This window comes from Oncorhynchus nerka, linkage group LG3 (assembly GCF_034236695.1).
Source record: "Oncorhynchus nerka isolate Pitt River linkage group LG3, Oner_Uvic_2.0, whole genome shotgun sequence".
Classification (NCBI taxonomy): domain Eukaryota; kingdom Metazoa; phylum Chordata; class Actinopteri; order Salmoniformes; family Salmonidae; genus Oncorhynchus; species Oncorhynchus nerka.
The window spans coordinates 22,033,068-22,175,754 of record NC_088398.1 but is presented as its reverse complement, the minus strand read 5'-3'; the positions used below and the strand labels follow the sequence as shown (position 1 = coordinate 22,175,754).

The 142,687-nt window shown below is 42.4% G+C and overlaps 2 protein-coding genes across 2 annotated transcripts; both read left to right on the top strand.

Annotated features, from left to right (window-relative positions):
* Window positions 1-50,428: 50,428 nt before the first annotated feature.
* On the top strand, window positions 50,429-123,770 carry LOC115104763 (thrombospondin type-1 domain-containing protein 7A-like). The gene is made up of 29 exons (XM_065005555.1): window positions 50,429-50,514; window positions 59,918-59,958; window positions 60,171-61,002; window positions 64,780-65,034; window positions 66,046-66,227; window positions 72,387-72,542; window positions 73,665-73,868; window positions 81,804-81,998; window positions 88,482-88,740; window positions 93,012-93,127; window positions 95,890-96,025; window positions 96,281-96,384; window positions 97,793-97,987; window positions 98,408-98,674; window positions 103,886-104,064; window positions 104,661-104,666; window positions 104,940-105,073; window positions 105,306-105,459; window positions 106,879-107,020; window positions 110,372-110,487; window positions 111,135-111,252; window positions 113,753-113,898; window positions 115,284-115,458; window positions 115,845-116,018; window positions 117,027-117,122; window positions 117,260-117,345; window positions 119,042-119,255; window positions 119,887-119,974; window positions 121,717-123,770. Exons 1-29 carry the CDS (start codon window positions 50,429-50,431, stop codon window positions 121,805-121,807), a joined length of 4,947 nt encoding a protein of 1,648 aa, XP_064861627.1. The 3' UTR covers window positions 121,808-123,770.
* Window positions 123,771-125,740: 1,970 nt separating this feature from the next.
* On the top strand, window positions 125,741-132,329 carry LOC115114643 (neurexophilin-1-like). The gene is made up of 2 exons (XM_029643061.2): window positions 125,741-126,190; window positions 130,984-132,329. The coding sequence occupies exons 1-2, from the start codon at window positions 126,116-126,118 to the stop codon at window positions 131,743-131,745; spliced, it is 837 nt and encodes a 278-aa protein (XP_029498921.1). The 5' UTR covers window positions 125,741-126,115; the 3' UTR covers window positions 131,746-132,329.
* Window positions 132,330-142,687: the final 10,358 nt, after the last annotated feature.

Genomic DNA, 142,687 nt, shown 5'->3' with positions numbered 1-142,687 from the left:
TACAGTAAATGTGCAGCCGTACTCAATAGACAAACTATTTGGACCAGCACTCCAGGTATTCTTGTACTTTTATGTTTCTCGTGTAAGGTCAAAAGTCACCACTGTAATGTGAAACCTTATATCCTCGTCTTGCTTTATTGATCTTTCAGCAGTTGGTAATGTGAGATTGACCTACATATTGAGCTCAGTAATCTGTCATTCAGGGATAAATGCCAAAAAATGACACTCCAAGGCACATCTTATATTTGACTCTTTTAAGATTAAGATGATCTCTATAGAGATGATCTCTATAGAATCTACAAACATTCAGGACACAGCAAGAGTTATATATTTTTATGAATTATTTAATGAGGGGCCCTTACAGAATCTCTGAGCAAGTACATTTCTGTGAGTCAGATTCAGATATTGATGTTATTCCAACATATAACTATTTCCCCTATCAGCGTAAAGCCTTTCCTGTTGTGACATTTCTGAAGAAAACATCCGCTTTCAAAGAATGTCACAAAATATTACTTAAAACAAACAGTATGAGTCCAAATCAACAATTCAGCAAAGTCATTTCACAGTTGGATGCAGTGAAACCAGGACAGACAACAGCACCATTGCTTCAACAGAGGCTTCAAAACAGCGATATGTGTGACATTATAGAATATTTTGTGAAGGAAATGCTACCTGCACATTTCTTAGCCAATGATCTCCTCCATATTCACAGTTTATGCCCTCAAAATTGCAATCAGTGCAAGAAAGCCATGAATCGCCAGGTTAAAAAAAGAATAGTTCAACTAGGGCATATTTCAGAAAGAGGCATCAAATAATTCCTTTCCCTGCAAGCATCCCAAGAAAACAACATTTGTAAAACATGTAATACTGCAAACAACTTTCAGCGGTCAAGCTTTAATGTCATCCATGTTCCAAAGACATTACCTGTGAAGATAGACAGGCCAGCAGAGAGTTGTTTACCCAAGAGCTTGAATCTATCCTGCATATATAACATATACCTCTTATCTAGAATTATAGCTAATAATTATGGGATAATTACCCATTTGGGAAATCGTACACACTACATGGCAAGCTCTGGTAAATATCGACTGCACTCAAGTATCAAAATCAAGTGTGGGCTTTACCTTAGAGAAAGCCCAAGAATTCATGAAGCAAACTGTGTTCTATTTGGTATCAAATTACTACATTTTCTTCAGAAAGACAAAAGTAATCTGTGCTCTGACAAATGCACAAAGAATGACTCATCTGTGTCTTAACTTCTCATTCCAAAGACAACCAAAACTCTTCCATCTCCACTTAATAAAGAGGATTATAACATATTAAGCAATGACAACAAGTGGTTCAATGACCAAATAATTGAAGGGTACAAATATCTTTTGATGTCACATCTGAAGGAATAATATGTGTTTAATGTCCACTGCATCTTTTGTGTGTCAGGAATGACAGTCTGTTTTGTGACAGCAATGAGGTTATGCCAAATGTGCCTGGAACCGGAACGGTGCACAGTTGGTGACGTTTTGATCATGTGATAGTGACTGTGAACTTAAAGTCACATTGGATAGTTATAGCCATAGATATGCAACATAGATAGTAGCAGTAATTGTATTACATTACATCTTAAAATGATGGATTCCTTAAGCCAGTATGAATGCATGGATTTGTGGTGTATGTGACTCTAAACTATGATTTTGTTCTCATCGGTGCCCCAATTTGAGAAAACAGTCAGATGGTAGTAGTTGTGGTGTTAATGTGTGCTTATTGTGTAAAGCAGTCTTATTAGAGGGCAATGTGAATATGCTTTGTCACAATGGCATGTGAGAGTATGTTTTATATCAGTTATCAGAGAGAAAATTACTACGGAGTACATTTTATACTCTACAGAAAAGGCCTTTGCTGGCCTTGATCGATAATCAAGGGGGTGTGGTATATGGCCAAAGGTGTGTCTATACAATTGAAGTCGGAAGTTTACATGCACCTTAGTTAAATACATTTCAACTCAGCTTTCACAGTTCCTGAAATTTAATCCTAGTAAAAATGCATTGTCTTAGGTCAGTTAGGATCACCACTTTATTTTAAGAATGTGAAATGTCAGAATAATAGTAGAGAGAAGGATTTATTTCAGCTTTTTTTTTCTTTCATCACATTCCCAGTGGGTCAGAAGTTTACATACAGTCAATTAGTATTTGGTAGCATTGCCTTTAAAATGTTTAACTTGGGTCAAACGTTTCGGGTAGCCTTCCACAAGCTTCTCACAATAAATTGGGTGAATTTTGGCACATTCCTCCTGACAGAGCTGGTGTAACTGAGTCAGGTTTGTAGGCCTCCTTGCTTGCACACACTTTGTCATCTGCCCACAGATTTCCTATAGGTTTGAGGTCAGGGCTTTGTGATGGCCACTCCAATACCTTGACTTTGTTGTAATTAAGCCATTATGCCACGACTTTGGAAGTATGCTTGGGGTCATTGTCCATTTGGAAGACCCATTTGCAACCAAGCTTTAACTTCCTGACTGATGTCTTGATGTTGCTTCAATATATCCACATAATTTTGCTTCCTCATGATGTTATCTATTTTGTGAAGTGCACCAGTTCCTCCTGCAGCAAAGCACCCCCACAACATGATGCTGCCACCCCCGTGCTTCACGGTTGGGATGGTGTTCTTTGTCTTGCAAGCCTCCCGCTTTTTCCTCCAAACATAACGATGGTCATTATGGCCAAACAGTTCTATTTTTGTTTCATCAGACCAGAGGACATTTCTCCAAAAAGTACAATCTTTGTCCCCATGAGCAGTTACAAACCATATTCTGGCTTTTTTTATGGCGGTTTTGGAACAGTGGCTTCTTCCTTGCTGAGTGGCCTTTCAGGTTATGTCGATATAGGACTCGTTTTTACTGTGGATATAGATACTTTTGTACCTGTTTCCTCCAGCATCTTCACAAGGTCCTTTCCTGTTGTTCTGGGATTGATTTGCGCTCTTCGCCCCAAAGTACGTTCATCTCTAGGAGACAGAAAGCATCTCCTTCCTGAGCGGTATGATGGCTGCATGGTCCCATGGTGTTTATACTTGCGTACTATTGTTCGTACAGATGTGGTACCTTCAGGCATTTGGAAATTGCACCCAAGGATGAATCAGACTTGTGGAGGTCTACAATTTTTTTTCCTGAGGTCTTGGTTGAAGGTAGGCCTTGAAATACATCCACAGGTACACCTTCAATTGACTCATATAATGTCAATTAGCCTATCAGAAACTTCTAAAGGCACAGTCAACTTAGTGCATGTAAACTTCTGATCCACTGGAATTGTGATACAGTGAATTATAAGTGAAATAATCTGTCTGTAAACAATTGTTAGAAAATTACTTGTGTCATGCAAAAAGTAGATGTCCTAACCGACTTGCCAAAACTATAGTTCGTTAACAAGAAATTTGTGGAGTGGTTGAAAAATACGTTTTAATGACATTTACATTACATTTAATGACACCCCGAGGGGGTTTGGTATATGGCCATTTCATGCAAGACCAAGGGAGTAATCTCATCACCTGTTAATGTGGGAAAGCCTACGTAGGACAAACGAAAAGACAATTAAAATAACTCATAGCTGAACACCGCAACTCAATCAGGTGTAAGCACATTGGCTATCCAGTAGCAGCAGACTTTATTGAAGCTAACCATCCTATCTCCTACCTCAAATACACAGGCATTGAGCATGTTGCTAAAAAAATGAAATAGCAAACTATTAAATATATATGTGAAATTTAATTAAATAATGTATGTTAATGCTAATATTATGTACGATATTCAATTATGTTTCCATATGATAACAATAGCCTAATATATTAAATATGCTATAAACTATAGTTTTTTTTAACAGTCACTCAATTCATTTTAATTAACTTAATAATTATGACACACCCCTCACTATTGTCATTGGTTGCACTAATCGCACTGTTTGTCTACATAACCTGGTTCAAGCATTCATGACATTACTCTGAAGAACGCACAGTGATGCCGAAACGTTGGTGATTTACCCAATAAATGACTGGGAGTTTAAATATAGAGTGTGTGACTATTTTTATAGTTGAAAGTTTATTAGCCATTAGTCATCACCTCTACATTAAATAATTGTCTCTTGTTGTGCTCCAGCTCAAGTTTTTTATTCGACATACCAGAAATCTAACAATAAAAATAATACAAAATATCCTAAAATATCCAGCATAGAAAATTCCCCATTATGACATACTAACGTGCATCAGGAGATCGGTTTACCAGTGACTCCATGATGTAAGTTTAAACCCGGATTTTATTCTTCCAAGAGTGCCAACTCCGAGTATCTCCTATCCTCTAATTAACATCACTTTGCATGGCCCAAAACAATTAAACAAAGGCGTGTGTAATGCTCGTCTGTGGTGGAAGAAGGTGAGGACCAATGCGCAGCGTGGTAAGTGTCCATATTGTTAATTTATTATCACGAGAACACTAAACAAAATAACAAAGGAGAATGAACGAAACAAAACAGTCCTGTCTGGTGTAGACACAAAACAGAAAACAATCACCCACAACTCAAGGGTGAAAACAGGCTGCCTAAGTATGGTTCTCAATCAGGGACTACGATTGACAGCTGCCTCTGATTGAGAATCATACCAGGCCAAACACAGAAGTACCAAATCATAGAAAAACTAACATAGACAACCCACCCAACTCATGCCCTGACCATACTAAAACAAAGACATAACAAAAGAACTAAGGTCAGAATGTGACAGTACCCCCCCAAGGTGCGGACTCCGGCCGCTAAACCTGAAACTATAGGGGAGGGTCTGGGTGGGTGTCTGTCCACGGTGGCAGGTCTGGCGCGGGACGTGGACCCCACTCCACCATAGTCTTTGTCCGCCTTTTAACCCGCCTCCCGTGGCCTCTTTAGAGCAGCGACCCTCGCCGCCGGCCTCAGACTGGGGACCCTAGCAATGGGTCCCGAATGGACGGGAGACTCCGGCAGCTCTGGAGTGAAGGGCGATTCCGGCAGCACCGGAGTAACGGACGGCTCTGGCAGCTCAGGACAGACGGGAGACACACCAATACCTCATAAGGCTTCTCCTCTCCAAGCTGAGACCTTGGATCTGAGATATCATTTTGGTTCCCAGAACAATGTTCTTGGCGTACTGCCAATTGGTCTGAGGGGGAGGTCACAGTCACTTGCACGAACCAAGGTAGAGGGAGAGGACATGCTGTGTACAATTCAATGCTGTCTCTTCAGACAACAACATTTTCTCTCACAACCTCTCCTGGCATCATTAACCCTAGGACTTCTGTGGGAATGTGTCTTCATCGAGATTGCCACAGATAAGGTATGTTTGACCCATTTGATAGCCTACAGATGGTCTGTCATGCAAACAATGCCATAAATTGGGATTGAGTCATCACACTGTGCTCACGCTGTGCTCCCACACCAGCCAGTCATTTTGGTTCCCAGAACAATGTTCTTGGCGTACTGCCAATTGGTCTGAGGAGGAGGTCACAGTCACTTGCACGAACCAAGATGACGGAGAGGAGATGCTGTGTACAATTCAATGATATCTCTTCAGACAACAACATTTTCTCTCACAACCTCTCCTGGCATCAGTGACCCTAGGACCTCTGTGGGAATGTGTCTTCATCGAGATTGCCACATATAAGGTATGTTTGACTCCTGTGATAGCCTTTCAGATGGTCTGTCATGCAAACAATGCCATAAATTGGGATTGAGTCATCACACTGTGCTCACACTTTGCTCCCACACCAGCCAGTCACTAGTTGCGAGTTTCACCTTCTCTCATTATTCCACTACACTATAAATTGTAAATTATGTTCTCCATTGTTGTTCTGAAAGCTTGATTATACTGTGTTAGCCTTGTAACATTGTTGTCTCTTGTAATACATTTTTATCTCTACACAAAGTGTTTTTGCTGACCTTGATCAATAATCATGTAAATAATCTTGTCTCTGCTATAATGTTTTTAAACCAGGTAATAGGCCTTTACTGTGTACTGCAAACCTTAATGCAAACCTTAATAGAGAAGAAGTACATATCGGCCTACAAATCAAATAAATGTATTTATAATGCACTTCTTACATCAGCTGATATCTCAAAGTGCTATACAGAAACCCAGCCTAAAACCCCAAACAGCAAGCAATGCAGGTGTACATCAAGCAATGCAGGTAGTATCTCTACCTCTCCTTCTGTCTCTAGAGAGTTGAAAACAGCAGGTATAGGACAGGTAGCACGTCCGGTGAATAGGTCAGGGTTCAATAGCCGCAGGCAGAACAGTTGAAACTGGAGCATTCTAAATCATTTTTTCCATTGCTGTTCAGAAAGTGTGATTATACTGTGTCCTAATAGCCTGGTAAATATTCATTAAATTGAACTCTTAAATAAATAAATTAGATCTAAAAGTTTAAAAAGTTTAGCTTTTGTGTTTCATTTTTGTTGTTGTTGAGTGTGTATTGATTTCAAAAGTATGGATAGTAGCAGGTGATTTAAAGCTGTGTTGTTGGATATGTATGACACAGCCCCCCTACAAAACACATATTTGTATTTCCCACTTCACTTTATCTGAGAAAGCTTGAAGAGTTCTCTCTCTACAAGCCAATATGTTTCCCATATACTGTGTATTGCATTTGGCACTTACAAGATGGGACAGAGTGAAAAGCCAGCAGCAGGCTGTGCGACACAGTCCCCCTCCAAAAGTAACCATATTTGGTTAATAGAGACAGTGGTGTAAAGTACTTAAGTAAAAAAAATACTTTAAAGTACTACTTTTGGGATATCTGTACTTTACTTCACTATTTATATTTTTGACAAATACTTCACTAAATTCCTAAAGACAATAATGTACTTTTTACTACATAAATGTTGATAGCCAAAAGTACTGGTTACATTTTGAATAATTAGCATGACAGGAAAATGTTCCAATTCACGCACGTATCAAGAGAATATCCTTGGTCATCCCTACTGCCTCTGATCTGGAAGACTCACTATTCATACATGCTTCATTTGTAAATGATGTCTGAGTGTTGGTGTGCCCCTGGCTATCTGTACATTTTAAAAACAAGAAAATGGTGCAGTGGTTTGCTTAATATAAAGAATTTTACATTTCATACTTAAGTATATTTTAGCAATTACATTTATTTTTGCTACTTAGGTATATTTAATACCAAATACTTTTAGACTTCTACTCAAGTAGTATTTTACTGTGTACTTTAGTAATTTTCTATTAAGGTATCTTTACTTTTACTCAAGTATGACAATTGGGTACTTTTTCCACCACTGAGTAGAGACCCTACTGAGTATTTCCCACCGCACATTAGCTGAGACAGGTATACACTTTTGGAGTGGGTGGAGTAAGGAGTCATCAGTACTCTGTACTACACCAGTTGCTCAGCACAAGAACCATTTAAGTTTTGCAGAGTCTATTGACTTATTCCAATAACATATATTTGTATTATTCAAAGTTTTTTTTTAAGTTGCTTGCAATACTGTGAAAAACAGTTGCACTACACTAGAGTTAAAAATATATATATTTCCACATTTTAGCATGCATTTGCAAGGGAACTCTTATTTTGAAAGACATATTCCGCGATCGTGTTGCCAGCATAATATCCTGCTGCTAGGAAAACGATATTCGTACACGCCCCTCGCTCTCTTCATTGGACTGAGTTTGTTGTTATGTAATTGTGTGACAATTATAGGCCTAAATCCTACATGAAATGTGTCTACAATACTAATGTGATAATGTAAATAATCTTACATCGATTTTGTATTTAAAATATGTTGGTTGTTGTGTCTCAAATGGATGGTGTAGTCTGTATACTGTATGTTTCTAGAACAAACAGGCATTTCAGATGGGAGTGGGACATTTAAAGCATACTTAGTATTATAGAATGGCTTTAGGTTCTAGTTCTCCTGTCAGAATCCTGGTAGCCTATGTCACCTGATGGGAGAGATTAACCAATTTTTTGGTTTTCCAGGTGTTCTACAAATGCCAGCATTGTAAATGCCAGCATTTGTCACATGATTCCAATACTGAAATAAGGTTACTGTGTGTGTATTCCTTGAAGGAGCCCATGTCCTACTGATGGTTAGATTGTTAGATTATCTTGTTATATCAGTCATTGACAGTCACTCAATTAGCCATGTCAGCTAACAATTTTTAGATTGGTAAATGAGTTTAGCATATCTAAACTTATAGTAATCATGGCTTGCCCAGGAGCCCTGACCTCCATGGGTCCCCCATTGATATTATTAGTCGCTTTCACTCAGATGTCATTAACATGGCATTAGTCTTGGCAAAATGTGTAACATTTTATGGAAAATTGACTTTAAAACTGAAAAAATGTATCTCCACCCCATGGCAAAATGAGTAGAATTGCATGAAATTTGTTATAAAATTACAAAATGTTCTCTCCGCCCCATGGCAAAATCTGAAGAAATGTCAAAAACTTACTTCAAAACTGCAACATTTTGTATTTATATTTATGGAACTCAGTCAGGGTCTCAGGGCTCCTGAGTGGCGCATGGGTCTAAGGCACTGCATCTCAGTGCTAGAGGTGTCACTACAGACACCCTGGTTCAAATCCAGGCTGTATCACAACCTACCTTGATTGCAAGTCCCATAGGGCAGTGCACAATCGGCCCAGCATTGTTCGGGTTTGGCCGGTGTAGGCTGTCATTCTAAATAAGAATTTGTTCTTAACTGACTTGCCTGGTTAAATAAATAAAACATTTTACTGTTGAGAGTTAGAATTGTAGAATATACAAGGTGCAAGTTCGAAATTTGGTTGTGCATCAGCAATTCTTATCTTGTTATGTCAGTCACTAACAGTCATTTAATTAGCCATATTCGCGGGAAAAAAAATATTGGTAATTTAGTCCAGCCAACTATCTAAACTTGTAGTACTCATGGCCAAATATCAATCAGGCCCAGGGGCTCTGACCTCCAGCAGGCCCCCATTGATTTTGTTAGTCACTTTCACTCAGACATCATTAACATGGCAAAATGTGTAGAATTGCAAGAGATTAGCTTTAAAATTGAAAACAATTATCTCCACTCCATGGAAAATTGGGTAGAATTGCAGTAAATGTATGTTTACTTGGGTGCGGCCAGCTGTGGGCATGTAGGCAGGATTAAAATGCCCTTCATTCTGTGACATACAATTATTTCCCATCATCTCGCAAATCTCACTTTTGGACGAGACTGACTTTATGACAAAAATGATCCGATTTAAACTTTATAGTCAATTTTGACACTTGAATAAATGTTTCTGACTGATATCGATGCCTCGTAGGCCGTTATCAGAACGATAAATTGCTTTTTAGGCGCAGTCGCTCTTGAAAATAAATTATGGAAATGAACTGAGACTCAAATAATTTGGTAGACAGTGCGCATTTATTTGTATTATCTAGACTAGAGGATGATGAGATATATATAGAGAACACATTATTCCTTCAGATAAGAAGACATGAGGTAATACACACTTTTTACATTTCTAGAATTGCCTGGTAGGAGGAGGATTATTGAATTTGATAACCACAGGAGGGCAGTATGCTGTAAGTATTGCAGATGACTGGCTCCTCAGATAATTGTAGCAAAAGCTTTATTTCAATCTCCGTACTTATTCCCAAGAGCTACTCTAAATAATGTGGGAAAAATAATGGATTAGGACAACTGTCAAGTAGAAACATTTCAAAATATTTTGCCATGACAGTGTTTTAGTTGTGGCCTACTTGGTATTGCCATTAGTTTCGTCATTGTGCCCACACTAAGTAAATTAGAGAGGCAGCTCCGAGCATGACGAAATCAGTCGATGCTAATGAGTATAATGTACAACATATTCCTAAAATGCAGACCAATGCAGAAGGAGTCTTGAGGTGCTCAAACACATTTACATGTACAGATTTAACAAGCCCAGAGAGACCCTTATGAAAAAAGATTGCCGTTTTGAAACTGCAGTAAAAGTGCAGTAACAGCAGTCAACTGTGGTACAGCAGTTGAAATGCAGTTATACTGCACTCTAACTGCAATTACACTGCAAAATTACTGTATAAAAAAACGGTGTTATTTTGGACGCAGTATTTGCAGCATACTGCAGTTATACTGCATCCTAACTGCAGTTATACTGCACCCAAACCGCAGTTATACTGCACCCTAACTGCAGTTATACTGCACCCAAACTGCAGTTATACTGCACCCTAACTGCAGTTATACTGCACCCAAACTGCAGTTATACTGCACCCTAACTGCAGTTATACTGCACCCTAACTGCAGTTATACTGCAGTGTACAGCAGTTATACTTCACTCTGACTGATAACTTATTTTGTAAGGGGAGCAAGCCCTACTTTCCTCCACCTCTTATTAGAGCGGTGGCTTCCTCTTACTCAGTCTGAGTTCCCCGTTACCGTACGACTACAGCATCCTAAGCACTCAGCTCCCACTACAAACACAATCATATTTGTACATAACTTACTCTGGATTACCGTAAGGGGTATGGAAAAACCTTCAGCTCCAGTCTTAGGTGGAGAGTTAAGAGTCTTCTGGCACTGCAGTTCCAGACAGACTACAGTCTTAGGCTGCCTGTGTGTCTCTGATAAGACCTTAGGGAGAGCCTTGTGGACACATCCGCCCTCTCCCGGTGTCAGAAAACTATCAGCATCTGTGCAGAGGGTGTGGATGAAATCCATACTGCAAAGGTGATTTCTGAAGTCCCTTAAATCCATTTTCTGCTAAGTTCATTTGCGCCTGTCAATTTCCTACTGCCAATCATAAATCTGTAACGGGGCATTAGGCAACCAATGTTAATTGAAATGATCAACCACATAATAAGAATGTGGAATTTAATCATGTATATAACCAAGCATGCTTTCTCTCTTTACATTTCTGGAATTGGCCTCAAGAGGTCTGGGCGTTATCAATCCCAGCCATAAGCCGTTGGAATTCTATAAACTAAGCACTGAGGTTAAAAATTAATAGTCAAGTTTAAACTGGGAGTAGCGATGCTACGTTAGGGACGAGGCATAACTCCTACATTTTCCCTAAAGCAATATCCTCACTTGAATTGCCATGTGCTTGTTTTTAATTGCTCAGTAGGTTATCAATATCGAACTGCAATGAAATATTAACATTGCCATTCCCTCTGCGATTGGTTAGAAAAAGTTTACATGAATTGGTAATTGAAGGCAAAGTCAAAGGCCACCAAGATACAGAGACCTCGGAAATTCAGGAAACATGAACATTAGTCGTTTTGGTTGAATCCTCCTAATAATTATGATGAACTGTGACTACTCAACATGCAATCATACAGTTTCAGATGAGTCCTCGGGGTATTTGAGCCTTTTTTCAATCTCATCTCTCAACAGTCTCAAAGAATATTCACTGGCTTTTCATGCAAAAGTGATATTGCTGCACAGTTCTATCCTGTGGTTCAAATAACCACTACACCATTTACAGAACTATAGATTATCAGTGTAAAATGGGATCACGGAGTCAACTACAAGGAGGCAGGTAATCTTGAGGGGATCTACTGTACTGTATTGAAAAATCTTAACTCTGTATTGAAATGTGTCCTATACAGTATAAACTGTTCAGCATACCGGGTGTGTTGAGGTTGTTCTCAGACATAGCTAACCCTAGATTGATCTTGGTTATGTGCAGTACATCTGTTTCCACAGAGGATCATCCAATCACATTCTGACCAAATTGAGTAAAGCTCGTATGATCTCATGACAGTGGGTGTATGTGGGATTAGACAGTGGTTTGCATGAGGCTTTTAGTGTGTGGTTAAATGGTTCCTTTATCGCCCTCCTTTTTCTTGCCCTCCTTTGAATGAATGAAATGGGCCACTCCTTGTAGTGCTGACCTGATTTGGTTGGCTTTGCTCTCTCCTAGAATATGACTCTTTAGATCTGAGATTGCTCAGGGGGCTTGGTAGAGGCCAATGCAGACTTTCCCCTTGGACTATTAGGGTTTTGGCTGATGCTCTTTAAGTTAACACATTAACCTTCTCCAAAATGGTTTTTGACTTCATATGTTTTTGTTGTACTTAACTGTATTTGTTGACATGAGATGCTTGAGATGTTGTTTGTTGCAGTAGATCACCTGTAATATTGGTCCCCAAGGTCAATTACTTAGCCCATCAGTCTGGAGGGCTGCACATTAATCATGCCACACTATCTGTGTTTCATCCACAGCATTAGCCTCCTGTTGCAATTGAGACTCTAGGAGAGGAACTGACTGGTCCATTGGGAAAGACTTCAGACAGATATGGATGGACTAGCCAGTAGGTTGTTGAGCATCATCTTACCAGGCAAGTCAGTTAATTAAGAACAAATTCTTATTTTCAATGACTGCCTAGTAGCAGTTGGTTAACAGCCTTTTTCAGGGGCAGAACAACAGATTTTCACCTTGTCAGCTCAGGGATTCGATCTTGCAACCTTTAGTTACTAGTCCAACACTTTAACCACTAGGCTACCTGCCGTCATGAGGGTTTTGAGGTCACAATCTGTATTTCAGTGATTATTTTAGTGTTATGTACGACTGTGCAAGGTAGATACCATGTTTTGGCTAGTAGGCTGGGAGGAAATGGAACGTGATTGAAGTTGCTCTAATCTCCATGACAACATTTTAATTTATCAAATTGCTGTGTGTTTTGAGACCAATAGAGTATAAGGAAGTGGCAGGAGATGGAAACAGAGCAGACTGTGTGATTGTATGTCATGGTAATGCCTGGTAAACCTGGCCCACTGAACCTCTCTCTGTTTAGACTCACTAAGGAGTCCCCCAGGGGACCAATGTGCTGACTGTGGGGGCAGAACCTTGGCTGTGCCTTCCTGCGCCACATGCCATATGCACATGCACGTACATGCGTGCACACACACACACACACGCCCTGTAGGAGTGCTTCAGGACTAGCTATAGTGTATCCCTGCTCCAATTTCTTCCCAGGTCTCTCCTTCTGAACAGCAAAAACAAATGAGTGGTGTTGAGTAGTTAATGAGCATGACACACAGGCATGCACACGGGCACACGCCGGCATACACACACACATACATACACACCCTGCCATCCTGCCCGCTTGTCACAGCACATTACCATTGGGTCAGGTTGCTCTCATCACCGTTGCTATGGCAGCACTCATTGAAAAGTGTCTGGCTGTAGGCCTGTCCTCTAGGCTGCTCCTTCAAAAGAAAAAACAGCCACAACATCCAGTGGTGTCAGAATTATACTCCTAGAAAGCATTATCACCAAAAATAACACATTCAGGCTCCTGCTGTTACTGTATTACTCAAAATGACTAAATACCCTTACCGTAAAAGCATGTAACCTCTTCACTTATTTCACCATTTGCATGGTGTTAATGGTTAAACTTCAGTTATTCAAACTGAAAACTTTGGGAAACCTACATTGATGATTCCGTCCATGGTTGTGATTTGATATGTTCGATACATTGTAAAACCTCTGCTAAATGGTCAGCCATGCAGGTGCTCTACATGCTGACATGAATTTTTGACTGTGATATGACATCTGGGTCATTTCCTCTATTTTGGGTGGATTGGCTGGGAGGCCACTAAAAAGAACTGCATCTGACCTCGTTCTTTCCTGGCTTCTTTTGGCTTGTTTTTTAATGCTACTGACCCATATTTACTTTGACTCCATCTGAGCTCTCTATGAAAATAAGTATGGAAAGTGCTTTTTATTCTCAATAGAACCATTTGCTTTCATGTGCTCATATTTTTCACAGTTTGCAAGATCTGAAATGTCGAACACAACTGTAATTTATGATCTGGTAGTTACAGTGCAGCTAATTCCAATGAATTACCATTCTGTTATGCGGAGTGGAACTAGGGAACCGAAGAGCAGACTCAGACGAGGAGACTGGGATGAAGTAACCAAGGTATTTATTGAAACACAGGGGGGAGATGGAGTGCAGGTCAGGGGAAGCTCGGGCGGGTTGCTGGAAACCAGGTGTGGAGGCTGAGGCTTGAGCGAGAGGGGTTGAGACAGGGTAGGCAGGTCCGGAGGGGAGTCCAAGGGAATAGTAGAGTGGGAAACCAGGACAGAGTAGCAAGATGGGACTGCAGAGAGTGACCAGTCAGAGTGGGCAGAACTGTAGCGGAGAGAACAACAGCGTCAGGCAAGGAAAACAGAATATGTATAGTAACAAGCAGCTAGAACCATAGACTGACTGAGCAGAGATTACGATCTGGCAGTATGGAAGTGGCAGGGCTGAGTATTTGTAGAGGTCTTGATTATGGAACAAGTTGCAGCTGGTGGGGATCTGCTCTGACTCCAGCACACCTGTCTCCGCCCACACAATCACACACAGAGAGAGAGGGAGAGAGTATTGGGGGAGTGGCAGCAGGTCAAGGAGACACAGGATGAGCAGTGGAGGGCGTTGCAGGAACAATGTGACACATTCATTGACAAAATACATATTTGTAACTTGGATGAATTAATATATTCATTTTGATTAGTTAAAAAATGGATGTGACTCGACTACCATTGATTAGTCGAGCAGTATATTATGTAATTGATTGTTTGACCCCAGCCTTTATTGAGGGCATTGATGGAAGTCACATCCAAGAGTTGAAAGTCTAGTCGAACAGTTCATTTATTAATGTGGTGCCATTTTGAAGTAGCAGCAGTGGCCTTTATGAAAAAAATCCTCCCAGCATACTGTGTGTGTGTGTTGTAACGCTAGCCTCTCATTAGACTAATTGGTTTTGGCCTATGGTCAGTAGATGAGGACAGCTGAGAGTGATCGAGGCAGATGAGGTAAGCTCTTAATCTCCTGAAGTCCTTCCTTGCCTCACTGGGAGGACACGACTGTGACTCTAGTGCACTCCAAGGTGAAGCATCTCACTCACTCACTCACACACATCGCACAGTCTGAAACAATTCTCTGCAGGAGGGGTGTGTATGTGTGAGGTTGTGTTTGAGTGTGAGGGAGATGTGAGACAGAGAGAGAGAGTGTGAGTGGGTGTGTATGTGCATAATGCATAGTGTGTTTGTGTGTTAGAGTGTGTGCAAACAAATGTATACAGTATCTGTGGGCACACACGTGTGTATCTGCTCGTATGTTCAGTGCTCATGTATACTTTATATGTGTGATTGCTTGTGTGCATACTTCATTTCTTTACCTTTTGGCATGCCATGATCTCTGCTAGTGTGCCAGAGGACTTGTAAAGAAGGACTGCCGTAACCTGACCCCAGAGTTCATCACATTAAGCCATTAGGCCACCCGGGCCCTCGTGGCACGTTCATTTAAGCCAATGAGGACTGTTTAGGGTGGATTACGCCATACATTTATCAGAATAGGATCAACAACGCGGCTTTCCTTAAGTCCAAGGGAAAGTGACGTAGTGGCATTGTAATTGTCTCCAACCCTAATCAGATTTCCGCTCATTGTATCACCTGGTAAGCTAATGTCAGACCTGGGTTCAAATACTATTTTAAGGAATTTAAAAGGCACACCTGGCAGGCTAAAGCAAAAGGTGAAAGATTTCAAATAGTATTTCAACCCAGGTTTAATGTTGGTTGGCTAGCATGGAGGGTGAGAGGTGTATTTCCATCTCTCTCTCTCTCTCTCTCTGGTGGCATGGTGTTGATATTAATCATCTGGATCCATTTGGAGGGATCTGTGGTTTCTATTAACCTTGATGTGTAGACTTGAGTGTGAAACTGGTCCCTGGCGAATGTCGTGGTGCAGTGGTTCATTTCACCACACGGTCTCTGACAGCTCGATCCAGCGGAGATGTATAGGGAATATTTCACAGCATTTAATCAATTCCCACAACATTGCAGACAAGAGATCAGAAAATGTTTTTAAAAATTGCAGCTGAGCAATATGGTATTTCACCCGTTTGAGGAGGAATTGTTGTGTAGCGTGGATCAGTTAGACTCAAAATGTATTTATTTGGGTTATTGAACATGTCAAATAGACTTCTAGAGCTAGACTTAACCATTTCACCCACTTCAATTGTGTGTGTTTATTACGGTGTAGTGTTCTAGTAGTTCAATATGTACTCATATATATATAGAGTACAACTGTACATTATAAGCATGTGGCCACAAAGGACATATCTGAAATATAGACCAAGTAGTTCTAGAGATTGATTGGGGAGATTTTTTTCAGTATGTGCTGTACAAAGACTGCTTGACAATGCTTATGGAAAGAAGTCATTTTCTCCCAAGAATCAGGCACTTGAGCCCTGGTTGTGGGGCCTCGTAGGCTGGCAGTCCTGTTTAACTTTGGCACTGCTGTCATCGTCCCTTGCTTTATGACTCATGGTCATCCCACAGTGAATACGCACCTACAGGAAGACTGAGGTTGCCATGTATGATACTCGGGGGTTGGCTCGTATATGTATTTATGAATGTGAGTGAATGGGTAGGCTATGTGGTTGTGAGCAGTGAGTTTATTTGAACGACCCAGCGGGGAGCCATTTCCTATACGGCATGCTGTATTTAAATCACGAATGTGTTATTAATACAGTACCTCTGTCCTGATATTTAATGCAGGAAACCTGCCTCTCTATGTGCTGTTTGGGAGACACCAGTCTTGCTGCAGTCTTGCTGATGCACATGGTGTCACGGATGAAATAAAAGTGCTATGGGATTACTGTGATGACGTTGCTCTCAATCTCTTTATGGAGCTCTAATTAATGAAGCAGAATACAGCAGGACTGGAGCACTGGGACAGGGACGGGGATTGGAGCTGGCTGCCTGTCTTTCTCAATTAAGCTGTTTTCACCCTGATGGGATGTGAGAGGTATGAACCATTTGGCAAAACGTTTATGGTTGGTTTTGTTGAAGGGTTAATCATATTGGCTCTTCAGGTATACCTTATATTCCCTTGAAAATGTATTTCTCCAGACTGCAAACCAAACAAGGATTCAAACACGTGTTGGCCGTGTTCTATCAAAGATAATATGTTTTGGGTTTATGCAACAAGAAATCCTGCTCAAATGTGAAAACGAATGTTCAAAACCTTTTACATGCACTCCAGCGCCAACGGTGGCTAGGTGAACTATGGAACTCGGGAACAAAATGACTTTAATTTCTGCTGATACAGTAGGAGTGTTGTTGTTCTTCGCCTCCTGATTAATTCGCAGCCGGAAGTGGTCATTTATTATTCATTAGGAGGCATGCACTAAGGGTTTTCTTTGATTCCATGGATGCTAAAAATGTCTAAAAACCTGATTTTGCTTCATCATTATGTGGTATTGTGTGTAGATTTATGGGGGGGGAACTAGTTAACTTCTCTGGGATATGTGGGACGGTAGCGTATTTTACACCATTTTAAGATAAACTTCTTGTAAATCCAGCCACAGTGTCCGATTTCAAATAGGCTTTATGCCGAAAGCACACCAAACGAGTATGTTAGGTCAGCACCTAGTCCCAGAAAACCATACAGCCATTTTCAAGCCAAGGAGAGGGCTCACAAAAAACAGAAATAGCGATTAAATTAATCACTAACCTTTGAGGATCTTCATCAGATGGCACTCGCAGGACTTCATGTTACACAATAAATGTGTGTTTTGTTCGATAAAGTTCATCTTTATGTCCAAAAACCTCATTTGATATTGGTGTGTTATGATCAGAAATACATTGTCTCAAACAAACATCCGGAGCCACATCAGATTACAGAAATACTCATAATAAACATTGATAAAAGATACAAGTGTTATACATGCAAATATAAATAAACTTCTCCTTCATGCAAACGCTGTGTCAGATTTCAAAATGGCTTTACGGCGAAAGCACACCTTGCGATTATGTTAGGTCAGCGCTAGTCACAGAAAAACATCCAGCCATTTTCCAAAGAAGGAGAGGTGTCAGAAAAGTCAGAAATAGCGTTATTGTAATGGCTTTCTTCCGTCGAAGGAGAGGAGGACCAAAATTAATTGTGGTTAGAGTTCATGGTTTTTAATAAGAGAAACTAAACATGAACACAATTACAAAACAACAAACGTGGCAAAACCCGAAACAGTCCTATCTGGTGCAGAGAACACAAAGACAGGAAACAACCACCCACAAACACCAACACAAAACAAGTATGGTTCCCAATCAGAGACAATGACTGACACCTGCCTCTGATTGAGAACCATATCAGGCCATACATAGAAATGGACAAACTAGACACACAACATAGAATGCCCACCCAGCTCACGTCCTGACCAACACTAAAACAAGGAAAACACAAAAGAACTATGGTCAGAACGTGACAGTACCCCGCCCCCAAGGTGCGGACTCCGACCGCACAACCTAAACCTATAAGGTAGTATCTGGGTGGGCATCTGTCCACGGTGGTGGCTCTGGCGCTGGACGTGGACCCCACTCCACCATTGTCTTTGTCCACCTCTTTAGCGTCCTTTGAGTGGCGACCCTCGCCGCCGACCTTGGCCTAGGAACCCAAACAAAGGGCCCCACTGGACTGAGGAGCGCCTCTGGACTGAGGGGTGCTTCCTGACTGAGGAAACTCCTCCGGACTGAGGGACAGCTCCAGACTGAAGGGCAGCTCATGACTGAGAGGTAGCTCATGGCATAGGGGTAGCTCATGACCGAGTGGTAGCTCAAGACCGAGTGGTAGCTCAGGACCGAGGGGTAGCTCCGGACCGAGTGGTAGCTCAGGACCGAGGGGTAGCTCAGGACCGAGGGGTAGCTCAGGACTGAGAGATAGCTCAGGCTGGTTGACGGCTCTGGCAGCTTCTGGCTGAGTGACGGCTCTGGCAGCTCCTGGCTGACTGACGGCTCTGGCAGTTCCTGGCTGAATGGCGGCTCTGGCAGATCCTGGCTGAATGGCGGCTCTGGCAGATCCTGGCTGAACGGCGGCTCTGGCAGATCCTGGCTGAATGGCGGCTCTGGCAGATCCTGGCTGAATGGCGGCTCTGGCAGATCCTGGCTGACTGGTGGCTCCTTGCAGACTGGCGGCTCTGGTGGCTCCTTGCAGACTGGCGGCTCTGGCGGCTCCTTGCAGACTGGCGGCTCTGGCGGCTCCTTGCAGACTGGCGGCTCTAGCAGCTCTGGGCAGGCGGGAGACTCTAGCAGCTCTGGACAGGCGGAGACTCTAGCAGCTCTGGACAGGCGGGAGACTCTAGCAGCTCTGGACAGGCGGGAGACTCTAGCAGCTCTGGACAGGTGGGAGACTGTAGCAGCTCTGGACAGGCGGGAGACTCTAGCAGCTCTGGACAGGTGGGACGCACTGTAGGCCTGGTACGTGGTGCCGGCACTGGTGGTACTGGGCCGAGGACACGCACCTCAGGGCGAGTGCGGGGAGGAGAAACAGGGAATACTGGGCTTTGGACACGCACTCTGATTGAGAACCATATCAGGCCATACATAGAAACGGACAAACTAGACACACAACATAGAATGCCCACCCAGCTCACGTCCTGACCAACACTAAAACAAGGAAAACACAAAAGAACAATGGTCAGAACGTGAAAGTTATAAATATTCACTTACCTTTGATGCTCTTGATCGGAATGCACTCCCAGGAATCCCAGTTCCACAATAAATGTTTGTTTTGTTCGATAAAGTCCATAATTTATGTCCAAATACCTCCTTTTTGTTTGCGCGTTTAGCCCAGTAATCCAAATGCATAATGCGCGATCACTTGTTCAGACGAAATGTCAAAAAAGTTCTATTACAGTTCGTAGAAACATGTCAAACGATGTATAGAATCAATCTTTAGGATGTTTTTAACATGAATCTTCAATAATGTTCCAACCGGAGAATTCCCTTGTCTTCAGAAATGCAATGGAAGACGCTCATGTGATCAGCTCATGGAACTCTGCCAGACCTCTGGCTCAAACAGCTCTCATTCTCTCCTCCTTCATAGTAGAAGCCTCAAACAAGGTTCTAAAGACTGTTGACATCTAGTGGAAGCCTTGGGAAGTGCAATATGACCCCATAGACACTGTATATTCGATAGGCAATGACTTGAAAAACTACAAACCTCAGATTTCCCACTTCCTGATTGGATTTTTTCTCAGGTTTTTGCCTGCCATTTGAGTTCTGTTATACTCACAGACATCATTCAAACAGTTTTAGAAACTTCAGAGTGTTTTCTATATATGCATATTCTAGCTTTTGGGCCTGAGTAGCAGGCAGTTTACTTGGGGCACCTTTTTATCCAAGCTACTCAATTCTGCCCCCCAGTCCCAAAGAAGTTTATCCACTTTATAATAAGGCTGTAACAAAATGTGGAAAAAAGTCAAGGATCCTGAACACTTTCCGAATGCACTGTATATGCAGACCTCTTGACTTTTCCCACATTTTGTTACGTTACAGCCTTATTCTAAAATATTCCAATCAAAAACAGTTTTTTCGAAATGTTTGTATTAAGGGAAATATTCTAACAAATGAAAATCTATTTAGCTAGTCTATACATTGTAGGCAGCATGTGCTGCAACAGAATCACATGTTCTCTCCCTGCTTTATCATGTTTTGAACGAGGTGCGTATTTCCAGTCTATATAATACCAATACCAATACCCTACTCAACAAATTGGATGCAGTCTATCACAGTGCAATCAGTTTTGTCACCAAAACCCCATATACTACCCACCACTGCGACCTGTACGCTCTCGTTGGCTGGCCCTCACTTCATACTCGTCGCCAAACCCACTGGCTCCATGTCATCTACAAGACCCTGCTAGGTAAAGTCCACCCTTATCTCAGCTCGCTGGTCACCATAGCATCTCCCACCTGTAGCACACGCTCCAGCAGGTATATCTCTCTGGTCACCCCCAAAACCAATTCTTTCTTTGGCCGCCTCTCCTACCAGTTCTCTGCTGCCAATGACTGGAACGAACTACAAAAATCTCTGAAACTGGAAACACTTATCTTCCTCACTAGCTTTAAGCACCAACTGTCAGAGCAGCTCACAGATTACTGCACCTGTACATAGCCCACCTATAATTTAGCCCAAACAACTACCTCTTTCCCAACTGTATTTATTTTTATTTATTTATTTTGCTCCTTTGCACCCCATTATTTGTATTTCTACTTTGCACATTCTTCCACTGCAAATCTACCATTCCAGTGTTTTACTTGCTATACTGTATTTACTTTGCCACCATGGCCTTTTTTTGCCTTTACCTTCCTTATCTCACCTCATTTGCTCACAACGTATATAGACTTGTTTATACTTGTATTATTGACTGTATGTTTGTTTTACTCCATGTGTAACTCTGTGTCGTTGTACGTGTCGAACTGCTTTGCTTTATCTTGGCCAGGTCGCAATTGTAAATGAGAACTTGTTCTCAACTTGCCTACCTGGTTAAATAAAGGTGAAATAAAATGCAAATAAAATACATAATACAATACAGTACAGTTCACACTCAAAAAGATTAGCCTACTGGAGATTGTTTAATTTATTTACCCAAGAGAGCATAGCTAGGCCTATATCTACGGGCTTTTATGTGTTTCTGTCGTGCGTAATGCATATAGCTTATGTATTGGATAACAGAACAATCATTTTTCCTTTTTTGGGCTTGGGCTCATTAAATGGGGCGGCAGGGTAGCCTAGTGGTTAGAGTGTTGGACTAGTAACCGGAAGGTTGCAAGTTCAAACCCCCGAGCTGACAAGGTACAAATCTGTCGTTCTGCCCCTGAACAGGCAGTGGCAGGCAGGGGTTCCTAGGCTGTCATTGAAAATAAGAATTTGTTCTTAACTGACTTGCCTAGTTAAATAAAGGTAAAATAAAAACATGTATTTAATGTAGGGCTCATAAAATGTATTTAATCAGGCTCAGGTTGCATCAGGCTTGAATTTTTTTAATCAATCCAGGCATAGTGTCACGCCCTGACCTTAGAGATCCTTTTGATTCTCTATTTTGGTTAGGTCAGGGTGTGACTAGGGTGGGTCTAGTTTTTTCATTTCTATGTTGGCCTGGTATGGTTCCCAATCAGAGGCAGCTGTCTATCGTTATCTCTGATTGGGGATCATATTTAGGCAGCCTTTTCCCACTGGGTTTTTGTGGGATCTTGTTTTTGTGTCGTGCCTGTGAGCACTCCATTACTTTCGTTTGTGTCTGTATTGTTTTGGTGTGTTTCGATAATTAAACATGTGGAACTCTACGCACGCTGCTCCTTGGTCCATTTATTCTTCCAACGATCGTGACACATAGGCCTATTTATATGCTTTAAAATGCTTTTGAATGACACTTGCAGGAAATATTCGAGAGAAAAGTGATTTATTATGGAACATTTGTAAAATACTGGGAAAATATTAAACCCTGATCACCAGTCAAAGTGTGAACAAAGTGTAGATTCCATTACTCTATTATAGGAGTCCATTAGCTGATCCCTGAATCGATTTCTTTGCTGTAATGAACACCCTCTTGGATATTTGGCCCAGTATAATGTTGGCATAAAGATGAAGGGATTGGTTGGATTTGTATTTCACACACACACACACACACACACACACACACACACACACACACACACACACACACACACACACACACACACACACACACACACACACACACACACACAGTCAGAGACAATGTGACTGCCATAAAAAAGTGCTACTAGGTGATTACCCTGTTCCCTCATTAATCATGCATTATCATTTGTCCAGGAACCAAAGGCATAGAAAAACATCTACTGAAAAATGTGAAAACAGTAGCAGAAGTTAGGTTTTTAGGTTGTTCTTGGTGAACTGAAAATAAACTATCCCCTTGTATACACTTGTATAAAAAAAAATTAAAAAACACTAGATGTCATGGTTAGAGGTAATGTTTCTGAAATGAATAAATGGTCGCGTGTCTACGTTTCACCCAGAAAATATTTACATTTTGACATTTGCTTAAATTGGAATGGAATGGGCAGTGATAAGGACAAATTAGAAGAAAATACTTTTCTGTAAAACATTGAGGTTATACTGTATGTTCACTTTCTGGGCCCTTTGTGTGTCCTTAATGGCCTCTCTCGACTAATCCCAGATGAGTTGTAAATGCGTGTTTTTAGTGTTTCCTAAACGTTTTATATTGTGACCCACCTGTTCTTGCAACTTTTCTTGTGACAAAACCATGTTTACCAGGAACCAAGCTGGGCATGACCATTCTATTGACCCACCAATCGGTAAACGTTGGTCTACCAAGTGTTTTTTACAATATGGCAGCCCTCAGTCTGTGAAAATGTAGCTAATGCTGGCATACCCTCTGAAGTGGTTGTCCTCGCTAATCTAACGCCTGTTCTAAAGCTAGCTAAAGCAAACCGGCTAAGCAGAACCACGTGTCTGCAGGTCAGAAACATGGGCAGGGTCTTAGCCTGGGCTCCTGGCCAGGGAACATGCTACATGTTCTCTGACTACAGGGGAGGGAAGGAGAGGAGAGCTGAGGCAAGGGATATCTAGCTGCTTGCTTGCCTCTCTCTGTCTCTGTCTGGCGTTCAGTCTGTATGACTACGTCATTGGAGCGTCACTAGAATATTTCGGCACTTAACGATTGTGAAGTTGCTTTGTCAAGTCTGCGTCACGCTTTTCAGTCTCAAAATAGAATGAAACGCCAACACAGTAACCCAAATAGACTATGTGCAAAGAGCCTGGAAATGATATTATGCACACCGTGGTATTATTCTGTTCTGTTTTGAAGCACTGCAGTGCTATCTATAAGCCTAATATCCTACAACAGAGACAAAATCCAGATACTCACCAATCTATCTATATCTGCTTGATTTTGCTGATCGGTTTTACAAATCTGTCCTCTCTCTCACACACAGTCTACACCCCCGCGCACGCACACACACACACACACACACACACACACGTTCCCTATATCTTCCCCATCTCTATCTCTTCCCGCCCTGCGCTGCACTGTCTCTGAACCTGGAAGCTGTGCTTGCAATAGCTCCTCTGCTCATTTTGAACGTTGGTCTCCAGCTGTCCTCTCAGCGCTGCTAGTGAGGAGTGGAACAGAAGACGCTTCCATCCCTGTACCCTCGGCAAGAGAGGGACTGTGTGTGTAAAAATGAGAGGGAGCTGGAGCATGGAGAGACAGAAAGAGAGAGAGTGAGTGAAAGAGCGCGAGAGAGAGAGAGAGAGAGAGAGAGAGAGAGAGCGTGTGAGAGAGGGGAAAGGAGGGAGGAAGGGAGGAGGTACCACTGCAGACGCACAGCCACTGTCACAGCTCCACAGCTAGAGGACAGAGGCAGAAACGGCAGCACCAGAGAGCATGGAGGAGCAAGACTCTATCATTCCTCTGGACCTCTACCCTCTCTCACTGACAACCTTCCCCTGGGAATACCCTGTAAAGAGTGGAGAAGAGAAGAGAAGAGGAGGGAGATAGAGGACAAGAGGAGTAATCTCTTGATCTGCCCTTCAGGAGAGGAAGCACCAGTCCCTTACTCTAGTGGGACAAATCACACACTATTCTCTTTTTTTGGCCTGTCAGACCTGTGCACGTCTTGGGCTATCTTCCCCTGCGGTGACCTTTTGACAGTGTGGACTTACGTTGACCCTGGAGAGGACCATGGGGCTAGGGTGGAGGTGGAGGGGTGCAGGAGTGACCCCCAGTATAAGGACAGGGGGCAGCACATTCCTCTGGGTGACAGTACTACTGCTCTGTGGTACTTGGAGGGCTAACACACAGATGGTAGAGGACACCAAGTCTGTGTACTTCTGGGAAACAGGTACTGGGCTCATATTGTACTATGAGAGACTTAGAGACAGATTGGTTGTTGTTTTGTACTGTTTGACTTTAATGGCAATCAGAATAGAACATCTGCAGTATTGAAGTCTAAGCAGAATATTGTGTTTCAAGGAGCATGTTTTCAATAGTCAATGCTGACTATGTATTCAGTGTTGAAAAAGCTTGTGGACAAGACACTCAGCTTGGGCACGATATTTTCTGTTCTCATTTCCTCTCTGTGAACCTTTTGAAAATTAGAGCAGGTCTCAAGGTCCTTAAAACCCCCTTGTCAATGCATTACCTAATTTTCCCTGTCCGTTGCACTAGTCTCACAAGCTGACAGTTTGCACATGGTAACTGAAGTCTAGAAGACTTGAATAGCAAGCTATCATGGGAGAACAAGGCAGAGAACGCTAACAGAGAAATCCACCAGAAATCTATTAGTAAGTGCATTGAATTTGCCACCTAAAGCTGGCGTGATACATTCTGACTGGATTACTTACACTTCTGTATCTTAGATGAATTGGTAGTTGAGATGTGTGGTTGCACCATATCTGGATGATTGTACATGTGTCGGAGCACAGTAGTAGACAAAAAAATGGGGGGATTGATTGCAAACATGAGATGAAATGGGATGGGTGGTTGCAGAGTGTTTTCTGATCACCTCTGATATGAACAAGTGCAATGCATTAGTAATGTACGGCTCTTCTAACATAATTAGAAGATCTGAGCCAGGAATAATCATGCCCAGGGAGACTTGACGCACTTACGAGTGCTTTTAAAAATATATGGGAAAATCTTCTTGGCCCTCGAGGTGATAGTTAACCCTTCGCTTGCTCACCTCCCCCACCACCTCCCTCCCCCTCATAGGACTAGATGAGGGCAAAATAACCCTCCCCCTTCCCAACCCACTGAACAGCTCAGCCCAGCGCCAGTCCTGAATCGATGGAATGTCGTTGTGTCTCGCGCTTTATGCATCTTTAAAGAGGATGTAGCTGGGTAAGGAGATTAAAGGACTAGGGATTTGCTCAAGAAAGACGTTCCAAGGAGCAGCCCTACCCTAAGAAATGGAGCATCAGGGGCTAGATCTTTCCCACTGTAGATCATTACGATTACACCACTCTCCCACGCCACTGCACCCCTCTCTCCCACGCTACACACACACACACACACCTGCACAAACACAATATATAAACACAAACACACATACACACACACACACACATACCTCATACTGCCTATAGCCACATCACATTAGGTCTTCACTGTGATATGTAACCCTCTGTGAGGAGGCTTTCTGTTCTTTCCAACTAAAGCAAGACTATTGATTTTAGGATAGAAGTTTTTATTTGTTTTAGAATTTAAAACAATATATTAAAAAATGTCTTCTTTGGTTTGGAGATGCCACAGAGCTTGGAGACCTACAGTAGAGCAATTTATTTATGTGCTCTCAAGCACTTTTATCAAAATGTGTCCTGTGTGGCTCAGTTGTTGGAGCATGGAGCTTGCAAGGCCAGGGTTGTGGGTTAAGTTCCCACGAGGGGACCAGTACGATGAAGTATGAAAAATGTATACACTCACTACTTCCTGTATGTTGCTCTGAAAAAGAGTGTTTGCTAAATGACTGAAATGTGGTATCATTGCATTTGCATACAACTTTTTGTGCATTTCAGCTCTTTTCATAAAATATGATTATGTTTGTGCACATTTCAGAGAGAGCAGTCAGTGGAGGAGGGAGTATTCTGGTGACAAATGCTGCTGTGATGTTTGCATAGTGATGAGTTACTGAAATACAGCTCTGTCTTCAAACTATAGGGAATTGGCTCACGTTGCTTTTATTTGGCTTCATGAAAATATGATCTATGTTTTGAGGTGCAGTGAATTCAGGGATATTTTCCTCCGGAGGGTTCTATTTAAATGACAAAAGCGAAAACAGGCACTGGCTGCCACAGTCTTGATAATGATGTTCTTGAAGAAGATGAGGATGATGACGACAATGATGATGAGGTGAAGGAGGAGAAACCTGAGAATAAGGTTGATGAAGGCAGTGATGATGATGATGATGATGATGATGATGATGATGATGATGTGGACGATAATGAGTAGATTGTGAAAGAGTAAGAGGATGATATGGTGGTGTATAGTAGTGTTACAAGCCTTGAAGAGATCCTTGGAGGTTTTAAGGCTCTCTATCACACAGTTATTTCTATCCCATATCTCTCACTGACACACACACAGTCACACACACAGTCTCGTACACACACACACACACACACACACACACTAGCACACAATCACACACACACACACACACACACACTAGCACACAATCACACACACACACACAGTCATACACACACACACACAGTCATACACACACACACACACAGTCATACACACACACACAGTCATACACACACACACACACACACACTAGCACACACACACACACACACACACACACAGTCATACACACACACACACACACACACACACACACACACTAGCACACAATCACACACACGCACACACACACACACGTAGACAGCCACATACAGTCACACACACACACACACACACACACACACACACACACACACACACACACACACACACACACACACACACACACACACACACACACACACACACACACACACACAGTCACACAGTCACACTGTGGGTGGAATTCCTCTTGCAGTTTGGTGCTGTGTGCGCTTCATTAGTTTCCGTTAGTGGAGTGGCAGTACTGCTGTAGTCTGTAGGGCGGAGCTGTCAGGATTGCACCAGCATGCGTGCCCATCGGAGGCCAAGGCAATTATCAGTGTGTGTACAGTGTGACTGTGTGTCCCGTTCAAGGCCAGAGATCAACCTAGAGTACACAACAAATGAGGCTTTGGAACTACGCTACCCCACTCCTTGAACTCTCACTCGGACACCATGGGATTTAAATGGGGATACTCCAACTGTCCTGACTTGTACTGGTATGACACCATCAAACCCTTCCAATTGAAGAGGTATCTTCATATGTGACATCTTATCAAATATTCACCAATATAATTTGAATAGCATCAAGCAACTTGTAATGACGTAGAAATGCAGTTGGCAAATGTCCTGCTGTGTTGTAGGGAAGCATGAATACATCACAAAGGGCTCCTGAGTGGCTCAGTGGTCTAAGGCACAGCATCTCAGTGCTAGAGGCATCACTACAGACCCTGGTTTGATCCTGGGCTGTATCACAACCAGCCGTAATTGGGAGTCCCATAGGGCGGCGCAGAATTGTCCCAGCGTAGTCTGGGTTAGTGAAGGGTTTGGCCAGGGTAGGCCGTCATTGTAAAATAAGAATTTGTTCTTAACTGACTTGCCTAGTTAAATAATGGTTGAAAAAAAACATTGACAGTGACAATGACAAAAGAGATGTTCATCTGTGTGGTTCAGAACCATTCTCTGTGTTACAGCACAACCCAGCAGGAGAGCCTGATGCATCTCCAACGTTCCCCTTTTTTTATTATTATCTTTTTATTTCACCTTTATTTAACCAGGTAGGCAAGTTGAGAACAAGTTCTCATTTACAATTGTGACCTGGCCAAGATAAAGCAAAGCAGTTCGACAGATACAACGACACAGAGTTACACGTGGAGTAAAACAAACATACAGTCAATAATACAGTATAAACAAGTCTATATACGATGTGAGCAAATGAGGTGAGAAGGGAGGTAAAGGCAAAAAAGGCCATGGTGGCAAAGTAAATACAATATAGCAAGTAAAACACTGGAATGGTAGATTTGCAATGGAAGAATGTGCAAAGTAGAAATAAAAATAATGGGGTGCAAAGGAGCAAAATAAATAAATTAATTAAATACAGTTGGGAAAGAGGTAGTTGTTTGGGCTAAATTATAGGTGGGCTATGTACAGGTGCAGTAATCTGTGAGCTGCTCTGACAGTTGGTGCTTAAAGCTAGTGAGGGAGATAAGTGTTTCCAGTTTCAGAGATTTTTGTAGTTCGTTCCAATCATTGGCAGCAGAGAACTGGAAGGAGAGGCGGCCAAAGAAAGAATTGGTTTTGGGGGTGACTGGAGAGATATACCTGCTGGAGTGTGTGCTACAGGTGGGAGATGCTATGGTGACCAGCGAGCTGAGATAAGGGGGGACTTTACCTAGCAGGGTCTTGTAGATGACATGGAGCCAGTGGGTTTGGCGACGAGTATGAAGCGAGGGCCAGCCAACGAGAGCGTACAGGTCGCAATGGTGGGTAGTATATGGGGCTTTGGTGACAAAACGGATTGCACTGTGATAGACTGCATCCAATTTGTTGAATAGGGTATTGGAGGCTATTTTGTAAATGACATGGCCAAAGTCGAGGATTGGTAGGATGGTCAGTTTTACAAGGGTATGTTTGGCAGCATGAGTGAAGGATGCTTTGTTGCGAAATAGGAAGCCAATTCTAGATTTAACTTTGGATTGGAGATGTTTGATATGGGTCTGGAAGGAGAGTTTACAGTCTAACCAGACACCTAAGTATTTGTAGTTGTCCACGTATTCTAAGTCAGAGCTGTCCAGAGTAGTGATGTTGGACAGGCGGGTAGGTGCAGGTAGCGATCGGTTGAAGAGCATGCATTTAGTTTTACTTGTATTTAAGAGCAATTGGAGGCCACGGAAGGAGAGTTGTATGGCATTGAAGCTTGCCTGGAGGGTTGTTAACACAGTGTCCAAAGAAGGGCCAGAAGTATACAGAATGGTGTCGTCTGCGTAGAGGTGGATCAGAGACAGCAGCAAGAGCGACCTCATTGATGTATACAGAGAAGAGAGTCGGTCCAAGAATTGAACCCTGTGGCACCCCCATAGAGACTGCCAGAGGTCCGGACAGCAGACCCTCCGATTTGACACACTGAACTCTATCAGAGAAGTAGTTGGTGAACCAGGCGAGGCAATCATTTGAGAAACCAAGGCTGTCGAGTCTGCCGATGAGGATGTGGTGATTGACAGAGTCGAAAGCCTTGGCCAGATCAATGAATACGGCTGCACAGTAATGTTTCTTATCGATGGCGGTTAAGATATCATTTAGGACCTTGAGCGTGGCTGAGGTGCACCCATGACCAGCCCTGAAACCAGATTGCATAGCAGAGAAGGTATGGTGAGATTCGAAATGGTCGGTAATCTGTTTGTTGGCTTGGCTTTCGAAGACCTTAGAAAGGCATGGTAGGATAGATATAGGTCTGTAGCAGTTTGGGTCAAGAGTGTCCCCCCCCTTTGAAGAGGGGGATGACCGCAGCTGCTTTCCAATCTTTGGGAATCTCAGACGGCACGAAAGAGAGGTTGAACAGGCTAGTAATAGGGGTGGCAACAATTTCGGCAGATAATTTTAGAAAGAAAGGGTCCAGATTGTCTAGCCCGGCTGATTTGTAGGGGTCCAGATTTTGCAGCTCTTTCAGAACATCAGCTGAACGGATTTGGGAGAAGGAGAAATGGGGAAGGCTTGGGCGAGTTGCTGTTGGGGGTGCAGTGCTGTTGACCGGGGTAGGAGTAGCCTGGTAGAAAGCATGGCCAGCCGTAGAAAAATGCTTATTGAAATTCTCAATTATGGTGGATTTATCAGTGGTGAAAGTATTTCCTATCTTCAGTGCAGTGGGCAGCTGGGAGGAGGTGTTCTTATTCTCCATGGACTTTACAGTGTCCCAGAACTTTTTTGAGTTAGTGTTGCAGGAAGCAAATTTCTGCTTGAAAAAGCTAGCCTTGGCTTTTCTAACTGCCTGTGTATAATGGTTTCTAGCTTCCCTGAACAGCTGCATATCACGGGGGCTGTTCGATGCTAATGCAGAACGCCATAGGATGTTTTTGTGTTGGTTAAGGGCAGTCAGGTCTGGGGAGAACCAAGGGCTATATCTGTTCCTGGTTCTAAATTTCTTGAATGGGGCATGTTTATTTAAGATGGTTAGGAAGGCTTTTTTTTTAAATATCCAGGCATCCTCTACTGACGGGATGAGATCAATATCCTTCCAGGATACCCCGGCCAGGTCGATTAGAAAGGCCTGCTCGCTGAAGTGTTTCAGGGAGTGTTTTACAGTGATGAGTGGAGGTCGTTTAACCGCTGACCCATTACGGATGCAGGCAATGAGGCAGTGATCGCTGAGATCTTGGTTGAAGACAGCAGAGGTGTATTTAGAGGGCAAGTTGGTTAGGATGATATCTATGAGGGTGCCCGTATTTAAGGCTTTGGGGAGGTACCTGGTAGGTTCATTGATAATTTGTGTGAGATTGAGGGCATCGAGTTTAGATTGTAGGATGGCTGGGGTGTTAAACATGTTCCAGTTTAGGTCGCCTAGCAGCACGAGCTCTGAAGATAGATGGGGGGCAATCAGTTCACATATGGTGTCCAGAGCACAGCTGGGGGCAGAGGGTGGTCTATAGCAGGCGGCAACGGTGAGAGACTTGTTTTTAGAGAGGTGGATTTTTAAAAGTAGAAGTTCAAATTGTTTGGGTACAGACCTGGATAGTAGGACAGAACTCTGCAGGCTATCTTTGCAGTAGATTGCAACACCGCCCCCTTTGGCAGTTCTATCTTGTCTGAAAATGTTGTAGTTTGGAATTAAAATTTCAGAATTTTTGGTGGTCTTCCTAAGCCAGGATTCAGACACAGCTAGAACAACCGGGTTGGCAGAGTGTGCTAAAGCAGTGAATAGAACAAACAAAAAGGGAGGAGGCTTCTAATGTTAACATGCATGAAACCAAGGTTATTACGGTTACAGAAGTCGTCAAAAGAGAGCGCCTAGGGAATAGGAGTGGAGCTAGGCACTGCAGGGCCTGGATTCACCTCTACATCGCCAGAGGAACATAGGAGGAGAAGAATAAGGGTGCGGCTAAAAGCAATAAGAATTGGTCGTCTAGAACGTCTGGAACAGAGAGTAAAAGGAGGTTTCTGGGGGCGATAAAATAGCATCAATGTATAATATACAGACAAAGGTATGGTAGGATGTGAATACAGTGGAGGTAAACCTAGGTATTGAGTGATGAAGAGAGAGATATTGTCTCTAGAAACATCATTGAAACCAGGAGATGTCATTGCATGTGTGGGTGGTGGAACTAATAGGTTGGATAAGGTAAAAAAAAAAACTCAGTTTGTCAGGCAGTTAACCCACTGTTCCCAGGCCGTCATTGAAAATAAGAATGTGTTCTTTAACTGACTTATAAAGGTATAAAAAAATATATAAAAAAATAGTGAGCAGGACTACAGTAGGCTCTACAGTGAAATAAGCCAATAAACACTAACCAGAACAGCAATGGACAAGGCATATTGACATTAAGGAGAGGCATGCTTAGTCGAGTGATCCAAAGGGTCCGGTGAGTGGAGAGGTTGGTTGGGGGTCACGGCGATTTAGACAGCTAGCCAGGCCATCGGTAGCAAGCTAGCATAGGATGGAGGTCTGTTATTAGCCACCTCTTGCGTTCCGTCAGTAGATCAGTGGGGTTCCGTGTGGTAGAGGGGATTAATCCAAATCACACAACAACAACAAAAATAAAAACAATAGATATAGTTATAGAGGCCCAAAAAGAAAACATAATAATAATACAAATGAATAAATAAATTGTCTGATTGTCTATTCAGATTTTGCGCTTCTCCAGGTCATAATCTGCCATTGGGAAACAGATGATCCATTATTCAGATTACGTAGGCATCGTCTCTGACTTCTGATCATCCCAATCCCCTTTTACCAGACTGGATCTCTCTCTGGCTTACTCATGGTTTACACCATTTTTTCCTCCCCTAGACCTGTTAGCCACCTGAAACGTGCATGGTTATTGCTAAAATGGTTACCACTAAAGAACAAATCTGCTGCGTCAAACCATAGAGTACATTTGAGTCATCATCTTCTAAAGTCATTATAGAGTCATTCACAATGCTTTAAACTTCTTTGGGATCGGTGTCCCTTCCATGGGATGGTTGAGCTAACGTAGGCTAATGCGATTAGCATGAGGTTGTAAGTAACAAGAACATTTCCCAGGACATAGACATATCTGATATTGGCGGAAAGCTTAAATTCTTGTTACTCTAACTGCACTGTCCAATTTACAGTTGCTATTACAGTGAAATAATACCATGCTATTGATAAAGGAGAATGCACAATTTTGAAAATGGAAAGTTATTAATAAACAAATTAGGCACATTTGGGCAGTCGTGATACAACAGAAATACAATGGTTCATTGAATCAGTCTAAAACTTTGCACATACACTGCTGTCATCTAGTGGCCAAAATCTAAATTGCACCTGGGCTGGAATAATGCATTATGGCCTTTCTGTTGCATTTCAAAGATGATGGTACAAAAAATATACAAAATAACGGTTGTTTTTTTCTTTGTATTATCTTTTACCTATTGTGTTATATATTCGTACACTCCTTTCACATTTCCACAAATTTCTAAGTGTTTCCTTTCAAATGGTACCATGAATATGCATATCCTTGCTTCAGGGCCTGAACTACAGGCAGTTAGATCTGGGTATGTCATTTTAAGCGATTTTATTTTTAAAGGGGCGGAACCTTGTAACAAGTATAATAGACTACTGAGATGGTATTCAATAAATACGTTGTTACATCTAACATGTCCAAGCAGAAATTCAATGTATTTGGATATGCAACCTAATACAGTGATTGACATAAATTTTGAGTTGACAATTAGGCTATTTTTGTTATATTTTACTGTCAAAATTGGACTTGTTCAATAGAGATGAATTTGCCTTCATCTGTATGTGCACTATTATTATATACAGTTGAAGTCGGAAGTTTACATACACCTCAGCCAAATACATTTAAACTCCGTTTTTCACAATTCCTGACATTTAATCCTAGTAAAAATCCCATGTTTTAGGTCAGTTAGGATCACCACTTTATTTTAAGAATGTGAAATGTCAGAATAATAGTAGAGAGAATGATTTATTTCAGCTTTTATTTCTTTCATCACATTCCCAGTGGGTCAGAAGTTTACATACACTCAATTAGTATTTGGTAACATTGCCTTTACATTGTTTAACTTGGTTCAAACGTTTCGGGTAGCCTTCCACAAGCTTCCCACAATAAGTTGGGTGAATTTTGGCCCATTCCTCCTGACAGAGCTGGTGTAACCGAGTCAAATCGAGTCAGGTTTGTAGGCCTTGCTCGCACACGCCTTTTCAGTTCTGCCCACAAATTTTCTAATGGATTGAGGTCAGGGCTTTGTGATGGCCACTCCAGTACCTTGACTTTGTTGACTTTATAGGACTCATTTTACTGTGGATATAGATAATTTTGTACCTGTTTCCTCCAGCATCTTGACAAGGTAATTTGCTGTAGTTCTGGGATTGATTTACACTTTTCGCACGAAAGTACGTTCATCTCTAGGAGACTGAATGTGTCTCCTTCCTGAGCGGTATGACGGCTGTGTGGTGCCATGGTGTTTATACTTGTGTACCTTTGTTTGTACAGATGAACATGGTACCTTAAGGCGTTTTGAAATTGCTCCCAAGGATGAACCAAACTTGTGGAGGGCTACAATTTTTTTCCTGAGTTCTTGGCTGATTTCTTTTGATTTTCCCATGATGTCAAGCAGAGGCACTGAGTTTGAAGGTAGGCCTTGAAATACATCCACAGATACACCTCCAATTGACTCAAATTATGTCAATTAGCCTATCAGAATCTTCTAAGCCATGACATCATTTTCTGGAATTATGTAAGCTATTTAAAGGCACAGTCAATTTAGTGTATGTAAACTTCTGACACACTGGAATTGTGATACAGTTAATTATAAGTAAAATAATCTGTCTGTAAACAATTGTTGGAAAAATGACTTGTGTCATGCACAAAGTAGATGTCCTAACTGACTTGCCAAAACTATAGTTTGTTAACAAAAAATGTATGGAGTGGTTGAAAAACAAGTTTTAATAACTCCAACCTAAGTGTATGTAAACTTCCGACTTCGACAGTATAGGCCAAATTAAATTGGTGCTAATTCACCACCTGAAGAAGTGGAAACTCAAAACACATTAGCTACACTGAGTGTAGAAAACATTAGGAACACCTGCTCTTTCCATGACATAGACTGACCAGGTCAAACCCATGTCAGATATCTTGATTGTAAAACAGTGTGCTTTGAGCTCAGTAATGATCGTTGAGAAATAAAAAGCGGAGACCCTCTCTTTAATATGGAAAACAAATTGCTTGCAAAGTTTTTGTTTTTTTCCCCGCAATTGCGTTTTGAAATGTCAGACAAGCACGGGGGAGAGAGATTGTGAGAAGCTCGCTCATTACAGCAGCCTGCCCCAGCGAAACAGGCAGGCCCAGCTGCAGGGCAGACACGTTTATTACAGGAATTATGTCATTTACTGTTTAACAAATTCCTGGTTTTATCCACCTAACAAAATAGGATGTTTGATTGCGGTGATCAGCTAGAATGTACATCTCGCACCAGGCCTACAGACGACACACCGTTGGCCCGCCTCCCAACCACTTGTGCCAATATGGGTGTTTCTAGGAAGGAAATGTAGATGACCCCTTGCAACTCAAAATACAATTGAACCAAGTAGCCCACTGCTACACCTCTAGTGTTGTGGACACACTGTAGCTACTGTATGTGTAACCATGATGCTGGACTGATGTCATCCCTCAATGAGATGGGCCAGTGTGAAGAGCACTGACAGGCCATTGTTACTGAATACATTTCCTCCTAACGATGGCTCCAGCAGTGAGGGATGTCACCCGACCTAGCTGTTAGTGGCTCTCCCAGTCTCAACCACCTGCTATGACAACATACACTATATATACAAAGTATGTGGACACACATTCAAATCAGTGGATTTGGCTATTTCAGCCACACCCGTTGCTGGTAGATATACAAAATCAAGCACACCGCAATGCAATCTCCATAGACAAACATTGGCAGTAGAATGGCCTTACTGAAGAGCTCAGTAGCTTTCAACGTGGCATCATCATAGGATGCCACCTTTCCAACAAGACAGTTAGCCTAATCTCTGCCTCGGTCAATTGTAAGTGCTGTTATTGTGAAGTGAAAACATCTAGGAGCAACAACGGCTCAGCCGCGAAGTGGTAGGCCACACAAGCTCACAGAACGGGATCGCCGAGTGCTGAAGCGCATAGAGCGAGAAATTGTCTGTCCTCGGTTGCAACACTCACTACCAAGATTAAAACTGTCTCTGGAAGCAACGTCAGCACAAGAACTGTTCATCGGGAGCTTCATGAAATGGGTTTCCAATGCCGAGCAGCCGCACACAAGCCTAAGATCACCATGCGGAATGCCAAGCATCGGCTGGAGTGGTGTAAAGCTCAGCGCCATTGGACTCCGGAGCAGTGGAACGCGTTCTCTGGAGTGATGAATCACACTTCACCATCTGGCAGTCCAAAATTCGAATCTGGGTTTGGCGGATGCCAGGAGAACGCTACATGCTCGAATGCATAGTGCCAACTGCAAAGTTAGGTGGAGGATGAGTAATGGTCTGAGGCTGTTTTTCAGGGTTCGGGCTAGGCCCATTAGTTCCAGGGAAGAGAAATCAACAGTACAATGACATTCTAGACGATTCTGTGCTTCCAACTTTGTAGCAACAGTTTGGGGAAGGCACCCATGCACAAAGCGAGGTCCATACAGAGAAGTTTTGTCGAGATCAGTGTGGAAGAAATTGACTGGTCTGTACAGAGCCCTGAGCCCAACCCCATCGAACACCTTTGGGATGAATTGGAACACCAACTGCGAGCCAAGTCTAATCGCCTAACATCAGTGCCCGACCTCACTAATGCTCTTGTTGCTGACTGGAAGCAAGTCCCCGCAGCAATGTTCCAACATGTAGTGAAAAGCCTTCCCAGAAGAGTGGAGGCTGTTTAGCAGCAAAGGGGGGACCAACTCCATATTAATGCCCATGATTTTGGAATGAGGTGTTCGATGAGCAGTTGTCCATTGTCCACATACTTTTGGTAATGTAGTGTTGTACGCTCCAGAGCCTGTCTGGAAAGCATATGAGGGAAAAGGTCAGACACTCAATACCATAACCTAAGGTCATTATCATGGTAAAACAAGCACAGCATGTCCCACTCTTCCAGACTCCCACTAGACCAGGGTAATTCAAACCCGGGCCAAGATCCATAGAGTGACTGGTGTTCTTCCTTCCTCTCTATTCAGGATCTGACTCAGACCTTGGACGCCAAGAGAGTGGACTATCTGGCCAAATCAATTAAGAAATCAATCAATCAATCAATCAATAAACTACCAGGAAAAAAAACAGCAGTAATGAAAAAACATTAAGGCCTGGTTTTTAATAGCCTTGTGCTATCACTTGAATGTACAGTGTTATAGATCGACAAGTGCCTTTGGCAGGACACAAGCCCAACGTCTAGCTGCCTCAGTAAGAGATGCTGTCTGAAGATATGGCCATGGGGGATATCTCTGGCAACATCCCAATTGAATGTATCCTTATGGAGCCCAGCTTCATTTTATTGAGTGCATTGTAATATGACCCATGTTGACCCTCATTACCATAGTACCTGAGGGCATACCAGCTTCTGAATTATAATTGGCTGGCCACTCTTTAAGACCCATGGCAGCAGGCTGCATATTTAGCCCATGAATAAATGAAGGTGATTTCCTTCGGGAGTTGGAGATCATGGCATGCAAGTGTTTTCTTGTATATTCCATTTTCCGGTTTGGCTCTAATGGGCGATAACTGAAGCAGTAGCGTGTGACTGGTCTCACATCCAGATTGGAAACTGAGCACTCAGCAGCACTGCAGCCCACGGTGTATTCATATTTCTGGAGAGCGGCAACAACAGCAATACAACTTACACGCAGCGTCAGCAGATTTCTGCCTTGGAAAGGGAGGGTGGAACATTTCAAAGAAGATTTGCGTTTCATATCAAGATGAACGGTTTGGGGTTGGTTTCAAGTTTCGCCCCTGTTGTAACATCTGTAACAGCACCTTTGAACTCTACAGATATTTCATCACATAGAAACGTGTTTGATGATAGAGATTCATAGAGAACTGCACTGACATCTCATGTTATCAACATCTCTTCTTTTGACCCACATTGGGGTTGTAGTGGAGGGTGAAACTGTTCTTTTTCATGCATATGTTGCATAAGCAGATTAAGATGTATCCTTGTCGCCCAAAAAAACGGTACTTTGTGAAAACGGCCCATTCATCCTAAAGTTGCCCAGTCCCACGTAGAGGCAGCAGTATGCAGGCCAGGAAGCACAAGAGTTTCTTTAAAGACTCAGCGAAATGACGTTGCCATGAGCAGCACCACGGAGATTGAGATGAGCACGATGCAAGACTTCGCTCTCACATGGTCACACACAGTGCATGTGCACGGGTTCACTTCAGTGGCCACCGACCCAAAACAAGTTGAGCATCGCGCTTCGGCACTCTTAGTTGTTGCGGAAATAAACCCACTATGTTATGTGCTTTCTGCATCTACGTCATATCGCTGAGTCTACCGTTAATCTAAATCGCAGAGTTTACACTGAAAACGGATCATTACTGATATAGCGATGCAGGCCGGATTACAGATTACACTTTATCCCCAAAACTTTATTTATAGCGATTTAAGAGGATTTGCACATTTACACCATATTCTGCAATATTCCAACAGCTCACAACATATGATATTTAGACGGCAGCTAGGTCATAAATGTATTTAGCGTGTATTTAATGGTATTTATTACTTGTATGTACTAGTGTTTGTATGGTGAGAGTAAGTAGATCAATGGTAATGTTAGGGGATAAGTTGTGGGATATTATAGAGTTCTGATGAAAGTCTATCCCTTGACTGCTGTTTAAGCTCTATCGCTTTAAAGGGATGAGTGTATGATTGAATAGACCGACCTACACTTTCCTATTGATCTCCTCAAGTGCCCCCTGAAAGACGAGGACCGGAGACAGGTGACGAGGGGGACACATTGTGCGGGGACATAGGGTTGTGTCCTCCCAGTGCCTTGACTGACAACTACTTCATCCATACTGGGCCAAAGCAGAAACATGTGGACCTCTTCTCGTTCAGTCAGTGGATACGTGTTTGGGAAACATGCTATTTAGACTCAGGGAGTAGCATTCAAAACTGACTGTCATATCCCGTGGGAAGCAATAAGGCAGCTTCAGTGGGTTGAGAGGAAATGGGCTCTCTGAGAGCGAGCAGTGACATTTACTTTAGTGAGACGAGTCTCGAGTCCACACACCTCTGCTCTGCTGATGGTAATCAAGGCATACCGTGGAGAAGTGGAGAAATCCGTCCATCCAGTCATCCATCCGTCCTTCCATTCATCACTCCACCCACCCATCCCTCAGTCCTGCTCAGTTGTATTACTTCAGGACGAGCACGACTTGTGTGCTCATTGTTTTGGAATGTTTTGGGAATCTAGTTTTAGTTCTGTGGTGAGTTCATACCGCATCATAGGCCCAACGATGTACCGCATTTGATTGCGTTTTTATACATTTGTATGAGTTTGGGTTTTACTTATCTTATTTGTATATTATTACCAATGGCGTGATGGAAATGTAATTGAAATCTATTCTCTGCTGGGCTGTAGCATGCAATGAATATACAGAGTAATGAAGGCCTACCATATTGCACCAGATACATTTTGCTTTCATTATCTCAGTGATCCCAGGGTGAATGAATATACTGCTCCGTGTAATCATGTGTAAATACAGATTGATTTAATCTATGGTAGTGGAATCAAACGCTCAAGCCTCCTGGGTCAGACCGTGCATGAGAATGAAGGACAATCTCTGCTTCCGCCTGACGGGCCAATATCTGAGAATGGAATCTGGTGATGATATGGTTAACAGTGAGAACCACAGGCATGTATTACACATGTTTTATATAATAACTGTACAGTATCTAGTACTGAAGTGTTGCTTTGCATATTGGTTATAAGTGTTGAGGTAGGATGCTGAACGGTCCATCAAGTGGTTAGCTGACAACAATTGTCAGTTCTCAAGTGCTACTGTAGCTCTAACCGGACTATAGCTAGCAGATCCCTGATGCCTGAAAACACTCTGTAATATACGGTTTAACCCGGTTGGGCCTGTGTTTAGCCATTCTTTAACCTTGTCTTGGTGATACTGGGACATGAATCCCTGGCCATCTAGCCCTTTTAAGATGGTGTTTGTACAGGAAGAGCTGTTGGTGTCTGAGATTTGAGGCTTGTAGGGTCCTTCCCCACAGTACTACCATCTTTAATGTCAATTTCACACACGCACAGGCTAATTTTTACTGTTCCACTGGAGGTCATAAGGTGAATGCACCAATTTGTAAGTCGCTCTGGATAAGAGCGTCTGCTAAATGACTTAAATGTAAATGTAAATGTAATCACTTATGAAAATCCACTGGATTAGAGCGAGGGCAGCCGATGGCCCCAGGCAGAGGAAAGCCATGGCGGGGCAGGGCAGGGCGCATGGGGCCTGGTCAACACACAGGGCTGTTCTGGCTCCCTTGCTAGCTACTGTAGATGCCTCCTCTGGCTTCTCCACTCGTTCACTCTAATTCTCTGGAATCCGTTCATCTATAAATCTACAGTGTCTATTCCGCATGGCTGATTCGTTGCTCTTTCTTTATGTTGTTCTCCTCCGTAATCCATCTATCCATCCATTCGTCCTTCCATTCATTTATCTGTCATTGTGTTCGGGAGCTGGCAGCCTTGCCACCCCACCTCCTCCTCCCCCACCTCTTCCTCTCCTTTTCCTCTATTAATCCATCCATCCATTTTCTCTGTTTCCACATTCCCTCTTTCCTGGCTCACGTGGGTGTTTGGGCGTGGGGCCAGGGCTCACGCATGGCACTTCACACCAGTTCTCTGGCATTCGCTCACAGACATGCTCTACCATCCTGTACATGCACGTACACACGCATGCACACACGTGCACTAGCAACTTCACATTCACACCTATAGAGAGATGCATTCACTGGCTTTTGCGCCTCTAAACCCCTTGCTAATAGCTCATTCATGGGTTTCAGGAATGCAGGAAGAGTATTCCTGTAGATCACACCTCCACTTATAGCTCACTACAAACATGTGACAGATTCAGGGTGAGGGATCTGCTGTTTTCTGTTCTCTCCCTCTATTCTCTCCCTTTATTTTCTCCCTCTGTTTTTCACGGATATTTCCAGAACATTGTTACAGTAACTTGGTACAACTAGATATTTATGGATCTCTTTAAATGTGTTACACTTAAAGTTGTATGAATGATAAGAGAGTGTCGTGAAAAGAGGCTTAGGGCTCGACCCACATTTAAAACAATTACTCCAGTGTGTTGAAAGGGAACTATCCGTGGGATTAATATGAACTGCAATTATATATCAGATAATCATTCTTTGCTCTTATTTTTCATATTACAGAAAGAATAACGTTGTGATTACACAGTTTAAGCAGCAACGTAATTGTTTGCTTCTCTCAGTCCTCCAATCAAAACACTCACTGGGCTATCAGAAAATCTGCAAATTAAACTTGGTCATCTTTTGGCGGTTTGGATGATCAAAACCTGCTGGAAATTACGCATTATGCACACAAACCAGTGAAACCACAACAATTTGCTATTGGCACAATGGAAAACCTTGATTAGAAGGTATTTCTTGCTGATTCATCCTTCGTGTTGTCACTACACAGGTCTCTATGAGAATTCATGAAGCCAACCGGCAGCCAGGCATCACAGGGCACAGTAATTCATCATGCCACATTTGACCTCTCTACAATCTTTTAGGAAATACTCTTGAATGTGCCACAGGGTTCTCTCACCATACCCTCTTCTGTCATATGAGCAGTTTGTCTCACTTGTCTATTGTAAATGATTTTGAACATCTGATTGATTGATTGTTTTGTCCCTTCTACAATGATACAAGTGGCTATTACCGTCAATAATAACTTGGACAATGACTAATTTGTAAATAACATCGACTATGACTAATACCCAGGATAAACACAGTAGGATGATATTCGTGCATGTCAGGAGAGACCAAGATAATGAGGGATGACATGAGTTGGTGCTGACCTCTGTGACGACATTTGCCACGGAGACATGGACCAAACATGACTGATTACAAGAGTGAGGCCTGTTTCTATCCATGGCTCTATCCACTAATGTACTGGCTATTAAGCCATCTGTACGTGTCATATTTATCCAGTGAGCATCACCATTGCAATTCCATTCCATTCATCACCTCTGCCTCTCAGCTGGTTGGCCACTTGAGATACCAAACAATACTGGACTGTTTGTTGTTTATTTGAACTACAAATCTTGCGTCTTTCACCATGCCTCCGCCTGTGCCTTGAAACCTCCCCCCGGGTTCTACATGTCACAATAATCCTAATCAAGCACTGGCTCTATGAATCCAAACTCAGTCCTCCCACTCCATTCCCATCTCTCCCTGTCTTCATCTCTCTGGTTGGTGGGTCTACGGTGGACGGCTAGGCTGAGCGGCTGGGCTTTAATGAAGATTGCGTTTCTTCCCAGAGAGGGGCCGGCGGGATTACACAGCTGTCACAGCTGTCAGTCATTCCTCCACCTCTTCTGGAGCTGCTAGAAAGCTGTAGCCATGGCAACGGTGATATGATGACTGCTTTATGTGATGATGTAAACCCTTCGCACCTGTACTTGTTCAATTCTGGCTCCCTGATGCAGAGGGGTAGTGCAGACCCAAAGTTTAGACAGCTTCGGTGGCAAGAGAGAGAGTCGAGGGCTTGACAATAAGGTTCTATCTGTTAAAAGATGATTCCGAGATAATTGCCTTTAATGTTCCGAGCCCTCATTGACTTGAATGGTGTTCTCTACTTAACAACATGAATTGGAGTACTTATGATATACTATATAGGTAGAGAACATTGTCAATAGAATCATTTTTGACAAAAATGCTGATAGTCCCAAGCTCTTGTCGTTGAACTTTTTTCAAATCTGATATTTAGCAGAAAATAAGAGCTCAAACCGCAGTAGAAAATGAGGTATCATGAGCAAGATGATTTCAAATAAGCCGCAGTAACAATAACAGTGCAAAACAATCAACACAGCAACAACAAAAAAAGACTTAAACGGGAAGGACTGTTTCTCCTCTGCCCTTCTTTAATTTAACAGAACACAGACAGGTTTGTGTGTGCGCGCGCATGTGTGCCTGTGTGTGTGCCTGTGTGCGTGCATGAGTGTGTGCATGAATCTGTGTGTGTGAGTGCCCGTGCGACCGCCTTGCATTACATATGTGTGTACAATCTAGGTCAGTCCTGCTGCTGTTGTACCCCACTGGTGAACCCTCTGGTGAGACTATTGCAGATCTGAAGTGGTGGTGGGATGTGTGGATATGTGTGCTTATCTGTGTACAGTGTGTGGTTGTTGCATGTGGACACATCCTTTCATCTGTCCCCCACCGCCGATGCCATTAAAAATAGACGTTTTCCACTGATAACACATCTAAATCAGTGTAAGAAGGCACTGGATCAGCACTATACCGCTAAAATCTGGTTCAGATGAAATCTAACCCGGGCCAATGGCAATTTTCAGAGGATTAATATCATGGAAATCCTCTCTTCCATGCTCAGGGCATCTCTGGTTGACTGCCCGGATCCTAGTGTGAAACACTTTGGCCCAAGGACCCCACTACATCTGGTATTTACATGATCACAGACTGGAGAGTAGACACCATGTGGGGGGGAGAGAGAAGAGGGGGTGGAGAGACAGGGTGGGAGTGGAGAGAGATGGAGGGAAGGAAACAAGAGAGAGAGGTGGAGGAAAAAAGAGAGATACAGTATGCAGAGAAACACAGTAAAAAATGGTTCAACCTAGAAAATAATACTTCCTGGATCCAGGTAAATAACAGGTTTTCTCAATTGAAAATACTACATTTGTTGAAACCAAATACTGCATGTGATTCAATGGCAACTGTTTTATTTTATTAATACCAAAGTATATCTCAAGTTGCAACCTATTTCTTTCAACACTCAACTTACTTTTCCCCTTTGATTAAACCTAATAAATAACCAAATTAAATACAACCCATTTTTCATCTTGTTCCAAATTTACTTTTTAGTTTAGAATAAGCTATCCAATTGGGTTACAAGCAATTGAATAAATTCTCTATAAAACAAGAAAATAAGTTTGTTCAGAAATATAAATAATGTTTACATATTCTCCACACAAGACTGTCACATGTAGGTGCGACAAGATCATAAAAAGACATTTGCTTCCTTATCTTTAGTATCACATGCACTTACACAATTATCATTACAGATGCTGACCAGGTACATGGTATGTTTGAATGAAGAATACAATAGACTAGATTAACTGGAATTACATTTACTCTGGCGGTGGGGCAAAAAGAACAAACTGAAAACCACGCCTCCAATATGCCACGCCTCGAACTCTTCTGATAGGCTGCCGTCGCTACATTGTCCCACCGCTGTTAGAACCTTGAATCAACTTTAAAAATCACCTTAATCCGTCAAATTAGTTATTTGATTTCAGGCAACTTGAATAGAATAGGTTGAACGAACTAAAGCATCATTTTCAAATCATTCCAATCAACTTCATTTGAACAGCAGCGTCGTGACATTTTTTTTTTACAGTGAATAAAGATGGACAAAGCTGTTGCTAAAGAGGAAAGCCGGGAGAGAGCTAGGATTTTTTTAAATATAATTTCTTTGTGTATTTTTTATTTATTTTAAATGTAAAAAAAAAAAAAAAAGTTTAATTTTTTTGTTGTTGTATTTTCTTAAAACTGCATTGTTGGTTAAAGGCTTGTAAGTAAGCATTTCACTGTAAGGTTGTATTCGGCGCATGTGACAAATAAAATGTGATTTCATTTGAAAGAGAGAGAAGGAGAAAGAGAATAAGTAGTGGAGAGAGAAGAGAGAGAGAGGCTATCCCCAGTGGCATCAATTCCCTTCAACTGCTCCACTATCTCTGTGAAATGAATTGGTTATCATCAAAGGCTTAAGTCTATTGCATGGGAACAGCCTGTATTAACCTTTAAGGGTGCATGACATTATAATACTCAGTTGTCTGAGTGGATTTCACATGCCCCTCATGTACGATCTCTCTCGTCTGGGGTACCTTTGTTTTTAGAGGGAAAAAAGAGAAAAGAGAGCAAAAGTTGGGAGAGGGAGAGAGAAGGATAGAAGGAGAGAGAAGGAGAGAGTCAAGGAGAAAGATGGAGAGACTGCAGAGAGAAAGAGAAGCGAGAGTGACAGACATTGAGACAGGGAGAGAAGATGGTACGAGAACGAGGGAGAAAGAAGAACCGAGAAGTAGCTACAGAAGACCGTTGTGAAAACAGATGCAGACCTTCAGGATGGAATAATGTGGCGAGGGGAATAATATGACTTCTTAAGTCCAGGCTGCTGCCAAATCCGAAGATTGATTAAGTCAGAGATTCTCTCTTTATTACCTCAGTGGCTGGGTATTGCTACACGACTTTGGCTTCAAATGTGATGTGCACTGTTCAATTTCAGACGGCATTTATTTCCATCCATCAAAATTAATGTATTCTCAAATGTAGCTTATATCCCAATGTGTTTCGGCCTTGTTGTGACTTACTTTACCAGTCCATCTTGTTTTCCTATTTCTTAGGAAGAGGACTGTATTTTAAAGTGTATATAAAACAAGTCTCTAAACTCAAACTACTTTTCCATATTATAGCAAAATACCCTTGTAGCAACTTCAACACCCAGCCCACTATCTCTCTTGTCGTTTCTAGAAAATTGCATTACTTTATGTTCCTCAAATCCTATATCAAAGTGTTACCACGGGAGAATCATTCTCCTCTCATCCTTCCATTTCCCCAAATTTCTCCCGTCTCTCTTTGAGGCGTGGGGGGGGGTACGGTAGAGTAGTGTTGGATTCACAGGAAATGCACAGTTAAAGAACACGGACTTTGGCTGGTACTGGGTTTCTTTGATCTGTCCACCTACTGGGCTCTCTTTGAACACTTCTCTTTGGATTAAAGTCATCTGACCCTGGAAAGGCAAAGCTAAGGATCACGGCTACAAAGTAAGACCGTCTTTTCCAGATGACTCCCCCAGACCCTCTTTTACCGAGCTCGACTTCGGCCCATCAGAAAATACCTCCACTTTAGTTGTATCCAGTCAGTCGCTCAAATTTCAATCCGATCTATTGGATTGTCTTGTAGTTGTTACATTTCTGAGCCCTAAAACGATCTTATATCCTTCATCCGTATACTCACACAAATAAATCATGAAGTAGGGCAGGGATCATCAACTAATGTAGATAAAGAAATCTTGAGTGGATGGTCAGGGGGCTGGAACATAATGACAAATAATTTGAAGACTGCAAGTCTAAACAGATATAATATTTGACTAAAACATAATAATTTCAAACCTTGCTTACATTTGTATATGATCACATATCTCATTATGTGTGAAATATTTTGGAACAGATTTAGAAAATGTAAATCACTTGGAGCTGTTTTGCTGTTGTTTTTACAGTCTTTTATGTCCAACAATAAATAAAAAAAGATTTACGTTTCATTAATATTTTTGCTCAGAAAACATAATCAAATAAAAATACAATAATTTGGCCCGTGGGCTGCCAGTTGCGGAACCCTGGACTAGGCCAGTACAACATGTTTTGAGAGGAAATAAATCCCATGTAGCCTTGAACATCTACCCTACAATATTCCCAAATCACACTCACAGTTGTCACTCAGAAGCACACACACGAACACACCTACAAACACACACAATCCCCCCAAACACAAACACACTTACTGGAGGCAGAAATGCCTCCGTCATCATATTTGCTCTCCCCCTCTTCTCCACCCATGCCCCCTAACACTAACAGATGGAACCATGAGGCAGCATGTAGAGGGGGATCTGTGTCTGTATGTCTGTCTGTCTGTCTGTCTGTCTGGGTACAGTACCACATGTCCATGCTGTTGTTGCTCCCCACTATGTGTGCCACCAGCCTGCCTACCTGGCAACTCTCCACACTCTCTGCCCTCCTGTCCCATTCTCTGTTGATTACCACTGTAATGGATTCGCCACTCTCTCACCACCCATCCTGATGCCCTGCCGCCGCGACGTGATTAAACCTTCAACTGTGGAAACTTCTAGATGTTGTGACAGGCAAAGGTGTCTACTGTATGTTTGACGAGATGAGTCCCGGCGTTTCTGGCTGCGTTTGGGAAATGTATTGCCCTTGAGGTTCGTGTTCTATCCCAGATACAGGAAAGCTATTCGTTTATGTGTGTTTAGTGTGATTGTGTTAACTCGCATGGAATTTAAATGTGCTATTTGCAGGTTGTCACTGAGCGGAGAAACACTGTGAGTGAATTGGAGGAAGAGGGATTTGTATGTAAGTAGGATGATGATGACGTATCAAGCTGCAGATTCAAAGCAGACGGTCGCCTCTCCCTTGATTGTTTCCGTTGATCAATGAACAAAATAAGCAACTATGGACATGTGGGCACATGTCTGAATGGGTGTGTGTGTGTGTGTGTGTGTGTGTGTGTGTGTGTGTGTGTGTGTGTGTGTGTGTGTGTGTGTGTGTGTGTGTGTTGTAAGACAGAACCCCCGCCGCCCTCCTCTCTCCCCTCTCTCCCCTCTCCTCTCATGTTTACTTGGCTCAGCACAGCGGTGGAATCAAAGAGCAGAAACACAGAGGTATGCTCATTCATCTCCTCGCCTGCAGATTGAGGGTGGCAGCCTTTATTGCACCCGACCCCTGGTGTGATCACAGTGAAGAGTGTGTGTCCCCTCCGAGGAGTGTGGCCTCAGGCCTCCCGCTCCACAATGAAACACCAGCAAAAGCTGTAGTCTCTACCTGCAATCCTGCAAAGATATCACTAAAGAGAGAGCCGAGAATGGCGCATCTTGTTACACTGTGACTCATTGAAGGTGGTGTGTTCTAATGTGTGGAGCTGGAACAGATGTGAGGAACTGTGGGTGGTTTATTTGTGGCTAATGAGTTTCTCTCTCATGTAGCTTTCCGTTACTTCATAGAGGATTCAGTGCTCGCATAAATATCAGGAATATGGAAGATGCTCATGGTCTATAAATACAACCCAACGTATGTTTCTTTTAAATCGAATCTGGATCTCATCCAAAAGGTTAGTTGTAAAGACGTTCTCAAATCATTTTCAAAGTAACGTCAATTCAGATGTATTTCTCATTTTGTACGTTTGTGGTCCTGGATGCTGGATACTACAGGTTCAGCCATGTGGATTTACTGGCAAGCCGGCACAGCCCTCATACAGCTTCATCACTCCTATGGTTCACTGAACATCCTTCAGTAGATTGGCTCATGTGTTGGTGTATGCTGATTTATGCTACTGTTCTGGTGTACAAACAGACCTCTCAATTATTGCCCCCCACCCCCCCATTTGGTAAATTTTCCTGGAACTAATGAATTATTTGGGGATCTCTTATAGCACCTCCTTCTCTCTCAAGCTATATGATTGTGCAATATGTACTGGTCCCTGGCCAATCTTTCAGGGGCCCCTTGATTTGTACAGTTTAGCATCAGTTATTGATATTGATTCCTGACATTGGCTCTTTGAAATGACAGGGTAGAGAGCTGCACAGCTGGCAGGGGCAAACAGAGTGTATTGCATACATCCACCAACGCTGTGTACGTAAAATAAGTATGGCTTTTGTCAAGCTTGTGTCTTTCGAAACTGACACATTGATATCAATATCGTTCAATCTGTTCACACTGCTACCATCTAGAAGGCAAAGACAGTACAGGTGCATCTACGCTGGTATGGAGAGACTGAAAAACAGCTTTTATCTCCAGGCCATCAGACTGTTAAATAGTCACCACTAGCCAGCCTTTGACTATGACCCTGCTCTGAACTTTAGTCACTGTTACTAACCAGCTACCACTCAATACTCAACCCTGTGCCTTAGAGACTGCCGCCCTAAGTACATAGTCATTGAACACTGGTCACTTGAATAATATTGAAATACTGTTTTAAACACACTTTGTATGTACAATGAGTGTACAAAATATGAAGAATATCTGCTTTTTCCATGACATAGACTGACCAGGTGAATCCAGGTGGAAGCTATGGGTTTTATTGAGCTCATTTGTTAAAACAACTTCAATCAGTGTAGATGAAGGGGAGGAGTCAGGTTAAAGGAGGATTTTTAAGCCTTGAGACAATTGAGACATGGATTGTGTATGATTTCAGATTATTTTGAGCCCAATAAAAATGAATGGTAAATCATGTATTGTGTCATTTTGGAGACACTTTTATTGTAAACACGTCTACATTAATGTGGATGCTACCATGATTTTGGATAATACTGAATGAATTGAATGAATCATGAATAATGATGTGAGAAATTTACAGACGCACAAATATCATACCCCCTGCTATTGTAAAAGTGAGAGGTTACCATGTCTTGATAGGATATGATATTTGTGTGTCTGTAACTTTCTCACTCATCATTATTCACGATTCATTCAGGACTGTCCGTAATCATGGTAGCATCCACATTGATGTATTTTGAAACATTCTATTCTTATTTACAATAAAAGTGACTCCAAAACGACACAATTCATTATTTACCATTCATTTCTATTGGGCACAAAATCATCTGAAACACAACCAAAACAAACAGCAAATGCATCCAACAAGTTTGATGTAATCATTGTGATGCTAGGAATATGGGAACAAATACTATACGTTTGACTACTTTAATACACATACAGTACAGTATAAGTGAATTTGTTCCCATACTTTTGGTCCCCTAAAATTGGCGGACTACATTATGTACAAAAAGTGCTGTAATTTCTAAACAGCTCAGCCGATATGGATCAAAATACCCTCAAATTAAAGTTGACAGTCTGCACTTTAAGCTCATAGTCATTGTATCATTTCAAATCCAAAGTGCTGGAGTACAGAGCCAAAACACAAAATCACTGTAAATGCCCCAATACTTTTGGAGCTCACTGTATATTTATATTTATATATTTATTTGTTATGTTTTGTAGTACCGTGTATTGTTTTGTATTGTTAGGTATTACTGCACTGTGGAGCTAGGAACATAAGCATTTCACTGCACCAGCAATAATATCTGCAGAATTTGTGTACCCGACCAATAAAATGGTATTTTATTTAATATGGGACATACAATACCGCTACGCTGGTAAATAACCATATGGACAAAATCAGCAATTGGTGTGCAATGTTTGAAAACCAAAACCTTTGAGAACATGTATTTGAGACCTTTACACCAAAGAGAAGCGAGAAATGACGAGATTTGTGTCTGTCCCGTGACCACCATTAATAGCCTAGCAACCGTGTCCCAGAGGTTCCGTAATCTCCCCATCTGTCCAATTAACAGAGGGAGGAGCTGTCAGGGGAACATGGAGGGGGAGGGGGGGGGGGGGATTGGAGCATTAGCACTGTGGATGGAAATGCTGGAGATTGGGATCACAGTTCTCTCCCCTCCAGTCGACACGGTGGCTATTTCTGTGGCTCCAGGTTAACACTTTTCTCCCTGCCCTTTTCTGCCTCGTGATTTCATTAGGTGCAACGCCACTGGTCACTCCGGTGTAGCGCGGGGACTAACTGGGCTCGTGTTCCTGTAATAGCGACACGAGGAATGGAAAAGGCTATACGATTGCATTTAGTGAGCTTAACCCTGGTGTGTAATTAAACCAAGAGATGAAGCAGAAACTGTACGTGATGAACACATTGGTTTCGGGAGAACAGAGTTTCTGAGGAAGTTGATATTTCTTGTAGAGAATGATGTTCTCTTTCGTCTCATGGCAGGATCATTAGGCAATGTGCCGCTGGATCAAGTTCACTGTCGTGAAAAATACCTTTACCTCTCTTAAATCCTTTGACAGTTTCCAGCAGTTCTTTGGAGAGTATGCTATAATGTCAATGCAGTACACCCAATACTTATTTTCTCTCTATTTTATCCTCAAAGATGCCATAGCCTGAACAGCATTCATGTTCACTGGCATAGCATGCAGCGGAGTCCCTGAATCCTAATTCAAAGGATTTGTTCTTAGTTACAGAGTTGACATTGAGATGATTACCTCATCCTCCGCTCGCTGTATTTGTCCTTTCTTCCGCATCTATGCAGGAAATATCACATCATGCAGAAAATATTATCTAAAGCAACATGTACATACACAGTATGCTCATGCAACACATAGGCACCATGAAGAAGATATTCTGGTTTTATCATTTTTCAAAGTATTTATTAAAATCAAGTTATATATTTAAGAGCATGTTGTGTTTTGTGTATGTATTTAGTCATTCACTTACAAACCTTCAACAGTTCCAAGTTAACGTATCCACCATCTGAACCTTTACGCAAATTGTGTTTATGTGCTTAATTGTTTCTTTGTTTCTATTGGCTGAACGCTAACGATGTGGCTAATTGACACAGTTGTTTTGACCCTGGTGATAAGTTCACCTGCCATTTTAGCTGTGCCCAAATGTTGGTCAGGGGATGTCTTTTAAGTTAGGTGAGCCACGGTTTTAGTTGCCAATGTTTTTATGGTTCTAACTTGTTCTGGAGTTGCAGTTTTGTAATAAATATAAGACTGTTGAACAGTTATCTCAGTCTTTGTTTTAAGCCTTTTCAAGTGTTTGAGTTCTTCCACAAGCACACAAGTGCTTTCTCGTGATCCAGGATGTGATATTTGAAGCTGGGTGAATGCTTGTGAGAATTTACGAGTCTCTCTGATGTTGACATGCTCTCTTCTCTACGTGTCAATGAAACGGCTCAAATTAGAGGGAGAGAGAACCTCGGATCCTCTGGGAACGGGAGTTGTCAATCATTAATTCTATTCTTAGCATCGGAAACAATGTCTGGATGGGTGAGAATGGCTTACAAGCTCTATCTACTGCAATGAATCAGTGGTACAGACGCTTGGTGAAAACTCACTAACCATTTCAATTGCAGTGTTTTCGGGATTGGAGGATAAGTGTTCATTTGGAAAGAATTGGACTCAACAAGTGATCGACCAATCCAGGCAAGCAACACACTGAAACATTTTGAGTCAAATGCCCAGCCAGATCAATACCGACAGAATGAACAGAACATTTAATATTGACAGGGAAATCAGAGGACGATAAACCTATCATCACTACTTTGCCCTTTCACTATATGCTTCTCTTGTAAACATAATATAACATTATTTGCCAACATCCTAAAAAGACCTCACAGTGGATTTCTCTCAATTTGAGAACTGAGATCTTGGTAAACGTCTCAACACTTTGCTGAGACTGCAGCGAAACCTCCCCCAACCTCACCGTCATGCGCTCTGAAACCGTTCCCCCAACCTCACCGTCATGCTCTCTGAAACCGTTCCCCCAACCTCACCGTCATGCTCTCTGAAAACGTTCCCCCAACCTCACCATCATGCGCTCTGAAACCGTTCCCCCAACCTCACCGTCATGCTCTCTGAAACCGTTCCCCCAACCTCACCGTCATGCGCTCTGAAACCGTTCCCCCAACTTCACCGTCATGCGCTCTGAAACCGTTCCCTCAACCTCACCGTCATGCGCTCTGAAACCGTTCCCTCAACCTCACCGTCATGCGCTCTGAAACCGTTCCCCCAACCTCACCGTCATGCGCTCTGAAACCGTTCCCCCAACTTCACCGTCATGCGCTCTGAAACCGTTCCCCCAACCTCACTGTCATGCGCTCTGAAACCGTTCCCCCAACCTCCCTGTCATGCGCTCTGAAACCGTTCCACCAACCTCACTGTCATGCTCTCTGAAACCGTTCCCCCAACCTCACTGACATGCTCTCTGAAACCGTTCCCCCAACCTCACTGTCATGGTCTCTGAAACCGTTCCCCCAACCTCACTGTCATGCTCTCTGAAACCGTTACCCCAACCTCACTGTCATGCTCTCTGAAACCGTTCCCCCAACAATCAATAGAACTGGATCTCCCAAGGGACCTCTAGCTAGAATCAATCAATTAAAAGGTTGAATTAGTTTGCCTAGAGAAAGAACAGGTGTGAGAGGAAACGACTCTCTTTGGCACACACTTCCTGCACTCAAAGGCCTTTGCATCTGTCATCTGGCATGTTGTCTCTGTATTGTGAGTGATAAGATCTAGGTCCTCTGGCTTTAGATGGTTCAATTGAATGATGGTGAATTATAGCGTGACACATTTCTATTCTTGATGTCAGGGCTTGCATGCCATGTACATACATTATGTACAGTGCTACATAATCTGACATTCAGATTTGGTATTCACAGGGGAGCTTTTAAGTAGTATTGCATTTAAGTGGAATCAATGGTAATTTGTTTTGATTAGGAGACATGATACAAAAGAAAGTTAATGTCTTTCACCCCGAAGGTGTATTTTTATTGCTGTTTACATCGTACATCTCACAGCTGATATGAAATGAAAGGAAACATGAAAAGTGTTGACAGAAAGCTGTGTGCCGGCCTAAGTGTGAATGCAGTCTGTCTGTTTTGGCCCAACAGTGTGTGTGTGTGTGTGTGTGTGTGTGTGTGTGTGTGTGTGTGTGTGTGTGTGTGTGTGTGTGTGTGTGTGTGTGTGTGTGTGTGTGTGTGTGTGTGTGTGTGTGTGTGTGTGTGTGTGTGTGTACTGTGTGTGTGTGTGTACTGTGCTAGGCTTGGCTGGGGTATCCACTCTCTACCAACACCTCCCACACTCCTACTCAGTCCAAAAGAATAGTGCTGCTGGATCACAATCCAAGAGGGATCCCCATAGGCCTAGGAAAGAGAGTCCACACCTCGTGTTCCAAGTTTAGCCACTAGCGTCCTAGAAGTGTTATTTTCCCATCCTGCACTAATTAGAAGCACAAGCATCCCAGCTGTGGAGTTTAATTATCAGCCCAACACGACCATTGCTCACCATTTCTGTTGTATTATATAGACATTAATTTATTAGAAACATGTTTCATCCACTAACATCCATCTTAGATCCTTCTCAATCGTAACGGGTCACATGATGATTTTGTGGACCCACACGACATTGTCGTGAATTGAGGACCGCTCAGCCTATTCCTGTCCTTGTCTTTTCTTGTGTCCTGATCGAAACAAAGATCTCGTTTACACTAACATGTCAACATCTCTCTCTGATCAGGATCGATGTTAGCAACTCTAAACTTTGTCTAATCTATGATTAGTGCCTGGGGTGAAAAGGACACGCTGGCCATTGACTGCCAAAACGACCTATGTAGAGCGATGTTGAGTCTGAAGTATGGTACTGTATATGTTCCCACCACCTTTACAGATGGTTGGTCCCCTTTGAAGTTACCTGTCATATGATCAACAAATGTAACTTAGTTGATATGAACTACCAACCTTTGCTGGGATCATAGAGAATCACCTCCAAGTGTTATTGAGAATTACTAGTATTTTGTCTTCAGAGCTCTGTAATGGGAGCATTATAAGATTATAGGATTAATGTCATTTTTAAGCGGTGACTTCCTAATTGTATTGTTCTCTACGCGTGCGCTTTGTTGTAGCAGACAAAGCATACGTCACACACGCTTAGTAATAGTTTCCGGACCACAAAACAATCATTTTTTTCCACTTTTCTATTTCTAATTTCATCCATGACCTGCTGTGGACTGTCAGCTATAAAATTAAAATGTTAAACCTTCATGTTGCTCTTAATTGTGCTGCATTTGGCTGCCTTTTAGAACATGTGTGTTAGTTTGGCAGACACCTCCTCAGTGCCCGTTGTAAATCCTCATTCTATGAAGTTTCCTAGTGTTGTGTTACTTTACTATTGAATTGAGATGTAGAGAATGATGCATCGTAGGCAGCAGTAATCTAATCTTAGGCTGAGACGCTCCAGAGGGTGGGGGGATCTCACCGTGTGATTGGAGCATTTATCGCAATAAAGTGGCAGGTACATTATCAAATCTCTGGCCCTGGAGCTACAGTCACACACACGCGTGCAGCCAATCAGACGGGAACACGGCACATGCAGACTCGCCCACTTGTGTATGCACCCACACGTCCACACAGATGCACACACGTGCACACATACAACACAAACACACTGTACTGGCACACACATTCATCCCAAGAGCACTTTTAACCCCAAAATTGATATGAAATTGACTAACAACAATAGCAGACACAAGTAGTGAAGAGTTGGTCACATAAAGCATTAGCGTAACATTAGACAGATGATATTCTGTATATGCATGTATGGCCTGTTTTATAGCAATAACAGCGACAGTATGATTTTCCCTGCTAAAGGAGAAACGTAAACAAGATACCCTGCTTCTTTTCATGGTATCCGTGCAGGCTTCCTAGCAACACATGCAACTGTTTGCACAACCCAGCTCACTTCCTGTAAAGTGCAACTCTTCCTCGCAGACTAATGGCTGGCTTTTTTTTAAGGGCAGATTATAGTCAATGAAACCCCTCTCTCACCCCTCATCCTCATACCACACCAAGGAAGTCTTCCGTGGAAGTGCCTCTTTAGATTGGAGTCAACAATGTGCTCCTAACTGGCTTCATATTAATATTTAACTGCAGTACCAAGCACCAAGGGGCACATTTCTCTCTCTGTCATTTGTCTTTTCCTTGCTCTTTTTTTCAATATGGTGGATTTTTTTAGCTTGAAATGCAGTTTTGTTGGCATCATTTCGGGGGGCTTTGTTTTTGTATTGCAGTGGCTTTCAAATGTTTTACATGGATTAGTATATCTAACTTAAACCTGTGACGATGTTATTTCATTATTTTCTGGATTATATTTCATATTTCAGTGGTTTACATGTTGTGTTTTGGTATAAATAAAGATGACGTTAGTCCATACTTTTTTTCCGTTTTATTTTTACAACTGGTTTAATCTCGTAAAGTGATCAGCATGTAGGCTACATTGCAGCACGTGGGATTATTTGTATCCCAGTTCAATAAGAGCTTGTGTTGATGGAAGTCCAAAAATATACATCAAAATTCATTCCATTCTATTGCTTTGCATAACGGAAGTCTATTCCGCTGTGAAATGTGTTTATCATGACCTCCCGCCATTTATCCTTTCTATAACTATTGTTTAAGAAAAACACTGCAGTCTGCTCCCAGACGAAGAGACAGAATCAGTTAGAATTTGTGGAAGTAATCAATCAAAATGTCCAACCTCTGAACTTCAAATGTCAACATGACAATTTTATGAATGGTAGATTGTTGATTTGGTCCAATTACTGTGTCAGACCACCTTACAATAGATATCATACGCGTGTTATCTGAAAACAGCTTTCTTCCTTTCATTGAAACATGATTCGGTGGCTTGTGACTAATTGCGGTAGGATTTACTGTTGGCTATCTGGTTTAGCTTTCCTGTGTTCTCATAAAGAACGCCTGTCAGAGCTGCATGATGAATATCACCGCAAAGCAGGAGGGACACTCCCATCCCTATCCCATTATTTAAAGGCCACTGACTGCCCCTCCCACAACATCCTGCCTCAAACTGGGGCAAGAGAATGTTTGGGCAACAACATAAACTCCCACAACACGCATAAGAGATCCATGTGAAATGATGAGGTTTATTGATTGTGTTCTTACTGTTACCGACAGCTTGGACACATTTCCTGACAGATTTCTAAGTGGAGCATGGACCATTGCGTTTTACCTTTTGAAATGTGTCTGCTGTTGAATGCATTGACAGTCGGATTTTGACAGACACACTTGAATGGGCGGTTTGTGCAGAATGCCAAAAATATCTTGTCACTGCAGGAGTGACAAATGAGTCTGTCTCCTACACAAGCTGCAGTGCAGTATTCCACCTTCGGTTTGTTATTGATCACTGAAATTAATGATTTAATTAGCTGAATCCAATGAGATGACTAGCAGATGGTAACCATGACACTTGTTCATGAAGATGGCATGGCATCAATAATGACACGGAGTCCGCACAATGTTTCCTATTTGTGAAAAATATAACTAAATGGAAGAAACTGTCGAACATTGTATGGGTTAAATCGAAAGTCTGCCTCAGAGTTACGTGCGGTGCTGTGTGTTGTGCTTGATGAATCAAAAATCATCAAAGCCCTTTAAACCATGGAAGTGTCATTGTGGTACTCCAGCTAATGACATTCGGGTCAATTGTGAGAGGAAGAGCTTTAGTCAATGGATTGTAGCTTAGCGAAACATGGCCAAGAGCACAGATCACACTGAACATAGGGTTGGTAATTATCCATGAATGTTAAACAGCTCAAAGTTTTTCAGCAGACATTAAGTGGTAGCCTCTGGTCTCTTCCTTCTCCTCAGACATATTTTTCTCTTTTTCATTATAACCCATGATTTACAATTTGGTGTTGTTTATAAAGAAAAAAGAAGCTCAATGTTCATTTGGAAGTGAAATGAAGTGTCTTAAGTAACTTAAGAACTTATGATGCATTCTCTTCAAATGCAGACTTCTGTACTACCCCTTAGGAATATGTGGAGATTGTCTCTTCATCCTTTGTCTTTCCATGGTCTCTCTGAAGGGATACATAGTTTGGCCTTGTGGAATGCTCATCCGATTGTTTTCAAGCTTTTTGGCTAGATTGTTTGTAGGCCTTTTAGCTAACTAATTGCTCTACTGGGTTTAACAGGGGCTCAACTTGGCATGTTCAATATGTTGACGTTCATCTCCGCCAAGGGTTATGTGCAATTGTATTTAAAATTGCACATAACTTGTATTTGTAATTGCACAATTTGTATTCCATTTCACTCTGTGCTGCAACTGAACTTTCCTCAGAGTTGGGTATGGTAGTTTGGGGATACAAGGTCCTCGGCTCGCTTTCATTTTACAGTTCTTTTTTTTATAGCTTTGGCCATCTGAGATGTGATAGCACTTTATTTTAAGTGGTTTTCCTAAAGCAAACCTAATATGCTCATAATAACACCTGTCCAACCTGGTCCTGACATTCTACAGAATGACAGACGTTTTGAGTGCTCTATGAGACACCTAAACCAGAAGTAACGACAGGAATCTCTTGGCAATAGGACCACCACTAGTAGCTGTCAGACAGCAAGGACAGCTCAAAATAATCCCTGACCTTGGCAGTAAGTAGTTCCTGTCTTAGAAGGAGCAAGCAAACACAACCAAGTGAACAGCTCTGTGTGACTCCATCCTTAGTGAGGATGACCCTGTGGGAGCCAAAACATGTCTGTTCATTAATGAACACATGGGGACAGAGAGATCCGACTGGCTCTCCAACAGTGGGGATATAACATTTCTTACTCCAGCCTAATCTGCTGCTTAGAGTTGGGAGTATGTACACTTGAGCCTATGGGAGATCTGTTAAGGCCCTTGGAAATTATGTTAACTAGGATCACAAAAGAAAGAAAACTCTCCCCTGAGTTATATATTCAAGCAATAAGGCCCGAGAGGGTGTGGTATATGGCCAATGTATCACGGCTAAGGGCTGTTCTTAAACACGACGCAAAGCGGAGTGCCTGGATACAGCCCTTAGCTATGGTACATTGGCCATATACCACAAAGCCCCAGAGGTGCCTTATTGCTATTACAAACTGGTTACTAACGCAATTAGAGCAGTAAAAATAGATGTTTAGTCATACCTGTGGTATACGGTCTGATATACCACGGCAAATCATTTTGCTAGGGTTTAATTTACTCAGGCAAACAGAACATAGGGATAAGCCTTGGGAATGCTCCAGATAGTTTACCCCCTGCCTCTTTAGTGCCGAATACCCCGGACACCCCATTTCATAAGGCTATTAAATGAACCCCAATCTGATCGGTAGCTAACGGATGCACAGACATCCCCTGAATCACAACTATATATGATAGATGTGCAGTCTGACAGCAGGGCATTGATCTTGTGTTGATATAGGGGGGGAAATAGAACAGCCATGTGTGATGTTCCTTGAGGCTTCTGTCGACATGCTGATACGCAGATTGAAGCCAGTTCCTGCCTGCGAGATCAGCAGCTGAGCGAGGAGATGAGTCCACTAATAGGCTGTCATCTGAGGCATTTGGGTCTGATAATTGCAGGAAATGTTTCAGCCTGTTTCAGGCAGACTAGGGTTCTTCGTCCTCCACGGGGGGTCGGTTTAGGGGTGCAACGTGGGTAAACACAAGGCACCCTCACTCGGACACCACTCAGCTCGAGGCCATCATCTAACACAATCAATTCAAATAAAATCAAATGACATTTTATTTGACACATACACATGGTTAGCAGATGTTAATGTGAGTGTAGCGAAATGCTTGTGCTTCTAGTTCTGACGGTGCAGTAATATCTAACAAGTAATCGAACAATTCCCCAACAACTACCTAATACACACAAATCTAAAGAGGTGAATGAGAATATGTACATGTAAGTACATGGATGAGCGATGGCCGAGCAGCATAGACAAAGTGCAATAGATGGTATAAAATACGGTATATACATGTGATATGAGTAATGTAAGATATGTAAACATTGTATAAAGTGGCATTATTTAGAGTGCATTGTATAAAGTGACTAGTGATCCATTTATTAAAGTGGCCAGTGATTGGGTCTCAATGTTGGTAGCAGCCTCTCTGAGTTGGTGATTGCTGTTTAGCAGTCTGATGGCCTTGAGATAATAGCTGTTTCTCAGTCTCTCGGTCCCAGCTTTGATGCACCTGTACTGACCTCGCCTTCTGGATGGTAGCGGTGTAAACAGGCAGTGGCTCGGGTTGTTGACGTCCTTGATGATGTTTTTGGCCTTACGGCGGGTGCTGTAGGTGTCACGGAGGGCAGGTAGTTTGCCACCCTCTGGAGAGTCTTGCGGTTGAGGGCGGTGCAGTTTCCGTACCAGGCTGTGATACAGCCCGACAGGATGCTCTCGATTGAGCTTCTGTAAAAGTTTGTCAGGGTTTTGGGTGACAAGCCAAATTTCTTCAGCCTCCTGAGGTTGAAGAGGTGCTGTTTCTCCTTCTTCACCACACTGTCTGTGTGAGTGGACCATTTCAGTTTGTCTGTGATGTGTACGCTGTAGATGGAAGGGGTTGGTCTGAGGTGAAGCTGTACATTAGTCTCCTCTTCTTTCTCGGTTGTCCTGTGCTGTCACTAGCCTGCGGATAACAGTGTCAGAGCACAACATTGTCACGGATTAGGTTGAGCTGAATGACTCAATGAACAACACCACTATTAAGCCGAAGCTTTTCTACTGTGATGAGGTTTGGCGTCGGGGTAAAAGTCAGAGAAAGCTCTTGTGTTACGGCTGCAATGGAGACTTCATTCAGAGTAATAATGTGGAGCTGAAAGGAGAGCTATAGTAGAATAGCTGATGTACTAGTCTTTTAGTGCATGAATTGTCAATGTGCTATATGCCTCTGTCAGCGGGTATGAAGACGTGATCGGGGTTCTCTATGACATTACTGGTAGACATTACTGGTCTCCATCGATCCGTCCACTGCGCCTGTGGATGATATTTGTATGGTTTGCTTTTTCCAAATGATTCATAAACTACCGCCCCTAAAATAATCCATTTCCCATCTATTGATATACTGTATAGTGTACACTGTATCCACTTTGACATTTGATGTAAAAAAAGATATGGTTATTTTAACCCTGTCTGTGTTGTGTTCCCAAGGGCCATGGGGCAGATGTATGGGCAGTGACTGTGGTCCAGGTGGCAGCCAGAGTCGGGCTGTGTGGTGTGCCCACGTGGACGGCTGGACCACCCTCCACACCAACTGTGACCAGTCCCAGCGGCCTTCCAACCAGCAGAACTGCTTCCGTGTGTGCGACTGGCACAAGGACCTTTACTACTGGAAACTGGGTGCCTGGAACCAGTGTGTGTCCGTGTCAACAAGAACCTTTGGGGGCTTGCGGCCATACGTATGCAATGGGGGTGAGGAGGGCATTCAGACTCGGGAGGTGGGCTGCATACTAAAGTCAGACGAGTCTCCCGGAGACGACAACATCTGTGAGTACTTTGAGCCCAAGCCTCGGCTAGAGCAGGCCTGCCTCATCCCCTGCCCTCATGACTGTGTAGTGTCTGAGTTCACCCCCTGGACGTCCTGCTCAAAAACCTGTGGAACCGGCCTAAAGAACCGGGTGCGCAGTGTCCTGGTGCCTCCGCTCTTCGGGGGTTCCGCCTGCCCCAACCTGACTGAGTTCCAGACCTGTAAGCCAGGGCCTTGTAAGGGGCCTGAGGGGGTGTACAGCCTCAGGGTGGGGCCCTGGATGCCCTGTTCTCTGCCCATTTCCCGGCCGGTGCGGCAGGCCAAGCGTAGGAAGGGTAAAGGGGAGGCCAGGGAGAGGCCTGGGGTCAAAGACCCTGATACTAGGGAGGTGATCCAGAAGAAACGGACCAGGAACCGGCTCAACAGGCAGGAGAGCCCCTTCTGGGACATCCAGCTGGGATACCAGAGTCGCACGGTGTCCTGTGCACACAGGAACGGGAGCACGGTGGGACTCAGGTAAGTGGCTCAGCATCAGTATTTCAGGGTCCTTAGTTTGTGCCTGTGTGCTGGTTGTCCTTTAAAATTGTACTTTTAGTCTAAATGGGCAAACCATGATATGTCATTGGTCAAAGGAAACCATGTGTTTTTGTCCTTTCAGAACTGTAATTCATCATAGTGAGTTATCTCTTGGCTTGTCCTTAAATAACACGCAATCTTAAAATAGGCACAAACCTGCCACATGTCTAAACAGGCATTTGCAAGGGGTTGTTTTTATCTTCTTCAGAACTGTAAGCACAGGATTATGTTGTGATGTGATGTACTGTACTGATGTACAGTGGATGACAGGTAAGGGAATGGTTATTTGTCTCTGCTTTGCTGTCAAAGCAATGGAGCACTCCCACTTTCTGATGTCTACTTTCAACGGTGGAGATGACAACTCTATATTCACTGGTGCTCATTCCGTGACAGGGATTGAATCTTAGCCAGCACTTTGTAAAGCACTTTGTAAAGTCTTCTGTGATCTTCGACTGTAAAAGAGCAGGGTGAGTTGCACCAAGCACCTCATTGTATTGGTATTGTTACGTGTGCAGGTGAGGAAAGATAAAAGCATTTCAAATCAAAAAGCTTGATTATTAAGAGTAATTTCAGTTCAACTTTAAAAAAGTAGAGTCATTTATTTTTAAATGCTGTTGACCAAATACTTTTAATGAAAATCTTTCACATTAGGAGTATGGTTCAGGCTATCAATGACTCAGGTTCTTCACATACTATATCTTATATATGATATACAGTAGACAAGACAGCATTGTGTGCCCTTTCTTGCCTTGAAGCTCTTTCTTTTGTGTTGAATGATGTCTTTGTTTTATGCTGAGTGACAATAACTTCAAATGTCAGCACAGTACAGTACCTCTCATCTAGGAATCCATGAGGTCTTTCATCTCTAGCAAGGAGAACTACAGTCTCCGTTATATAGCCTTACATCCACATTATGTATGTGTCCCATGCTACAGATTTGATCAATTATGTACTAAATATATTCATTAATGTGCCGTTGGGGCCAATTTCTCAGCAGTGGCTGGGATCAAATATTTCAAAAGAACCGTGAAAACAAATCTTACGCCCTTAGGAATGTAAATATTAATCTTTGACTTGTTTATTTCTGGTTCTGAAATATTTATCGTTGTTTTTGCCACTTCAGAAAAGTGGAACAAACTTCCCAGCAAACCAACATTGTTTCTGTGAAAGTTCCCAGAACATTTGTTAGGTTGCGGCAATGTTCTCATAGCACAAAAACTGTCCAGTTGCGATGATGATTATACAATATTTGTATAAAACACTTGCCTGATGTTGCAATACCATTCCCAGAACGTTGCCCTCATATTTTGTTGCAGCGGTTTGTTATTAAAACTTTACTGGCACATTGTGTTATTACATTATTTGGAAACCTATAATGAGAACATTTGGGCGAATGTTCTGTGATGGTTGTTACAGATGTTATGCACAACATTTTCGTGAATGTTCAGAGAACATTCCAAGGATATTTCCTTTAAAACATTTTTTGAATCAAATAAAAATGTTCTTATCAAAAACATTCTTTGCATGTTTTTGGGATGTTATAATGTTAGATGAAACCCTAAATAGAACTTAAATGAGAATCTTAGCTAATGTTCTGGGAATGTTCCCGGTTTGCTGGGTTCTCTCTGAAGCGACACCCAGTGAATCTAGGCAGTCGTCCTCCGAACATCTTGCTGACTTCATTTCCCATGTTGTTTGATGTACATCTGTCATCATTGGGCCACAGCTTTCGCTTGAATCATTAGACTTTGTTTTAGCCTGGTTGTAGAATAGTGGCTGGCTTTACATGCAATCATATGAAAACAGAATGCATGCGTAGGCTATTTACTGTAGAGTTCCAGCTTACATGTTGGCCTCTGAAGTTTCCATTTACCACCAGAAGCACTTCTAGAAAGTATCACTTTACATCTTTTAGCTTATGCTTATGTTTCTCTTCACTGGCCACACTGGCCTTCCAACCATTCCACTCACATCAAGGCGCTAAAAAAGATTGTTAAAAGTTTTCGCCCAGGGTTTCACATTCCCTGACCCACATAGTACAGCCGGTTTTGTAGGCTTCAATTGTACAACATGTTTCTTAGCCAAAGCCTTGTGTAATGAGAACGTTTGGGTTCAATGTGGATATTCTTCAGAAACCAAACTCTGTTTTGTGGAATTTCATGGCATTTCTTGTTGTGTGTCGTATAACCGTTATTGGTTTTAAAATGAGAGGTTTGAGTGTTTTTGAAATATTATTACTCTCTTATTTCAAGTGAAATTGTTTGTCCCCGATCTGTCTGACTTGACGGAGATTTTTTTTAAAGTATGACTACTTTAAAGACTTTTAAATCCCTTACAACAATGCAAAATGTAATAAAAATACTTAAAGAGATCGAGATGCCGTGAAAAGGGTCAATGGACGCTTGAAGGCTTTTTAAGCATGTGTGAAGTTTCATCTGAGTCAGGAAGCGAGCCATTATCATCGCTGTGTCACAGAACCTGCGTTTTCATTCCTGAATGTTGTTCACTGAGAAAGAAACACCAGCGCGCCTTGCTGGCAGCAACAACGGAGCTTCGTCGTGACGTCACACCTGCAGGCCCACCACATCAACGAATTCAAAGGAATCTTCATCTGTGGAGACAGAGGGGTTCAAAACACAAGTCAGGCTCTTTCTCAAGCCTTTTTCAAACCAGTTTCACTCGTTTCTAGCAGAAGTGTGAGAAGCTAGAGGTGAAGTGTGGCACCGGCGTCGCCTAAATGAGAGGTTTCTAAATGAAGCCGAGCTGTAATTAGCAGTAAAAGCTCGTCAGCCGCAGCGCCTCAGGGAAAGGCAATGCACGCAACAGAGCAAGTAACAGAAAATGGTCGGCATTAATTGCTAATCATTTGAAGGAGCTTAAAGAGGCAGCGTTTATTCATTAGCTCTAATTGCAAGTTGAATGATTAACAGAGTGATTGCTTTTGGTGATTGATCAGTTGTGGTTACTACTCTGCTGCTTTTGAGGCACTACCCTTCAGAATTGATGTAGATATGAACCTAGTATAAGTAACTTTATGTATTGTATTGTATTACATGTACAAAACCCCTCTTCTCATGGTCCTTTGAGCCGGATTTGAACCAGCAACCATTTCACTACCTAAATGTGGGGGCTGTTGTACAAACCCTTTCCATCTTTTTTTTCTGCATTGTTTATTGTTTATTAAGTTGTGATGATTCTGAATGAAGGGTTGAGTACTATGGTTCAATGCCAGTCAGTTCCCTAAGGACTCTTGAATACAGCTTATTACAACATGCTTAGTATAATGTACATTCTACTATAGTACAAGTATTAGTACATTATAGTATATGATAGTATTAGTATCATGTACTTCCAACCAGCTCATTGATGAATGACCCCTGGCTTCCCATTGTCTTCCGACAGGTGGTGGAGTCACCCAACACTATCTGTGTCTATCTGTCGTAAAACAATGCTTCCTTGATGAATGACGCACTGCAATAGACCGGACGAAAACCAACATTCCACAAATTCAATCAACATACGCCAAATTCTATCTCAAAATGTACCTCAACTGTCTTTGAAACCCACTGACCACTTGTTCTAGGACCACCAACACACACAGGGCTCCCTCAGGACCAGCTTTCACATCCACTGTCGCAAATTACATGCAGCTCGCAGACTGATCTCAGATTACTGACCTTGCCACTCCTCTGCTCTCGCCTCACCTCTGTGTTCCAGTCGGTGTCTGCCCAGGGACCTCCCTCTGACGGTCCAGTCCTGCATCCTTGCTAAGGACTGTAAGCTGAGCGAGTGGGCAGACTGGGGCCCCTGCTCTAAGGCCTGTCTAGACCCAGACCCCGAGTCCCCCCGGGGCCAACGCTCCAGGTCCAGACGCGTGCACCAGTTCTCCGTGGGGGAGGGGGAGGACTGCCCACCGCTGGAGGAGACGGAGCCATGTGACCCTCAGGGGGATGGAGTACTGCCCTGCGCCACGTGAGTGTCACTTAGTGTCACGAGGATGTGTGGAAGTTATAGTTTTACACTGAATATATGGTAAGAAAGATACGGAACATTTATGGTAGGCCTAGAGCTTGAATGTGGGTTAAGTCAATGTTGTATTAGCGGAATTTTAAATGATGAAATGTCGTGTCCGAATGTAATGTATTACACAGTAGTACCAGTCTGTCGAAAGATACTACCGTACATAGTTCAGGAACCTGATAGGCCTCCAGGAAGTTTTCAACAAATTGGAACCACTTAGTGCACTAACATCCCAAAGTCTACTGGATTCTCACTGACAGAGGTGATACATTCCTCCTGTTGATTTCCCATTAGCTACTTCACCTAGCTAATTCGCTCTCCTGGGTGGCCCGTAGGAGTTTGTTTGCGTGGGCCTGTGTCTGTGGTGGAGGAGAGAGCATATGGAGAAAGATTGGTGCAAGTGTTTGAGCTTTTGCAAGACACCGACTCCAGTCAAGTGGAGTCTATGACAATATTGTCTCTCCTGTAACCTGCCACGTAAACACACACACAGATCATATCCCGTCTTTACACAACTATTCACATAAACACACACACAGATCATATCCCGTCTTTACACAACCATTCACATAACACTTGAGCTCTCCTGTTCCGATTCTGCGAAATACTTCAAAACCACACGATCTATAAAACTATCAGTCGTGACATAGCCTTTAAAATGGACTCTTTTCATGACTAAAATGTATCTTTTCATATTACTCATGGGTTACACGGATTGGAAGCAATTAGCCACATTTTGAGCTGATAGCTGTTGAAGTTGTAGTGGAACGATAAGGATTAGTGTAATTCAAGTTTGGCAGCTGCAGCCTCAGATGCAGGTAGAACAGATCAACACACAAGTCACAAATGTGTTTTTATAGCACAGACATGTCAGGGATTTGATTAGCTAAAGAAACATCAGTCAGATTTTAAATGTGTTTTGACAGCATAACCCCCACACACCCATCTCTGTCACCGTCACAGTTACACCTGGAGGACTACAGAGTGGAGCGACTGTAGGGTGGACTCGTTGCTAAGCCAACAGGACCGCCGGCGTAGCAACCAGACTGGCCTGTGTGGGGGAGGGCTCCAGAACCGAGAGGTGTACTGTGTCCAGGCCAACGCCGAACTACTGACCTACCTCAACAACCTTAAAGACAAAGATGGTAATGAGGCGTTTCTATATATAGCACTTTTCCATAACAAAGTCTTTCCTATATATATAAGGGACTGATCAAAATGTATTGAGGGGAGGGGCTGGTCCAAATCAAGGAGTCATAAAAATATATGCCTAAAAAATATTTTCACATGACCCTCCCCTTGTACATGAACATAAATGGAACACCCTTCCCCCTCATAGAATTAACTCTAAATCATGTTTACGACCCTGTGTTTATACACGTTGATATCGACTTCAGCACAGTCGAGGGGCCAAAAAGTCAGGGGTTTGCAGACTACCCCAGACGAGCCATTTTTATAATTATATAAAATATATGCAAAGAGTTTACCAACAACAGGTTTCTGTGCCAATGCACCACACGATCAAGAAACGAAGCATACCGACTTAGGGCACTTCGATATCATGGTTTGTGTTTTCAACACCACAATAAATGTCAATCTTGACAGAACAGAAAATACTTCCCTCCCTACCTTGTAGGCCTACCCAGTATAGAAGGCTTGACAATCTCTGAATGACATTCAACTTTTTAGTGTTTTGTAACAGATGGCTCTTTCAGTTTGGATTGATTGATTGATTTTATTTGCCAGTAAAAAAATATATACATATATACACAAAGATTTTTTTAAATAAGTCTGGGACTTATTTCCATTGTGGTCCCTACTTTCTACTATTTTCTACATGAATACATATACTTACATTACACAGATACAGACAAATTACAGAGATAGAGACAAAGAAAATGCTCGACCTCCAGATGAGTATGAGGGGGGAGTTTAAGTCCAATTCTTACCAGCTTGTTTGGCAGGTAGAGCATTCTTAAGATGATTAGGGCTGCTGGTGAACCATGATGTGCAGGCATAATCAAAGCCACACGGAATTAGCGCACTAGCTTGGTTTCCATCCAATTGGCGACAGATCTTCCAAAATCTTCATAAAAACAATATGCCATTTCAGAGTTTTCTTTAGGAAACAACATGACAGGGAATACGTTGATTTACCGGACATTGAAGACATCGACCAGGTTTCCATATACATTCAGATCCGACCTGGCTCCTCCAGCTCCATCCATAAACGAGGGATATTGGCCAAATGAGCCACGCTTACGTCCTTAACTCCTCTGCGCACAGAACCCGCTAGCGGGCTGAAATTCCACAACATACGGTGATCGCTACATAAATAGTCATATTAAACATTCATGAAAATACAAGTGTCTCACATGTATCGAAAGCCTAGAATCTTGCTAATCCAACTGCGTTGTCAGATTTAAAAAAGGATTTACTGCGAAAGAATACGATGCGATTATCTGAGCATAGAGCCCCATAAAAAACAACAATTTTAACCAGCACAGGCGTAACATGTTCACAAACTGCATTAAAATAAATTGTTTGCCTTTGACGATCTTCGTCTGTTTGCAATTCCAATGCTCATTGTTACACAATGAATGATTTTTTGTTTGATAAAATCCGTTTTTATAACCTAACACAAAACGTTTTGTGAACCGCTTGTGTCGTGAAATCCGTCTCATTCCATTTTCGAAGACACATTCCAGGTAAATCACCCACACAGAACGTGACTTTTCCAGTCATGTTTGGTTTCACTGCAATCAACTGGTTTGTTTGTAACACAATCAAACCTGATGGGCCATTTCGCGGGACGTATTGACTGAAAGAAACCGATTTGAAGATAACAAGTCATGACATCATTGTGCACCAATGATTTGCCCGCTGTTTCGTTGATTGACTGTCTTTTAACCCAATGACCACTGATCGTCTTGAAATCTAGCTGGGTTGATAGCCAATGTTGTCTTGGTAAGCAACTCTAGTGTATATTTGGCCTTGTGTTTTAAGTAGTTGTCCAGCTGATAGATGACTTTGTCTCCCAGCAGACTGAACTAAGTTTTCCTGTAGGAGTTTTTGTTTATTTTTAGCCCCCAAAAAACTCCCTAGTCTTTGCCAATGCCAAGTATACCCATAACATGATGCACCCATCACCATACTTGAAAATATGAAGAGTGGTACTCAGTGATTTGTTGTGTTGGATTTGACCCAAACATAACGCTTTGTATTCAGGACAATAAGTTATTACTTTAGTGCCTTATTGGAAACCGGATGCATGTTTATTGGAATTATTTTATTTTGTACAGGCGTCCTTCTTTTCACTCTCATTTATGTTAGTAGTTTGGAGTAACTACAATGTTGTTGATCCCTCGTCAGTTATTTCCTATCACAGCTATTAAACTCTTTAACTGTTTTAAAATCCTCATTGGCCTCATGGTGAAATCCCTAAGTGGTTTCCTTCCTCGCCGGCAACTGAGTTTGGAAGGGTGCCTGTATCTTTGTAGAGACTGGGTGTATTGATTTTATCATCCAAAGTGTAATTAATAACTGCACCATGATCATACTCAATGTCTACTTTTTTTTACCCATCTACCAATAGGTGCCTTCTTTGTGAAATATTGAAAAACCTCCCTTGTCTTTGTGGTTGAAATTCACTGCTCAACTGAGGGACCTTACAGATATTTGTATGTATGGAGAACAGAAATGAGACAGTCATTCAAAAATCATGTTAAGCACTACTATTGCAGTCCATGCATTTTATTATGTGACTTTGTTAAGCAAACTTTTACTCCTGAACTTATTTAGGCTTTCCATAACAAAAGGGCTGGAGACTTATTACCTCAAGACATTTCAGCTTTTAATTTTGAATTAATATATTAACATTTCTAAAAAACATAATTCCACTTTGACATTATGGGGTATTGTGTGTGGATCAGTGACACAACATCTCAAATTAATCTATATTAAATTCAGGCTGTCACACAACAAAATCTGGAAAAAGTCAAGGGGTGTGAATATTTTCTGAGTAAATGCTTGCCTGTACTCGGTGTCACTAACTGTTGTATGTCTTTACGTCACTACCGCAATTTGGGCTTCTTTGCATTGACAATAGTCTCTCTCTCTCTCTCTCTCTCTCTCTCTATCTAACCATAGATACTGAAACCACATAATTTCCTCCCGCATGTTGAAACACACGTTGCTTTGGTACGCAGTTAAAGATTGACTGACATTAAAGGAGAATGTACTAATGATTTTTGTTGAAATGTATGTGCATGTTTGTGTTCCCACGTGTGTTTGTGTGTGTGTGCATGTGTGTTTGTGGGAGTTAGAAGGGAGAGTGTTCTTATCTTCCTGGCGCAGGATTCCTCTTCCTCCCCATCAGGGGGGTAATCTCCCCAGCTGGTACATAGATAGAGGCAGACACAGGCAGACAGTGCCTCAGTGAAGTCTGCAGCAACCACCACTGCATGCATAAACTAAATCACCACGCTCCTAGAAGAACACATCTTTAACAACAGGTCCAGGATCACCTTACCCTACCTAAATCCAAACCTTAACCATTCTAGAGGGGAAAATCCAAAACTGACTGCTGATCAGGTTCTAGGGGTAACTGGATTGATCTTATTAGAGCACCTTCAATATACATTTTTAAAGATCGATAAGTGTATCCCTGCAGCGCTTCCCATCCTTATTCTTTCTACAAGTCTCATTCTCATATTGGAAAACCGCTAGACTCCTGTAACAGCACTTAACGTATGCCTCAACATCCAAAACCCTCTCCCTTTCCAGTGACGGTGTTGCTAATAGTTGTATCTCCCTGTGCCTGCAGAGGGTCAGACCTCAAACCAGCAGAAGCCTAGTGTTCCCCCTCTTCTATCCATCAGCTTTGAAGTTACAGGTAGGTGCTTTAGACCAATCCGAACCTCCCCTCTCTGCCTTGTAGGTGCTTTAGACTAATCCGAACCTCCCCTCTCTGCCTTGTAGGTGCTTTAGACCAATCCGAACCTCCCCTCTCTGCCTTGTAGGTGCTTTAGACTAATCCGAACCTCCCCTCTCTGCCTTGTAGGTGCTTTAGACCAATCCGAACCTCCCCTCTCTGCCTTGTAGGTGCTTTAGACCAATCCGAACCTCCCCTCTCTGCCTTGCAGGTGCTTTAGACCAATCAGAACCTCCCCTCTGTGCCTTGTAGGTGCTTTAGACCAATCCGAACCTCCCCTCTCTGCCTTGTAGGTGCTTTAGACCAATCCGTACTTCTTCTCTCTGCATTCTTCTCCTCCTTGCTATTTCTCTTCTATTTTTCTTCCTAATAATGTTTCTCAGTTGAAGTATGTACTGTTAGCATGCATTTCTGTTTTGATGGATGATACTATGACAGTGTTTTGATAGGTTGGCCTCTCCGCAGATTTTGCGTCTCAAGTGGTGTAGTTTTTTGAAACACCAACATGTGTTTTCAACTAAGTTTGAGAATAAACGGTTTCAAGAAGTGGTACGGAAAAAAGGACATTAAAGTATTTGCCTGGCACATCGGGACAAGTTTTTAAGCCTTTGTGGGAATGGTGAAATAACACACGGTTGTTTTTCCAAATGGAATATGCAAAGCATCTGTGAGATGTTTTTTTCCCCTGTTTTTCTACTCTGGCACACAACAAGCAACAGTCACATTAGTTGCGCGAAAGGACATTTGTTATTGTAGTTTCAATACAATGCAAGAAATACAAGCACATTGTATAAGTCGTGTAATGAAGATGCTGGGTTCTTCTTTATCACAAACACCACTAATCTGTTGGTCGACAATTTCTATTCAGAATGGATTGATGTACTTAGATTTAAGTCTGCTCTGCACACTAATAATACAAGGATTATCAGGCTTACCAAGTGCAGTATTGGACTATTTGTATGGGAATCATTCCTTTTGCATATCAATTTCAAAGCTGTGCTTGCTTTTCACTGTTCGCTCGGCAGAATGATTTTTCAGCTCTCTTTGACTTGATAAGACTCGAAGCGCTAAATGTGTTGTTGGAGCTGTCAGACTTAGGGAGAGAGACGTGTGAGGACATCTTGATCTTCAGATCCTGCTTAGTGAGAAAGTGTGTTTGTGTACAAGTGTAATTGATTGAAAGTGTTGCATCCGCTGATGCAATGTTTGGATCATAGATTGAGTGTTTGAACGTGTATGTGCACATATACAGGTGTGTGCAGGTGTGTGTGCGTATGTGCATTTGTGCATGTGCATGTGTGTGCGTGCACGTCTGTTCGCGTCCACGTGGGTGCCCACGTGCCTCTGCACATTGCATTTGTGAGTGTGTGTGTTCATATGCTGTGTAAATTTGACAATGTAGCCAATGGTAGTGGATTTTGCCTTGGACAATCTGTTAGGAGATCAAGAGCCTTTGTTGCATCAACCAGAACAAGCAGCACTGTGCTATGTTCCAAAACAGCTTTGATGTGACAGACACACAAAACCACTCGCCAACTTTCCACTCCAACTTTCAAACAAACCCATTTATTCAAGTGCATTTAAGAAACATCCAGAAAATGGTGTCTCACAGTCGGCTTCACTTATCCTCCTGCCGAGAAAAACAATCTCTCTTTTGTTCCTTTGCGTGAAGTGAAGTTCCTCTGCGGGAATATACGCATCGTGTACACAGCTTCTAAATCTGAAGCGTTGCAACAGGGGAATCATGGCAATGGATTATTCTTCATAGAATATGTATGAGAGGAGACACTGCAGCTCTCTCACACCTTCGGTACAGCCTTCATGTGTCTTCAGTGAGAGCGGTGGGCCGTGCTTCATGTTGTTTCAAGTGTTAGATTGCGTTGAAAGGTTAATCAGAGTTCATTTATCACCCTGAAATGCTAACAGTATGCTAACAGTGGGGCGATAAACAAAAGGAAATGACAGCACTTCACAGACCTTGTTTAAAAAAAATATATATATATATTATTTAACCTTTATTTAACTAGGCAAGTTAGTTAAGAAGAAATTCTTATCTTACAATGACGGCCTGGGAATAGTGGGTTAACTGCCTTGTTCAGGGGCATAACGATGTATTTTTACCTTGTCAACTCAAAGAACTTGATGTATGTCGTCCCCCCATTTGAGTGACAAAGTTACAGAAGGCACAAATATCATACCCCCAAGACATGCTAACCTCTCACCATTAGCATATTTTTGGGGGTATGATATTTGTGCCTTCTGTAACTTTATCACTCAAATGGGGGGACGACACACATCAAGTTCTTTCATTTTTAAACAGACTATACTGTAAGTATATTTGTATGCCTGTCCCTTATTTCCATGTCTCTAGCATCCCGTCCTGTGGACAGCAAGCTGTGTGGGGGTCCCATCCCCAACACGTCCCAGCTGTGTCACATCCCCTGTCCCATCGAGTGTGAAGTGTCCCCATGGGGGGCCTGGGGACCCTGCACCTATGAAAACTGTGACGTCCAAGAAGGGAAGAAAGGTGTGTGGATAAGGCTTGGAGTGGGACTTACTGTATGTCGATCACACTTTATTTGGATAGCCCCATATAAACCATCTACAGATGGTCACACTAGCAACAAACAATCAAATGCTTGCTAAGGCTAAGGTTAAGGTCAGGGTCAGGGTTAGGGTTAGGGTTAGGGTTAGAATAGAGGTTACGTAAGAGTTAAGTTTAGGGTTAGGATAATGGTTAAGGTTAGGGCTTAGGGTTAGGTTTAGAATAGAGGTTACGTAAGAGTTAAGTTTAGGGTTAGGATAATGGTTAAGGTTAGGGCTTAGGGTTAGGTTTAGAATAGAGGTTACATAAGAGTTAAGTTTAGGGTTAGGATAATGGTTAAGGTTATGGTTAGGGTTAGGTTTAGAATAGAGGTTACGTAAGAGTTAAGTTTAGGGTTAGGATAATGGTTAAGGTTATGGTTAGGGTTAGGTTTAGAATAGAGGTTACGTAAGAGTTAAGTTTAGGGTTAGGATAATGGTTAAGGTTAGGGCTTAGGGTTAGGTTTAGAATAGAGGTTACGTAAGAGTTAAGTTTAGGGTTAGGATAATGGTTAAGGTTAGGGCTTAGGGTTAGACTTAGTGGATAGTTAGTTGAAATGCTGTTGACAGTTATTGAACATCTACTGAACACCTATAACCCATTTATAAACATGGCACTGTTTCAGAAGGTTGTACAGTAATTATCAGTGAATATATAGTAGTTGGTGTTATTGTAGCCATTGTGAAGTCCTCTTAAACAAACATATTCTGGCATAAATGTAGTATCTAACATCTGTGGGTGGTTCAACACGCTGGCGCTTCGCAATGAAATCCTCTCATTGTATCAATTTATGGTCAATTAGATCACATTATGTGTTAAAGTGCCAACAATTAACTAGGCAATTACTTGCTTGCACTTGTACACTAATCCCAGTCTTATCATAGTAACATATCCTATTATTCCATTTCGAGAGAGCTGTTGAAGAGATCAATTCCCATGGAAGACAATTAGGCATATTATGCATTTTTTCAGAGTTTTTATATATTTTTTCCACGTGGTTTTATGTATTTTTCATTATACATTTTTCATATTAATTTGAATGATGTGTCTTTTTCCTTTCGGCAGGTTTTAAACTGAGGAAACGGGAGATCAGCAATGAGCCAACGGGTGGACCAGGGAACTGTCCTCACCTGGTGGAGGCTGTCCCATGTGACGAACCCAGCTGCTGGGCCTGGCGCCTCGTCAGACTGGATGAGTGTATCCCCGACGGGGAGCTGCCGTGTGGCCCCGGGACACAGATACCTCAGGTTCAGTGTGTCAACAGCACCGGTGAGGAAAATCATGGAGATGTTTTTTTTCCTTCGTTAATTCCGTTAAACTCAGTCTCCGTAATCGTTGCTGTGTGATTGTAGATAAAGCTCTGTGATTGCAGTCTATAGGTTTATTGATTTGGTTAATGCACATTATAGAGTCCTTTATTTTCAGTGGACGTTTGCTTGACTAATTCATGTATAACACAGCCAATGGGCAAAACTGACTGAAATGACGTCGCTACAACCAGAAAATGGTTGAAATGTTGTCATTAAGAAGTTATTTCAACCAGTATTTCCTGCTAAGCTAGCATAGTACAATAAACCTGTACTGTGGTATTCTGACTTACTATCATGCTCAGAATTCGCCACATTGTTAGCTCAGCTCCCTGACCCCCCCCCCCCCCCCCAAGAGTAGCCCACCACTTCCAGATGAACTATTTACATCTAGTGATGAATAAAAGTGTCCGCATGCTTCCCAGCCGAAACAGTTTGTGCATACAGTGCGTTCAGAAAGTATTCAGACCCCTTGACTTTTTCCACATTTTGTTACGTTACAACTTTATTCTCAAATTGATCGAATAAAAAGTTGTCCTCATCAATCTACAACAATACCCCATAATGACAAATCGAAGTTAGCAAATTTCTTAAAAATAAAAAACAGAAATAACTTATTTACATAAGTATTCAGACCCTTTGCTATGAGACTTGAATTCGAGCTCAATTTGCGTCCTGTTTCCATTTATTATCCTTGAGATGTTTGGAAAGGCAAACACCTGTCTACAACAGTGCATGATTGGAGTCCACCTTAGTGGAAAATTCAATTGATTTTCACATTTATTTGGAAAGGCAAAAGGGTGCTCCATCCTTAAAGGGGACATCAGTCTAACATTCCTTCTCTTATAAATCAGGTCCCAAACCACAACTGTTTCCCAGAACTTCTTGTAGTTATCCACAGGTCTTTGATCTGCCGCCTCGTTCTCGTGTTTTCAGCTTGCTAGCAAAAAATCTTCAAGCCATGAGGTAATCATCCTCGATTGTAGTGTCTTAATTGTCCTTATTTATGTAATAAGAAAGACTCGGAATACAAGCAATTGAACTGGATTGTTAGTACCAGAATAACATAGAACAATACTGCACCAGATCCTTAAAGGGACATCTGGGGAAGGGTACAGATCTGGATCTGGGGAAGGGTACCAAAAGATGTCTTCAGCTTTGAAGGTCCCCAAGAACACATTTGCCTCCATCATTCTTAAATGGAAGAAGTTTGGAACCACCAAGACTCTTCCTAGAGCTGGCCGCCCAGCCAAACTGAGCAATCGAGAGGTCTAGAGTTCCTCTGTGGAGATGGGAGAAACTTCCAGAAGGACAACCATCTCTGCAGCACCCCAACAATCAGGCCTTTATGGTAGAGTGGCCAAATGGAAGCTACTCCTCAGTAAAAGGCACATGACACCCCACTTGGAGTTTGCCAAAAAGCTCTTAAAGACACACAAACCATGAGGAACAAGATTCTCTGCATGATTCAATAACCCATAATGATAACTCTTTGGCCTGAATGCCATGTCTGGAAGAAACCTGGCACCATCTCTACAGTGAAGCATGGTGGTGGAATATTTCAGTGGTAGTGACTGGGAGACTAGTCAGAATCAAGGGAAAGATGAATGGAAATTGTTATTTTCAATGATAGCCTAGGAACAGTGGGTTAACTGCCTGTTCAGGGGTAGAATGACAGATTTGTACCTTGTCAGCTCAGGGGTTTGAACTTGCAACCTTCTGGTTACTAGTCCAATGCTCTAACCACTAGGCTACCCTGCAGTCCCAGTAGAGAGATCCTTGATGAAAACCTGCTCCAGAGTGCTCAGGACTTCAGACTGGGGCGACGGTTCACTTCCAAACAGGACAATGACCCTAAACACACAGCCAAGACAATGCAGGAGTGGCTTCGGGACAAGTCTCTGAATGTCCAGCCAGAGCCCAGACTTGAACCCGATCTAACATATCTGGATGGACCTGAAAATAGCTGTGCAGCAACGCTCCCCATCCAACCGGATAGAGCTTCTGCAGATCTGCAGAGAAGAATGGGAGAAACTCCCCAAATACAGGTGTGCCAAGCTTGTAGTGTCAGATTCAAAAAGACTCGAGGCTGTAATCGCCGCCAAAGGTGCTTCAAAATGTAAATTCTTATGTAAATGTGATATTTAATTAAAAAAATTAATGTACTTTTGCAAAAAATTCTAAAAACCTGTTTTCGCTTTTTCATTATGGATTATTGTGTGTAGATTGATGAGTAAAAAAAATATGGAATACATTTTAGAATAAGGCTGTAACGTAACAAAATGTGGAAAAAGCCGAAGAGTCTGAATACTTTCCGATTGCACCCTGACGACATTTTATTACATTTTTGTTTATTTTTTACTTCAGTGAGGTTTTTTTTGGGCTGTTCAGCACATACCATTTTTTCTGGAGGCAAGTTCGGAGCCGAAGTCTACGTCTTCGTCGGTGATTGGTCAACAGAAGAGAGTCTTCAATAAAGGCGACTAATTTTCAAGCACATTTTTTGATTGAGAAACACTGCACCAAACATCTTAGTTAGATGTAAAATTGAGTGGCTAAGATATCCTTGGCAAAAACGTCAAAATTAATGACAGTGATATCTTAGACTAATTCTGATTATTTTGAGGAAATGTATACTGGCTACGGCATCTCAAAATGGACAAACAGTACTATTGACACTTTGCGAGCACACTCATTTAGTTTGTCTAACCGAATTCAGCTAGGCACCAGCCGAACTGAAGCATGCTGATGCCTTAAATCAGGGTCTCACCCTCTGGATAAAAAAATCATATGTTGCTCAAGGTGACCTCTCTATCAACCCTCTAACATATGGCTATACTGTAACTGAGGGAAGAGCTGGGTACGACTAGAGAGAGAATGGTGGTTAGCCGCCCTGCCATTTATCACGGCTGCCATTTATCATGGAGTTCTCTCCAGACGCCCTCCCCCACCTCACATCCCCCTCCCCCTCTCCTTTAACACTTCCCTAGCTCAGCAAAGCCACATATTGCCCTCCCCCTTTTCACTCTCTCAGCCAGAGCAATTAAACCCTGCTCGCACTAAATCAAATCAATTCTCTCTGGCCCTGAGTCTCGGGGACTCCCTTAACTTTGCAGCTTCGTGGTTTTACTGCTCCACTTTATTACTGAAGAATGTTTGACTGAAGACAATGGCAGTCGGTGCAGAGAGATGCTGTCTGGGTTTTTCAGCCGATTTCAGAATGTGTGTGTGATTGACAAAGATGCTATGTTATCGATCCCAGGTATAGTCGCCATTCCTAGTTTGAGCGTTATGAACGAGATGTGGAGAGATATCGAAGAGATACACCGAGAGAAAGATACAGGCACTGTAATGGATTGAGTCCAAATCACACTCCTACGGTACTCCTTTGACAATGACCTCTTTATCATCCTCCAAATTCGGAAAAACGGAAACATCCGACGTTACATTGTCATCTCACCTCACACAGGACACATACTGTACATATGGATACTAGTGGAATTCAGGTTTATTGCCAGGTCAGGTGATGTCTTCCTAGTAGCTTTGTGAGAGGCACAACCTCTTTGTGTTTTTCTAATTATCTTGACTGGCGTTGACTGATTCCCCCTGTCTCCACTGATGTTTGTTGTGTTATGATTTTGTGCTACTTTTTGCCCTAGAGACTTTGGGCTCAATGTCTGTCTGCCGTACTGAGGCTGAATTTTATGAAACTGCCACACCAACAACAAACAGCCACAACGCAGACAAAAGTCTATACAAATGTCATTGAAACTCCACTGTCGATACTGAGCGTATCTGATCGACACTGATATTAACAGTTCTGACTCATTTAAAAGGAACAGTTTTTCTCAGTTCACTAAGCCTGGGGGTTTTTCTAATAAAGGGTGTTCTGTCCGTTCATGTTTTTGCCACCGTGAGAGCCACTGAGTTTCCTTGTCACTTCGCATTTCCACACTGTCTCGGGTTCAGTCACAATTGGTTCCCAGAATGCTCCTCAAAGTGACATGTTAATGTAAACGCGGGCCGATCGGAGGGTTTGAAGCTCAACTCATCCTCAGCCTGAAATTGCAAAAACCAACCGTCGGAAGATCCACATTTACTCTGCCGAGCCATTGTGTTGCTCGTTTTGGTTTTCGAAGTGTCTTGAATTCAGTTCCTTGCAACATGGTAGCCCTTTCCTAATATTTTTCATAATTTCATAATTAATAAACATAACAGAAAATCCGGTGTATCTATGTCAAACGGTTTTGTTATAGTTCAGTCTTCTGCGATGTATGTGAAGTGTAATATTGGGATGCAAACTCAAAATCATATACATTTCGACTCTATATCTGACACGGTACAGGTGGCTGTACGCTCATAACCATCTGTGTGAGGAATATACTTCAAAGTTTCAAAGTAGATGTGTTTGTGTGACCCTGATTTAGCCCACTACAGTAAAATGTTAACCTGTTAAAAGCACATACCGAATATGTGCCTTAATAGTATAACCCACTGAAGTGGTCATGAATCAAATCAAATCAAAATTTATTTGTCACATACACATGGTTAGCAGATGTTAATGCGAGTGTAGCGAAATGCTTGTGCTTCTAGTTCCGACAATGCAGTGATAACCAACAAGTAATCTAACTAACAATTCCAAAACTACTGTCTTATACACAGTGTAAGGGGATAAGGAATATGTACATAAGGATATATGAATGAGTGATGGTACAGAGCAGCATACAGTAGATGGTATCGAGTACAGTATATACATATGAGATGAGTATGTAGACAAAGTAAACAAAGTGGCATAGTTAAAGTGGCTAGTGACATAAGGATGCAGTCGATGATCTAGAGTACAGTATATACATATGCATATGAGATGAATAATGTAGGGTAAGTAACATTATATAAGGTAGCATTGTTTAAAGTGGCTAGTGATATATTTACATCATTTCCCATCAATTCCCATTATTAAAGTGGCTGGAGTTGGGTCAGTGTCAATGACAGTGTGTTGGCAGCAGCCACTCAATGTTAGTGGTGGCTGTTTAACAGTCTGATGGCCTTGAGATAGAAGCTGTTTTTCAGTCTCTCGGTCCCAGCTTTGATGCACCTGTACTGACCTCGCCTTCTGGATGATAGCGGGGTGAACAGGCAGTGGTTCGGTGGTTGATGTCCTTGATGATCTTTATGGCCTTCCTGTAACATCGGGTGGTGTAGGTGTCCTGGAGGGCAGGTAGTTTGCCCCGGTGATGCGTTGTGCAGACCTCACTACCCTCTGGAGAGCCTTACGGTTGAGGGCGGAGCAGTTGCCGTACCAGGCGGTGATACAGCCCGCCAGGATGCTCTCGATTGTGCATCTGTAGAAGTTTGTGAGTGCTTTTGGTGACAAGCCGAATTTCTTCAGCCTCCTGAGGTTGAAGAGGCGCTGCTGCGCCTTCTTCACGACGCTGTCAGTGTGAGTGGACCAATTCAGTTTGTCTGTGATGTGTATGCCGAGGAACTTAAAACTTGCTACCCTCTCCACTACTGATCCATCGATGTGGATAGGGGTGTTCCCTCTGCTGTTTCCTGAAGTCCACAATCATCTCCTTAGTTTTGTTGACGTTGAGTGTGAGGTTATTTTCCTGACACCACACTCCGAGGGCCCTCACCTCCTCCCTGTAGGCCGTCTCGTCGTTGTTGGTAATCAAGCCTACCACTGTTGTGTCGTCCGCAAACTTGATGATTGAGTTGGAGGCGTGCATGGCCACGCAGTCGTGGGTGAACAGGGAGTACAGGAGAGGGCTCAGAACGCACCCTTGTGGGGCCCCCGTGTTGAGGATCAGCGGGGAGGAGATGTTGTTGCCTACCCTCACCACCTGGGGGCGGCCCGTCAGGAATTCCAGTACCCAGTTGCACAGGGCGGGGTCGAGACCCAGGGTCTCGAGCTTGATGACGAGCTTGGAGAGTACTATGGTGTTGAATGCCGAGCTGTAGTCAATGAACAGCATTCTCACATAGGTATTCCTCTTGTCCAGGTGGGTTAGGGCAGTGTGCAGTGTGGTTGAGATTGCATCGTCTGTGGACCTATTTGGGCGGTAAGCAAATTGGAGTGGGTCTAGGGTGTCAGGTAGGGTGGAGGTGATATGGTCCTTGACTAGTCTCTCAAAGCACTTCATGATGACGGAAGTGAGTGCTACGGGCGGTAGTCGTTTAGCTCAGTTACCTTAGCTTTCTTGGGAACAGGAACAATGGTGGCCCTCTTGAAGCATGTGGGAACAGCAGACTGGTATAGGGATTGATTGAATATGTCCGTAAACACACCGGCCAGCTGGTCTGCGCATGCTCTGAGGGCGCGGCTGGGGATGCCGTCTGGGCCTGCAGCCTTGCGAGGGTTAACACGTTTAAATGTCTTACTCACCTCGGCTGCAGTGAAGGAGAGACCGCATGTTTTCGTTGCAGGCCGTGTCAGTGGCACTGTATTGTCCTCAAAGCGGGCAAAAAGTTATTTAGTCTGCCTGGGAGCAAGACATCCTGGTCCGTGACTGGGCTGGGTTTCTTCTTGTAGTCCGTGATTGACTGTAGACCCTGCCACATGCCTCTTGTGTCTGAGCCATTGAATTGAGATTCCACTTTGTCTCTGTACTGACGCTTAGCTTGTTTAATAGCCTTGCGGAGGGAATAGCTGCATTGTTTATATTCGGACATATTACCAGACACCTTGCCCTGATTAAAAGCAGTGGTTCGCGCTTACAGTTTCACGCGAATGCTGCCATCAATCCACGGTTTCTGGTTTGGGAATGTTTTTATCGTTGCTATGGGAACGACATCTTCGACGCACGTTCTAATGAACTCGCACACCGAATCAGCGTATTCGTCAATATTTCCATCTGACGCAATACGAAACATGTCCCAGTCCACGTGATGGAAGCAGTCTTGGAGTGTGGAGTCAGCTTGGTCTGACCAGCGTTGGACAGACCTCAGCGTGGGAGCCTCTTGTTTTAGTTTCTGCCTGTAGGCAGGGATCAGCAAAATGGAGTCGTGGTCAGCTTTTCCGAAAGGGGGGCGGGGCAGGGCCTTATATGCGTCGCGGAAGTTAGAGTAACAATGATCCAAGGTTTTTACCACCCCTGGTTGCGCAATCGATATGCTGGTAAAATTTAGGGAGTCTTGTTTTCAGATTAGCTTTGTTAAAATCCCCAGCTACAATGAATGCAGCCTCCGGATAAATGGTTTCCAGTTTGCAAAGAGTTAAATAAAGTTCGTTCAGAGCCATCGATGTGTCTGCTTGGGGGGGGATATATACGGCTGTGATTATAATCGAGGAGAATTCTCTTGGAAGATAATCATAAATATGTAAGTGAAAAATGTTTAAGTCCCATGTGAGTTTGTACTTACTATGTCCAAAGCTAATTCCGTATTCAGATCGAGTTGCGTTGAGAATAACGACGTCTTTATTAATATGTTGTACAGATTATCCTCGATAACCTTAACCCAACACGTTATTAAACAGTTACCAAACATTTGACCCAGCTGTGATGTCAGAAGGAAGACAACAGATCAAGTTGAACGTCTGTGTTAATGAATTGTATGGGTTGAAATTGATTAGCATTCAATGACACTAAGGAAACATTATATAAACAACCCCACCAATGGACCAGAAAATTGTAGTGTGGTTTATCATATTGTAGACATTATAATGGAGGGTGGCAGTTAGCCCCGTGGTTTGAATCCCGAGCCGACCAGGTGAAGAAATCTGCCAATGTGCCTTGAGCAAGGCACTTAACCCTAATTGCTCCTGTAAATGGCTCTGGATAAGAGTCTGCTAAGTTATATAAAGTGTAGTACAATTACAGATTCTGTTTTTGTTTTTCTGTATTGAAAAAGTATATAACAGTTCCATCAATGATTGTTTTTCTATTGTGCCACCCAGGTGACATGGTGGACAAGGACCTGTGTGGGGGAGCCCCTGCCCCTGAGCCCATCGCCTGTGATGTGCCTTGCCCTAAGGACTGTGTCCTCAGCGACTGGACCTCCTGGTCCTCCTGCTCCCAAACCTGTTCCAGCAAAACCATCGAGGGCAAGCAGCTGAGGACCCGCTCCGTACTGGCCTACAACGCTGGCGAAGGTGACTATGAGACTATGTACTGTAGATGGTGTGCCATTCTGTACGGTCTGTATTGTATATCTACTGTAGTGTTCATTTACCATGTTAAAGGGGTCTTTCTCTTTGTATAGCTTTCAAGTCACACTGTCCTTTAAAGTGTCTGTCCCTCTGTCTGCTACTGTCTTTTACTGTCCCTCTGTCTGTAACTGTCTGTTACTGCCTGTCTGTCTGTCCCTCAGGCAGTAACAGACGGAGGGACAGACAGACAGGCAGTAACAGACGGTCTGTCTGTCCCTCCGTCTGTTACTGTATGTTACTGTCTGCTACTGTCTGTCTGTCCCTCTGTCTGTAACTGTATGTTACTGTCTGTCCCTCTGTCTGTAACTGTATGTTACTGTCTGTTACTGTCTGTCTGTCCCTCTGTCTGTAACTGTATGTTACTGCCTGTCTTTTACTGTCCCTCTAGGTTACTGTCTGTCTGTCTGTCTGTCTGTCTGTCTGTCTGTCTGTCTGTCTGTCTGTCTGTCTGTCTGTCTGTCTGTCTGTCTGTCTGTCTGTCTGTCTGTCTGTCTCTGTCTGTCTGTCTGTACCTCTGTCTGTCTGTCTGTACCTCTGTCTGTCTGTCTGTACCTCTGTCTGTCACTATGATTTTTTGTTTTCATTGAAACATTTGGCTAAAAGTTGATCTGCATGTTGTTAACCTCCCCACAGTAACTGCAATGGTAGTGGCATGGATCACAGTGATGGAGGGTAACACTTGTGATTGAAACTAGCTGTTCGCTACATTTAACCTTAGCGATATGTTGGCAAATTACAAAATAATTGGATTTCTGTCCATGTTTATAGGCTTTACTGTAGTTAAACCTCGACAACCTTTGGGCACCATATGTTTGATTTAAAATCCTAGTAGCAATAGATGTAGTGAAAGAAGTAGTTGCTTTTGGTTTTGTTGTTGTACAGTAAGTAAGTAATTCTTCAAATGTATTTACACGTTCTTATATCTTGATGTGAGAATTTTAACATTCTATATCGATGTTTTCCAAAGGACTTTCAAGGGTGCCAAAGATTCCAAAGCTTTCTGGTACATTCTATTTGTATCTTTAAAATGAGTAATAGTACTAGTAGTAGTGGCAGTAGGAGTAGTAGTAGTACTATTAGTAGCAGTACTAGTAGTAGTGGCAGTAGGAGTAGTAGTAGTACTATTAGTAGCAGTACTAGTAGTAGTGGCAGTAGGAGTAGTAGTAGTACTATTAGTAGCACTAATAGGTGATGAGTAGTGGATATTGTTAGCGTAGAGTTTTGGGTAGATGATTTAAAGGGGCAAATCATTGTTGAAACAATAAAAAAGTGTCACTGTTTCAGTAAAATGCTGAGGGGTGGGGCTGGAGAAATGGAACCACTCTAAAATGTATAGACAGAGATATGGATGCAAGGATTGATTATCCATTATATCAAAGGTATGGTTTTAAACCTGTTTTGAGGCTGTACAGTGTTTGTTTACATTGACTTTGTTTACAAACATTAGAGTTAAACAAGCTGATATTTTAGCTTCTGATGGGGTACAACAGTTAAAACTCTTCAGGACCCGCTCCTTTTTTAAAGTTTTCGCCTAAAATGACATACCCAAATCTAACTGACTGTAGCTCAGGACCTGAAGCAAGGATATGCATATTCGTGATACCATTTGAAAGGAAACACTTTGAAGTTTGTGGAAATTTGAAATGAATGTAGGGGAATATAACACATATTACATCTGGAAAAGGTAATACAAAGAAACAAACATGCGTTTAAAAAACAAATTGTACCATCATCTTTGAAATGCAAGAGAAAGGCCATAATATATTATTCCAGCCCAGACGCAATTTAGATTTTGGCCACTAGTTGACCGCAGTGTACTGTATGTGCAAAGATTTAGACTGATCCAATGAACCATTGTATTTCTGATCAACATTTTGTATCAAAACTGCCCAAATGTGCCTAATTGGTTTAATAATAAATTCAATCAAATCAAACTTTATTTGTCACATGCGCCGAATACAACAAGTGTAGACTTTACCGTGAAAAATGTGATTACTATTATTTGACCATGCTGGTCATTTATGAACATTTGAACATCTTGGCCATGTTCTGTTATAATCTCCACCCGGCACAGCCAGAGAGGACTGGCCACCCCTAATAGCCTGGTTCATCTCTAGGTTTCCTCCTAGGTTTTGGCCTTTCCATGGAGTTTTTCTAGCCACCGTGCTTCTACACCTGCATTGCTTGCAGTTTGGAGTTTTAGGCTGGGTTTCTGTACAGCACTTTGATATATCAGCTGATGTAAGAAGGGCTATATAAATACATTTGATTTGAAATGCTTACTTACAAGCCCTTAAAACCTCTTACCGGAAACGGGATCCGTGCGCTATCAAAATCGACAACATCCGGTGAAGCTGGAGCGAGCCAAATTCAAATGACAAAATCCTAATAATAAACATTCATGAACATACAAGTGTCCTACATCATTTAAAAACGTAACTTCTTGTTAATCCAGCCGCTTTGTCAGATTTCAAAAAGGCTTTACGGCGAAAGCATACCATGCGATTATCTGCGGACAGCGCCCCACACACAAAAGCATAAAAAAACATTTTCCAAACCAGCAGAGGCATCATAAAAATCAGAAATAGAGATAAAATAAATCACTTACCTTTGAAGATCTTCCTCTGTTTGCAATCCCAATGCAGTCCCAGCTATACAAAAAAAGTCAGTTTAGTTGGCGCATTTGATTCAGTAATCCACCCGTTCCACTAGTTCAACATGCAAAGAAAGGAATCCCAGAAGTTACCAATAAACCAATCTTCAGGTACCCTAATATCTAAATAAATTATCAAATTTAAGACGGAGAATAGTGTGTTCAATACCAGAGATAAATAATGAAGTGCGTATCCTCATCCACACATGCCACAAGACTACAGTCCAAATGAGAGCCACCTTGAAAAACTACAAATTCTAGCTAATTTTTCAAAAAACAAGCCTGAAACCCTTTCTAAAGACTGTTGACATCTAGTGGAAGCAGGATGGACTTTCCTCAGGTTTTCGCCTGCAATATCAGTTCTGTTATACTCACAAACATTATGTTAACAGTTTTAGAAACTTCAGAGTGTTTTCTATCCAATGCTACCAATATGCATATCCTAGCTTCTGGGCCTGAGTAACAGGCAGTTTACTTTGGGCACGTCATTTATCCGAACTTCCGAACACTGCCCCCTAGCCCTAAGGCCCTTAACCAACAGTGCAGTTCAAAAAGAAGAAAATATTTACCAAGTAGACTAAAATAAAAAGTAATAATAAAAAGTAACACAATAAGAATAACATAACAAGGCTATATACAGGGGGCACCGGTACTGAGTCACTGTGTGGGGTACAGGCTAGTTGAGATATTCTGTACGTGTAGGTGGGAGTGAAGTGACTCTGCATAGGTAACAAACAAACAGCGAGTAGCAGTAGTGTACTAAAGGGAGGGGGTGGGGGGGGGGGTTAATGACTATTTTATGAATTGTTCAGCAGTCTTATGGTTTGGGGGTAGAAGCTGTTCAGGAGCCTTTTGGTCCTAGACTTGGCGCTCCGGTACCGCTTGCCATGCGGTAGCAGAGAAAACAGTCTTGGGTGACTGGAGTCTCTGACTATTTTATGGGCTTTCCTCTGACACCACCATTATATAGGTCCTGGGTGGCAGGAAGCTTGGCCCCAGTAATGTACTGGGCCATTCGCACTACCCTCTGTAGCACCTTTAATTTTTAATTTGACCTTTATTTAACCAGGCAAGTCAGTTAAGAACAAATTCTTATTTTCAATATCGGCCTAGGAACAGTGGGTTAACTGCCTGTTCAGGGGCAGAACGACAGATTTGTACCGTGTCGGCGGTTTGAACTTGCAACCTTCCGGTTACTAGTCCAACGCTCTAACCACTAGGCTACCCTGCCGCCCCGAGCGGTCAGATGCCGAGCAATTGCCATACCAGGCGGTGATACAACTAGTCAGGATGCTCTCGACGGTGCAGCTGTAGAACCTTTTGAGGATCTGGGGACCCATGCCAAATCTTTTCAATCTCCTGAAGGGGAAAAGGTTATGTCGTGCCCTCTTCACAACTGTCTTTGAGAAAGGGCAGCGTGGAGTGTGATTGAGATTGCGTCACCTGTGGATCTGTTGGGGCGGTATGCGAATTGGAGAGGGTCTAGGGTGTCCAGGGGGATGCTGTTGATGTGAGCCATGACCAGCCTTTCAAAGCACTTCATGGCTACCGACGTGAGTGCCACGGGACGGTAATAATTTAGGCAGGTTACCTTCGCTTCCTTGGGCACAGGGACTATGGTGGTCTGCTTGAAACATGTAGGTATTACAGACTCGGTCAGGGAGAGGTTGAAAAAGACAGTGAAGACACGTGACAGTTGGTCCGTGCATGCTTTGAGTACACATCCTGGTAATCCATCTGGCCCAGCGGCTTTGTGAATGTTGACCTGTTTAAAGGTTTTGTTCACATCAGCTACCGAGAGCGTTATCACACAGTCATCCAGAACAGCTGGTGCTCTCGTGCATGCTTCAGTGTTGCTTGCCTCGAAGGGAGCATAAAAGGCATTTAGCTCATCTGGTAGGCTTGCGTCACTGGGCAGTTCGCGTCTGGGTTTCCCTTTGTAGTCCGAAATCGTTTTCAAGCCCTGCATCATCGATGCACTTATTGATGAAGCCGATGACTGAGGTGATATATTCCTCAATGTCATTGGATGAATTCCAGAACATATTCTAGTCTGTGCTGTTCAAGTTCATAACTGTGCACTATCCTCAAACAATAGCATGGTATTCTTTCACTGTAATAGCTACTGTAAATTGGACAGTTAGATTAACAAGAATTTAAGCTTTCTGCCATGTCAGATATGTCAGATATGTCCTGGGAAATGTTCTTGTTACTTACAACCTCATGCTAATAACAATAACCTACGTTAGCTCAACCGTCCCACGGGGGACCCACCAATCCTGTAGAGGATTAACAAAGTTTATTAGAAATTTTTTAAGCTATATTTTTCTAGTCCAAATAAGTCCAAATATGGTTACAAAAACTGCATATTGGGCCTTGAAAGTTTTTCGGATTGGTGTTCTTCCCCACCAATGTGGAAAGGCACCCATGTGGAAAGTCTTCACATCATCATGTATGCCGCTTCAATATTTTTTAAACAATTTTCCTGTTTGAAGAATACCTCTCAAAATATAGATATTCTAGCAGTCAAGTGTGCCGTCTGTTAGGTGATCCCAAGCTCCAGTGTCATAAGCCGCATACTAAATGTAACCACGCTAGCTCAGACACCCAATACATTATGGATGTCTTTCCAAGTAAGTGATGAAATTCATACCGCAAACATGAATGAACCTATATTCCACGAGCCGCAGCCTTTGCGTAGCATTAAAGCAGCTCAACTTGTCACATTAAGACTGGACTGATTTTGCTTCACCATTCATAAATCATCCACTACAACTCCCTGTAGAATTGACATAGACATTACCGCTTCCCAACCCAAACCACTTTTCTAGGTCAGTCTGGGCACCATCTGTGGCTTACTTGTCTGGTTAGTTTACACTATTGGCAGAACCAGCAAACCGACATGGTTAGTCAGCGATGTAAGCAGGTAGCAGTCAGCAGAAAGGAAGGAGGAGGAGGTCTGTTCGTTTGCCATCAGGTTTAGATTAGTCTGAGTTGGCATTCCACATTGACCGGCCTGTGAACAACACCACTGCTGCTCATTATGGAACAGGTTGGCTTTCATCTCAGGATGTTGCAGGTGTGGAGGACTTACAGTCCCACAATGCCCCTTCATCACTGCCCAAACCTGTAAGTGTCTGCAATTACTCTGAAGCACTAAGGGCTCTGAATCTCACTCTATCGACCCACCTGCCTCCACTGAGCAGAGATGAGAGAGACAGAGAGACACAGAGCGAGAGACCGACAGACAGAAGAGAGAGAGAGAGAGCGAGAGAGAGACAGAGAGAGAGAGAGAGAGAGGTGAGGAAGGGACAGAGTGATGTTGGTTGTGTTGGATGTTTTAAATCCGACAGAGATGGAGAAGTGCGTTGGTAATCAGACTTGCAACTAGCAGTAGGAGGAGAGGAATCGTCTGAGCCTCAAAGTGGGCTGGAGGATTAAAATGCATTGTCAATCACCGGGGGAGGTCTTTCATCACAATCATGGACTGTCACTATCAATAATTGGCTGAATCTTTCAGACTTTGTTCTGACAGAATCTGACATTATTTAAGGGCTTCATGTATAAGCCAGAGTCTCCCTGACTGATGACATTGGGACTACCCTGTATATGTGTGTGGTGTGGTAGAGAATTTGAACGTATTGCTTATCATATGTTGCACTGTCATTGTGCACGATGCCGGACCTCTATAAAATAACTAATCAGCTGGCCCTTTCTGTGTGTGTGCGTTTGTTTGTGCATGCGCGTGTGCATGTGTGCGTGAGTGTTCCTAGGTGGCGGCATGTGTCCCAACAGCAGTTCTCTGCAGGAGGTCCGGAACTGCAACGAGCATGCATGTACAGTGTATCACTGGCAGACTGGACCCTGGGGCCCCTGTACTGAAGATCCGTCAGCCTCAGCCCTCAACACCACCACTGGCTCCAGGTCTGCTGCTGGCCCAAACACCAACGGGCAGGGCCCCTGCTCCCAGGGCATGCAGACACGCAAGGTCATCTGTGTCCGGGTCAACGTGGGACAGGTGCCGCCCAAGAAGTAAGAACATTTAGGCCCTAGGTGTGTACGCGTGCGTGAGTTTGTGTGTCTGTGTGAGAGAGAGAGAGCTAGAAAGTTATTTAGAAAGGTATGACAAGCAGTCATACAGTATGAAGAGTCGCTTTCAAGCCCTATCTCTACTCCACAGGCAAACCCAGATAAATAAATATATATGCCGTCCCAAACAGGCTAATTAACCCTGTTCATTTAGGCCTGTGTAATTTCCCACTGATGATAATGACAGTAATTAAGTGGCTTGGATACTTTAAGGCAATTAAATCACCACAAGATAAGAGCTGCAGGATGTCGATGGTTTGCAATGCAGAACATAACACCGCAGCCTCAAAATGAATCGATAAGTTTACTTTACAGTTAGCCTAAAGTTCTGCTCTTGCATGGGTGCTGATTTGCTTTGCTAGGCTTACCTAGTCGGGATGTTATGTTTATTTAACTAATTAACCTGCTGTATGTAAGATCCAGAAATCTTAACCTTGAGTCTACAGTTTACGGATCTTGTTGCTATCCATGGTCCTGAAGTAAAACCTCCCAGTGGTATCTGTCCAAGGTGCTGGGCCATCGTAGGCTTTGCTATAGAGTCCATATCTTTTTAAGGCCACTGTATTTTGCCTTTGTTATGAAATAACTTTTCTGCATGTTTTGCATTCTTTCAAGCCGCTGTTGCTCTTAAAGAGGCTTTGCCCTGTCATGGCGGATTAGGTTAAGACCGCTGAAGCTGGCAAAGCTCCAAAAGTGCTTTCTCTCAGTGCTTTGTCTATAAGCGCTTTGTTGTGAAGGGATAGTTCATTCTAAAATCAATATTTGTCAGTCATTGTAAGACTTCAAAAGTGGTCTAATGTCAGGGTGAGTCCATGTCCAATTGGCGCCAATCTTTTCCATTCCTTGGAGAGATGGTGTCGACTCATCTCCAAACGAAACCACTAAGGCCAGTAGCTATCTAGCTTAAGTGTAGAGGTGGTTTCACCCTACCTGCACTTGGTGCGCTGCATTGTGACTTGACATGGTCTCTAGTTGTTATTTTTCCACCTGTGTCTTCTCTTCCCACCATTCTACTTGGCAGGTAGGTTTGATTAGCCCTCCCCCAGGAACCTGGCAGAGCAAACAAACACATGCCTGCCTCGCTGGTGTGTATGCAGATGTGCCCCAACTCACTCACAGAGGGCGCAGAGCTGTCTTCACACACCTCGAGGCAGTGAACCTCACACAGTGTCACCACACACACTGTCAAAGCCCAATAGAGAAGAGAGTCTCTCAGAACAAATATGTCACTCCCTCGGGCATACGCTTCTATCAATCTATATACAGAGTACTGCAGGGGGATTTGGAACTAAAACATCTTGGTTTATTGATTGTGACAATTTGCATGGGGATTGATGTCCGATGTGTCTGTATTATCGCACTGATTCTTACTTGGACAGTCGGAGTTGGGATGAATAATTGTGATAGTGTTTGACAGTCATAGTCAATCACGTGGATGTGTCCTAATGACAACTGTGTTTAGTCACTGTGGATGACAGATGGTTGAAAGCTGTCGAGAAACGTACGCAAAGCCGGAGCTGTTTTCCCCCCGAATATTAAACAAATGGTGTTTTATTTGCTGTTGTACTTGTTAATAATGCATTTAATTAGTGCTTATCGTTCTGTGCCAGGCTTTGTGTGCTTTTGTGGTCTCTTAAAACGATGTGGGTTGAAATGTTTCCCCACTCTCTGTTCAACCACACAGCATGCTCATTTTGAAGAATCTCTCTTGCCGAACAGATTATTGAAGCGATAATAGAAAATAGCAGAACAAAAACATTACCCTAGCAAACTATTCTTAATGATGTGCTGTGGGACAGACTCAGAGTAAACATTGTGTTTCTTGCCTCACTACAAATCATTACATTTAAAGATCGTTAAGACATGATAACACTAGCAGGGAAAACAAGTCGGCCAAAACCAGAGGATGCTTTAATTGGATAATCTAATGACCAGTCAAAACGTCTGCATACTTCAATAGCCGCGAAGACTGAGTTTTCTGCGGCGTCGGTTTTGTGTTCTGTCAATGAACGTGGCCTGTTTTTTTCATGAGAATGTCATTTTTAATCATGCAAAATCTGCGTAGTGCCTATCAATTACACTTGGCCTAAAATACAATTAAAGTAACAGGGAACAGTAGGAATGTTTCTGTCTGCTGGAGCATTCGTTTCAGCATTAGTTTCAGCATTCGTTTCAGCATTAGTTTCAGCATTAGTTATGTGAGGCAGTTAAGTGCTCGGGACAACAACTCAATCTGGGTCTTGTTGTTGTGTCTCATATTTAACTATGTTTTGTCTGGAACATTGTTAACACTGAAAGGGAACAGTAGGGATGTTTCTGTCTGCCGGAGGGAATTCAGCATTAGTTCTGGGAGGTGAAGTGAGGTAGTTAAATGCTCAGCTCAAAAGCTCAGTCTGGATCATGTTGAAGTGTCTCATCTTCTATTGTTTTGCCTAGAAGATTGCTACCTGTAGGCTTCTCTTTTGAAGTCTTCTGAAGTAGCTTGTCCTTAAACAGGCTCCCATTACCTTTGCGCCTGTTGTTGATGCAGTTAATCCGTGTAAACTCTTTAAACCTAAAGAGGGAATAAGAAACTGATTTGATCCAAGCCTGACCCATATTTATCATCATCATCATCAACAGCTCTCTATTCTCCATCCCCGAGCACTGCTTTGGAGTGTAGAAACAGTGTACGGACGTGCCAGAGGATTTGTCTCACTAAAGAGGGATTTATCTCTCTCTCTATTGGTATTAAACGTAAATCTCTCTTCGCATAGCTGCCTGCTGCGTTATTACATTGTGCGTGTGTCAGGCACCCTATTTCTCCCCTGACGACACGGTGCCAACGAGTGGAGCAACCCCAGAAGAAGACAGTGCTCTTGCTCCCAGTGTGTAAACCTGAGCCAGATGATCAGCGCTAGCTACGCTACCTATGCTATCTCAGCAATAGGATGAGGAAATAGAGCCGCAACATCACTTAAAAAAGCCCCAGGAGAGCCCATGTTCCGAAAAATCAGATGACTTGATGTCTTTTAGACGGACAATTTTCCCCCGTTTATCTTCATCCAGTGGCCTTTCACTGGGGATCAGAGGTACTTATAACTATAGGCTGGAGATTACATATAACCCTTTGTCCGTTAAATATGAAGACCGGCTCCAACCACAATCCCAGCGATCTAACGGATTATCGTCCAGTAATAGAATCAATTTAAAACGGGAACGATTCCCATCGAGGGTCTTATCTATAGTGAACTGAATCTAGCCTGGAGGAATTAAATGCAGATTCTCCATTTAACAGGAATGAATATTAACAAAGGCGCTGCTGAGCTGCTAAAGCCGTATACTGTAGGTCATGTTTAAATTGCCCTACATAATAAGACATAAGTTGATCTCTTTCCTTTTTTACTTTTACCCCTTTTTCTCACCAATTTTGTGGTATCTAATTGGTAGTTACAGTCTTGTCCCATCGCTGCAATTCCTGTACAGACTCGGGAGAGGCGAAGGTCGAGAGCCATGCGTCCTCCGAAACACAACCCAGCCAAGTCACACTGCTTCTTAACCCAACGCCCGCTTATCCCGGAAGCCAGCCACACCAATGTGTCAGAAGAAACACCGTACACCTGGCGTCCTTGTCAGCGTGGATTGCGCTCGGCCTGCCACAGGAGTCGCTAGAGCACGATGGGACAAGAATATCCATGCCGGGCAAACCCTCGCCTAACTCGGACGACACTGGGCCAATTGTGCGTGCTCCATGGGTCTCCCGGTCACGTCCGACTGCGACAGAGCCTGGAATCAAACCAGGATCTCTAGCAGCACAGCTAGCACTGCGATGCAATTCCTTAGACCACTGCACCACTTGGGAGGCCCCCTCTTTTCTTATCTGTCAGTGGTACCATAGATTGACATGGACATAATAGATAAAGGACTTCTTATCAGACAGTTGCTTCTTGTTGTCCTAGTTTGTGCTTCAGAAAACACTGGATTTCTCTCGGTAAAAGCCAAGTGGTTTTACATAGAAAAATGACAGAGTACAAAGCCAAGCAGGTTACAGTACTTTCTGAGAGGAGTATCTTCTAAGCCAAAAATCTATCATTGTTCCTCGATAGCTCCGTGGCTCTTGGCCAATCGGATGAGTCATTTGAATTCCTGCAGCCAAAGTGAGAAGCCTGTGTCTGTGTGTTACCAGCTATGTGTTTGCATGTGTTACCAGTAGTGTGTGTATGCTTATCATGTAGATGTCCTGAGAGTCCTCGTCCAGGTACAGTGCGGCCCTGTCGAATGCCCTGTAAGAAGGACTGCATCGTAACCCCCTTCAGCGACTGGTCCCAGTGCTCTCCCACCTGTGATGCAGGTATGAAAGAAGAATTCAAGCTACTGTGCAAAGACAGATGTAGGATCTTAATTTGATCACCCTGTTGCAGGACAACTTACCTGCTATGCAGTGTATTTGAGTCTTAAAAAGGCTTCTATAGTTTGAAATGTCCACTTAGAAATGTCTGACTTTTTCCCTTAAATATATCAACCCCTACAACCCCTATATTATTTATAATCCACATAATAATAATTCACATTTCCTGTTGCTGCAGGATTATTTTCCTGCTGTAGCATACTGGCTCAAATTAACATCATACATCTGTACTTGTTCATTGTAAGTCTCTTGGGAGCTAGGTACTATGGAGCAAAAATGCTCTCCTAAATGGAATTACTTGCTTATCCAACCGCTCAGAGGAATATTATGCATGTCAGCTTTTATCATGAAGCATAGAAATCATTGATATTATAAACCAATGGAAAACTGGGACGAATAAGGAAACTGGCACCAATTGGGTGATGCATGCAATGTAAACGACTCATTACAGTTTCCTTAAGTTGTATTACTCTCGTTTCTTTACGGATATTTCATTTGACAGATTGACATGTAGGATGACCCTAAGATGACCTAATTTAGTGCAAACCAGTAAACATACTAGCCTGTGGCTACAAGTGACAAGACGCCATGTTGTTGTTGCTATTGTTGTTTTCATGCTGTGATAAAAACACCTTCAGACCACGTCACCTTTGTCAGACAGCCATGGCCACAGCTGGAGAACATTGTTGAATACATTACATTGATTTATGGGATGAAATCATCATCGTTCAGATTTTGATGACTTCTATATTTGGCATGACTGCATGAATCTTTGGCCCTCGCCACACACAGTCTCAGTCGTATATTTTGATAGTAGTGCTGATGTTCTCTTGCTGTGTAGGATGACCTGCCTCCTACCCACACTGGTTGAAACTGAAGGTCAAGGCTACCCAGAGCCTGTAATACACTCATATAAAATGATTCATCACTCCTGGGCCAGTCCTGGACCATAAAACAACATCTTCATCAGTATAGATCACTGGTCCTCAATCCTGGTCCTGGGGACCCACATTTTTGTTTTTGCCCTAGCACTACACACCTGATTCAAATCATCAAAGCCTGATTATGGGTTGATGATTTGAATCAGGTGTGTAGTGTTCGGGCAAAAACAAAAATGTGCACCCCTTTGGGTCCCCAGGACCAGGATTGAGAACCAGTGATCTATAGTCAGAGCTCTGGCAGAACTTTATAGTTCTTAATTGTGATTATTCACCGGGTGTGTCTATTGGGAATACCGCTGATCGTGGAGAAAGCATCCATCTTGTTGATGATTTTACTGCAACGATAAAGCAGTCAACATTCGCCCACTCTCCCCTGAATACATCAGTTTGACATGGAATGTCTCGACATCATTTAAAAGGGAACAGCGGCACATTTCAGAGTGGAGAGTGAAGTAGAAGCTAGAGCTAGGTCACAAGGTTCTGCAACCCTCCCCTCACTGTAGTGCTAGATAGAACTTTGTGGAATGAAGCAGATCTACAAAAATAATCTACGTTCTGTGATGACAGCGAAATTACATATTGTGTTTGCAAGCCAAGCCCAAGTTGCCTTCCTTGAGCGAACAAGAGAAATGTGATGTAATTTAATGAAATGGAAAAGTATTCTTATATGTTTGCATCAAATACCATACTCCTTGAAAGGTGTGTGTTGATCATATATAGCAAAGGCTACTTGATGAAGGATGGTCACTGGCAATCAACAGCTGCTGTGTTGCTCTTTGGATTATCCCATGTCATAGAATGGGCCAAGTGTGTGAACGTTTATAAAGACAAAGGCGAACCCATGGAATTATTTGATTTGGATGGATGGATGGTTGACATGACAGAATGGTAGGCGGATATCTTCTGATCTAAAAGGTGGGGGAAGGTTTGCTACATTTCTCGAGCTCATGAAAGCAACCAGCTCTCACAGTCTCACGTCGAAATTAGACGTTCATCCATGTTTCTCAAACGTCAAAGTTTTCTGCTTGGTTTCCAGATAAATGCATTGAAAGAGGGATATGAAATAGGCTACTACCAAGGTCTGATGATGCTTCTGACAATATAGTAAAAGGATGTCCTAGTGTATTTAGAAATCTGCAGGAGACAGTGTAGTGTTTATGAGGAGTTCCCTTGTGCTGTGTTGTTGCATGTGCAGTAAGTCCTGGGTAGATTTTTCCCTCCCTGCTTGGCAGAGATCTTAGAAAAGGTAAGAATTGTGAACCCACAACCCAAATGTATCACATAAAATGTATATGCCATATCTCCCAATCAAAGGGGCTTCCCGAATAAAGCTTGTTCGCTGTGACAGAACATAGTTTTTCTTCATAGATCTGCGTTATTCCACAAAGTTCTATCTAGCGCTGCAATGAGGGAGAGGGTCGCTTAACATTGTGACCTAGCTCTAGCTCTATTCCACTCTCCATGAGTGAGAGAGCTGCACACTGTGACAGACAGTCCAACACTGTGACAGACAGTCCAACACTGTGACAGACAGTCCAACACTGTGACAGACAGTCCAACCCTGTGACAGACAGTCCAACACTGTGACAGACAGTCCAACACTGTGACAGACAGTCCAACCCTGTGACAGACAGTCCAACACTGTGACAGACAGTCCAACACCGAGCCAGACAGGTTTAGGTACTGTGACAAATCTCTGGTGTTTGAAACTCTAATTATAAGATAGAATTCAAGTAATACTCAATGTACTGTTTGCTTTGTCAGCTGGTAACATTCAGAAGAAGAAGCAGTCGAGAAAACGCGTCATCCTCCAGCTGCCAGCCAACGGGGGCCAAGACTGTCCTGAGGTGCTGGAGGAGGAAAAGGACTGTGAGGCTCCTAAAGTCTGCCCTGGTTACAGGTACAGCACAGTGCTTTCTGAAGACCCTGTACATGGAGATGATTACACCAATGATGATACTATTGCTACTGTCGTTAGCAACTCTTACTCATAAAGTGTATCGTTATTATACACTAATTACCTCTACTGTCTGCTGATAATGTTACTGTTGAATGTGATGATTTGAATGATTATGATGACATTGACTTGATGATCATCATCACGTTCAACATCATTATCACAATCAGCATCATCACAATACTTTCTCTATTGCAGGTGGAAGTCACACAAATGGAGAAGGTGTCAATTGGTACCATGGTACATCAGGGAGGACAGCCCAGGGGCTCGGGAGACATGTGGACCAGGTCTTCAAACAAGAGGTGAAATGACATCCTTTAACCGTGTCTTTTTTCCTCTTCACAAATCCCATTCTATTACTTACTCTTCTATCCAATTTAAACATCCACAATGAAATTGACATTCTTTGTGGCCTCTGAATCTCAGCCAGGAGAAAACAGATGGATTTGGCAAGGTTAGGAGAGGCAAATTGTGCTTCTTAAACCACTTGTCAAATTCTTCTCCTTTAGGCGAAGACGTGAACTGGGGTTGACACTCCCCGCAGCACTGAGGACACCGCTTGTCATCCCTCAGTGAATTTAGGATGTCAATGTCTTCATGACTTAGGCATCCACCTTGTTTGTTTGAGACAGTTTCTAAGTACCAGGTACCTCAGGCTCTTTTCATGCAGCTTCAATCACAGCTCCATTTGGGAGAGCTGCTACATTCCTCCCCTGGCTAACTGCAACCTGTAAATATGTTTCAATTGTAAGCGAACACCATATGATAGCATATTGAAGCGTACGTTTTACTTGCATTCAGGAATGGCTCACCTACTGTAGATAAAAGGAGCTGTACAACAAAGTAGTGTACATGTGTTTTTTCAGGTCACATAATAATTCCATTGTTGTATAGCTTTAAATGGAACTATAATCAGTGGCAATGTTGTAAATAGCCACTTGTGAAGTGCTAATATGCATAAATGGAAAGAGACACGTTACAATTTCCTTTTCTTCACACAAACGATCTGACATCCACAAACCTCCTGTAGCGTTGGGCTGACTCTCGTAGCCTGCGATAGTAGACGTTAACATCCCTGGGCTCTAAAGAATCCAGGTCACTGCTTGTCATTCTCTGAGACATGCTGAGACATAGTGTCTCTTTACCCCTGGGGCGTCTCACGGCTTCTCACAGCTTCTCACTGTTGTGTACCTGGAGGGACCTGGAACACTCCTGACCGCCAGTCACACTCACTGTCAACACACATGCCACCACAAACAACCCCACACATATCAACAGGCTACAGCAATCCAAACTTATAGAGTCAACAGAGGCCCAAGGGAGTTTGAGCAGAACTCTGCTTGTAAGTTACTTTGGGGTAGAAAAATAATTGGATCTTGAGTGTCTACGGCATAACGAAAAGCACGTATTGCAATATCTTCAGTTATGTCCTTTTAATCAAAACTCGACATATTTGTCATATTAACATTGAACCTGTATTGATCGTTATTTATATTTTACCCTGACCCTTCTTTCTACGTTGTTACTGACCGTATTTTTAAAAAAAAACAGTCTGCCTGAGGCTGTGTTCAATTGACAACCACCCTGTATTACATAGTACACCTTTTCTGCAACCCACCAAACCAATCAATGTCTCCATTCCTGCTAAATCTCTGTGACCCAGACAAAATGGCCACCAAGGGACATTGTGCCTTTGATTTCCCCCCACAGCCGTGTCCTGTCGCCAGCTGGACGGAGCGCAGGCAGACATTGGGGAGTGTCTGAAGTTTGCCAACACCATGCCCCCCATCACTCAGCGGTGCCAGCTCCCATGCCAGGATGATTGCCAGCTCACCAACTGGTCCAAGTTCTCGTCCTGCACAGCTGACTGTGTGGGGGTCCGAACCAGGAAGAGGTTACTTGTAGGTGAGGAATAGTAACAAAGCGCGTGGACTTTTGGTAGTATGGCACCTTTGCACAGGGGCAGTCCATTAAGGAAGTTCTATAGCTTATAAGCAACACATGACTGATTCAGTTTACTCTATGACCTTGCGAGAAGGGGAGGTAGCATGTAGCCTGCTAGAGTGCAGCATAGATGCTATTAGCAACTATTAGATAAAGTATCTTGTTTTGGGGAGCAGCCTAAGAATTTTAATGAGGTCTGGTCCAATTAATCTGGATGTGGAATATTTATATGTTACTCAATGAGAACATAATTATGCATATTAATGCCTAGTGACAGGATGGAGTTTAGCTTTTAAATTGCACATGACAGACCTGCAGGCAGGCAGACACACACAAACACAAACGTCCTACCTACTAACCCTTATCCTCTCTCCACCCCAGGGAGAAGCAAGAAGAAGGACAAGTGTAAGAACACCCAGATGTACCCTCTGAGCGAGACCCAGTACTGCCCGTGTGACAAGTACAACGCCCAGCCCTTGGGCAACTGGTCCGACTGCATCCTGGCCGTGGGAGACCGGGTGGAGAGTCTCCCGGGCATGAAGGTCCAGGGGAACATCAAGGAGTGTGGCCAGGGCTACCGCTACCAGGCCATGGTGTGTTACGACCAGGACAGCAGACTGGTGGAGACCTCACGATGCAACAGCCACGGTGGGGTGGAGTTGTTGTGTGTGTGTGTGTGTGTGTGTGTGTGTGTGTGTGTGTGTACCCCCAGGGGAAGTTGACTAGCCGTAATCCCCCCCTGAGCCCCTCACACACTAATATACACACACACACTAATACACACACACACACACACACACCAATACACACACTAATTAACACACACTAATACAGACACAGAGAGAGTATGCTCCTAATGGCATCATGCATTGCTCCGTTAACTATGACCCCTCATCTCTGATGATGACTGATGACCTGCCAGCACCAAATCTGCCCCAAATCACAGCTACAGTGCTTGGTTTGATGCCAAGGGCGGGGATGTGGGTCGACTGGGTTGTTAGGTTTCTCTCCAATGATGATTTCAGTGAAACAATAAGCAATGCGTGTACAAAACATTGCAATATCTGTATTAAAATGTAAGATGTTTTACCACTTTCTAAGTTCTCTGGCTCTCATGAATATTACGATTTTTAAAACAACTGTTTATTTTTAAAACTGGATTTTCTTTTAAACTGGATTTGACATGATTTATTTTCTCAAATATTCTTGTCTGAACTTTTCTTATCTGAATCGCTCTTATCTTCTTGTTCTTAAAACATGAAGCGCAAAGGAACACTCGATGCCCTCTCTAATTTGACACATGCAGACAAATTGCTTTTAGAATAGTTGAATTTTGAAGACATGTACTGATATAAGCGGCAGCAGAGAGCGAGATGTAGAAATGAACACATCAGTGTCATGCGTTTCTGAACAGAGCCCAAGCTATGACTCAGAGATTCAGTTGCACATTAGTAAGCCTGGGAGTGGGTACGACTGGTGCCCGACACTGGGACGTATTAGGAAAGAAAATATGTGTGTGTTTGTGGGACAAGGTATACTGTATATTATTATGGAAGGAATTATTGATAGTGTTCTCGAATAATAATGTGTTTTTGTCACTGAGATGATCGTCTCGTTACGGTATGTATCGTAATACATGCAATATCACTTCCCTATCTCTCTCTCCCTCTCATGTTTCTCTCTCTGACTCTCTCTCACCCTCTCTTCTCTCCCTCTCTCTTTCTCTCTCTGCGTATCTCTCACTCTCTCTCGCCCTCTCTCTTTCTCTCTTCTTGCTCTCTCTCTTCCTCCCATCGTCAGGGTTAATATTAATAGAAGAGGAAACATTGTCCTCTCTACCACTGTGTGTATGGTGACATATTTCCCCAGGCTGTGATAGAGATCATCGAATGTAGTTATCTCTACCCCCCCCCCCCCCAGATATCAATAGAGGCGGGGATTAAGGCTGAAAGGCTGTGTTGCTCATACACAGACATTCTGTTTACTGTTCACCTTTTTGTAAAGTCTTGGACTCAAGCGGTGATGATTTGACATAAGTTCATCTATTGCTGATTTGTTGGAGTCTGTGGAGTTTTCCCCATTTTATGGGGTTAACGTTTGACATGTGAACTGTTCAAGTCTCCATGGTGGGTTAAAAGGTGTTGGTTGGGGTACTGACCAGTGACCGTGTGTACAGAATCCATGTTAGGAACCTTGCCATTCCTCCTCCTTGGACCTTAACGCCTCACCTTGACAATGTTCCTAGTATGGATTCTGTACTTTGTAACTCAGCCATTCCCTTTTCTATGATTATAAACTATGGGATGGCTCTGAGAGGCTTGGCCTTGGCTCGACAGGAATTGGGTGGTTAAGAGGAAATTTTTTGTATGTGTTTTTTATTTTTTATTTCACCTTTATTTAACCAGGTAGGCAAGTTGAGAACAAGTTCTTATTTACAATTACTACCTGGCCAAGATAAAGCAAAGCAACGAGAGCGTACAGGTCGCAATGATGGGTAGTATATGGGGCTTTGATGACAAAACGGATGGCACTGTGATAGACTGCATCCAATTTATTAACTGGGTATTGGAGGCTATTTTGTAAATGACATCGCCGAAGTCGAGGATCGGTAGGATGCTCAGTTTAGAAGGGTATGTTTGGCAGCATGAGTGAAGGATGCTTTGTTGCGAAATAGGAAGCCAATTCTAGATTTAACTTTGGATTGGAGATGTTTGATATGAGTCTGGAAGGAGAGTTTACAGTCTAACCTGACACCTAGGTATTTGTAGTTGTCCACATATTCTAAGTCAGAACCATCCAGAGTAGTGATGCTTTATTTGTATTTAAGAGCAATTGCTCTGAGGCCACGGAAGGAGAGTTGTATGGCATTGAAGCTCGTCTGGAGAGTTGTTAACACTGTGTCCAATGAAGGGCCAGAAGTATACAGAATGGTGTCGTCTATGTAGAGGTGGATCAGAGACTCACCAGCAGCAAGAGCGACATCATTGATGATGAAGAGAGTTGGTCCAAGAATTTAACCCTGTGGCACCCCCATAGAGACTGCCAGAGGCCCGGACAACAGGCCCTCCGATTTGACACACTGAACTCTATCAGAGAAGTAGTTGGTGAACCAGGCGAGGCAATCATTTGAGAAACCAAGGCTATCGAGTCTGCCGATGAGGATGTGGTGATTGACAGAGTCGAAAGCCTTGGCCTGGTCAATGAATACGGCTGCACAGTATTGTTTCTTATCAATGGCGGTTAAGATATCGTTTAGGACCTTGAGCGTGGCTGAGGTGCACCCATGACCAGCTCTGAAACCAGATTGCATAGCGGAGAAGGAATGAGGAATGAGGTCACGGTTACTACAAGACTTGTAGTAAGGCGGACATGTTGTTAAGGACCAGTAACCTCTAGCAGTATGTGAGGTTGTGGTGGGGATGTGGTTTAGTTGGAGGCGATTGGGAGCCGACATATTAGTAAGGGCTAGTGAACTACTCTGCATGGGCAGGAGAGTGCTGTTGAGGATTAGGGTTAGCTAATGTAGTGAGAGGAGGAGGGGCTGCCATGGTATTAAGAGATGATTGGGCCACTTCCAAACTGCTGAAATGACACAGCAAAACAAATCAGGTGAACGCAATGGGTTGTGCTAAATTTAGGCTCTGCTGTGGAACAGAAAAGTTCTGATTAAACAGCAACACATCCATTCTATGGATCCCTCAAGAAATGTGATACAATATGCAGTGTTTCTCCCACTCCGTATCCTCTCATTCCACCACACCCCTGCAGACACACAGCGGATAACTATACATCAAAATGTGTTTTGGTTTGAAACTGTCTTTACACTGTAGCTGCAGTACTAATCAGACATATAGAGACATTCTCTGTATGTTTAACTCTGGTTCTAATTCCTCTGATTGGAATTGGCACTGTGGGAACAGAACTGTAGCAGGGGGTTAATGTAGATCTATAGGGGATGAACACATATGGGAGGGTCCATGAACTACATGGCATAAGGGATGATTTCAGATCATTGGGCTGGTTTAAAGAGCAATTGAAGGCAATTAACAACTTCTCTGGTAGAAAATGGCCTATGTGGCATCGATATTAGTCAGAATCATTTGTTCTACTGTTACAAAGTGTAAATAGGATCATTTTGTTCATAAGGTCAGTCACGTCCAAACTGAGATTTGAGAGATAATTAGGAAAACAATGGTACGTCACGGAATGAAGGTTAGTGTATAAGTTTTCCTTGGGTTGGGTTTATTTCAATCCTGCCCACAGCTGGCAGCACCCAAGTAATCATTAGTTCAGGAACGCGCAGCTGCACGCGAACAATCATCATGCCCATGGTCAATTTGGTTTGGCATTCATTATCTTTAAGGGATATGGGACAATATTTTAAAATGTCAGTAGCTCCAAATTTATATAACTTAAAAAATCTCTAACCAACTATAAATTATACAAATTCATATAGAAATATTGAAAGCATTTAATGAGACAGCTAAAATATAAAAATATTGTCCCATTTACATTGTGAAATTGAATAAATGGAACTGAGTCAAACATGTGGTTTCCATGTGTTTGATCTGTTTGATACTGTTCCATTCATCCATTCCAGTCATTACACTGAGTCTGTCCTCCTATAGCTCCTCCCACCAGCCTCCACTGGTGTATGTGATGTCACATGACAGTAAGGCGTGTCACTGTGCCACTAGGGTCACCCCTGTTGGGATCGGAGAGGCTTCTTTCCCTGCCACCCCGTCTTCCTGCCATGTGGTCTGCCCCATCACTCAGGAAGCTCCTATGTTTGAACAGGATTCCAGGGTCAAATACTGCTGACAATGGTAGCAGTTAACAGCCAGGGCTTCCAATCAATCACACACCCAGCACCTAGAGAGTCTTCAGGAAGACAGAATGTTGTCAAAAAGTGCATTTTATGCACAAACACCTCATTTTGTCTCCTTGCGTGTTCACTTCATTGATTTAGCTGTTTTCCAATTCAATCTGGATGGGACCACAGGGAAACGCTGCTACACAATAACACAGCCTCAGGCCTTCAAGCCTGAAGCTTTAGTTCAGACCCAGCCCTCAAACGTATACAATACACCATACATTCCAGTTCATTAACAACCGTCTCGTGAAAGCATCGAGAAGAAACGTGTTCATCTACACTGAAATGTAGCCAGTGGTTCACATGGATAACCTCTTCCAGTGAATTAGCCTGGGACCTCTGTGTGTTTGTCGAGACAGACACGGGATATCAGGGCTTGGGGATGTAGGGATCCAGATGAACAGGAGTAATAAGCAGAGTGAGACGCTTAAACCAGCCAGCCCCAGTTGCCATGTCATGACCCTGTCAGCCACTTGAGGAAACATAGATTACATGAAAAAGCTTACAGTTGACCCAAACCACTGTTCAAGAGTATTTTTTATTTATTTTAACAGCTCCATATGAGACCCTGGAGTGTAGCTCTATTGTTATAGCGCAACATCAGCCGTCTCTGTAAATCAACAGTTGAGTCATTATTTGCTCATGTTGTTGGTGCTAGTATTGGTTTTCTGGTCATGTGATATCGTTACACCTTGGATTTTCTCCAAGTTGCACATACAATATTTTCACAAGACTTTATTATGATGTTATTGTTTATTACAGAAAACAAAAATATAATGGGTAACATTATGCTTTAACTCCTTCGTGAAAATGTCATGAACACGCAATTACCTTTTACAACATGTCATAACCTTATCGCAATCAGACTAGAATAGATGCTATACCATGGAAAGGAAGGGCTATGCATCATAGGGCTCCTGGGGGCCTCTATGGGCCCCTGTCTTTTCCTGGCCCTTCTCACACCACTCTCTCTCTCCTCCATGCAGGCTACATTGAGGAGGCATGCATCATCCCCTGTCCGTCAGACTGTAAGCTCAGCGAGTGGTCCAACTGGTCCCGCTGCAGCAAGTCATGTGGTAGCGGGGTCAAAGTGCGTTCCAAGTGGCTCCGGGAGAAACCCTACAACGGAGGGCGACCCTGCCCCAAACTGGACCACATCAACCAGGTACAGCATGAGAAACACTCACAAGACTGTCTAATGTAGAAATGAGTTCATGTTTACTTGTAATAATTTTATCTGACAGCTGAGGGACTTCCTAATATGGATGCCAGTTTTTCCTAATATAAATGATTTTTTCAGGCACTGTTTGTGATAAATAACACCGTTTTTGTGTTAGAAACACATTATTACAAACACATAGGAGAGAGAAACAAATGAAATATTCATTAAAATATTCTGTTTGAATTACCTTCCGTTACTTTCTCTCATGATTGCCAAATTGCTTTTGCTGGGTAGAATAGAGGGCCAGGGGAATGGATACTATAAATGGATCCATCCAACAGAAATGATTTGAGAAATGACATTTTTTTTTTTACCTTCAATTTGAATAGCAACAGATTCAGAGAAGTGGATTAAATTCATGGTATGTTGATCTGTTTCTCAGTGTTTGAACTCTCTAAAGGGGTAGAGCAGCCTTCATTTACAACGTCACATTAATCAAATGTTTGATCGAAGCAATTCAATATTTGCATTTGTCAATTATACCAAATCTTTGTCACTTTCATTCCACAATGCACACTGGATACGGATAAACACAATAGGCCCAGGTAAGACCCTTTTCAGTATTATTGTCAACAATGTCCCACATACTAAATATCTCTTGTTGTGCATAGTACTGTACAGAACACTCACAGACGTAGCAGGGGTAAGATTAAAAGGGATAGACATAAGCACCAACAAAACACCTCTGGTAATGTCTTAATCATCTCAACACAGTAATATCATTGACGCTATTCTTGTCACCCAAACTCAATGATAAACGGAGGTAATAACCACATATATATTAAGTGTCAAACCTCTTGCCTGGTGCCTTCCCCCAGGTGTATGAGGTTGTGCCCTGTATTAGTGACTGCAGTCAGTATGTGTGGGTGGCTGAACCCTGGAGTGTGTGGAAGGTCAGCAACTTGGACCTGAAGGAGAACTGTGGAGAGGGCGTCCAGACCCGCAAAGTCAGGTACTATACCCTTTCACTACATCACACTACTGTAGACTAAATAAAACCATCCCAAGCGATGTTCTGCTCCCTCATACGAAGACCGTTGTGTCACACACAGTATAAATCCATGGTCCTCAACATATGCATGTAAATATGTTGTATATATTGCATTTGATTGACAGCTGATTTTAATGGAAAATGTTTTGACTATGTAAGGTCATATGAACACATCTCTGGGCCAATCCCATAGGTGTATGCTGAACACTATTGACGGTCCATCTGAGTCTGTGGAGGACTACCTGTGTGACCCGGAGGACATGCCCTTGGGGACACGGGGAAGCCGGCTGCCCTGCCCCGAGGACTGTGTCCTCTCTGACTGGAGCAGTTGGAACCGCTGCAGCCTGGTAAGAATAGCTGGTCGGAGACCAATCATCTCTATTCATGTATGTATGATGTGTATGTGATGAGTGTGGTAAGAGGTTTCCTGGATCTGTACAAAAGTTTTGGCCTCTCTGGAGTTGCTGCAGCCTGTTAAGAACCACTGGTACATGTATGTGGTAGGAACTGACCTTGGATCTGTAGGATAGTTTTTAAAAAATTCACCCACTGATTCTGTGATATGAAGTCCTGTGATTGAAACTGATTACCCATTTCTCACTTTTCGAAAGAGACTGGAACCTAACATAAAGAGTTTGTTTGTCTTAGGATACATGGATTGTGAATCCTTCACAGTATGATATTTCTTCCTCCACGGAGGCAGAAAAATAATAAAAAATTGAAAATGTGTGCTGCAGAACGGTAACAAATGCCTGTGAATCACATTATCCAATTCTCACCCATTAAAATACACAGAGAAAGAAACCGATGTAACTACTTCCTGATCGAGACTTCAGTGGAGGTGAATGTATTTCTGGATGTAGAAATCCCCTGGTGAAACAGCTGCACCTGCTCTGATCGGATCATGAACCACTCTCACTCTCCAGCCTGACACTGCTAGGAATCCTTTGTAACACGGTAAAGGCAGCCCGACCATGGTTGCCTCACAGCTGTAAAATAGACACATGTATGAAATATTACTGAATATAATCAAAGTCCAGTAGTTAACCGCAAGTAAGGGGTCCACTCCTCCCCCTCTGACACATTTCATTGGTTGTAAAAAAGAGCGATTGAACTGTTTCGACATCACCTGCTGTTTTCCTGAAAAGGCACCAGCCATTGTTAATCACACCCCGTTCTCTTGAAGTGCTTGACATGCTGACTTCCCACAATTCCAATCTCAACATGGAGTCTTGCCGGTACCATGTTTAATTCATGAGGAATAAAACATTCCAGCGATGTTATTCCAGAGGCAATGTTTTTCCCACTCTCACACTGTGTAAAGGGAATGTATAAGGTTGGAATATCTATTCGAGAAGCATCCTCAACGTTTTTCTGCAAAATTCCTAGGAATTCCATATTCCAGGAATGCCAGTAGAGAGGATATGGAAATGTTGGCAGCCCTGGGAATTGGGAATGGCATGACATCAAAACATGGAATGTTAATCCACTTTTATTTAAGACAATTAAATATGGAGAAAAAGCTGGGAAATAATCCAGAAGCCTTCAAATTCACACAGTTGAATCGACTTTCATGTTCAATAAATATGGACATCATGGCGACAAGGCCTCTCCATTGAAAAGGGGCTTAGTTCCAGTTCAGTAGACTTCTTATGACTTGCTGCAATGTGGATTTGTAAATAATTTACGCTATAACAAAAATACACAACCCTCTCCCTTTTTGCTCAACCCCTCCATGTCGATGTGAAATTGTGCCTACTTTTCAGCCATGCAGTTACAACAACAGCAGGAAACGGACAGCTTACGCCATCCGGTCACCTGGAGCAGGGAGACAATGTCCGGACACCACAGAGAAGGAGCCATGTAGTCTGAACCTGAACTGCTTTCACTATTTCTACAACATCACAGGTAAAGAAATTTTAAAAATGATTCGCAGAACATCTCACTTTGACATCTTCCATCTAGTTTGTCTATAAGTAGCTACTTTCCCTCATCAGTGGCTATCTACTTACACTGTTTTTACCTCAATATCAAATCATTTCTGGGTAACAGTTAAGTACCTTACTGTGACTGTTTTCAATCAAAATGGTCAAAAAGAAACAAAAATAGCTTCTTAGCGTGAGCAATTTCTTGATCTATTAACTTATTTTCCTCCTGGTGACTGCATCCTACCAAAACAGGCAGAAATGTCAGGCGGCCATTTTTAACAGCTCTTACACTAAAAGGGCATTATCATAATTTTCACAATTTTTATAGTATTATTCCAAGTTCATAGTGTGGAAATATATACAAAACCCTGGGAAATCATGTTATTGACCTCACTCGGCCTTTGAAGTGTTCTAATTTTACTCATACTGAAATAACTTTACCCAACTAATGCAGTTAAAAAAATCTATATACACACTATAAGGTTATGTATTCATTTTGCACACTCTTGGTGCAGCATACTCTTATCTAGTGCTACTCCAAAACGACTTGGTCCAATTAAACTGCAGTCTTTTTTGGTGGCTCCTCTGTGATTCCAGAGATGTGTAGTGTTATCTTCAATATCTTAGCTCTCTCTCTCTCTCTCCTCTCTCTGTCTGTTGCTCACTTCACTGCTAATCTGTAGCACTCTGCTCCCAGCGTCACCCAGGCCTTTCAGGGCCACACAGTAACTATGCAAATAAAATACCAGTAGAGATCATTACTGGAAATGCTCTATTTCATGTAGCCAGGATCCATCTTGCCTTTGCTTGTCTGAATCGTTCTCTCTCTCTCTCTCTCTCTCTCCACAATCTCCCTCTTCCACTCCCCTGAGTGCCACAAAGCTTTGCAGCAGGAGTTGAGCACTTAAAACAGCCGCTAAAAACAGCCACTCATCTTGGTCAGAGTGTTGCAGGCGTTTGAGTGATCCCCAGGCCCCTTAGTGGTAGGCATGCTTCCTGGCTTAACTAGAGCCACATGGTTATTTGATTGTGGTTCTGGGATTCCAACTTCTCTGGATTCAAACGATATGTGTCACGTTCTGACCTTAGTTCTTTTGTTATGTCTTTGTTTTAGTATGGTCAGGGTGTGAGTTGGGTGGGTTGTCTATGTTAGTTTTTCTATGATCTGCTATTTCTGTGTTTGGCCTGGTATGGTTCTCAATCAGAGGCAGCTGTCAATCATTGGCCCTGATTGAGAACCATATTTAGGGAGCCTGTTTTCTATTGTGTTTCGTGGGTGATTATTTTCTGTTCTGTGCTTTGTATTTCACCGTTCAGGACTATTTCGTTTCATTTTCGCTGTTTTTGTTTTGTGTTCATATAATAAATACAATATGGACACTTACCACGCTGAACATTGGTCCTCCGATCCTTCTTACTACTCCTCCTCAGAAGAGGAGGACGAGAATCGTTACAATATGCTTCACTTCAGAAGATTGTTTATGTAAATACTTTACTATTTATATTTTTGATAACTTTTACTTCACTACATTCCTAAAGAAAATGATATACTTTTTACTCCGTACAATTTCCCTGACACCCAAAAGTACTCCTTACATTTTGAATGCTTAGCAGTACAGGAAAATGGTCCAATTCACACACTTATCAAGAAAACATCCTTGGTCATCTCTACTGCCTCTGATCTTGCGGACTCACTAAACACAAATGCTTTATTTGTAAATGGCGTCTGAGTGTTGGAGTGTGCCCCTGGCTATCCATAAAAATTAAAATTAAAATTAAAAAATTGTGCCATTTGGTTTGCTTAATATACTTTTACTTTTGATACATAAGTATATTTAAAAACCAAATACTTTTAGACTTTCACTGAAGTAGTATTTAACTGTGTGACTTTTTACTTGAGTCATATTCTATTAAGGTATCTTTACTTTTACGCAAGTCTGACAATTCCACCACTTCTCTTGAAATAGGCGTGGGCGTTTCTCTTGATCTTTTTATGTGCTCCTCCGTCATATGCCCTAGTTTAGCTGTCAAAAGCATGGCAGAGCAGGTGTTACAAGCGGTCATGACTCTGTTCAGTTAATGAGCTCAAGTGTTAGAGGTGTTCCCAATGCGTCTGTTGCCAAACTAATCAACTGCCATCAAACTCAACTGAGTACATATCCTATCTTTAGAAAATGGCTTGGGGTTGGAACTGCCTAAAACAGGCTTTGACATCAAATGTACCCTTTGCCTAATGATTGAAGCTTTGCATGTGTATCTCCTGTCCAGTTCGGGGCAATGATGTATATAAACACTAGATTGCAAATGCTGTGTATTGGCCAATGAGAGGCTTTGAAGCCACCGGTCGGACATATTGGTACTCCCCAGAAGAATGAGTCTTCCATAGGAATAAATGGAAGTCTTTACAGTATTTCAATTAAATGTTTCAAGGACAAAATTACATGTATTTAAGAATTTTAATATTGTAGTGGGGACAGCAACATTATTACTTTCTAAAAGTTATATGTTAAGGAAAATGTTATTTTATATTTACTTATAATTATTTCTATGTTTAGCTCACATAATATCATTTCAAAGTATGCATTAAGGTGTTTGTAATAGAATAAGCTTGGTAAAAACAAATGTATGCATTAAAATGAATCAAATTCATTTCTATAGCTCGTTTTTTACAATGGTGGGGGAGTAGTAAAATGGAGCAGCGGTGGCTTCAAATCAGTGCCCCCCTTTTAGCCATCTAGTATATATATAAATCATTGGTTCGGGCCCTACGGTACACTGAGAATAGAAAACATTTTAGAACACCTGGTCTTTCCATGACATAGACTGACCAGGTGAATCCAGGTGAAAGCTATGATCCCTTATTGATTCCACTTGTTCACTCCACTTCAAGCAGTGTAGATGAAGGGGAGTAGACAGGTTAAAGAAGGATTATCAAGCCTTGAGACAATTGAGAAATGGATTGTTTTATGAGTGCCATTCAGAGGGTGAATGGGCAAGATTAAAAAAAAATGTATGCCTTTGAACAGGGTACGGTAGTAGGTGCCAGACACACCGGTGTGTGTATCAAGAACAGTCAACCACCCAAAGGACATCCAGCCTACTTGGCACAGCTGTGGGATGCATTGGAGTCGACATGGGCCAGCATCCCTGTGGAACGTTTGGACACCTTGTAGAATCCATGCCCTGACGAATTGAGGCTGTTCTGAGGGCAAAAGGGAGTGCAACTCAATATTAGGAACGTGTTCCTAATGTTTAGTATACTCAGTGTATGTTTGTGAGTTTGTCTTGAATTTGAGTGTGATTTTCATACTGGTCTGCCTTTTCTCCTCAGACTGGAGCACATGTCAGCTAAGTGCCAACGCTGTGTGTGGGAATGGCATCAAGACGCGGATGCTGGACTGTGTACGCAGCGACAGCAAGTCTATCGACCTCAAGTTCTGTAAGGAGGTGAGATCCTCTTAAATGCTCCCAACTCCTGATTACAATCCTAGCTCTCATTCAGATCCACTATGATGAAAGTCAATACTGAGCTAGTGATACTGAAATTGGACCGTTTCCAGAGTAACTGAACCATCTGTACTGTCAATAGTTTGAAGTTGTGTGTCCTTGGAGTATATTACTAATTTACCACAGCAGAGCAGCAATAACGTAATATATTATCTCTTTGGATCAGTGTCAGCCACAAGTGATTCTAGGCAAATAAAATGACAGGCATGTACAGTATCTTCATAAAACATACAGAAGTGTTTACACATGAGGATTGCTGCAGCCCCATCAGATTGAACTCAGTTTATTCATAATCCATTCAGACTCTCTCAAATTGTACCCTGCAGGCTGCAGTGGAAAAACTAAACTCACTGGTATTGAACCCATGGCCCAGTTGCAGTCCGGCTCAATCAGGGATAATAGGGTTTATACAAGCCGGGTGCCCATCTTGTGCCAGAACAGAACCAGCGGCTCCTGAGAATTATAGGCTATTTACCTAGGGGTCAGACAGAAGTAAGAAGTAATGGGTCTGGGCTGGCTGTAGCAGTCTATGATAGGTGTTGTGACTGATACTGTAACTGAGTGATAATGATCCCGCTCTTTCGTAGCTGAGCCTGGAGAGGAAGTGGCAGATGAACATTTCCTGTGTGGTGGAGTGTCCCGTCAACTGCCAGCTGTCTGATTGGTCGGCCTGGTCGGAATGCTCGCACACGTGTGGATTGGATGGTAAGACAGGTAGCCTAGTGGTTAGAGCATTGAGCCAGCAACCGAAGGTTTCCTCGATCGAATCCCCTAGCTGACAAGGTAAAAATCTGTCATTCTGCCCCTGAACAAGGCAGTTAACCCACTGTTCCCCGGTAGGCCGTCATTGTAAATGAGAATTTGTTCTTAACTGACTTGCCTAGTTTAATAAAGGTTCAATTAAAAAAAAAATTATATACTCCTATATCTTTTTACTGTCAATGGCTCCTAGGTAAACATCTGAGATGACCAAGAAGAATTGAAGGACACTTAATGGGTTAACTTCTCCTGAGGGTCATAAAACCACACTCATCTTGGTGGTTATATGAACATTGTTTCCATATGAGATGCAGTGCATGAGTTACATAAGGACCATTTGATTTGTTTCCTACAAATATTATATTCAAGCTAATATCACACAATATCTCAGGCAGCCAGGGTTTGGAAAAAAAACAAAGATCAAAGGTCATACAGTATCGTCAAATCTCCCTCTGTTTCGTTCAACCTTACGTAATAGAATGCACACCTTCCTACGTTCGCTGTGCTGTCAACCCATGTTAAATCAACAGCTCCTCGACACTGTCAGATTAGCAACGATCACGGGGATCTCCGTCTGCGCCAAATCACACGAGAATCGCAGGATTGCTCATTGAACCGGGAGAGATTGCATCATACGTCGCCCTGTGAAGTGACTGCTCGGTCCTTTGTTGTTTGTTTGTTGTACGGCATCAGACAATTGATCCTGTCCTATTATGTCTGTCTGCTAGCGGCCCTGTGGGAAGCCCTTTGAAGTAACAGCCAGCCTGTAGCCCTAGCACCTGCAGCTAAATCACAGGCAAGAGATAAGTGTTTTAATAGTGGTTAAAGGTGCAATGGGGGATCCTCACCTGATCTATAGAGGATGTTCTGTTGGCTAGAACAGGATGTGAGGTAGTATTATGTCTGATGGAGAATGTTGTATTTTACTGTCTGATAAGTGTAGCAGGTGTTCTTTGTTGTTTGGTTGAGAGAGAGGATTGCTGGCTCTGTGTTGGAAAATGAGCTGTTATATGTGACCAATTGCAAAACAGAGATGGAGAAAGGGGTTTGAAAGAGTATGTGGCATGGAAGCAGTGAGAGGAATTTATACGAGAGGGGTGGAAAGAGAGGAATGAATGCGAGGTGGACATTGAGTCTGCAGTACTTGAAGTACCAGTGTGTTACAGCAAATCACAATCCGTGTGTGTGTGTGTGTGTGTGTGTGTGTGTGTGTGTGTGTGTGTGTGTGTGTGTGTGTGTGTGTGTGTGTGTGTGTGTGTGTGCTTGTGTTACTGCAAATCACAATCCGTGTGTGTGTGTGTTAGCTCACTTATTAATACCTATACTTTATCTGAGATGATGCACTCTTAGTATAACTACTGTATACATCACATTGCAAAGCCTTTAGAATCAAGAAGGCTTACGAAATGCTCAAACTGCAGCACACCCGATCCATTACCCACGAGAGACTTCACCACCTCATAGGGTCCTGTACTGCTGTTATATAAAAGGAAGGCAGTAGTTGGCCGAACAGAAAGGAAAAGTCATTTTGCTCAAGTGGAAGAGTGGAAGTAGAGAGGTAATCAATATGGCTGGAGGACAGAACAGTGTAGCAGGCTTTTTCAAGAGCTGCCTTTGTCAAGCAGTTAGGGACGACTGATACAGTAACCTATAAATAACACAGTAACACGCACACAAAGACGCACAGGAGTACACACGAATACACACGTACATAACTACACACAATAACTGTTTGTAGGCCTATACTGTAATTACATTTCCTTGCCAATTGAATTGAATGCATTGAATGGTGAATGGCCTGACATTAAGACAATGGATGAACTTTAGCAGACTCCATTCAAAAGAAAGGAAAAGAATACAGGAGTGAACAAGACATTGTTGACTTGCGTTTGTCTAGACGGAGATCCCTGCTGTGTTTGGTTTGTAGCCCCGACCTCGTGCATCTCCCTATTCAGACATCAGTCATATGTTCATGTGAATCACAGTCAAAGCATTCTTTCTGAATCAAATAGTCCCAATGTCTGCAGACTTTCTACATGTCTTTGGGCGGCAGGGTAGCCTAGTGGTTAGAGTGTTGGACTGGTAACCGAAGGGTTGCAAGTTCATATCCCCGAGCCGACAATGTGCAACTACTACAGATTTAGAATCTTCATTTGAGTCAGTTTAGCTACAGCAAGAAAATAATCCTCACAAACAGGAAATGTGAATTATTATCTGGATTATAATTCATGGACATTTTTTAAAGTGTTTCATAAAGGGAAAATCAAGTCTGAATTTTCAAAGTGAAATTTACTTCAGGAGCCTTTTAAACCTCAAATGCACTACACTGCATTGCAGGAAAGTTCTCCTGCAACAGGGTGATCAAATTAAGATCCTACATCTGTACAAGACTAATTGTCCAGTGAGTGTTTCACATTAATGATGTCACTGCATTTTTGTGTTCTAGGGCGGATGTGGCGTAGCAGGGCGGTGGTGCAGGGGTCCCAGGGAGATGGGCGTCCCTGTCCCTCTCAGCTGGAACAGTGGAAACCTTGTCCTGTCAGACCCTGTTACAGGTGGCAGTACAGCCCATGGTCTGAGTGCAGGGTGGAGGTAGGCTACACCACACACAGTCTTATTCTCCCTGGTCTGAGTGCAGGGTGGAGGTAGGCTACACCACACACAGTCTTATTCTCCCTGATCTGAGTGCAGGGTGGAGGTAGGCTACACCACACACAGTCTTATTCTCCCTGATCTGAGTGCAGAGTGGAGGTAGGCTACACCACACACAGTCTTATTCTCCCTGATCTGAGTGCAGAGTGGAGGTAGGCTACACCACACACAGTCTTATTCTCCCTGATCTGAGTGCAGGGTGGAGGTAGGCTACACCACACACAGTCTTATTCTCCCTGATCTGAGTGCAGAGTGGAGGTAGGCTACACCACACACAGTCTTATTCTCCCTGGTATGAGTGCAGGGTGGAGGTAGGCTACACCACACACAGTCTTATTCTCCCTGGTATGAGTGCAGGGTGGAGGTAGGCTACACCACACACAGTCTTATTCTCCCTGATCTGAGTGCAGAGTGGAGGTAGGCTACACCACACACAGTCTTATTCTCCCTGGTATGAGTGCAGGGTGGAGGTAGGCTACACCACACACAGTCTTATTCTCCCTGGTATGAGTGCAGGGTGGAGGTAGGCTACACCACACACAGTCTTATTCTCCCTGGTATGAGTGCAGGGTGGAGGTAGGCTACACCACACACAGTCTTATTCTCCCTGATCTGAGTGCAGGGTGGAGGTAGGCTACACCACACACAGTCTTATTCTCCCTGATCTGAGTGCAGAGTGGAGGTAGGCTACACCACACACAGTCTTATTCTCCCTGGTCTGAGTGCAGGGTGGAGGTAGGCTACACCACACACAGTCTTATTCTCCCTGGTCTGAGTGCAGAGTGGAGGTAGGCTACACCACACACAGTCTTATTCTCCCCGGTCTGAGTGCAGAGTGGAGGTAGGCTACACCACACACAGTCTTATTCTCCCTGGTCTGAGTGCAGGGTGGAGGTATGCTACACCACACACTGTCTTATTCTCCCTGGTCTGAGTGCAGAGTGGAGGTAGGCTACACCACACACAGTCTTATTCTCCCTGGTCTGAGTGCAGAGTGGAGGTAGGCTACACCACACACAGTCTTATTCTCCCTGGTCTGAGTGCAGAGTGGAGGTAGGCTACACCACACACAGTCTTATTCTCCCTGGTCTGAGTGCAGGGTGGAGGTAGGCTACACCACACACAGTCTTATTCTCCCTGGTCTGAGTGCAGGGTGGAGGTAGGCTACACCACACACTGTCTTATTCTCTCTTTGACCCTTTTACTCAGTTAACACATACAGAGGTGTTAACTTTTCCGTGTGTGTGTGTGTGTGTGTGTGTGTGTGTGTGTGTGTGTGTGTGTGTGTGCGTGCGTGCTTCTATGTGTGTGTCTGTCTCCCCCAGGAGGTGGTATGTGGAGCGGGACTTCGCTACCGGAACCTGTCGTGCTTCGTGTCGGACGGCTCCAGAGAGGGAGAGGGCAGCATAGTGGAGGAGGAGCTGTGTGGGGGTCTGGAGATGGCTGTCAACAGAGACAAACTGATCATACTGAAGGAGACCTGTGTTCTGCCCTGTCCAGGTAACCAACCGGCTAACTGTATACAGCGCTCCCATCTTATGGAGGTGTGCTGTTACTTATATTGTGCATCGTGGTACAGTGTGGGTGGTAGCATAGATCTAGATGAAGCCTGTTCCTGTAAAAAAACAGCATAGAGAAAAAAAACACACTGTGAATTCATAGCATCTCCTTTTGATGCAGATATACACATACATTACATCAACAACAATCTGCTTTGAACTGCAATAGACGTTCTTCAACCCCGAGAGATTAGTAAGCCTGACTTGGTTAGCTTTAGTTGTGTTTATTGCTTTGTTGTCTTTTCTCTAGGCATATCACTCCAAATGGAACAAATAGGCTAACAACTGTGTGTCTCTCTCTCTCTCTCTCTCTTCTCCTCTCTGTAGGTGAATGCTACCTGATGGAGTGGTCTGACTGGAGCCCGTGTCTGAGTGTGTGTGCCAAAGGGGCCGGCGTGGACGTTGGCTCTGTCCAGGTGCGCTCGCGAGCCGTCGTGGCCCAGGAGCCTGAGAATGTCCAGCTGTGTCCTGACCAGGACTGGGAGTCCCGACCCTGCATTGGTGAGACTGGGAAAACTAGGTTGTATTCATTAGGGCACACAAGCTAAATGTTTTGCAATTGGACAATTAAGGTAGTCCTTTCCCGCTTCAGTCTGTTTTCTTCCATTTGGTGCCTAATGAGGAATTTATTTTACCAGGTCAAAATATAGCGAAACAAATTCCTCATGTTTCTATACAGTACTAGCATGGTCCCTCAGGCATCTTATTCATGTTGGACTAGACTACAGCATACAGTGTTATGTGAATCCCCAACCCCCCACTACGTTCCCCTGGGCTCTGGTTGGGGAGTTTCTCGTTTTCTCACCCACTGCTGTGGCCGCCCCACAGCAGCCATCGCTGGGATGACCTGGTTTATAAGCATCACTATGGGCCCGTGAGGGAGAGGGGATGGGGTGGCCCGGCGCTCTTTAAGAAGGAGAGGAAGGGGAGACAGGGGGAGATAGAGTGGGAAGGAGCGAGACATTGGATGGAGAGGAAAAACAGGAGAGAGAGGAGTGAAAGAGAGGGGAGAGGAAGCAATATGGGGAATAGAGAGAGAGAGGGAGAGGAAGCAATATGGGGAATAGAGAGAGAGAGGGAGAGGGAGAAAGAGAAACACCCCAGATCATTATACTCTGACAGATGACACTATAAAAATATATTGTACTGATTGTAGCGATGATACTGTAGCCAGCGAGCACCGAGAGAAAAATCTAAATTTGTCAAGGTTAGATTGCTCATTTACGATAGAGTTGAACTGGTTTTGCAGGTGATTCGTTACAGAGGGCTCCCTAAAGAATAAGGGTCACTTGGAGCACTGATGGAGATATTGACGAAACATTAACAGCATTCATGCATAGCCATCTAGCAAAAGCCTGAGCCTTTCATCCAGAATGTAAAAATCGAACCACACCCCACTGTTCAATTAAGTTCTGTTTAATTCAGTAGAACTGATCTGAATTCAATTTGGCTCCATTCTGTACCTGGCTTAATGGCTTATCGATATCATTATGTCTTGTGCTCTTACAGATGGGGAGTGTTTTGAGTACAAGTGGATGAGCAGCACGTGGTCAGGCTCCTCTCGTGTCACCTGGTGTCAGCGCTCTGATGGACTCAACGTCACAGGTAGGCGGCACTACTAAACCTTCAATGGTGCCTTAATGCACTTCTTTCCATATGCCTTATTAGAGATTACATCAAAGACTAAAGATCTGACCAATCACATGTCATCTGATCCTTCTTTGGTGACCTTTGACCTACAGGGGGATGCCCCCCTATCAATCCTCCAGGGGACGACAACAACTCCTGTGACCCGCCGTGTCAAATGCCATTGTCCTTCTGCACTGAGGTGAGCTGTTCACGGGTAGTCTGTTGAGTGAGAGTGGTTCAGATTAGGTTTGTGCTCTGAACGCGTTGCACTTCAGTCCATTCTAGCTTGGCCAGATAGTGACAAGCTGACAACCGCGGTTGTGTCTGAAAGCATTCATACCTGTCAAATCCTTGCTTCCTCCATCCTTGTCTCCTCAATTCCTTTCAAAGTGCATGAAAGGAGAGGATCCACGGTCCCTCCCTCTGACCTCCTCCTCCAATTAGCTTTGAAAGGAATTGAGGAAACAAGGACAGAGGAAGCAAGGATTCGACAAATAGTGACGGTCCTCTGGCAGTCTCTATGGGGGTGCCACAGGGTTCAATTCTCGGGCCGACTCTTTTCTCTGTATATATCAATGATGTTGCTCTTGCTGCGGGTGATTCCCTGATCCACCTCTACGCAGACGACACCATTCTATATACTTTCGGCCCGTCATTGGACACTGTGCTATCTAACCTCCAAACGAGCTTCAATGCCATACAACACTCCTTCCGTGGCCTCCAACTGCTCTTAAACGCTAGTAAAACCAAATGCATGCTTTTCAACCGATCGCTGCCTGCACCCGCATGCCCGACTAGCATCACCACCCTGGATGGTTCCGACCTTGAATATGTGGACATCTATAAGTACCTAGGTGTCTGGCTAGACTGCAAACTCTCCTTCCAGACTCATATCAAACATCTCCAATCGAAAATCAAATCAAGAGTCGGCTTTCTATTCCGCAACAAAGCCTCCTTCACTCACGCCGCCAAGCTTACCCTAGTAAAACTGACTATCCTACCGATCCTCGACTTCGGCAATGTCATCTACAAAATGGCTTCCAACACTCTACTCAGCAAACTGGATGCAGTCTATCACAGTGCCATCCGTTTTGTCACTAAAGCACCTTATACCACCCACCACTGCGACTTGTATGCTCTAGTCGGCTGGCCCTCGCTACATATTCGTCGCCAGACCCACTGGCTCCAGGTCATCTACAAGTCCATGCTAGGTAAAGCTCCGCCTTATCTCAGTTCAATGGTCACGATGGCAACACCCATCCGTAGCACGCGCTCCAGCAGGTGTATCTCATTGATCATCCCTAAAGCCAACACCTCATTCGGCCGCCTTTCGTTCCAGTACTCTGCTGCCTGTGACTGGAACGAATTGCAAAAATCGCTGAAGTTGGAGACTTTTATCTCCCTCACCAACTTCAAACATCAGCTATCTGAGCAGCTAACCGATCGCTGCAGCTGTACATAGTCTATTGGTAAATAGCCCACCCATTTTCACCTACCTCATCCCCATACTGTTTTTATTTATTTACTTTTCTGCTCTTTTGCACACCAATATCTCTACCTGTACATGACCATCTGATCATTTATCACTCCAGTGTTAATCTGCAAAATTTTAATTATTTGCCTACCTCATGCCTTTTGCACACATTGTATATAGACTCCCCCCTTTCTTTTGTTTTTATACTGTGTTATTGACTTGTTAATTGTTTACTCCATGTGTAACTCTGTGTTGTCTGTTCACACTGCTATGCTTTATCTTGGCCAGGTCGCAGTTGCAAATGAGAACTTGTTCTCAACTAGCCTACCTGGTTAAATAAAGGTGAAATAAAAAAAATAAAAAAATAAAACATATTCAGACACAGCAGTGAACAGTATTTGTGTAACACTGCCCTCTTCAGGCTGGCGTGTGTATGTGCGAGGAGGGCTACACAGAGGTGATGTCCTCCAGTGGCCAGCTGAACCACTGCACCCCCATACCCATTCTGGAGATCCCCACAGCCGGGGACAAGAAGACTGATGTGAAGACCAGCCGTGCCATCAACCCCACCCTGCCTGCCACCATACAGCCTGGACGCACCGGGCGCACCTGGTACCTGCAGCCCTTTGGACCAGGTGAACCAGCTATGTCACTAGTGTAGAAGGAGTGAACACACATTCAGTAACTTGCAGATGCAGAGTACAAAAAGTAAACCCATGAAAGTTAGATGCTGCGGGGGGGAATTATTTCTTACAGACGCAGCTACGTCGACCACAGTAAATAGCTTTTAAAGCTTTTGGTTTATGAGAGCTACATTTCTGCACACACTTCTGACAATAGCAAATATGGCAAGAATGTGAAGTGATGGGAGGACCATTTTGGATCAGAGGAAAATGTTTCTCTGCCAGTCTTTCATTATTGCTAAATAAGTGCAGGAAATGAAAAGGAAGCACGTGGCTGACGATTTGTTAGACACTGCAACAGGATTGCAGCCAATACAGGCGATACTATGTATTATGCTAATGTCCTGTACGCTCTTAGCAAATTTGCTTGGTTAACACCATAGTTATTTCCGGGTTAGAGTGCTGCATGTCACTGAGGCAGTAAGTGGCACTTGGGCTCTTTCCATTTTCAACAGGTTGAGACTGTCTAGACATGTCCTCCAAAGCACAATTCAGATCAACATTTTCAAAGACAGAAACGAATGGAAACTAGACCCAGTCAGCCGCGTAGCCAGCTGAACTGACAGCTCTCCCTCCTCCACAGATGGCAAGCTGAAGATGTGGGTGTATGGTGTAACAGCGGGAGCCCTGGTACTGCTCATGTTCATAGTGTCTATGATATACCTAGCTTGGTGAGTCCGCTCTGATCTTGTCCTTTTTTACTCATCAATATCCCTTCATCATTCATTAAAAAATCCCCGTAGTGATTTGTTTTGGTCCGATTTTAGATGTTTTAGATGTCATTCAGTCATTAGTCTGTTCACCCCCCCTCATCTTTTTGGTGTATTTATTGTTTTGTTGTTGTTTGTTTTGTTTTCTTCATGCCATCTGTCGCCAGCAGCAGGTACAGCGTCCTCCGCAGCCATCTTCAGGCCACCGAGTCCAACGCCAATGGGACGGTGGTCTGGATGGGCCAAAATGTACATGAGTTGACTTATATGTGCCCCGATTGCCAAGAGTTGGGTCAAAGCAGTGGCCAAAGCAGTGGCCAAAGCAGCAGCCAGGGCAGCAGCTAAAGAGTAGCTGCAGTGCCAATCATTGACCCCTGACCTCTGACCCCTCCACCAGTGTCACATGACATGTCCCGCTTGACCAGCTGTGTGAAGTTGCTGGTGCAGGTGAGGTCCCAGGAAATCACCTTCTAGGGGTCCCTCGTACTGTAGGTGGTAGGCTCCAGATAGACCCTGGTCGTAGGAAGTCCTCCGACTTTAGGATGACCTTACCTTCACCAAATCATTAACCTAAACAATTAGGGCAGTGGTCTCCAGACCCTAACACACCCAATTACTGATCAACGACTCAAGATGAAGATGAGTTAACTCAGAAGTGTTAGTGTTGGCCTGGAACAAAATATGTGACCAGGGTTAAGTGACTACTAATGTGACTACCGTTGACTGATTTGGTCTCCAGAGTGACGAAGCAGTCTAAGGCACTGCATCTCAGCGCAAGAGGTGTCACTATAGTACCTGGTTCGCATCCAGGCTGTATCACATCCGGCCATGATTGGGAGTTCCATAGGGCGGCGCACAATTGGTCCAGCGTCGTCTGGATTTGGCCGGTGTAGGCCGTCATTGTAAATAAGAATTTGTTCTTAACCTACTTGCCTAGTTAAATAAAGGTTAAATTTTAAAAAAAATATATATATACAAATTCAACCCCATTAAGACTCATTCAGGCCTTTTCCTGTAGACTAATTTGTTTTCCTGACTGTAAAATGGCACAATGATGGTGCCATACTGCCCTCTGGTGGCCATGATAGACAGCTACTATATTTTAGAGCAGGAGGAACATTCTCCTGCTTTTATCAAATCCCCTCTGCCATCTCATCCCTGTTAATCCTCTATTTACCATACATTGTCACACACATTTATTATGTTGCTCACGTTTGTTATGCACGGAACACCAATTGTTGAGGATGATCAAGTTCACACTACCATCAAGGAATATGGACACATGCAGTAGAAGTAAGCACTTATGCATGCATCTTTATGAGGCATTAATGATTGCAGGACAACAATAGTGCTTCTCTTTTCCTAGGATGGTGGCCTTTACTAAATAGCTCTGTAATATTCTCGCACTGTCATAACCTATAGAAAAGGTACTTTATAGCTCCGAGCCCTAGAAGTCAAGTGAAGCCACAGTCATTAATGCAAATGGACATACTAATACCTTTAACTAGCTTTTTATCGTTTTAATATGCCCATGTCTTCCCAAAATGTCAGTTTTATAGAGATATCGTTCATTTGGAACAAACGCAGCGATATGTTATAACTGACATAATAGTATGCCACTTTCTAGTGCTGCTGGTGTTTTACTTGCACTGTAGTGTACAGATTGTAAGGCAGGGTAACATGGTGTCTACTCTTCCTCTTAGCAAAAAGCCAAAGAAGCCAAAGAGACAGAGGCAGATGAACAACCGACTGAAACCTCTCACCCTAGCCTATGACGGGGACGCTGACATGTAGGACTCTGGGATAGCCTAGTCCTCCAGAGACCTGCCACACCTGCCGTAAAAACAAGGTGACATATCCCATCATAGGAAGGACAGGGATGTTTTCATCTGCAGATCAGAAGAAGAAGACCAACGGCCATCTTGAATCCATTTTGGGTCCTCATGAGTTAAATGGAAATTGGAATTGAGGAACAATTTCTCCACTTAGAGATATTTGGGTTTAGTTCATGCAGTTCTCCTTTTTCCCCCTTTTCTTTTGTGATATTTCCTTAAGCAAACGCCTTCATGGCCTCCACTCACTATGAGGAAAATGCCTTTTTTTTTGTTTTGCTTTCAAATGGAAGAGCTGCTGCGAAGAGACAAACTTTTTTTTCTCCTTGAACACAAACAGCACAAGCTCATTTCTTTGCTGTGTTTTCTGCTCGTCCCTGAAACGTTGAGTAGCTGGAGGCTTAGGATGCACTGGCGGTTCGCACGTTGCCAAAAGTCACCGCAGGGAAGGGGAGGAAAATCTCCATGAAAAGGCTCTGATTCCTTTCCTTTCTGGGTTTTGACTGAAATCTCCTTCTTCGGTCGCAAACAAAGAGATACTTTTGGTTTCCGGTTGATTCCTAGGCAGTGGACTATCTTGGAGGATAAACATGTACAGACAGAGAACACAAGATGAGAAACCATCCCTGGTTACTGGATCTATTGCCTGTCTCTCTTTTGCTTTGTTTCAGGAACTATTATTGCACTACATTAGTGCAGCATGATATGCACATGATGACTTATATGTTGCATTGCCATAGAACATTGCCTCTCTTAAGACAGATATGCAGTTGGAAATCAAATGTGAAAATAATAGGCATTTTCAAGACCATGGATACATGAAAACTGGAGATGATGTCTGCGTTCTATAACACAGGGGGTGTGAATCAATAGTAAATATGTATAGATTTTATTTTGCCACAACTCGTTTTGTTTTTGGTCCAGTATCTTTTGTGTTCTAAATACTGTAGTTGGTTTGGTATTGTCCCTCTCTATGCCCGAATGAAATCGAATAGACTACGTTAAATGAGGACCATTGATTCTGTTCTTGCTTACAATGAGATATTTCCAATGGTTTAAATGTTGTAAATATGAAACATAGCCCATATGTACATGGAAGATAAATGGGTAAATGGATTTTCTTATTTTTTAGATAACTTGTTTTGCAAAAAACAAAACCCCTCTAAAGCTAAAACGATGTGTGTGACTGCTATTGTATTTTGTATCTAACTTCTAATGTCACGCAAACCTAACTTCTGCCTTATTGTCAATGATCAACTATCTACAGTACCATATACATTCATGAAACCAACATATTTAATAATGGGTGCAGCACAGGTTTAAACTGTATGTCATTGATTCATGTGATGAATGATTGATGAATTTGGTGATTGATGAATTTAGACGGAAGTTAAACAGTACCATTTTCTTGGACAAAGGCTCTAGGAACACTACAGTTGTTTTCAGTTCTGACTTAAGACTATGGAAATGTCCTTTTTCACAATGACCCATATCATAGTGCCCTTAGACATATGATAATGATGCAGTTCGTTCTCTCGGCGTACAATATTACATCATATATTCTGTATATATTGAGGTCCATCTAAGCAGCCGTCATCACAGTATATGAATACAGAGGAAATATGGTGCCGCTGTTCTACAGTGGCAGAATTCGACCACTCTGCCTGATTGCTAGAAGAACAGCTGATGAGGAGAATGTTTACTTTGTTGTTAGTTTTCCTTGTAAATAATAACATTTTTTATTTATTTTTTTTAAAGGTCAACTTATGTGAACATTTATTTTGTATTGCACAGAATGTTTAGTTTGAGTATTGCATTGTGGGTGTATGATGTTACTGATATCATACACCCACTGATATTACTGATATCATACACCCACTGATATTACTGATATCATACACCCACTGATATTACTGATATCATACACCCACTGATATTACTGATATCATACACCCACTGATGTTACTGATATCATACACCCACTGATGTTACTGATATCATACACCCACTGATATTACTGATATCATACACCCACTGATATTACTGATATCATACACCCACTGATGTTACTGATATCATACACCCACTGATGTTACTGATATCATACACCCACTGATATTACTGATATCATACACCCACTGATATTACTGATATCATACACCCACTGATATTACTGATATCATACACCCACTGATATTACTGATATCATACACCCACTGATATTACTGATATCATACACCCACTGATATTACATATCATACACCCACTGATATTACTGATATCATACACCCACTGATATTACTGATATCATACACCCACTGATATTACTGATATCATACACCCACTGATATTACTGATATCATACACCCACTGATATTACTGATATCATACACCCACTGATGTTACTGATATCATACACCCACTGATATTACTGATATCATACACCCATATTACTGATATTACTGATATCATACACCCACTGATATTACTGATATCATACACCCACTGATATTACTGATATCATACACCCACTGATGTTACTGATATCATACACCCACTGATATTACTGATATCATACACCCACTGATATTACTGATATCATACACCCACTGATATTACTGATATCATACACCCACTGATATTACTGATATCATACACCCACTGATATTACTGATATCATACACCCACTGATATTACTGATATCATACACCCACTGATATTACTGATATCATACACCCACTGATATTACTGATATCATACACCCACTGATGTTACTGATATCATACACCCACTGATATTACTGATATCATACACCCACTGATATTACTGATATCATACACCCACTGATATTACTGATATCATACACCCACTGATATTACTGATATCATACACCCACTGATGTTACTGATATCATACACCCACTGATGTTACTGATATCATACACCCACTGATATTACTGATATCATACACCCACTGATGTTACTGATATCATACACCCACTGATATTACTGATATCATACACCCACTGATATTACTGATATCATACACCCACTGATATTACTGATATCATACACCCACTGATATTACTGATATCATACACCCACTGATGTTACTGATATCATACACCCACTGATATTACTGATATCATACACCCACTGATATTACTGATATCATACACCCACTGATGTTACTGATATCATACACCCACTGATGTTACTGATATCATACACCCACTGATGTTACTGATATCATACACCCACTGATATTACTGATATCATACACCCACTGATGTTACTGATATCATACACCCACTGATGTTACTGATGGGGGGTTTCTCTTGAAGCAAGTTGTGTGTTGTAAAAAAAGACAAGACTCCGTCGTTTTGTAAAGATTGTTTATATATGTATCGGAAGTATTACTAAAAATAAATGAAGAAAATGTTATAAACATACTAAGTTACAGTGAAAATGTTGATTGATGCCTTTCTAGTGTGTACTGTCATTATGTTAGATGTACCACTAGATGTCTCTCTAGACACAAATGAAAAGTTATACTCTCTTGCAGTCTCTCTTGCAGTCTCCTTTCCAACACTCTCTTCTACCCCCTCTCTCTCCCTCTTCCTGCCTCTCTCTATCCCTTCCTCGCTCTCCTCTCTCTCTCTCTCGGTCTCTCCCTCTTCCTGCCTCTCTATCCCTTCCTCGCTCTCCTCTCTCTCTCTCTCGGTCTCTCCCTCTTCCTGACTCTATCACTCCCTCCCTCGCTCTCCTTTCTCTGTCTTTCTCTAGCTCGGTTTCTCCCTCTTCCTCCCTCTCTCTCCCCCTCTTCCTCGCCTCTGTCTCTCCCTCATCCTGCCTCTCTCTCTCTCTCTCTCTCTCTCTCTACCCCTCTCTCTCTCTACCCCTCTCTCTCTCTACCCCTCTCCCTCTTCCTGCCTCTCTCTATCCCTATCTCTCTCTTTGCCTCTTTCTCTCTTCTCTTTCTCTCGCTCTATAAAACATCACATCACACTGACAATCAGACCTACAAGCACTACCATTCACGCAACACCGCCACTAATCCTACCACAAAGAACGTATCATTCATATCTTCCAATAGACAAAACATAGACAGAGCATTTTGATTTTCATCCCTCAGTCAATCTGAAGATTGATCCCTGCTATTTGCTCCAGGGTCTTTTTCATGTTTCCTTTTGTCATTTATCTCTAGTTGTGGCATTTTTACCTAGTCAATTCGATTTTTTTTCAAGAAAGGGTTTTGCGTATAGGTTGGCATGAAAAGTGAAGGACTACCAAGAGGAATGAAGTCCACATGTTGGTGCATTGTTCTCCTGTCACTCATTTCTATGGTAAGTTGAGCTTTTGTTGTAAATTCTCGAGTAAAAATATATTTTTCCGTCTTTTGAAATCTTGAGTTCAAAGCTACCAGCTAAATGTACAGATGTTGTCTGTGCCATAGCATTTTTCCAAAGATCTTTTGACTCACAAGTGTTTGGTAAATGTATATGCTGCATACATATTTTGAGTATACTTTTCAGCACCTTGGAGAGCACCAGTCTGTGATTTTACTCTTAAAGGGAAATGTCACCGTAATTCAACTTCATATTCATCATCTCCAGCACCACCCCAACATCAACATATGTGAAAATGGCACGTTTCTATGTTTTGTAGTAAAGAAGATAGAGGAAGAAAAGTGTTTCCAATGACATCGTCAACCAATTAGTAGACAATTAGTAGGCAATGCATACTAACAATTGGTTAAAATCACACGATGCACACCGACGATGTCATTGGAAACACTTATCTTCCTTTATCTTTTTTTTACTACAAAACATAGAAACGCGCCATTTTCGCATATGTTGATGTTTGGGATGGTGCTGGAGATGAGGAATATGAATTTGAACAACTGTGAAATTTCCCTTTACATCTTTGACTCATCTATTGTTTTAATAGATGTGTTATTGTGTTGTGTGCAGAGGGAAACATTTTGTCATTCCCATTGCGATGGTTGTAGATCTAATTTGAATCAATCAACTCGGATTACTCTCCCATTTGAGTCACTCCATTCCGTTGAAAAGTACTCGCGCTTGACCTTTCACCTTGTGATAAGCTTGACATAATATCTTTATTGTTATGCCACAGTTTCTGACGTCCCAATTTTGTTAATCGTCTGGTACATAGTAACCCTGCGTGAGTTAAATCTGTCAACAGGCAAGCAAGAGAAACAGGCCCAAATTGTCTCTTACACATTATTTTAACTTAATCCCACAAAGTTGACTAATCTTCAATAGTTACACTGGGTTATCAGCACTTAATTTGCATAGTGATTGAAATAAGTCAATTAATAATAATTGTTTCTACGACTTAACTCCCATTATCGAATTTAATTCGCAGTCTTGAAAATGATGAACTCAATTTCACACTTGACTAGGCTCACTAATCATTTTATCCCCTTAACTAATGAAGCATTCTCTTTTTTAAGGAACATAATTCAGTTGATTATGATGCAATTATATTAAACTAATACTATATTACTGTAAAATGTCATTACAGTACTGTAAACATGAAGTGTTGGATGTATAGAAAGTGTTTACTCTCAATTGTACCACTTGATGTGGATGTTTTCCCAGGCTTCGCCTCCAAATTGCTTCGCCATGCTTTAATGGGGTGCTCATAATTGTTTTGTGCTCGGCGCATCCTAAACTCTAGCCTCGAGCTCCTTCGACAGATTGACAGACCCATGGGAACCTCGCAAACTTATTTCGGATGCCTTTGAACCAACTCGTGTGTGAAATAAAATGATTATGTATTTATCCTCTGGGTGAGTTGGAGAAACTAGTGGCAATTTTTTATTTTTTTTGCCACGATCATACCCTCAGTCCAACTGCTGACCGTTTTGATCCTCTACAGACCTCATGGCGATAATACCGCCCTATGTTTGCTATGTTTGATAGTCTACCATTCTATTTCACACCTATTTGAGATGCCTCACTCTAAACCCCATAATCTTTGACCCCCTCGGGTAACAGTTGGGGTAACATGGAGACCGAGCTTTCTGGTGATTTCACGCTGATCTCTGTTCATCTCTGAGAATGCTATAGCTGATCCATGAAAACATCAGAGAAAGAAAATCCTACATTTTCCAAGATCAATTTGGATATCAGTACAATCAAACGATCCCTTCAAAAAGTGATGGCCAGCTCCCCCTGGAGAGCTACTGATTAGCAGAATCAAGTGTTAGATTAGGGCTAGAACAAAACCCTGCGGAGAGTAGCTCTCCAGGAGAAGAGTAGGCCACATCTGGCCTAAAACATATCCCTGGAGATGTGTACAGTTTACTGCGCTTAGATCCAATTCCATTCTGCTCACTGAACGATGGAATCATGTCCCTGCAGACTCACAGATTCTGAATGGTTCTGATTGACCAGTGCTGTAAGGTGCTCTCTGAGATTCATTTAGGCACATATGGTAGCTGAGAGTTGAAAGGGACCTCGAGTATGTCATGTCAGTGAAGATCCTTTATATGCTAAATAGAATGGGTGGATTGGCCATGATTCTTGGATGTATATTGATTCATCAACATGGTGCAATTGTGTTTCACTAGAACACAAAATCCTGAGCCAAGTTATGGTAAACAAACCACTCCAACTACCTAAACAAGATGGACGACATTGTTGCTTTGAATAAGAATAGAGATAGCTGGTTCCAACCATTCCAGCTCTAATGACTGTTTAAACAGGAAGTGTCAGCTAATCACAGCACCCAGAATTAACTTAATTTAGTTGCTAAAATGGTAACAGTCTGTCAGAAGAGACAAGTCTTCCCCAGAAACTCCCCTAAGAGTTCCAGCTGCAGTACCATTTCAGTGAATGAAAGCTCACACATTTTTAATAGTCTCTCCTAGGTGTTTTTAGCTAGCAAGGTTGTCTTATCAGAACAAGACATTGTTGCTCTATTGGGATTTTAACCTATAGCATTTCCTCCTTATCTTAAGGGAAGCTACTGTACAGTACCAGACTGTATCTTCCTCTCTCTAGGGAAAGGATGCCTTAATAACAGGAACATTCAGGTTCATCCATCTACTGTGTTTACCACATTATGTCTATGGTTATTTACAATAGGACTCGCTAGGGTATTTCCAATAAGGTTTTAACAGGGTGTCCTCCATGATAAAATCATCCCAGCATTTGTGTAATCATGTGCAGGAATTCTGGTTTGTTTGAGGCCACAGGTAAGATTGACAAAAAGTGAGATTTAGAACTGGCTGATGAGCAATGCCACACATTTTTCAAATTCACCCCAGTACAGCTGTTGGTGACAACCTGTTTCTCCACCTCCATTTAACACCAGCGAAACATGTTTAATGTTCTGTCTTCTCCGTCTCACATGCTCTCAAACAGAGCGAGGTAAGCTTGGCCTTTTCCCCTGTTTCCTCAGGCAAGGCTGCCTTGATGTAAATGTTGGTTTAGTCAGGAGTGCCTCGATTTGCCTAATCTCTGTCGTGTGGATTACAGGTTGGTTATAATCCGTGAATTGGGGTCTCTGTGAATGTGACATGGAGCCCTCTAATCCCGAGACCATGACAGTTTGCCCAGGCTGTCAGGTGCTTCAGATGAAAGCTAATTGGATGTCAGTGTTGAACCCAGTATAATAACCCTCATGACAAGACAGTAAGGACCAAGATAACTCTCAAGAAAATGTTGTGAATTTAAGATGTACCCTATACAGTGTAATTGTGCATATGATTGCTTAGGAGAAAACATGTCTGAATCAACTAAATGGGATATATGTTGTGAGATGCTTAAAGGGAAAACTAAATATTTTATTTTCCAGGTCGCCCTCGCAAAATAAGCTTTTAACGTTGAGTCTTTCTCCTGGTTAAATAAAGGTTAAATGAGAGAGAGAAAAGAATGGTTGTCTGTCCTTCCAAGTAGGGAGAATCCATTGAGATTAAGCTTCAGTCATTTAGCAGCACAGGTAATTACAGCTCTATGAAAGCTATTTTTCATTTGGTCATTGGAGACCCCACTGCTAATGAATCAGGAAAGAGAAAGCCTTGGGAAATAAATGGGGCTTATTTGAATTATGGGTCATACTTCCTATTCAGTGGAACTGAAGCACTCAACCTTTCCTATTTCTTTTCAGATGGAGAACGCAAATGTATAAGTTAAAGAACATTGCAGCGACATTTCTTTAGTGCAAAATAATTGTGCAAAGTGCAAAAAAATACAAAATTATTTAACCAGAGTTTAGTAAACTGTCCTCTTTATAACTCAAATTGCTGAAGAAAAGTTTCAAATTAAATCAAGATGGCAGATTATAATGAGGTTTTTGCACAATTTCTTTCATAGTTTTCATGTTCAATGTATGAAGTCATATTTGGTCCAAAACAAAGATGAGATTGAAATTAGGCTTGAGCACCACAAATTATCTTTTTCAAATGAAGTATGCTACGTCCAAAATCCAACATGCATTCACACTAGAACTGTTGCAATATGCAGACTACCATACCGCAATGTCATCCAGTGAACTTTCTGAAAGAGAGACCTTATTCTCCTAGTATTGATCTGAGGTAAAGGTACAAGATGTAAGACTTTGCCCAGATAGATCTGCTGTCACATTCCACAGATGGGGTCAGGCCATCACTGTCACCATTCTTCATGAAGTGCAGCGGGAATCTTAGCCCTGTCATCTGTATTATTATGAGGGCCGGAGTAAAGGAATCATCAATCAACCGTTCAGGGTACATTCAGCAGGTAATAGTCTGGTGTTGCATCACGTCCGTAGGCTACTGAATAAACGCTTCAGTCATCTATATGTATGGCAGGATTGGAATGGCCTTACTCTTGATAAAGGGCACTGTGTTCATATGAGCCAATTGTGTCATGCACTGAATTTGTCTCATATTCTTTCTATATGCATTAGTCACGTCCTTCAGCATCACTGAATTTCAAATGGGAATTGACTTTATTGCCATTTCAGACCGACAGTTCATGTATGATCTATTGGTATAAAATAAAACTATGGCATATCAAGGACATATCAATTTTTATCCTACACAGCAGGCTTATTTGTTTAATGGTTTGTGCCTGTTGTGTTTCATCATTGAAATAGGATTGCAATGTCTCTTTGTTTTCCACAGGTTACAAGTGCCCATTCATCTGCATCTGGAAGTTCAGACGTTCTGAAGTCAGAGAGACCAAAGTCAAGAGCTAAGGACCTCTGGACAACAGACACCAGCAAGGACGTATCCATCAGTCATCTGCTCTCCCAGACCTTTTATGACAAGAATCTGTCTGGCCTGGATCTGAACTATGACAAGTTGGAACCGTACTCTAAACAGGAGCTCTGGGACTGGCTCCACAACACCTCTAGCCTTCATGACCCCCGCTCCCGATCCAAGAGGAGACCCATCGTCAAGACAGGAAAGTTCAAGAAGATGTTCGGCTGGGGCGACTTCCACTCCAACATCAAGACAGTGAAGCTCAACCTGCTGATCACCGGGAAGATCGTAGACCACGGCAACGGCACGTTCAGCGTCTACTTCCGCCACAACGCTACGGGCCAGGGCAACGTGTCGGTGGGGCTGGTGCCGCCCACCAAGGCCGTGGAGTTCCAGCTGCAGCAGTCGACGGTCCTCGAGCCCAAAGACACCAAGCTGTTCAACTGCAGGGTGGAGTACGAGAAGGTGGAGAAGGGCACCAGGAAGTCGCTGTGTTCCCACGACCCCTCGCAGAGCTGCCCTCAGGAGCAGACCCAGAGCCATGTGTCCTGGCTGTGCTCCAAGCCCTTCAAAGTCATCTGCATCTACATCTCCTTCTACAGCACCGACTACAAGCTGGTGCAGAAAGTGTGTCCGGATTACAACTACCACAGCGATACTCCCTACCTCCCCACCGGGTGATTGGCTGAGCGGCTAAGGGAAAGGAACAGAGACAGACAGGGCATTCGCTCCTGAGAGGTGTCAGTTGATTTGAGCTAGGCTGGCACGGCCCTCAATAGAACAGGAGAGGATGCTTTACTGTCGGAACGGAACTGTTAAAAGGTATTATTAAAGCCAATGAATCCCTGCTGCTTGTGAGATCGCAACACTGAGCAGCCCTTCCCTATGGCCATTGTAAGAGCAATTAGTACGCAACATTTCCTGGCTTGGCATACTTTTTACTCATGTATTTTGACCCTCTACAGTAGCTATAAGAAAGTGCTCTGCCAGAACCTTCTCTGAAGATTTGTCATTTATGTAAATAATAACTGATAAAGCCCACTTTATTCTATTAGAAACTGTTTCGATCTTCTAATTGTGTGTTGATGGAATAGCATTTTGAATTTTCCTTCCCTCTCATTGTCCATTTCTGTTTGTCACCGGTGATTACAAAGCGGAAATGAAGTAGGTAGATGCTGACTTACTGCGAAGGAAAGTGTCAGAACGCATTAAGACGTGCCATCTATATCGTTGCCTGTTTGTATCTGTTTGACAGCCAGAAATACAGATCCTTTCACAATTGTTTCTTTTTCAGTCTCAGTGAATTATTAAAACATCAACATGGGGAAAATACACACTAAAACAGCAGGCATCTAGAATCTAGGCTACATTTAATAAGAACAATTATATTAAAAAAACATTTCCTACAGATTAACACTGAGTACACCTAACATTAGGAACACCTTCGTAATATTGATTTGCCTCCCCCTTTTGCGCTCAGAACAACCTCAATTCTTCAGGGTGTGGACATCCACAAGGTGTCAACCCGTTCCACAGGTATGCTGGCCCATGTTGACGCCAATGCTTCCCATAATTGTGTCAAGTTGGCTGGGTGTCCTTTGGATGGTGGACCATTGTTGATACACACAGGAAACTGTTGAGCATGAAAAAGCTAGCAGTGTTGCAGTTCTTGACACAAACAGGTGTGCCTGCCACCTCTGAATGGCACACATACACAATCCATGTCTCAATTGTCTTAGGGCTTAAAAATCCTTCTTTAACCTGTCTCCTTCCCTTCATCTACACTGATTGAAGTGGATTTAACCAATTCCATCAATAAGGGAGCATAGCGTTCACCTGGATTCACCTAGTTAGTCTATATCATAGAAAGAGAAGGTGTTCTTAATGTGTTGTATACTCAGTGTACATTGTTTTTGGTAGATAACAAATAAAAAAAATGTTAGCAATGGTTTTCAGCTCTGACATTGATGCCCTGTTGATAGCAATCTCTTGCCCTCGGTTATATCCTGTCCGACACAAGTGAATGCAGAGTAAATCAGATCAACGGAGGACTTTCATTCATTATGGATCTAAGTGTATTTCAATATTTAAAAAAGAACCATTTATGTTTGCCTCGTGAGGAAAAAAACACAGTAAAGAGTCCCCACTCTGTTCGCTATAAAATATTAAATCAAGGAAATCAAAGGGAGTTGCAGCATAAGATCTGCTGCTTTGCCAGAGGACATGTATTCAACTGCAGAGGCATCTCTCCACACATGATAACAACCACTTCTGACATCAATAACGCAAATTCTGGATGATGATGATGTAATAACACCATACCATAATGATACTGGATATTCGATTTGGCCGTTGAGCTTTCATTATGCAAATGTGATGCTTGTAGCTGATTGTGAAACATCTCTGAGAACCATCACTGTGATTGTCATCCCTGTGTGAGAGAATCATGTCTGGGAATTACACTGACACACAATGGGAATAGAAACCCAGTTTATGAGGTTGATAGGCACCTTGAGGTATCGTTTTTTTTTAATGCGGTTTGCATTGTACATCTAACTAGTCAACTATTACAAGGTCTTTAGTACTGTACACTTGCACACAGACTCGTTTGATGTTGACACAACTGAAACATGGAATGGAAGATTTGACAAGGTACTTTATAAGAAATAGGGTTTGTTTCCTGTGAAGAGAGGGGCCTATTTGATAAGAGAGTGTGAACAGGGATTTATGATGTGGATGAACAAAGCTGACAGAAATAAGCATTAACATTTGACTCGTAAATTGAGAGCAGTTATCTGTCATCATGGCTACTGGATGACAAATGTTTCAGATTATATTCTTTGAGTGGGTCTTCCATTTTTATAAAGAGTCATTTTCTGTATAAGATCAGTTAAATATGTTGCCAACCTGGACACTCGTCTTCATTTTATGTAATACATTATACTTGATTTATGGCTAATTATTATTTCTTTGAAATACATATATGAATTCAACTGCACTCTTTTATGATGGGCCATGTCCGATAGTTGCACTTGCTTCTGAGTCTAAGCTCTATCTGGTACCATTTCTATGAATGAAACCCTCCATCTATAATATACTACTGCATGATTAACACAAGGCTTTCAATGAGTGAATTATCCCTCATCCCAGATCCAGTCTGTTGGTGCAGTTGACCTGGGCCATAGCCATTCACCAAGCCTCTGGTCTCCTCCTGCTCTCAGAGAACTTCCTGATTAATGTGGTCTGGGGAACTGTCACAAATGGCAGATAGAATCAGGGGATTTCTCCTTCAGACTCCCAACGACACCCAGCAGCTGCAGGAGTAAACAGATGACTAACCATTGGCCTTTTGGCAACCATTGGAGACTGGGAGGAGACCTGTAAACGTTGCCTTGACATTTAGGTGGATTAAAAAGTTATTGGGATCCTGCTCTCCTGGTGTCGGAGGTAGTTGGCTCCGTAATTAATTGTGTCTTGGTCCTTTTTCAAGAAGCTAAGCTAAAAGCATGCTAAGTATCATGCTTGTTGCAGTCCTTCGCGTACTGTATGTAGGGCTAGGTACACTTGGTTAGCCTAGCTCTTTATCTGATATGACATCTACATTAGTGACCAAATAGCACATCACTCATAAACAGATCATCAGATGGGATGTCAAATGACTTATTTGAGTATGTGCAATTGGCATCTAATTCCAGAATAATTCATTATTGTCATTTCATATCTTATGTTATTGCATAATTCATGTGGTGTTTTGCTTTGAATCTGTGGTGTTAATTTCTGTGTGAAATACTGACGAATTAAAGCTCTAGCAGACAATGGCGTGTGGTTTTTGAATTACAAATGAATTGCTCTCGTCCAAACGCTATTACGATCCTGGAAATGAAAGCTCACTCATTGTGAACGTCTCATATCAGGTAAAACTAGAGATAATTAATTAAACTTTGTCATTTTAATTGCTTTAGTGACAGCTGTCCTTTGGTGATGGAGCTATCCTAATGCACATACTGTGGCTTGTCAATTACTTTCCCAGTGAATAGATTAAAAAGCCACAGAGGATAGGATCGTTTCATTACTCTGGATTAATGCCCCTGGGCAGAACTAGGTATGAACACTTCGCACCTAAATATGCTGCAAAATGAACACTACTATTTAGCCCATCTGAATAGAATGAATTGTGGCAACATGAAATTAAGTTTACGCTCTATTAATCCTGTCAAACTGCTCGTGCAGCAATATTTATTTGACATGCTAAACTTTTGCCACTCAGTTCCAGGCAAATTGTTGCCATTTGGAGAAGGACATAATTCTATTTAACGTTCAACTGTATGAAGAGAATTCATATTTGACATAATGTGAGTGCAATCGCCCCACCATATGAACATCTGTCTGTGTTCCTCTCTGGAACAGAAGGCTTCCACACCTACACATTCTCACATTATATTCATTAAGACAGTTTCTGAAGCTATTTTTTTACATGTTCATGTTGTTAGCTGGTACACTTTTCAAACTCTGTATGGAAATTTCCAACAGCTTTCAATGTAACTCAGAGCAGGTCAACTGTTACTCAACCTATTGTTTCAATAGATTAAAGAGAATCAAGCCAGGAATCAAATGTTCCATAGAGGGCTATCTAAAGGTAACTTGAGGAAGCATTTTCAATTTAGCGTAATAGTTACACAGCTGGGTATACAATATTATATTACCACATTACGCTAAGTAGGGCTGAATGATTTCTGATGTAGCATCAATGGTAAGTGTGAAATTGTGTGATCTGAAGCATGACACCTAAGTAAGTATTGACGTTTTTACGTTAAGGATCCATAGGCTTCCGCAAATGACATGAGGCTTAAGGGGATTACATGTCTCTCACACATTCCTCTACCCATCGTCTGTGTTATCAAGCCCTCCAATCAGCAGGGACAATGTAGCTGTGTTTCCCTGCTACTGCTATGTATTGCCAGCGAGAGGAGAAGAGGCTGAACCCAGCTCCCTTGTCTGAATATGTTTGGCCCCATTTCATTTACTGAAAAAACATATCCAGACATGTAAATAAAAGTATTTATGATTCATGACCAGTTGATGTATAAAGTGCCATGTTTACTTTGAACTACTCCGCTGCTACCCCGCCATGGATATTCTGGCAATGAAACAATCAGGGTCGGCATGTTTTTGAGCTGGGGGTTAGTTTTCAATTGATTTATATCTCTAGAACCACTCCTCCTACCTCTACCGCTAAAGGTGAGATGAAAAGGCAATGTTTGTGACAGAGATGAACTAGGTGCTACGCAGAGAGAGAGAGATGATGCACTTTAAAAAATGCATCACCATTAAATCAAGGCTCAACCTTGAATGAGTCAAACTCTGTGCCAACACAGTGACGTGAATTCTGCCCTCAGTGCCACATAGCATGCCGAACAGTGTGGGGATGGAACTAGCCAGGCAATGGCATTAACAGATAGTGCTTTACTTTCCCTGACAAAGGCTTATGCTATTTGTTGTACAGTGAAATTCAGAGAAACTAAGACTTGATTTCAATGTCATTCGACCTATTAAAAGCAAATATTCTTGAGTAAGTTTGAACATTAAGAGTGCTTGTCACATCTATTCCAAGAGTAACTGACAACCATTAACTGTTGATAAGTAGGGGATCCAAAATACAATATCTCAATCTAACGCTCAAAATCAACACTTGGTGAAACACACAACATGGTTGTGTGTGGCTGGGACTTGAAAGCCTGCTGAAAATGGGACCGTATTGCAGTGTAGTAAAGTGCATGGACAATTCCCATGAAGGGGAAGGGATTATGGATTTTGGCCTCTAAGCTGCCCGGATGCCCAGTGAGGATGTATCTGTACTACAGACTAATCTTCAAACACAAGCAGAAGAAGTGATGAATCATGACTGGGCACCGAGGAGTTCAGCTTGGAATCTGGATCGTGTTCTAGTGACAAACTGAGGAAAGGTAGAGAGAAACAGACACTACTTTGTAACAGAGACGGGCAGAGACATTTTGGTCAAAAAAAAGGGTTTAACTGGTCATTACTCTAGAGAGAAAGACATGTTAGGAAAGCACTGGGTTTTGGCATAAAGCCTTTATCAGGTCTTCTCTCTCCATCTGTAAGAGTCGAGATACAAGGCTGGTAAAATGCACATAATCCTTATAAGAATGGTCAGGAGAGTTTTGTGGTGAAGTATGCTGTGTAAAATATGGACCTAGGTTTGTATACATCTCGTTGGTATCATTTTAACCTGGTATAAAGCCTAGGTCCATCATGAGAAGGATTGAGAGTGGAATTTGTGACTCCCAACCTATGGATTAATAAAAACGACCAATTTACATGAACAATCTAGAATTGTTTCCCATCAAATCCAGACATAGCTTTACTGTACAGCAGATACAGAGATAAGAGCAGTGCATTATGGTTCTCAGTAAATGCCATGGTTCCTTATCTTCAAGCTTAACTGGAGAGAAAAGTCAATTGGGCAATTGTTCGTGACCTATCAAGGCAGGAATAGTCCATTTGGGGGTCAGGGGATCTGGAGGAGTGGAAACCTCTATAGTGACAAACATCTTTTTTCATTTTCATGTTGACCCAGTGTACTGGGAAATAATATGCTGTTTGTTGGTTGCAGACACAACCCAATTTTCTCAATTAGTCGTTAATTGTGACATTTGCTAATGTAGCAGAGACTGAGAGGGTAGAGGGAAGTATTTTAACAAAGAACAAGACTGTGACAAGGAAGACAAGATATTAATGGAGATGATCCTCAAGTGTGGGGACACAAGCTGCAGTAGGAGAATGACACTTGTCAGACAGAAAGAAACAATCAGTTAGGTAGCCTCCGGTCTGATTGAGATCTTCATAAATTGATAACCTTTCTCTGTGAGTCTATCCTGATTGAATTGTATTGCCAACAAAAAACTATTTTAAGATGTTCCATTTTCTTGTGTCGCTTAAGTAGAACCAAATTGTCTTGATAAGATCCAGGACGTTGAGATAAGACCAGTTGGGGGAACAGATAGGGTGGAGGACATCAGTAAGTATGGAAATGATGGAGATCAAGATTCAAATGAGACACTACTACATTAGCCCTAGCCTGGCGTAGAGCCCTCCAATGAAGTCAGAGGTCAAGATATGAACTTCTCAGAGAAAAGGCAAGTTTAAATGAATTGGAAAGGAGACATGTTATGATTTGTGTGAAGAGTATGACAGAGTAGTGCTTTAGGTAGATTTGGTTCTGTGTTCGTAGATTATACTTTGCACAGATTCACATGACAAAATGTTTTTGCATATTTAATGAGAATGACCTCTACTTAAATACAAATAAGTGATTAAACACATATAATTGTTATAAATCCATGGATAATTGATTGATTGATTTTATTTGCCAGTTTAAAAAAACAATACACACAAAGATACGTTAGATAGATATACACTACCGGTCATAAGTTTCAGAACACCTACTCATTCAAGGGTTTTTATTTATTTTTACTATTTCTACGTTGTAGAATAATAGTGAAGACATAAAAACTATGAAATAACACACATGGAATCATGTAGTAACCAGGAGTGTTAAACAAATCAAAACATTATTTTATATTTGAGACTCTTCAAATAGCTACCCTTTGCCTTTATGACAGCTTTACACACTCTTGGCGTTCTCTCACCCAGTTTCACCTGGAATGCATTTCAATTAAAAGTTCATTTGAATTTCTTTCCTTCTTAATGCATTTGAGCCAATCAGTTGTGTTGTGCCAAGGTAGGGATGGTATACAGAAGATATCCCTATTAGGTAAAAGACCAAGTCCATATTATGGCAAGAACAGCTCAAATAAGCAAAGCGAAACGACATTAAGACATGAAGGTCAGTCAATACGGAAAGTTTACATAACTTTGAACGTTTTTTCAAGTGCATCGCAAAAAACATCAAGCGTTATGATGAAACTGGCTCTCATATGGACTGCCTCAGGAATGGAAGACCCAGACTTACCTCTGCTGCAGAGGATAAGTTCATTAGAGTTACCAGCCTCAAAATTGCAGCCCAAAAAAATGCTTCACTGAGTTTAAGTAACAGTCACATCTCAACGTCAACTATTCAGAGGAAACTGTGTGAATCAGGCCTTCATGGTTGATTTGCTGCAAAGAAACCACTACTAAAGGACACCAATAAGAAGAAGAGACTTGCTTGGGCCAAGAAACACGAGCAATGGACATTAGACCGGTGGAAATGTGTCCTTTGGTCTGGAGTCCAAATTGGAGATTTTTGGTTCCAAACGCAATGTCTTTGTGAGACGCGGTGTGGGTGGACGGATGATCTCTGGTTTGGAATGAGTCGGACCACTGAGTGAAGGAAAAGCAGCCAACAAGTGCTCAGCATATGTGGGAACTCCTTCAAGACTGTTGGAAAAGCATTCCAGATGAAGCTGGTTGAGAGAATACCAAGACTGTGCAAAGCTGTCATCAAGGCAAAGTGTGGCTATTTGAAGAATCTCAAATCTCAAATATAAAAATATAATGTATAATATATAACAATATAGAACACTTTTTTCATTACTACATGATTCCATATGTGTCATTTCATAGTTTGGATGTCTTCACTATTATTCTACAACGTTGAAAATAGTACAAATAAAGAAAGACCCTTGAATGAGTAGGTGTTCTAAAACGTATTACCGGTAGTGTAGATTGTGGAAATTTCAAAATTATGTTATAATGCTGTTATTGCATCAAATGGTTGTTTTATGCAACAGAATAAGGGGTTGTTAGAACACTCATCTGTGTGTGTTCTACTGAGGATGGGTGATACCGCATTCCAGAGCATGAGTTAATGTTTCTGTACTGGGGTACCAGGGGGAGATGGCTCCAGTATGGAGTTGGGGGGCCAGACACTGGTCTCTACACAATAAGAACTGTTTTACAGCAGATACCGTCTACTGTGAACAAAACGTATCTTTCACACAAATCTTAACCTTGTGACCCATTCCATGCATCTGTTGTTTGTCATGTAGACTGAAGGAGGATGGACTTTGCTATAATAATACTGTGGCTCAAACCAGCTGGTTGAGTTCTCAGTGATCACCTCCAGGGGTGATTACCAATCAGCTCCATTACTGCACTAATAAATTATAAAGTTTGATTGTTTTGAAGAAATCTAAACGTTTATCCTTTTGATTACAATAATTCCACCACAAGATACACACAAAGATATATTGCATTGATATAGATACACACATTGATTAATTGCACATATATATATACACACAAAGATCCATTACATAGATATAGATACACACAAAGATACATTGCATAGATAGACATGAATAAAGGTTATTTGGTTCAGTCATCAGCCTTTTGGTAGGCCTATGATGTTGAAACTCACAATGATGATTCAACAACTTTTTATTCATTGTATCTTTATCATTGAATTGATGAGGCATCATCTCCACAATAGTATGCAATGTAAGGAACTATACTTGAATGGACTTCTGTCATGATGAGACATCTATAGGTCAGTGCTTCGATGGAAAGGGAGGGACAATTCTTTCTCATTTCCTTGATGTTTTGCTGCCATCCTATGGTCGTAACTGTTACTGCAGCATATGTGATATTAATTTCCTTGATAGTCCATAGTTGGTCAATGTATGCTGATGGAAACCATGTCATTGCAGTACAGATGTTGCCTCTTACAAATGTGTCCTTATTATGAAAACATTATGCGCTAGTAATTCAAAGACACATTCTGTTACAATTGTATGCTCTCTCTCTCCCTTCTCTCTCCTCTCTCTCTCGATTCAATGGGGCTTCTTTATTGGTTATGTATACATTGCCAGAGCAAGTGAAATAAACAATAAACACAAGTGAGAAGAAACTAATTTAACAACATCAACATCAATTAGAAATTAACAGGAAATTGCACTCAAAATAATTTCTAAAAGACAAATACATTTCAAGTGTTACATTATCAGCTATGCACAGAGTTTTTAACCATGTAAAAAGTTGTGGTACGAATAGTGGGGCGGAGATAAATAAGTATTTACAATGTTGTTTGTGCTCCACTGATTGCTCTTTTCTTATGGCAACTGGACACAAATCTTGCTGCTGTGATTGCACATTGCGATAGTTAACCTAATAGATATTGGGTGTTGATCAAAGCTTGATTTGATTTCAAATTCTTTGTGGGAATTGTGTCTCTAATATGGTCATACCTTTGGCAGGAGGTTAGGAAGTACAGCTCAGTTTCCACCTAATTTTGTGGACAGTGGGCACATATCCTGTCTTCTCTTGAGAGTGAGGTCTGCCTATGGTGTCCTCTCTCAATAGCAAGGCTATGCTCACTGAGTCTGTACATAGTCAAGGATTGTCTTCATTTTGGGTCAGTCACAGTGGTCAGGTATTCTGCCACTGTGTATTCTCTGTTTAAGGCCAGATAGCATTCCATTTTGCTCTGTTTTTTGGTTGATTCTTTCCAGTGTATCAAATAGTTATCTTTTTCCTTTATCACAATTTGTTTGGGTCTAATTGTGTTGCTTTCCTGGGGCTCTGTGGTCTGTTTGTGTTTGTGAACAGAGCCCCTGTTGGCTGTGGGTACTCTTCTCTAGGTTAATCTATCTGTAGGTGAGTGCTTTGTGGTGGAATGTGTGGGCATCGCTTCCTTTTAGGTGGTTGTAGAATTGAACAGCTCTTTTCTGGATTTTGATAAGTAGCAGGTATAGTCCTAAGTCTGCATGCTTTGGTTGGGGTTTTGAGTCTCAATTAGGTGTTTGTCCCATTTTGTGAATTATTGGTTGGTGAGTGGACCCCAGAACTTACAACCATAGAGGCATTCTATTTCAGTGATAATGCACGAGAAGCCGGTGTTTGGAGGATATAATGGCACAAGTTTTGTTAGACCCGAAACAAAGTCGAGATTGAAGTATTTTTTTATCCTAATTGGGGTGTTGAGTTTTATGTTCCTTTTGATGGCATAGAAGGCCCTTCTTGCCTTGTCTCTCAGATCGTTCACAGCCTTGTGGAAGTTACCTGTGGTGGTGATACATAGGCCAAGGTACAGTAGGTAAAATGATTTGTGTGCTCAAGGGCAACGGTGTCTAGATAGAATATGTATTTGTTGTCCTGGCAACTGGATCTTTTTTGGAACACCATTCCTTTTGTCTTACTGACATTCATTGTCAGGGCCCTGGTCTGACAGAATCTGTGCAGCAGATCTAGGTGCTGCTGTAAGTCCTCCTTGGTTGGGGACAGAAGCACCAGATCATCAGCAAACATTTGATTTCCGAGTTCAGTAGGGTGAGGCCGGGTGCTGCAGACGGTTCTAGTGCCTTCGCCAATTTGTTGATATACTGTATATAGTATGTTGAAGAAAATGGAGCTCTAGCTGCAATCTTGTCTCACCCACAGCCCAGAGGAAAGAAATATGTGTGTTTATTGCCAATTTCAACTGCACGCTTGTTGTTTGTGCACATTGATTTTATAATGTCATATGTTTTTCCCCCAACACTGCTTTCCATCAATGTGTATAGCAGACCATCATGCCAAATTTTGTCAAACGCTTTGTTGAAATCAACAAAGCATGAGAAGGCTTTTGTTTTGTTTGTTTGTCAATAAGTGTATGTGTGATTGG

Excerpts from the sequence above, each read along its gene's own strand:
- LOC115104763 (XM_065005555.1), top strand. The coding sequence starts at position 50,429 with ATGTGCCGCTGGATCAAGTTCACTGTCGTGAAAAATACCTTTACCTCT. Across the intron at positions 96,026-96,280 it reads AAAGTCTGCCCTGGTTACAG|GTGGAAGTCACACAAATGGA; the intron begins GTACAGCACAGT and ends TCTCTATTGCAG. Across the intron at positions 96,385-97,792 it reads ACCAGGTCTTCAAACAAGAG|CCGTGTCCTGTCGCCAGCTG; the intron begins GTGAAATGACAT and ends TTCCCCCCACAG.
- LOC115114643 (XM_029643061.2), top strand. The coding sequence starts at position 126,116 with ATGAAAAGTGAAGGACTACCAAGAGGAATGAAGTCCACATGTTGGTGC. Across the intron at positions 126,191-130,983 it reads TCCTGTCACTCATTTCTATG|GTTACAAGTGCCCATTCATC; the intron begins GTAAGTTGAGCT and ends TGTTTTCCACAG.